Consider the following 139,712-nt stretch of genomic DNA (forward strand, 5'->3'; position numbering starts at 1 on the left):
TTCTCATTCATTTGGGGAATATAAATAATAGTGAAAGGGAATAGAAGGGGAGGGAGAGGAAATGTGTGGGAAATATCAGAAAGGGAGACAGAACATAAAGACTCCTAACTCTGGGAAACGAACTAGGGGTGGTGGAAAGGGAGGAGGGCAGGGGGTGGGGGTGAATGGGTGACGGGCACTGAGGTGGGCACTTGACGGGATGAGCACTGGGTGTTATTCTGTAAGTTGGTAAATTGAACACCAATAAAAAATAAATTTATTTAAAAAAAAAGAACTTCATGGACCTCATCTATAAAGGAGGAATAATAGTGGCTAACCCAGTGATTGTTGTGAGGTTTAAAAATGTGAGTGTGCAAACTGTAGGCTGTATGGTCTGTAGCTCACACACCACAGGAAGAGGCACATGTTGAGGTGCCAGGTTATTATTGTTGCTGTTCTCATTATTTTGGGTGATCACAAACATCTATTTTCTCTTCTATGTTGCCAGCTTTTTGAAGATAGAATTTAGCTCTTATACATTTTTCTATAGCCTAGAACTAGTCTGAATTAGATACATAATAGTTGCCCAGGGAATATTTATTACATAAATGAATAGTCCATATTTTAATATAATGTACTAATAATTACAGAAAGACTATCAACATAATGAAGTAACTTTGAGGTAACAATAAAAATAATGGGAAATTATTAATCGTGTCCTTTGTCCAGACATTTCACATGCAGTACTGAATCCTCACAATAACTCTCAGAGAAACTGCTAAATCCATTTTACAGATGGAGACATGGAGGTCGAGCATGTAGATAGCTTGCCTGAAAGCCTATAGCTTGGATTTGAACCCCCAGGGGTGTCTCACACCCCAGCCTGTGCTCTCCACCCCCAGGTGACTAGACCTTGGGGCTGGTCTCATTTTATCCACAAGATCTGCATACAGTTGGAATGGTCCCCAACCCCAAACCACTTTCTAGTCTGATGTAGCGCTCCATCTAGCCCTTACACAGAGCTCTGCAGAAGCCAGAATCTTAACCCAGATTCTAATCAATGGCCTCACACTTTCTATACGCATCCTTGCTGAGTGTGACTGCATGGGAAACATCTGTTCTTGAGACAGGCCACCCCGATGGGTTCCTCTGTTTCCTGTCCCCTTAGGGCGTTGATTTATAGCACAAAATAGTGGAAGACCCAGCTGCATGCATCTTGACCATCATCATACTCATCAGTAATGTGACCAAGAACATTCTGAAAATAAAGATGAAGGTTCTCCTCCTAAGTGAAACTCCTTGTAGAATTCTGGAGTGTCATTCCCTTTGAAGGCACTCATCACTTGACTTTAACACATGCACTATGACTGATTTATCTTCCAGAAATACATAGAAAAAATGAAAATTAGATGAACCGGGAAGTCATCTTAAAAACCTGTTCATTTAGTTATGCTTACTCTACTTGAACTAACCTGACTGATTAAGTACAGAATGACATTTAAATGACAGGCTGCAGATTTGTGTTATCCTCATGAATATCAGCAGGCTCATTTATTTCTGTCTGCTTTGAAGCCACAGAGTTCAAAACTCGAGCTGCCTGTGAGATTTGTTGCATATACTGCACTGCCATGATCTTACTGATGTATTTGCTAGTATCCTTCTTATGTGTGCTGCTCACCTCAGTGGGCTGGAAGCATCTGGAATCCAAAAAAGAAAAAACAGGGATGCGCGGGTTGCTCAGTGGTTGAGCATCTGCCTTCGGCTCTGGTCATGATCCTGGGGTCCTGGGACGGAGTCCCGCATTGGGGTCCCCGCAGGGAGCCTGCTTCTCCCTCTGCCTATGTCTCTGCCTCTCTCTTTGTGTCTCTCATGAATAAATAAATAAAATCTTTAAAAACAAAACAGGAAAAAAAACCCAAAATTAAAAAAAAAAACAGATAAAAACTTCTCTCCAGAAAATTTACCTACAAAACTATTTCCTTTGATATTTTAGGAGCAAAACAATCTTGCATGGAGAGCTCCTAATTTACATTCTCTTACATTTTTATACAACGCTTTTTTTTCCTCCTTCAGAGGAATGGATATACCCAGACATATTTGTGAAAGTGGCAGACTGCTGGGTGGGGGTAAAGCACAGAGGCCAGAGGAGAGGTTGGAAAATTTATTTGTAAAGGGCCATAGCATTTTTAGCTTTTGTCCCCCCTCCCTCAATTTTATTTACCAAACCAGGTAGGTTGGGCTCTCAAGTATAGTTTATCAATCCCTGTTCTGGAGAGTCAAATGGACTTCAGTTTAAGCCTTGTCTACACCACCTATCAACTCTGAGGGACTGCTGGCAGTGAGCCTTACTTTCCTTATCTGTAAAATGGTCATTATAGCACATATTTTAAAGAGGTATTGAGGGTTAGATGAAGTGCAGTGCTTCTGAAGCACTAATTAAATGTCTGCCCCTAAAATGAAACAGAGAGGAAGATCCACACCATAAATGAAGTCAAAGCAAGAATTTCCTGGTGTGTGTGAGGCTGAATTAGAAATAATTCCAGGGGCACCTGGGTGGCTCAGTGGTTGAGCATCTGCCTTTGGCTCAGGTCATGATCCTGGGGCTCTGGGATCGAGTCCTGCATCAAGCTCCCCACATCCCTGTGGATGCTTCTCCACAGGGAATCCTGCTTCTCCCTCTGCCTGTGTCTCTACCTCTCTCTGTATCTGTCATGAATAAATAAATAAAATATTTTAAAAATTAAAAAAAAGAAATAATTCCAACCTCACAGCTATTCTTTGGTCTTTGGACTTTGTCTTACTTGAAAGGATTAAGGAAGAAATACTTGGATGGGACTTGTTTATTTACTGAAAAGATAAAGTTATAGATATATTCTCCTGTGTTTCTCATCGATGATGATCTGGACCAAACAAGTTCTCAGACGTCTTGCCTTGCCCTGAAAGGTTTCTATGTTGTTTTTACTTCAAGGATAGTATCAATCACATTACTTTCCTGTTTTAACATGGCCATGGGGAAGTGCCAAATGAAATCTGTGGCTCAACTTTCACAACTTTCAACAGAAGTTACAACTTTATATTAATCCAAATAGCGGCAGGTACTTTTTATTGGGCACCTACTAGGTTTTTGGCACTGTTCTAGGCACCTGGGATATGGTGAGCCACATGACTCACATGTTCCTGGTTTCTTAGAGCATAGCTTTTAGTGAAGGAGCTAGATAATAAACATGGTAGCAGAAATATTAAATCATTTTAGAAACTGACAGAGCGTCTGATGAAGATAAAGCACCAGGATGTGATAGTAGGATGGAGGGTGCTTCTTAGGAGTGATCAGGGAAGGCCTCTGAGGAGCCATGTAGAACATGTGTAGTGTGTTGGGCCCCTTCAAGAAGGATGATGCAAGAGGAGCATCGTCGAGGGTGGTCACAGAGATGAAGGTGCGCGAGAGCATGCCGATGCCTTGCTGGGCATTTCAGTGTAATGAGAAGCCTCTGGGGGCCTCCTAGCTGGGGAGTCTGGAAGCCTGGATTTCCACCACATCCTAAACTTGCCTCATCACCAAAATGACATCTCCCCCTTACCTGCCACTCCTCTGAAGTCTCGGGATTCCCCAGTGCTCTCCCAGTGGCAAATCTAGTACGCTTTTTGGGTTCAATTTAGTTTAAAAAATTTAAATATGATAAAATCCACCCTTTTTGGTGTCCAGTGAATATTAATGAGTGATAAGAGTTGTGTGACCATCCCAACAACCAAGCACAGTTCATTTTCATCTCCCATCTTATTATCCTCAGAGCGCCCGTCCGCACGATTGCCCATTTTCCCTCCTGACCTTAGCTGGCCTTCCTCCTGGCATCCTGTAACTTTTTCTTTTTAAATAAATGTCTTTTTTCAGATTTATTTATTTATTTATTTATTTATTTATTTATTTATTTATTTTAGACATAGAGAGAGAGAGAGAGGCAGAGACACAGGAAGAGGGAGAAGCAGGCTCCATGCCGGGAGCCCGATGCGGGACTCGATCCCGGGACTCCGGAATCGCACCCTGGGCCAAAGGCAGGCGCCAAACCACTGAGCCACCCAGGGATCCCTGTAATCTTTTTCTTAAACACAGGATTTCTCGGAGTTTCATCCTCCATCCTTTCCTTTTCTCCTCTCATTCTGTATGTTTTCTCTTGAGGACACCCACCCACCCCGGCTCCAGTTGCTCGCCTGCCAACAGCCTCCCTACCAGATGCCCTCTGGGACCATGTGAGTCCCCACCTCCCTCTGATCTGTGCAAAGGGCAGTTCTGATTGGTGACTTTGCCTGCTTCCCTGTTTAAAGCTTCCCAGCATTTCATGTTCATCTTTCATAGCCCTCCTCAGGCCCAATTGTGTAATTCTTGGATTTATCTCAGATGGTGCTTCTTGTCTGTGTCCCCCACTGAAGATAAGCTCTAGGAGGGAAGGGATTTTATATGTTTTATCACACATACAGCATCTAGAACCAGGCTTGGACACAGTAGGGTTTCATAAACTATTGGTTGGATGATAGAATTATAGATGTGTCATTGAGGACCTGGTGCTTCTTTGGACATCTTCTTTCTAGGATCCTGGTTCCTCAAAGGCACCCCACTCAGCACTGTTCTCAAGCATCAGTTTTCTCTGGGGGTAAGAAGGAGCCAAGTCCTTCGTCTGGATTAGGGGACCCAAAGCTGGAGCTGCTCTGGGGAGAGCTGGACGGGCAGTGGAGCCTGAGTGTTCAGTGTGTGTGTGCACAAGGAGGTTCTGAGGCCTGAGGTTGAGGGATGTGCCTCAAGAGGGGAAGGGTGGTGTCTGCAAAGGGAGGGCCTGAAACATGGAACAGGATGTTACACCGGGATTTGTTTGCCTCTTGTGGCAAATGAAATGCCAGCTCATTCTGGCAGGAGTAGGGAGTTAAAGAGCCCAAAAGAGACCATTTAGTTTTGGGAAGCACATTGGTGAGCTGTTGTATTTTCCTTCCTTGTTGTGCTCCTCCTTTCCTCAGGCCAAGCGGGGAGCCTGAGGAGATTAATCAGAGGTCTTCAATCTGAGTCTTGTAAGGCATGTGGGGCTATGGCCGTATCCAGGCCTGTCTGTCTCAGGGATGGCTTCATGTTCTGGGTTTTGTCAAAATAAAGGACGCATGAGTGCTCCCCTCTACCTGAGGAGACTCAGCCTGGAGACACCTTCAAGACTTCCCTGGGTGGGTCATCTCCCAGGGCAGTGATTCTCCAACAGAGGATCTTTGTATGGTGGGTTACTGAGGCCCAGTCAAAGGGGCTGAAGAGGAGAGAATTTTTAGAGTCAAGGTTCTCTGGAGAGTACACAAATCACCCTGAGGGACCCTAGGGACAAACACCATTGGATGATGGCAGGGCCTACCAAGTAAAACAGTTGTACCTCACCTTTCAGATACCTTACCTTTAAGATACCTCACCTTTCCTTCCTTTTCTGCTTAAAGCCAGAGGAGTGAAAGTCTTGTCTAGCAAAGTGGGGAGAGGGATGGGGTGGAAAAACCAGGCAAGGTAGGGTAATAGAGCAGGTGCTCACATGGGGCTTTGGCTTGGGATAGAGCCATGCTAAGGACGAGTTTCAACTTTAACAAGTTCCTAGTTGTGACTATTCCTGGTGACTGGATGCTTCGTGACTGAAATGGGACTATACTTGGGAGAAGTTATCATAGAAATTCTTTATTGTCTGAGATACCCCCAACACACACCAGGACTTACACCAGAGACAACCAGAAAGGAACAAACATGGTGGATTAGGCAGTGAACACGGGTGCTGTGTGATTGCATGGATGGATGAATAGGATCCTTTCTTCCCGCTGACAGCTTCTGAGACCCCAGGCAGAGGTACTCAGGGGTGGGACAGAGGCCTGGAGAGAGCAGGAGGGGAAGAGGGACTATGGGGTCACAACAGCATACAAGGGTATGCTGCTATGGATTGAATTGTGTCCCCTGCCACCACCAATTTCATATGTTCAGGTCCTAATCCCTAGTACCTCAGAATGTATGGAGATAGGCCATTTTAAGAGGTAATTAAATTAAAATGGGGCTATTGGAGTGGGCCCAAATCCAATATGGTTGGTGTTCTCATAAAAAGAGGATATTAGGACACAGACACACACAATAGGATGACCATGTGAAGACATGGGGAGAAGACAGCCATCTGCAAACCAAGTAGAGAGGCCTCATAAGAAATCAAACTACTGACACCTTGATCTTGGACTTTTGCCCTCCAAGACTGTGAGAAAATAAATTTCTGTTGTTTAAGCCACCCAGTCTGTGATATTTTGTTATGGCAGCTGTGGCAAACTAGTACTCCTCCTAACTATTTATTTTCCTGATTTCTCTTGGTTATTCTTGTATATTTAGTTTTGTTATTTAAAAAAGATACCAAATTTCTATAAAGGAAAATGTAAGATTCTTTATTTCTCAATGTGTATCTCAGCTCACCTCCCTTCCATGGGGCTTTGTCTACATTTGGCCCTCTGTGAATCCTTGAACAAAATGTTTTCATGAGGAGAAGACTGAGGGTGAGACGGGTCCAGCACAGAGGATGGAATACAGGCACTGGGCAGGAGAGGCTGCTAGCCCCAGGGATGTGGGCTCCAGATTAAGGGTGTAGGGAAGTCATGCTTTAACTTGTTTGGTGACCATACCTCAGCCTGGTCTGCTGATCACCAGCTTTTGGAAATGCATTGTTTTGGGTCACTGAGATGGCAGTCTCTACAGGCACTCAGGAAGACTATCAGGAAGACAAGGAATGTTTTGGCCTCATAGTCTCACAGGGTTTATTACTGGAAGCACAATTTTTAGAAAGAGAAAATAGAATATAGACCTGTGTTCTCTGTGGTCCCGGGCAGCCCCTTGCCTCAGGAAATATTCATTACTCCATGCCAGGCTCCAGGCCCACCTAAGCCAGACCTGGGAGGGAGCATGGGTAATGGACACTGATCTCAGCCGTTCTGAAGAGTTTTCTTAGTCTTTTCTATCAATTAAAAGAAGATTCAGGGCACATTATTGGGCTCTGGCTAAACTAAACCAACCTCAGGACCTATGGAACGCACATCACTGATCTGTTCTCCAAATGAAGCTGCCATGAATACTTCCCATTCCAAACCAAACTCCTGGCATCATCTTGCTTTGCTGCTTCTCCAAAGGGAGCAAAAAGCTGGCCTTCTCAAATAGATGTTGATGGACATTAGTGACCAGCACAAAGTTTGGTGTGGATTCCATAAGTAACAATTTTTTTTGAGGAGGGCATGTCATTTTCAGGGCAGCCAAACCCTTCCAGAAAATAAAGGGTGTGTACTTGAACTCTGACCCAGAGAACTAACCTGAGGGTAACCCTGAGCAGATGCTGTGTGTGGCATCAGCACTCTCTCCTCTTCCTACCCCTCTAGAGTGAGGGAGTGGGGGCTCAGCTGCCACACACCGGCACAGAACTCACCTGGAGGTGTGTTCTGTTCCCCTCACCTAGAGACCCCTGGAGACCACAGAAGGATTTTGGAACAGAGGAAGCATGAAAATAATCTGATTTTTAAGAGATGAGGGATAAAATGTGCTGCTTGCATGTAGTTTTTGAGTATAATTTCCAAAAGTCTTAAATGGAAAGAGGTCAACATGCCCATTGTAAAAGCACTGGGCACTCCGAGGAGGAAGATTGCCCACAGCCAAGTCACTAAAACCACCAAAGCTGGAGGGGTTCATGTGCCAGATTTAGAGAAGAAAGGCAGGTGTCAGAGTGCCTTCACTGACACCTTCCCTTTCCTGTCTGGCCAAGAGGAGATGTGGGGTGGTGCCCCCAGATGAAAATTCTCCACCCATTGAAGACGGGTCTGGATCTGTCTTCAGTGTTTCCAGTCTGAGTTCTGTCTCCCTCTAGTTCCTTCCACCAAAGCTGGCGTGTGCCCAGTCCCCTGACACTATTCTACAGGGTGACTCTCTGTATCTCCCCCTGCCCGTTGCCATCCTGTCCTGGGCTAGGGTTCGGTCTTTCTAGGTGAGCTTTCCTGACCTTTGACATGTTCAGGCCCTGGCCTCAGGGCTTCCCTGGCAGGGCTTGCATTCCTCCCTGAGACCACCCTTCTGCTGGACTGGGAGCAGCTCAGGTGAGCAGCTGAGTCCTTCCACATTTTACCACTTGTCTTCCTTTATCTCCATCTGGTCAGCCAGTTGAGTCTCACAACCAGACCTTGGCTCAAGGGTGTGGCTATGCCAGAATGTTACTTAATCTTTCTTATTTAATGCTTACACCTCAGTTTCCAATGGGGAAACTGGTACTTACCAACAGAGCCATTGTGAGGATTAAGTGAGGTAGCACAGTACAGCATCAGTCCTGAGCCTGGCTCTAGTGAGCCCACTCCCTTCATATCATTGCATCCCTATGTTCATTTTCTCCTGTTCCAGGAACTCTATTGGAACCCCACTTTGCAATCTGTCTTCTTCCTGAATCTGGTGCCATCCATTCTTATATTCCAGCTCAGTCCTGTGGCTATAACACCCTTGAAAAATCCCTTTACTGCTCCAAATCCCACATCTTCGTCTGTGGGGTGGGAGTAATGATGTTATCTAGCTCACAAGGTTACTGCACCATTTGAATAAAACAACCAAGTGCTTCAAGAGTGTCTGGCACAGATTACAGTTCCATAAATGTTTTGGGGGTGGGGTCATGAGTGAATGTGAAGCAGGCCTGTTTCAGAGTCTCAGCCTAGGAGACATCTGGACAGGAAGCAGATTGAACGGAAGCTGTGCAGGCCAATGCTGGGCTTGAGCCCGTGTTCCAGACTCTATCCCCACAAATGGGCTTTGGATAAGACTTGTCATCATGTCAACCTCACTTTCCCTGACCAAAATGTTTCCTTGAACTTGAGGATGGCTGGATTCTGAAGTTGAGCAGTGCATGTGACTCATTCAGGCTGGTGTCATCCTCTCAGTCTGTTGGTGGAGTAGTGGCCAATTTACTTCATATCTCTTTGTGGGCTTACAGCACTGTGCTTATTAGACTATCAGCTTTTTGACCAGAGGAATTAACATTAGGTCTACATTTCTCTCTCATCTTTCCTCAGAGACTAGATCACTATAAAAATGTACAATTTCCCCTCATGAGACAAGTTAGCATACTTTTTCTGGCCTTTGAATCCCATGGACAACTGGTGGACTTGGTCTTTTTAGAGGGAGTGGTAATTCTTTTTTTTTCTAATTTATAAAACAAGACTTTCCTTCCTTTTATTATTAATACTCTAATAGTAATACTCAGAAAATGGAGTATCAACTAATTATAAAATAGCACTTGAGTTAATAAAATCACTGTAATACACAATAGGTTTTGACTGGTCAGGACTCTATTTATTTATTTGCAGAAAGCATGTAATGAGAAAAGTAATTCTAAAAGACCATGTCAGAAATCTCTAGAGCTCCCTAAACAAATAGCTTAAAAACAAAAAAGAATAAAACAAGACGGCAGTGTATGTAGTAGGAAGAGGAAGGGGACCTTCTTTCTGAATGCCCTGCAGTGCCATGAAGTCTCAGCTGCTCGGCTCCAGGCCCTGCACAGGGAGGTGTTTCATGACACAGAGCTAAGGTTTGTAGGTATCAGGGGAGATCAGCTGTGTCACTGTGGCCCATCATCTCTAGAATGCATGTTGTGGGCCTGTACTCAAAAGGGCCCCACACTTGGCTTAATGTTCTGCTGTCATCATCTTGAGATTCTTAATAATTTTTGAACAAGGAGCCTAGGATTTGAATTTTGCACTGGACCTGCAAATTATGTAGCTTATCTTACACCATCCTCACCCTAGACCTATCAGAATCTCTGATGGTGGGTGCCTCTTGTGTGATCTTTGAAAAGAGCTGGGCAGGTGACAACTGATGTGCAGTCACAGCTTCCTGAGAGACCCCTGTCTGCTGACTTCCCATGGTCATTTGCTCTTCTGTGAGTATTGGGGGTAAGCAAGAACAGATCAACTTGGAATTATGTCTTGCCAGTTGATTCCCATTGAATTAATAAGCAGGATGCTAAGAACCCACCTGTCTCTTCTGAGAGTTCACGGTCTAGCCTCGAGTCATCAGGCCCGAGTTTTCATTTAGCTTCCACATGTTTATGCCAGCATGTGGCATGGCCTGGGCCTTCGTTCGTCTTCATTTCCAAACATTCTGTAGCTTTTATAATCTCCTGATTATTTTTAGGAATAAAAGTCTTCTATGTGATGCTGATGCTTTTAAACTGTGTGACTTTGCTGGAGGTTATGGTTATCAGAGGTTTGTGGAGCCCACTGGGAAGATGACTGTGATCCAGATAGAGCCAATGTAGGCTATGAGTTTTAGAGGAGGGAGTGCAGGTTACACATAGGGGACAGAAGTGGTACCTAGGCCATGTGGGTGCTCAGGGGTGAGGGTTGAAGTGTGTCTCAAGGATAAGTGGAAATAGACATGTGAGCATGGCCACCACTGAGCACTCCTGGCAGAGCAAGCAGAGCTGATTGAAGGCTGGACGAGGTGCTTCTGAGGGGGTCCTACCAGCCTGGAGAATGGGGATTGCTTGGGGAATATGAGGAGACAAGACAGAGTCTGAATCCTGGAGAGAGTAGCTGAAGCTGCGTTCCATCCTTGGGGCCAAATCTGGAGGTAGAAGCTATCCAAAGGGCTAAAGTGACTCAATCCCATCCCCACTCTAACTGCAGAGTAAAGGGCAGATCCCACATTGGGAAGGGGGTGGGGAATGAAGGGAGTCAAGAAAAGTGGATCCCTGGGTTTCTGAAAATTAGCATTTGCAATTTACAGAATAAGGTGGCCTGAATCCAGGGGAGTGATGGGTGGTAGACAGATTCCACATTTTTAGGCCTAGGACCTGGAAATTGAGACTAGGTAAGGGGTGTGGGGAATGGTGACCTGGTGCCTGCTTGGGGACCTGTGTGGAGGGCCCTATCCCTGAGATAACATCCCCTAGGAGGAGCAGGTTTACAGTGAGAGCAAGGTGAATGAGTCCCACTCTGCAAAGGCTGAGTCTGTATCTTTGTGAGACATTGACCAAATGTACTGCAGGTAGCTTCCAGCTTAGAGACTGGGCCTGAGGGTGGGAGCAATCAGCAGACAGACAGGTGTATACAATGCTAGGGATGCTGAAGAGTCTGTCTAGAGAGAGTTTGGGGGTGAGAAGGAGAAGACCAGGTCAGAGTCCAAAGGAGCACTGGCCTGTGGGTGCGTGACAAAGGAGAGCCAGGAAGTTTCTGGATACCATACTATCCTTTATACAAGCTTCTATTTCACTCCCTTCTGAAATACCAGAGGCCCCCCTTTGGACCCTTGCCTCCTCCTGCCTGGACATACTTGTCTCAAATGTCTAATGCCCCAGAGACAGGACCAACCCAATTCAGTGGTCCTGGACAAGGAGAAGTCCCCTTAATACATTATTTTCCTCAGAATGTCATGGGATGTGACACCTATCACAAGCAAAGATTAATAGGCAAGATCGCTGCACTTAGTGATTGGGAGACTGCCTAACAGAGTAGTCACTCAATAAATATTTGTTGAATACATGAATACATGCTTAGAAATTTTAGGTATTTCCTGGGCCAAATCGACTCATGCTCCACGATGAAGTGGGTGATTAGTTCCTTCCTCTGGAACTGAGAAGAGCTGACGTGTCTCAGTCATTCATTCTGCCTGTTTAGGCCTCCAGTTCTTCAGAGTTGCTCAGCATGGTTGCCATTTCCCTCTAGGTACTCACTAGAGCACTGAGGGACAGACAGGGTTGCTTTTTTAAAAAGAATATTCAATCTAATAAAACTTATTAAAAATTTTCCAGTTTTATTGAAGTATGATTGGTTAAAATTATATATATTTAGTTTATACAAGATGATTTTATTTAAAGGTGGACAATTTGATGATTTTTTAAAAGAGATTTATTTATTTGAGAGAATGAGAGAGAGTGCAGGGAGGGGAGCAGAGGGAGAAGGACAAGTAGACTCTGCACTGAGCATGGAGCCCCATGTGGGGCTTGATCTCAGGGCCCTGAGGTCATGACCTGAGCCAAAACCAAGAGTCAGATGCTTAACTGACTGAGCCATCCAGGAGCCCCTCGATGTGATGATTTTATATGTATATATATCACATATCTCTATCTATCATCTATCTATCTATCTATCTATCTATCTATCTATCTAATCTATCTATCTATCTATCTATCATCTATCATCTATCATCTCAAAATGATTACCACAAGCAAGTTAATTTAACACATATATAACCTCACAGTTACCATGTGTGTGTATGTGTGTGTGTGTGTGTGTGTGTGTGTGGTGAGAACACTTAAGATCTACTTTCTTAGCAAATTTCCAGTGTACAAAAGAAAGGAGAACAAACCCTACTTATACTCACGAATGACCAGTAGGGAGCCTGGGCCCATGACCTGAGCTCTAGTATGTAGAGTGAGGCCAAGAGACCTAACTGACCCAGACAAACATATCTGATTAAAGAATGTTTTTAATTTTTTCTCAGTTTAATTGTGGTAAAATATACATAACATGAAATTTACTATCTTAACTATTTTTAAGTGCACAGTTCATGACATTAAGCACATTCACACTATTGTACAACCATCAGCACTATCCATCTCTAGAATTTTTTCATCTTTCAGAACTAAAACTCTGAACATTTTAACTAATAATCTCTCACTTCTCCCTCCTGCTAGGCCTAGCAACCATTCTTCTATTTTCTTCCTATGAACGTGACTACTCTATCTTCCTCATGGTTTTGTGCTGGCCTCAGCTTATCAAGAACCAATGTTGTGGCTGGACCAGCCCTTGTAGTTCTTATTATAATTGCAAGATGTCCTTCAGCAATAATGGTCAGAAAACTCTGAAGGAAAAATGTTTATTACTCACAAGTCCTGGAAAGCATACGGCACACCTGGTCCACAGTGAGGTCCCAGGTACAGAGAGAGTGAGAGAGAGAGAGCATGCCAGTGTGTGACAGGGGTTCTGCTTTTATTGGGGTTGATAGTGAAGGCCTAGGGTTTTTCAGACTCATTCTTTATTGATGAACTTAAGAAATAAGAGTGGGAATTTAAAGTGTGGGTAGAGAAAAAACAGTGGCCCAAATGGTCAGTTATCTCAGAAGCAACCAGCTCTCTAAAATGAAGGAGTCTAGGGTGGAGGCTGGCTCTTTATCTGGTCATGTGGCTGGCAGTGTATTTATTTGAGATAGCCATTTTTGGAGTAGATGCTTAGGCATGCAAAACTTAAGTCAGATACTTTTATTACAAAAGAGAAAAGCCAACTGTCAAGGCTTACACTGTACTCATGTAAGTGGAATCATACAGTATTTGTCTTCTTGTAATTGGCTTATTTCACTTGGCATAATGTTTTCCAGGATCATCCATGTTGTAGCAGTTGTCAGAATTTCCTTCCTTTTGAGGGCTGAATAATATTCCATATCCCACATTTTGTTTGTCCGTTTACCCATCAATGGACATTTGGTTTGCTTCCACATTTTAGCTATTGAAAACAATAGCCCTATGAACATGAGTGTATCAAGATTTCTTGAAGATCTTGCTTTTAGTTCTTTTGGGTATACACTGAGAAGTAGAATTGCTGGATCATTTAGTAATTGTATTTTTAATTTTTTGAGGAGCCATCATACTATTTTCATTAGGGGCTATATATACACTTTTATATTCCCAGTAATAGCACACAAGTGTTTCAATTTCTGTATATCCTTATCTCCTTATCAACACTTTTCTCTCTCTCTCTCCTTTTTTTTTTTTTTTTGGATAGCTGTCAGCCTAATGGTGTGAAATGGTATTTTTTTTTAAAGATTTTATTTCTTTATTCATGAGAGGCAGAGAGAGAGAGAGAGAGAGAGAGAGAGAGAGAAGCAGAGACAAGGAGATGGAGAAGCAGGCTCCATGCAAGGAGCCCGACACAGGACTTGATCCGGTCTCCAGGATCGCGCCCCCCGGGCCGAAGGCGGCACTAAACTGCTGGGCCACTGGAGCTGCCTGAAATGGTATCTTAATATGGTTTTGATTTGCATTTCCCTGATGATTGGTGATGTTGAGCATCTTTTCATGTTCTTTCTGGCCATTTGTTGCACATCTTTTTTGGGGGGGAAATATCTATTCAAGTCCTTTCTTCATTTTTTTCAATCAGGTTGTTTTATTATTGCTGAGTTGTAAGAGTCATCTATTCTGGATATTAACCCTTTATCAGATATATGATTTGTGAATATTTCCTCTCATTCAGTGAGATGCTTTTTTACTCATTTGTGATAGTATTTTTTGATGCATAAAAAATTTAAATTTTTTATAAAGCCCAATTTTTCTATCTTTTTTTGTTGTTGCTAGTGCCTTTAGTGTCATATTCAAGAACTCATTGCCAAAGACAATGGTTATCAAGCTTTGTGCTATATTTTCTTCTAAGAGTTGTATAGCTAACTTTTAAGTCTTACATGTAGACTATAGATCATTTTGAGTCAATTTTTGTATATAATATTATGTAATGTCCATCTTCATTTTTTAAAATTTTGCAGGTGGATATCCAGTTTTCCCACTGCTGTTTGTAGAAAAGACTCTTTCTCCACTGAATCATCTTGGCACTCTTGTTAAAAATAATTGGACTGTAATGTGAGGGTTTATTTCTAGACTTTCTTGTCTATTCTACTGGTACATATTTTTGTCTTTACCACATTGCCTTGATTACTTTTGATTAGCTTTGTAGTAAGTTTTCATCAGGAAGTATGAGTCTTCCAGGTTTTTCTTCTTTTTTCAGGATTATTTTGGCTATTCAGGATCCCTGGAGATTCCATATGAATTTTAGGATGAATTTTTCTATTTCTACAAAAAATATCAATGAAATTTTGACAGGGATTGTGTTGAATCTGGAGATTGCTTTTGATATTGACATGTTAGCAAGATTAAGTCTTCCAAAACGTGAGCATGAGATGTCTGCATTTATTTGTCTTCTTTAATTTCTCTCAGAAATGCTTTATAGCTTTCGTTGTACAAGTTTTTTATATCCTTGGTCATGTTAATTCCCAAGGGTTTGTTTTTTTTTTTGGTACTCTTTTAAACAAAATTGTTTTCTTAATTTCCTTTTCAGATTGTTCGTTGTTAGTGTATGGAATCGTAGCTGATTTTTGTCTGTTGAATTTGTATTATGTTACATTGCTTAATTCATTTATTAGTTCTGTCTTTTCATGAAGTCTTTGTGGTTTTTCTACATATGAGATCATATCATCTGTGAACCGAGATAATTTTACTTCTTCCTTTCCAATTTGGATGTCTTTTATTTATTTTCTTGCCTAATCGCTCCGGCTGTGTCTTTACTTTTACACTTATGTTTTTATACATTAGGCTTCTATAAGTACTTGATGCCTTATATTTGATTAGGCTTCTATAAGTACTTGATTCCTCCCACTCTCCCTCTACTATACCTCCTCATCAGGGGGAAAAACAGAAAAAGAAAAACAAACACTTGTTTAAGTTGAAGTACAAATTATGACAACTATGTTGGTCGACAGAAACTGCATCTGAATAAGATGTTATCTGGGATCCTTGCCTTGGTTAGACAGAAAATGCCATATCAGGGAGAACATATCAATGGGGAAGATTGATGATCCTTTACTGACAATTCTTTGGAAATAAGACATAGGGTAGCAGGAATCTAAAGTGACATGGCAACTTTGGAAAACAGGTAGTGATTCAAATAATTAAAATAGAATTATCAAATGACCCACCAATTCCACTCCTTGGTATAAAGTCAAGACAAAAAAAAAAAAAAACATTTCCACACAAAAACTTGCACACAAATATTTATAGCAGCACAATCATAATAGCCCAAAATTGAAAACAACTCAAATATCTATCAACTTCTTAACTGATGAACAAAATGAAGTATGTTTATGCAGTAGAATATTGTTTGACTATAAAATGAATGAAGTACTGTTGCATACCACAACATGAATGAGCCTTGAAAACATTATGCCAAATGAAGGAAGATAGTCACAAAAGACCATAAATTATATGGTTCTGATCATATGAGATGTCTAGTACAGGAAAATCTACAGATACAAGAGGTAGTTTAGGTTTACTTTAGGTTGGTTACTTAGGGTTGAAGGTGAGGGAAGGGAGTAACTAGGTGATTGCTAAAGGGTGTAGGGGTTTCTTTTCTTTTTCTTTTGGGGTGATGAAAACATTCTAAAATTCATTGTTGTGGTTGCACTTATCTGTGAATATACAAAAACCCATAATTGTGCAGTTTAAATGATTGAATTATATGGTATATGAATTACATTTCAATGCAGACATTTAAAAAAGTAAACTGAATGATAGTAGAATATACAAAAAATGGAATGGCAAGAATGGAAGTGCACTGTTAATATTCTTATAAATTTATAAGACCCTTGTTGATATATGTTAAAAACCATAAAGAAACAAAGTAGCAAAAGAAAAAGAGTGGCGGTAGGCTAATAAGGAAGATAAAATGAAATCATAAAAATGTTCAATTAATCCAAAGGCAGAAAAAAAAGTGTAACAAAGATCAGAAGGGAAAAATAGAACAAAATGGCAACATGATAGTTTTAAACTAACCAAATCAATGACCACATTAAATATTAATGGGTTAATATCTAAAAAAAAGACATTGGGCTATAAAAAAAAGACTGTATGCTGCTTAAATGAAACCAACTTTAAATATAAAAATATAAATAAATGAAAATTGTAAAAATGTAAAAAATACTATCCTAACACTAATTTAATAAAGTTGGAGTGACTATTTTAACAAGACAAAATAGATTTCAGAGCAACAAATATTGCCAGAGATAAGAAAGTCATTTCAAAATAAAAAAGGGATCAACTTATCAAGAGGACATAATAATCTTTCTTTTTAAAAAAGATTTTATTTATTTATTCATGAGAGACACACAGAGAGAGGGACACAGACACAGGCAGGGCAGCAGGCCCCATGCAGGGAGCCTGACGTGGGACTTGATCCCGGGTCTCCAGAATCACATCCTGGGCTGAAGGTGGCATTAAACTGCTGAGCCACCCCAGCTGCCCAGGACATAATAATCTTAAGTTTAAATCTATATAATATGAGAGCTTCAGTACACATGAAGCAAAAGCTGGGAGAACTTCAAAGAGAAACAGACAAAGCAACAGTTATAGTCAGAAATTTCAATGCCTCTTTTTTAGTTAACTGATAGACTATGTAGATAGAAAATCCATAAAGATATAGAAGATTTGAACAACACTGTCCACATATAATGAACATTCCTTCCTACAACAGTGGAATATATATTCTCTTCAAGAGCACTCAAGATATGTACCAAGTTAGACCATATTTTGGACATAAATTAAGTGTCCATAAACTTAAGATCATTCAAGTTATACAAGGTATGTTCCTTAACCACAATATATTAAATTAGAAATCAATTGAAAAATCTCTGGAAAGTCCTCAAATATTTGGGAACTGACTAAAAACACTTCTAAATAAACCATGGTCAAAAAGAAAGAAATCTGCAGTGAAGGTATAAAGTACTTTTAACTGAATAAAAAGAAAATAGTATGTATCAAAATTTGTAGGACTCCACTAAGTGCAGTACCTAGGAGGAAATTTATAGCGTTGTGAATCTATGATAGAAAAGGTCTCAAATCAATGACATCACTTTTAAGAAATTAGAGAAAGAAAAACAAATTAAACCCAAATCAAGTCAACAAAAGAAAACAATACAGATCAAAGCAGAAATCAATAAAATATAAAACAAAAGTAAAATAGAGAAAATTAATGAAATGAAAAGCTATTTTTTTGAGAAGATTAACAAAATTGATAAACCTTATTTCAGACTTAGGAAAAAGGACACAAATTACCAATATTAGGAATGAGAGAGGTGACATCAGTATAGATTCCACAGATATTGAAAATATAACAGGAATATTGTGAACTTTACACCAAGAAACCAAGGAGTTATATGAAATGAAGAAATTCCTTGAAAAATAAAAACTACTAAGCTCACTCAAGTGGCAATAACCTGAATGTACATTAAAAAAAAAATCTGTTTTTGAAACCTTGCCACAAAGAAAACTCCAGCCCCTCTTCATTAGTGATTCTTCCAAACATTTAAGGAAGAAATAATACCAATTCTGCAGACATTATTCCAGAAAATTGAAGTGGGACAGATACCTCTCAATCCATTCTATTAGGGCAACTTTATTCTAATACCAAAACTCTCTTTATTCACAGAGGACATGATGGCCAATGCAGAAGATTCAATGGATTTTGCAAAACCTAATGAAATACCTGAAGAATATTCTTCAGCAAGAAGGAAGTTTTAAAATCAGAAGGAAGGTCCCTCAATAAACTATCATGAAAAAAACAGTACAACTGCTGGCATTTTTAAAATGGCTAATATTGGGGATTAAAATAAAGGTAGCACCAAACTCTAGACCATAAAATAAGTTGGCAGGTGGGAGGAGGAGATGTATTGGGACAAGAACACTCTAAACTTCTTGGTGTCATCCCAGAGGAAGTTAAAAAATTTAACTTTATATTTTGTAAAGTCTAGTATGCACACTAAAACATAGTGGTAGCTGATAAAAATAATAGAAGTAGAATATATAATTCTGTGTTATTAGAGAAGAAAGGAGGAGGGTGAACTATGTCTGGATAAATATAATGGCAAGTAGGAAAGGAAAAATGAAGGAAAATATATGGTATTTAAAGTTGAAAAAATAGAATGTAAACATGAGTCAATGTTTATAATAAATAAAATTAATCTTTTAGTTAAGAGGTAACTTTTTTATTTTTTTTATTTTTGTATTTTTTTTAAGAGGTAACTTTTTTAAATTAGATTTTAAAAATCCAGCTGTTTTCTTTTTTTTATAAATTTATTTTTTATTGGTGTTCAGTTTGCCAATATATAGAATATCACCCAGTGCTCATCCTGTCAAGTGCCCACCTCAGTGCCCATCACCCAGTCACCCCCACCACCCGCCCACCTCCCCTTCCACCACCCCTAGTTCTTTTCCCAGAGTTAGGAGTTTCTCATGTTCTGTCTCCCTTTCTGATATTTCCCACTTTTTTTTTTCTATTTACTAGAGGTTCACTTAAATCTAAAACCTAGAATAAAAGTAAAAATGGAAAACTAAAGCAATACTAATGTTAAATTAAAAATACTGGTAAGCCAGAAAGCACTAATAGGAATAAAAAGCATAATTATTCAATGATTAAAAAAATATTCATCAGGAAGATAAAGCAATGAAAAATGTGTATATATGAAAAACAGCAGCAAAGAGATAAAATAGGACTTATTAAAATTTTGCATAAATATTTATAAACATAATAATTGTGGGAGGTTTTCATATACCTCTGCCATAATTTATGATTTAAATTAATTGAATAAGCTTAATATAACAGATACATAGAAATAACTGCATGAAACACAAAGAGAAATAGTCATTATTTGTAGCCACTTCAGAAATGTATAAAGATTGAAATCTCAGCATGTATCAATGAATCATTATCAAATAGGCCATGTTTTTTAACCACAATAGATTAAAATTAGATGTCAGTAGTTAAAAGGCAAAAATGCCTAAGCAAAGAACAACAGCAAAATCTGATAAACTAAAAATCACACCTCTAAGTATTTCATGGGTCAAAAGATGTTATTGTGAATATTCCCCCAAATTTGGAACTTTGTAACAATGTAAGTATTTCATATCAAAAGCCATGGAATATAGCTAAAGCAATACTTAGGGGGATAATGATACTTTAAATGTGCTGTATAGTCATTTAAAGCTAACATAGAAATTGAGTAGTCTGGGGCACCTTCCTTTCTCTCTCTCTCAAATATATGGATAAAAATCCTAAAAAGAAATGGAATAATCCCAAGGTATAAAAAATAATTAAGAGGAAGTAAATGAAATGGGATATATATTTTTTAAAAATCATACAGGATTAAAACAAAACAACCCAAAAGCTTTTTTTTTTTTTCTAGAAATGTACCATTTTCTAGAATGGTACAATTCTAGCCAGAAGATTGATTAAGCAGGAGAGAAAGCACAAATCACCAATTTTCACGATGTGGGCAGATATTGAGTTGAGGTTGGAATGTGGCCAGGGGAAGTTCAGATTTTTGTTTTAACTGAAGAGTTTTGTCAGGACGATTTGAGGCTCTCTTTTGGAGCAATGGGAAATTCTAGAAGGTAGGTAGATAGTAAATATATGTAAATTGAAGAGGATGAAAATAGATTGGGGAGGAGTCAGTTTGATTAGTTAGGAGAAATCAATTACAGAGATGACTGCAGAATTCAAGCAGGAAATGATGGTGGTTTTAATAAGGGAAGAAGCAGAAAAACTGAAGAGCATATAGATTCGATAGAAATTTGAATGATAGAGTAAATGCAATTTGGTTTGATAGTGTATCAGTTAGGGTCTAATCAAGAGATAGAAGTCACATGATAATTTGGACTAGGAAAGTTTGATGTAAGGATTTCTTAAGTATAACAGGAGAGCAGCTCTACAGGATTAAAATATAACTAAATACCCTGAGGATGAGAGAAAGTACCCAAGAAGGTAGAAACTTGGAAGTGGGGACCCTCCCCAAGGCTGGGGTTCAGACTTCATTGGAGAGGATGTGTTTACAGCCCACTGTGTGGAGAGAAGCTTGGGGTTGTCTGGGTTACAGGTGTCTAGTTGCTAAGCAAGCAGGCAGCAGCCCCCTATGGTTTTGGCAGGTTGGCTAGAGGCTTATAGTCACAACCAAGAGGTGAGAAGCACCTCTTTGGGGACCAGGTGGGTTGAGGCAGGTGGTAGGGGTATGGAAAAAGTGTTAGGAAATTGCTTGCCAGCCAGGGTCATGTGAGGCCCAGGAGTGAGATGTCCCTGCCAGGAAGGAGGTGAAGTGTTGCTGGGCTGGACCAAGGTTGTGAGCATGCCAAAGGACTGTGGCACTCTGGACATCAGGGCAGGGTTAGGTGAGGGCAGAGTACCACTAGATGCCCCTACCCCTACCTGGCAGGAAAGAATAAGCAAACAGAAGTATACCGGCACCAGAAAGAGAAGCCTGGTTTCCCTGCAGTGTCCCTCCAGTGTTCTCTACTGACAAAGCTGAACATGTGTGTAGCAGTTGCAACCAAGAAATGCTTATGGCTCTGTCTTTGCTGAGCAGGAAATAAAGGATGGATTTGGAGCTGAGAGGCATTGAATTGATAACTGGTACAGATCGGATCCAGGGCTAAGGAATTAACTATGACTCTCAGGAAATTGGCTTGAGTTACTGAGAGGGTACTTGGTGGCATTTCCGGAGACGAAATCTTTGAGGAAAAGAAATTTGGAGCAAAGTATAGACAAATGACATTTTGAAAATGCAGAGTTTAACAAACTTGAGAAATGGTCAGTGAAATGACAAGTAGGCGGCTAGTTTCTCATGGGTCTGGTGCCTGGAGGGAGCTGGATTGGAGGGCAGATGGGCAGGTCACCAGCATACACTGTGATGGCAGCCATGTACTAGATTCTTGGAAACCATGAGTAATATCCAAAGGTTTGTTAGAAGAGGCTGAGCAGATAGAGGCACTCATGGTGGTCAGAGGCAGTGAAAGAGGTGAGTGTGGTGTCATAGGTTCTATTAAGGATGTAATGGCCTATATGTCACATAAGAGAAAAACTGGAAAGGGACCATTGGCTTTGGACCCAAAGGTCCCTGATAGCTTGTGATTAGAGAAGCTTCAGGGGGGGTGGGGGCAGAGGTGATGTGGGTTGAGGAACAGGAGATGAGGAAATGGCCAGTCCATTTGACGATGCAGTGCAGGAATTTGCCTCTGAACAAGAGGAGGAAAGGATGGTAGTAACTAGAGCGATGGGGGATTGAGAGAAGCTTTTATTCGTCCTGGAGAGAAGGGTATTTTCAGGTGGATGTTGAGGCTGCAGAGAGGGGGGCATGGGAGCTACATGTTGGTATGTGTGTGAGTGAAGGAACAAAGAGACAGCAATGGAACTTGTCCCAGAGCTGGCAGTCAAGAGATGGTTTAACGTGCTCTCTCACCAGCCGGGAGGGCCGTAAATGTCGTTCGGATGTCTTCCAGAAACGAGTTGAGAAACACAGATGGATTTAGTAAGGATGGTAGAAGATAATTCTGTTGTTGAATAGGGTCACATGGAAGTGCATACTCTGTGTGTGTGTGTGTGTGTGTGTGTAATTGTTGCCAGAGCTAAGGTTTCAAAGTGAAGTCATTTGCAGAGGTGGGCGGGAGGGTGGGGGGAATCAAAGACATTTATCACGACCTGCAGTTCTGGCCTGTGAGTAATAAGAAGGCATCATTAGCACAGTCTGACTTTCTCTTTTTATTTCCATCTGTGGTGATATCCCAAAGCAGCTTTCAACAGGCCACAGTGACTTTTAGTGCCCATTGCCAGTACATCCATACATAAAATACATAGTCCTCACTCTCAGATATCCAGAATGCTATACTTCTGGAAGAAGCTTCCCCCTGCACCCAGGTCTCTTTGGCTAGTGAGTTTGTTTTGCATTCGAAGTTTTGTCAATTTTGAGGTGAACGTCTCTTCTACTTTCTCTCTCTGTTAATGGTTCCTTCCTCTAACCTGCTCTCCGAGGTGACCAAGCCTAGTTCTCTACCAAGCTAGGGACATTTGGAAGGTTGTGGTACCTCTCTTCATCTGGGCCTCCCGTCCCCCCTGCAGGGTGGGGCACCTGGACAGCAGCTTTCCTTCCTTCAGGGATCTTGCATGGGAAGGCAGGAAAGAAGTGCGATAATATTCTGCTTACAAAGGGCTCTGCACACCTTCAGTTAAAGATGCTGCATAAGTAGAAGCATTAAGAGCTCAGAATTAACAAGGCACTTGGGGACACCATTTAAACTACAGCTGGCATTTTGCATTGTAGCGTACAAAAATCGCTGTCAGAGCAGACTTGGGGCTTGTCCATTGTATTTTATTTTATGCAAACGTGTGTGGGCCTGAGTGGGGCATGCTGCCGAGGACCCATGTCTCTGGGCATCCCTGTGAGGTGAACTGCACTGTCCAGCTTCCAAGTGTCTGGGTAGGATTGCCCTGCAATGGATCAGCCTGCCCCACCATTGCAGGACACTTCCTACTGTTAGGCTTCCAGAAGACATCAAGAGTGGATTGACACTTAGTGGCTCGCTACCCTGCTGCTGGCCCCTCTTGGCCTCAGGCCATTGATCTGTGCCTTACTGTATGTGCTCTCTGATGTGCTCCAACAATATTCGGCAAGGCCATCTTCCTCCATGTGAACATTTAGCCAAACCTCGCATGTTTGTATTCCTCTGATAATGCTTAGGGGAATCTAGCAATGCTAATTGAAGTACACACTCCATTTTGTTAACTGAGCTCCTAGAATGTGCCAGGGGCTTTCCTAGGGGCAGGGCAGCAGAGATGCAGTCCATGTCCACAGTTCAGTGGAGAGACCGTTCCCAGGGAACTGCAATGTGCCGGAGGCGTGGTGTAAAGCGCCAAAGGAACATAGCTGAAAGAGCAGTTCAAGGCAGAATAAGGACAGGGGATGATGGGCAGTGAGGGAAGGCCATCCAGGCCCAGAAGGATGATTAGGAGTTTATCATCTAAGGAAAACTGGGCAGAAATACAGAAGTAGGAATATGCACTGAGTGTATAACAGTATCACATGTGACAGGCAGATGGAGGGACAGAGCCAGGGGGACTCCTGGAAATGAACACCAAAGAGAGTTTCTGGCGCCCACTCTGGAGGGCCCAACCCATCAGTGGGGACCATGAAAGGATTCACTGGGGAGCAAGTGAGGGAGGCTATGATGATAGAAGTCTGGGCAGGGCCCAGACTGCTCCTGGCTCACCTGCCATCGCGGAGGCCTCCCCACATCCTGTGAGGCCTGGGGCTTCTGAAAGGACTTCTGTTCTGGATCTGTCTGGGGGAATTCAGTGTGCTCAGGAGAGCCTCGTGGCCTCAGCAGCTTTGCAGAGATCCTGCCATTCAGGTGTGCTGTGCCTCTTGGCATGCAGGTGGTTTGCAGAGAACTAGCACCTCTCAGCAGGGAGTATCTCGAACCCTACACAAGGGGGAGGGTGGGAGGCACCAAGAACCAGGGAGTCTGTCTAGCCATGTGTTCTTAGCACCGTAGGGTGAATGTGTGGTTTAAGAAGATGCATCTCCCATCTTATGGAAAGACATAAAGCTGTCACTTGTAAGACGCAAGCTGATTATATCAGCTTTTCTTGGACTATTCTCTTCAAACTCTGATACCGAACCTAAATCAGCACTGGTAAAACATTCTCTTTGGTTCAGTGGCTCAGAGTTTGCATGGATTTTGCTTAACATAAGGCAAGGTCTTCACCCTTTCTTGCTAAATAGTGTTTCTTCCTGGGATCCCACCAGAGGGAAACATCCTATTTTCTTCTGTACATGGAGTTTCTAAGCAAACTGTGGACTAATAAAAGCTGGAAGCCTCTAGCTGATCCTGGGGCACCAGAGGATCCTACAGTGTATGAAAGGTTAAGTCTGTGTAATATAGTGTTAGTGGTCATTGTGTTGATTGTTCTACATCTTTGAAAATGAGTATTTTGTGAGAAGTCTAGGCTTGCAATCATATGCTAACAAGAATATGGGTCAACCAAAGTGCTACCCAACAGAGGTGTGGGTTCAGAGGGTGAAGTCACACTGACACCTCTTCCCACGTCCCATTTAAGGGGGAGTGAGGGTGAGTAATTGTCTCTCATTGTAGTGGGAGAGAACACGAACTTAGCCATTCTTAGGGAAAGCAAATTATCTTTCTATTTTTCCTGCTATATACCATCACAAACCTAAGATGTACATTAAAAGTAAGATAAACATGAGTGTCACCTCATAGCAGGAGCAGCCACAGTCTCACCAATCTGTGCCCAGCCAGTCCCAGTGCCTTGGAGGTGTGTGTGGGGGGGGTATGGGGGATGTCACCAGGTGGGGGAAGGTGGGTGGGGTATCTCTGGAACTGTGCTCCTACCCTCAACTCTGTGGATGATCAGAAGTTCGATTTGTCAAGAAGACTCAGTTTATTGAGAAGGTTCTTGTTGAATTGTGGTAAATACAGCACTTTGGAGGAATTCTGTTTAGGAAGAGAATCTTTTTTCTTTTTTTTCTTTCACAAGTCACAGTGATTTGGGTCCTGAGGTAACTGGTGAGAGACCCACTTCTTTCCCCCATTCCTGTCTGGCAAGGGGGCATTGGGCCACCTCAGGAGACTGGCTTTCATTTGCCCTCTGCTCTATCACAAAGGCATGTGGGGAATCCTGAACCTGAAAATAACTCATGGTCTAGGAAGATGTCTGTGAGCAGCAGCAACTGGGTAAGAAGTTGGGCTCAGGACAGTGGCCAAGTTGAGGCTGATGACTGCCTTTTTGTTCCCTGGATCCCCTAGTTGGTCAGGGTAAATGCCCTTGGGAGGAGGGATCACACAGCCTTCCCCAGCCCTCTGTACCACAGTGAGGAGTGTGCTTGTCAACCAAGCACAGAAGGAGGGCCACACAACTCACATGAACCCAAAATGCCTTTGGACCCTAAACTCTTGTGACCCTGCCTCATTATGAGGCAAAAAAAAAAAAAAAAAAAAGATTTCTGTTGTGGTTAATCCCATTTCCTTTGTCCTCAGTGAGGATAGAGAATGGTCAGCCACTTCTCAGTGAAGTGGTGCTCATCATTAGCGGTGTCAGGCCTTCATCTTAAAAGTGCCTTTGCAAAAATGGTACTGAAAAAAATTGCACATACTATTTCCAGCCACACATATTTACTTCTCCATTTGTCTCAACATCTTGGCTCATTTCTTTGAGATAAGCACAAGGAACCCAGAGAGACACATAAATTATCTGGCTGTTTTATTACTCTGGTTCTCATAATAGGCTGCATTGTGTGACCTGACCATATCTTTTTCAGAAAATTTATGTTGTGGCAATAATAATTCCTTCTAACTGAAACAACCCATAACAGAGTGAGTTTATTAACAGAGTATTTATGGCTAATTAAGCTGCCACGAGCACTCCTTTTGCTCTAAGGATGCCAGGGAGCATATGCATATGGGGTGGGGAGACGGTGGGGGCATAGCAGTAAAGGGATGGGTTTGAAGGCAGGAGACCCAGGGTCTTCTTATGGCCTTGTCACCAATCACATTATAACTGTGGGCAAGATGCTTCCCTTCTCTGGGCTAAAGTTTTGTCAGCTGGAAGATGAAGGGATTGAATTGAATGACCTTCATGCTCTGTGATTTGTGAATCTGAGGGTGGAAGAGAAGCCATGTGTTTTTATGGGGATGTGATCTGAGTGAAAGATCACAGTCTGGTTAGCCCCTCACTCTTGAGACTTCAGCCCCCCAGTCCTCATCGTTAAGGTGACAGATGGTTTAACCTAGTCCAGCAGGCAAATCCTAAAGTAAAAATAAATTAGACAGCCCAAAGAATCATATCCAGTGTGTGTGTGTGTGTGTGTGTGTGTGTGTGTGTGCGTGTGCATGTGAACTCCCAGAATCTGTCCCTGACCTACACCGAGAACACCATCAGGTAAAAACACACCAAGTGACCTGACTGGAGGCCATCTGTTAGCAAGAGAAGGCTCATCAGTCATCACCTCCCTTAAGTGTGTTTGCTTCCACATGGGGGAGACTAACAGCAGTCTTCCTGCTCAGGGGTCCCCCTCTCTCCAGGCCTCCAATCCCCAGACAAATGCAGTTGGGAAAAAATCATTCTCACAGTCGCAAAGGACACATCCTTCTTGAAAAACTTTTTAGCTGTTAGAAGCTAAAGCTAAAGCCAAAGTTTCTGCCCTCCTCCTTATTGAGGTTCTGGGTGAGTCCCAGCCCTAGGAAGTCAACTTTGGCTCACCTAACCCTCCCCACCCAGAGAAGCCTTTTCAGCCCTCTGTCCAGCACTGGTCTGACCACCCCTCCCCACCCCCCAGCTCCTGATGGCTCACACTACCCCATCCATTATGAGCAGACAGGATTAGAAGTTATGACCAAATACACAAGCAGTGCGAAGGCATGACTGCCTATGGTCAATGACAGCATCATCAGTATCACCTCGAAGGTGTGCCCAGTGTGCCACCCATGGACAGGTGGCTCTAGGTAATGGCAGAATTATTTAAGATATGGTGCTGATCCTGAAAGGGTTTGTTGCTTGAGATAATTCCTCTTGGAGGAAACATAAACAGAATTACTACATTGTTTGTCACTTCTAGTTGTTCCTTGACAGTGTTAAGAATAAGGACAAGGGAATCTGTACGGCAAGGTGCGTGATAAGACACTGGTTCCTACTGGATACTCTCGTTCAGATCCCTGATCCGCTTTCCATTCCCATATTCTCACTGGGAAACAGGAAATCCCTTACCCCAATATTCAAGGATCAGACAGCCATTTGGAAGAGTTGTCCTTACCCCATCAGCTACCAGAATCCAACTGCTAAGTTCAACTGGATGCACAGCTGGCCTTTGGCTGCCAACACCTTCTGCTGATGACAAGACTAGAAGCAAATCCCAATGTGTTTTCTTGTAGTTTCCTAATAACACTTTGGAGATTAGAGTCAGAGGTTCTTTTTAACAGGAGTCTGTAAATATTGAAAATTTAATAAATGACATCCACCTCTGCTTCGTAGTCTAAGATGAAATTACTCAGCATGAAATAAAAACTGGATGATTGGAGCATATACATAGCCATTGGGTGCCTAAAAGATTTTTATGTTCCAGTTCGGTTCCTGTAACTCTTGATAATAATAACAATGATACTATTAAATAGTTAGTGGCTGTCAAAAACTACCATTTGTCAGGTATTATGCTAAACACTTTAGACATGGGAATTACTTTAATACTTCTAACAACTCAGTGAAATGGACCCCAATTTCTCTAAAGAAAGACTCACAGAAGTTAAGTCACTTATTTTAGAGAAAATAGCTACCAGCCCTGGAAGTGAGATTTGAACCCATTACTCAAGCCCCGTATCTGTGCTGCCTCATTGGAATTATACTTTCTAAAGCCAGCTTGCCTAAAAAGCTAGAGAACTAATCCGTCTTCATTCTTTCAGTTCAAATCTCTTTAAAAGCTAATACCCATCTCCACATCTTTATTTTTTAACACTTTTATTGAGATATAAGCCACATTCCATGCAGTTCACCCACTTAAGTATACGTTTAATGATTTAGTATGTCCATTGAGTTATGCAACCACCATCATAATTTAATTTTAGAACATTTTTGTCATTCTCCCACCCTTTGCTGCCAGTTCTACTCATTAGCATTCGCTCCCAATCCTCCCAACCACCATGTACTGTATGCCACTAAACTACTTTCTGTCCATTGACCTGCCTTTTCTGGACAATTTATGTACATTAATCATAGATAGTATGGTTTTTGTGATGGGTTTCTTTCCCTTAGCATAATGTACTTAAGATTCGCTTACTGTATAGCATCTATCAATACTTCGTTCCTGTTTATAGCTAAATAATATTCCATTTTATATATATATTTATACATATCACATTTTATTTATTCATTTAGCAGTTAATGGACACGGGAATTGTTTTCACATTTTGACTATTATGAATACTGCTGCTGTTAACATTCATGTGCAAGTATTTGTGTGGACATATGCTTTCATTGCTCTTGGGTATGTACTTAGGAGGAGTATTGCTGGATCATCTGGTAACTCTAAGTGGGAAAACAACAAACCCCTTACCCCAATATTCAAGGATCAGACAGCCATTTGGAAGAATTGTCCTTACCCCAGAGGTTTAAGTGTTTGAGGAACTGCCAAAGTATTTTTCAAAACCAGCTGCATCATTTTACTTTTCCACTAACATAAGAGAGTTCCATTTTTGTCTACTTCCTAGTCGACACTTGTAACTGTGTGTCTTTGATTATAGCTATTCTAGGTGGTGGTGGTATAAAGTGGTATCACATTATGATTTTGATTTGCATTTCTTCGGTGATTAATTATGTCGAGCAGCTTTTCATATGCTTTTTGGCACATCTTCACTAGAGAAGTGTCTATTCAGATCCTTTGTCCATTTTTAACTGGTTTATTTATCTTCTATTACTGATTTGTAAGAGCGCATTTTATATTCTGGGTATTAGTCCCTTATCAAATATAAGATTTGCAAACTCTTTCATTCTGAGGTTGTCTTTTCATCTTTTATTCATGTCTTTTCAAGCACAGAGCTTTTTAATGTTGATGAGGTCCAGCAATCTATTTTATCTTTTGTTACTTGTGCTTTGGGTGTCATTTTGAAGATACCCAAGGTATCTAACCCAAGGTTATAAAGATTTACTCCTAAAGTTTCTTCTAAGAGTTTTATAGTTTTAACTCTTACATTTGAACTTCTGACCATTTTGAGTTGATTTTTTAACATGGTATGCAGTGGAGTTCCAGTTTTTTTTTTTTTTTTTTTTCTTTTGCACTGGATATCCAATCATCCAAATACGATGTTTGAAAGGACTTTTCTTTCTTGGGAATGTGACAGTCTCCTTGATTGCCAGAAGTGGTTTATTTGGGCATCATTAAATTTCTTTCCCTGATATGCCCATTAAGTTTCTGGCTGGTCTGCCTTTATTTATTGGTATCTAACCTAGATGCTGACTTCTGCTAATTGTTAGTTCTATTGCTTTGATACTATCTTGGTATAGTTCGACAATACTTCAGTATAAATTGTTCCATGGTCTGATCTGATTAAAGTCCTGTTTCTTTTCAGAGGTAGGGTGTTCCTAGTCTTTGGGTCTCACTCTGATTCCAGAAGGGCACTTCTTGGCCATCTCTTTCCTCAGTTCTCTCTGTTGAATGGCTAGCTGGTATACCATTTTCCTTGCTGCTACTAGCATCATGGAGCCACCAGCGTTTTCTTACCATTAAGATCTCCATTGTTTTTTTTTTAGATTAAATTTTGTATTCATGAAAGACACACAGAGAGAGGAAGAGACATGGGCAGAGGGAGAAACAGGCTCCCTATGTGGTCCCACGACCTCGGGATCACTACCTGAGCCAAAGGTAGATGGTCAACTACTGAGCCACCCAGGTGTCCCTCCATTTTTTATTTTAAAACAATGTCCTTAGGCATGCTCTTCCTAAACTATGTTATAAATGAAGTTAATTGTTTTAGGGAGAGATGAGGACCTCTGTGTTCTTAAAACCTGCTTCTCAGATCCCTGGGTGGCGCAGCGGTTTGGCGCCTGCCTTTGGCCCAGGGCACGATCCTGGAGACCCGGGACTGAATCCCACGTCGGGCTCCCGGTGCATGGAGCCTGCTTCTCCCTCTGCCTATGTCTCTGTCTCTGTCTCTCTCTCTCTCTCTCTCTCTGTGTGACTATCATAAATAAATAAAAAATTTAAAAAAAATCTGCTTCTCCTACTAGACAGAAGGTCTGTGTTACTAAACCAGAGCAAAGGCTAAGGATAGTAGCCCTCTTTTCCCTCAGAGACATCCCTGTTCTATGAGCAAAAGGCCTTATCGTCTTGTTCCTCCTGGCATGGGCCTTTCTTCTAAAAGTCATCTGAGGCAGGGGGATCAGGGCACTGTATCCTTGGCCCTATGAGTGAGGATTCAGTGGGAGAAAGGAGACTCAGTACCCTTTGGCATGGCTGCCTGGATCAGAACTCCTGTGGAAGGAAGCTAGGAAGGAAATAAAATTTGCTGACAACTTCCTCATTTTGGGGTGAAGCTGTAATCTTAGACTGAGATCTTGAGGAGACCCATATCTTCTTGGCAATACCCACCTGGAGTAGAGTTACTATTATACTGAGCTGACGGATGAGAGCTGGTTGTGACTTATATACCACAAACTCTCACTGTTATTATTGAGATTTAGTAGATTTTCATGAACAAATATTTTTCATTTATGCCCTTAGGACAATCCTCAGAGACTTTAATAATTGTTTTATATGACATTCTCCAGTTGAATGGTTGCTTTGTTGGAAAGAGAGTCTACCAATGCTCTCATACTGCTATTTTGCATATGTTTCACTCACTGAAGATGGATCATACTCTGCCCTCTTCTCTATCTTTCAAATACCATTATCACACAGTTCCTCTATTGAATGTCATGGGTTTCTTCTCTGACATTATATGGCCTTAGAACTTTGTAGCTTGAATTTCACAGTTTTCACTTCTTCACGTCCCTTTGACAGCCAGCCATTTCCTTTTATTTCAGTAGCCTACATGTCTGTCATTACCCTCTTTATGCTTTCTAATTTTCAGATTCAAAGCTGATCAGGAGACGGTCAGAGTGATGGACAATTCTAGTGAAAACATACTGACTGAGTGAGTGTCCAGAGAAATCACCTATGAACCAAATGTCTAAACTCTAACTCATGTCACTCCATGAAGACTAGCCAGAGTAGCCTTTGTTTAGTCTGTTGACTTCCTGGTGTTGATGACCTTCCAGCCAGGAGGGGCTCCTGAGGGACCTCATAGACTGCTTCCAGCTTTAGCAGTGATGATTGAGCCAAGCAGTCAAGAGGTGAGTGTAGTTACACAGTGACCATCAGAGAGAGCTGATCATTTAGGATAGAAAAGGAACACCTTGCCTCAGAGCTCATAGCATGCGACAATCAGTTCTGAGGTAAAGCAAGAAGAAGGGGAGACATTCTGTCCAACACTAAAGGGACCACCAGTGGCTTTGCTGCTGGTCCAGCCCATGGCTGGAATATTGTGATTCCAATAATCCAGCTGTTGCATTTTCTATGCTTCTGAGTACTGCTATGAAAGATTGCTGCTTCTCAGAGCATTCACATTGTGGGGTGATATTTTGCCTTTTTAGTGTCCTTCTCAGAGATTTGCATGAACAGCATCCCACAGTTGGACCCAGTTATCAATGACAAGCTTTCCTGAGTTCACTGCCTGCTGTTCAACTGCATGAGGGTCTCTCATACCTATATCTGGGTTTTTTTTTGTTGGATCTCATCTGCCTTGTGTGTTCCACCAGCTTGCTGTGACTCTTGCCTGTGGCCTTGCATAGATCCTGTCTTACAACCAGTCTACTAGAAATTGAATGTGCAATGTCACTCGGGGAGTTTTGTTTTTGTATGTTGTTTTTTTTTTTTAAAGTCCTGACTTCTCCCAGCTTACTTATTCAGTGAGCAACCCAATGGAGCCCTGATGGTAAACAATCACCGTGCTTCTCAAATTTCAGCGGGCACAGAATCACTTGGAGGGATTTTTAATACACAGAGTGCAGAGCTTCACCCCCAGAGTTTCTGATTCAGTGGGTCCAAAGTGAGGCCAAATATCTGCAGAACAACTTTCTCGGTGATATTGTTGCTACTAGTCCAGGGATCACACTCTGGAAACCACTCATCTAGAAGGTAACATCCTCCAAATGGTTCTAGCTGTCATCCCTGGGGAGATCACTGAAGCTGATTCTTAATTTTTTTTCCTGCAGTTTTTAATTTGTATTTTTACTTTTTCATAATTAAAAATAATTTAAAAAGTAGCAGAAAAGAACACAAACACCTACTCCTCAAAATCCATGTCTTCAAATTCTCCACGTAACCTTTTCTCTCTGGCCCATTTCTCTCTCTTCCTTTATGAGAACATTCTTGTTCTTCCCTCGGAGCCTCTGCAGAAGCTATTTCTTCTGCCTGGAAAGGACCCCATAGAATGCCTTTGTTGTTCAGGTCAAAGGTTAAAGTTGACCTCCTCTGAGAAAACTCTCCTGATACTTGCCACTCTCTATTACCCGAGATTTTATTTTGTTAGAGTATTTCCATGACTAGAAAATCCTTTATTTGCTTATGAATTTCTGTTTCCTGAAATGTCCCTCTCCTTTCACCCCTGCTTCCCCACCACAGTCACTAGTCATAAACTCTATGAGTCTTCCTAGTTTATGCTGAATCCCAGGGGCCAGAAGCAATCTCTGTCATGTAGCAGGCACTCAATAAATAATGATAAGAGTAAAAATATCACTAAAAACCTTCAGATGAAGCCAGATCCTCCCATCTATTCTCAGCTATGACAAGGATGTATACATTAAGTAGGCTAGAATAGAACCGTGGGGAGATACTGCATCCAAGCAGGACATGGAGGAGGAGAAGGGACATGGCAGAGAAGGTGTCAGGGGTGGCACCTGGGAAAGACAGTGGACAGAGTCTTGCTTTAGAAGGCAGAAGGGTTTAAGCAGAGCTGGCTGATCTTGTCAAACAGAGCAGAAGCTCAGTCATGGAAAGAACAGAATCTTCTATGTACTTGTAGGTGGCTATATTAGTTTCCTAGGGCTGTCATAACAATGTCCTACAATATGGGTGGCTTGAAGCAATAGAAATTGATTTTCTCATAGGCCAGACATCAGAAATCATGGCGTTTATATTACCACGCTCTCTCCAAAATCTTTAGGGGAAGATCCTTCCTTGATTCTTCCAGCTCCTGGTAACCCCAGGTATTCTTGGCTTGTGGCAGCATAATTCTAATCTCTGCCTCCATAGTCACATGACATTCCCTCCCTGTCTGTGTGTCTTCTTTTCTTATCAGGACATCAATCAGTGGATTAGGGCCCACCCTAATGACCTCGTCTTTTTTTTTCTTTTTTTTTTTAATAAATTTATTTTTTATTCGTGTTCAATTTGCCAACATATAGAATAACACCCAGTGCTCATCCCATCAAGTGCCCCCCTCAGTGCCTGTCACCCAGTCACCCCCACCCTCCGCCCACCCCCCCTTCTACCACCCCTAGTTAGTTTGCCAGAGTTAGGAGTCTCTCATGTTCTGTCTCCCTTTCTGATATTTCTCACTCATTTTTTCTCCTTTCCCCTTTATTCCCTTTCACTATTTTTTATATTCCCCAAATGAATGAGACCATATAATGTTTGTCCTTCTCTTATTGACTTATTTCACTCAGCATAATACCCTCCAGTTCCATCCATGTAATGACCTCATCTTAACTTGATTATATCTGCAATGACCTTATTTCCAAATAAGGTTACATTCATAGGTATTAGAGGCAGGACTTCAACATATCTTTTTGGGGCCATGATTCAACCCATGTTAGTGACTTTTGTAGAGCAATTTCCAGGAGGTGGTACTTTATCTGTCAGACATCTATGACAGTGAGTTATACCTATCTAATTGAAGAACATTTCACTCCATATTCTCTGAAGAAAGGGTGACTTACTGAACTCAAGGAAATGTGCTTTAGTTCAGAACCACTCAAAATGGAAAGTACCCTTATTCCAAAGAAGTGCTTCAATCTAGTATCCTTCAAATAAAATACTGCCATTGGCATACACCCAGACATACCATCATCTAGGCCCATTAAGGCCAAGTTTGAGCCCATTTCAGGATGGACTGGGAGGACTGCAATATTCTTATTTCAGCTGTGTCAACAAGGCAAGCCTGAACTGTGTCTTTGCCAGGCACGTTTAGACCCCTGGTGGCTTCAGTATCAGCTGATGTGGAGTACTTGGACAAAGTCCATTATTTCTAGGTGTGTGTTGGGCACTTTTCTAAGAACAATGTACAATAGATTCCTTTACACAGAGGGTAGGATAGAGGCTTAGAAAGGTCATGTGACTTTTCCAAGGTCACATGATTCATTAGTAGTAATGCCAGGTCTTTTGTACCATTCAAGTGTTCTCTGCATTGCAAAGTGGTTTTTTGTTTTGTTTTGTTTTGTTTTTGTTTTTTTGTTTTTTTTAATCAGGATGCAGTTACCATCAGTGAATCCATGCCTGGACCGCGAAGACTGGAGTGTATCTAATGGAGGCTGAAGGGAATTCCTGGAGTCAGGAAGTGAACCCAAGGCTAAGGGCCCTTCATATCTCAGAGGGCCATTATTTCATATGTTTGCTGTTTATTAATGGTTGACTAACCACATACAAAGTGCATAAAAAGCATGACAAGAAAGCAATTCCCAAGAAACTTGTAATCTCATAGATACAGGCTTTTATATCCAGCATTGTGAGTGGAGGAATTCTGGGCGCAGCTACCTAACCCAGACTGGGGGGCTGTTCCCTGAGGATGTGACCACTGTAAAAAGTGCAGAAGGATTCTAGGAGTCAGGGACATCATGTAGAAAAGTCTGGAGGAGGCAAGAGAATGATTTCCTTGGGTTTGAACCATAGGAAACAAGGAACTCTAAAGTGAACCTGAAGGTTGGTAATCAGAGGTGCGGCCACGAAGAGCCTTGATACCATGTGAAGGAATTTGATGTTCTTCATTAAAGTCCTCAGAGTGTTGGGAATCATCCAAGAAAGATAAAGTTTAGATGTTCAGCTGCTCCCACACTGAGCAAAACTCACTGCGTCTGTGTTCCTGGTCACTGGCATTGCTTAGGTCACCTTGGGCCTCCCACCCAGACTGGAAGTGAAGCAACAGCTGCACTGAGACAGTACTCTGTCACAGCGAGGATGAGATTTTGTTGGGGCCATGTAGGATCCTGGCTTTTTCTCTAAGTCTGTGATCAGAGAAGGAAGCTGAGTCTTGATACCTCAGGACCCCAGTGAGCAGGGGTATTCTCTGAGCCTCTGGATTTGTGCCTTACCTCATGGCTACAAACAAAGACCATAATGGCTTTGGGACATATATGACAAGAAAGTCGAGTCTACCAGACAGGTCAAAATTTAACAGAACCCTTAATTATAGGCACCTATTTCATTATTCACTCAGGTATCAAATATTTATCAAGTATCAACTGTGTACATGACCATCATCTTACCACAGGGACAAAGAGAAAGGAGATCTCCTGATTCTAATGAAGCAGACACCCAGAAAATGTCCTAGTATTGGGGTTATTACAATAGAGGTGGGTATAAATCCAGATCTGGGAGCTCAGAGCAGAAAGCAGTTAACCTAGATTCAGATACCTGAGTCTGGATGAAGACACAGACCGCAGAAGGTTTTGGCTCCAGGCCTATCTGAAGTTGATTGAATTGTTGCTCTCACAGGATCCTACCATGAGGAAGATCCTTCTCCCAATTCCTTAAAAGACTGTTTCAGACCTTTTCCAGATGCTTAGCTTTAATATTCCCACTTCACTCTTAGCTGATGACCAAGGAGATAAAGCCAGCCCTTAGATGCCAGTGCTCTCCAGTACCCATTCTTAACCACCTTCAGCCTTGGAGCCCCACCATCCTTAAGCTGATGACTCGCAGAAGGATATCCTTAGCTCTCACCCTTTCCTGAACTCTATATCTGTCCCCTCACATATTCCAAAGGTACTTCAAGCTCAACTTGTCTCGGAATCAATATTCAACAAATCTGTAGCTTCCCACACTAAAGAAACATTTATCTTTCTGAATTTCATACTTTGTTGATGGTGGGGATGCTTACCCAGCTCCCTGATCCAGAATTCTAGGGATTGCCCTTGAATTTCCCCATGTGCTCTTTTAGATATAGAAGTATCTGAATATCTCTCTCCTTCTCACTTTCAATGTTACAGCCACATCACCCCCTACCTGAACTAATGCCACAGCTTGGATGTGATTTCTTACTTATAACCTGCTCTTTGCTAGTTCACCCACCACATGGTCCCCACATTTTCTAAAAATGCAGAACTTACTGTAAAATCCACTATGACATTCCATATTTACAAAGCAGACACGATCCCTCAGAATTTGTTCCCTACCTATCTCTCCTTGCATGCTCATCAACTCTCCCCATCATCTTTCTATCTATGTTAAGCTTCAGCAACCCCTAATTGCTTTTGCTATGGACACTGTTCACTGCTCACCTCAATCCCATTCCTATCTCCCCTCTTTCCTCCTAGAACCCCATTGGATTATTGCCCTCCTCACAAGGGCGAGCTTCTTCAAGGAAGGCTGCTTTCCTTTAAACCTTTTTATGCATGATATTCCCCTGCTCCATAATTGGTCCAGAGTAGACAGAGAGACTGAAGGGAAGGTGACTTTGTAGAGGGGCTTCATTCCCTTTCTGTCTTGCTGTGTGTGAATAATGAAGCCTATGGCTCCATTGCCTCCGATCACTATATTGAGAGTGGACACAGAGGCAGCCTTGGGATGAAACTAACAAAACACAGAAACATAGAAGAGGCATATGGGTCTTCATGTGGAGACATGAAGCTAGTGAATGGCACATCAATCATGTGAATTTTTTCTAAAGATTTTATTTGTTCATTAGAGACACACAGAGAGAGGCAGAGACACAGGCAGAGAGATAAGCAGGCTTCATGCAGGGAGCCTGATGTGGGACTCGATTCTGGATCCCTGGATCATGCCCTGAGCCAAAGGCAGACATTCAACCATTGAGCCATCCAGGCCCCTAATCATGTGAATTTTGGCAAGGGTTTCAAATAAATATTTGCAGCCCAAATCTGAAAGATGCTGATTTAAGCCTCCAAACCTATGTGTATACTCTGCCTAGATGTAGGATGAGTCTATGACCCAGATGGCTCAGGATAGACTAGGTTTATGTCTATCAATCAAGCACTGTTGTTGACACCATCCCCTTTCACTCTCCAAGGTTCTAAGATCTGGACAACAGAGTGTATGTATGCTCTCCTGGAATTAATCTGCATGGATATCCTCTGCCTGGAGAACTCCTACTCCGCAGTCTGCTTATGCATCGCCTTGATGGGGAAGCTTATCCAACCTCCCTCTTTACTTTTCTGGTTGCCTGAAGCTAATCTCCCTACCCCTTTGTAACAATCTCTGTCACGTGGACATGTCTGGTACTGCATATAATAATTTTCAGTACATTTCCTGAATATAAAAATATTTTTTCCTGAATGTAGAAATTTCCTAAAAATAATCATTACAGTGGTGAAAATTTATTTACTTAAATGATTTAATTTTTATTTTTATTAGATTGTGAGCTTAAGGTCAGGTGCCATGTGTGCGCAATGAATGATTGCTAAAGACACAAATGTGTTTCTCAAGGTATGTGATTTTCATACAGTAGATAGGAACATCTGAGGTCACAAAGTGGCCTCATACTTATTTATGAGTGATACAACTTGACAGAGCCTTGGGCTCCTCACCCCAGAGCACAGACACGCAGTGACCAGCATAGAGCAGTCATCATGAGGTATCTCCTGACCACACTTTTAGTCCACGGAGCGGCCTGAAGGTACATAACTCAGTGTGGTGCTCTGGGTTTCCATCTGGCCTGGGGAGTCCACAGCAGGATGGCACTGAGAATGTTCCTAAGGAATCTTAACTGCTCAGCTGAGCTGGGTGGGGAACACTCCCCACTTCCAGAAGTCAAGGGTCATTGTGATGGACAGGATTCCTGGGTCCCCATTTCCCATCTCAGAATGCAGTGCCCTTTGTTGTTAAGCAGACTTCAGGTATCTCAGAATTGAGCCGTGGTTGTATTTTTTTTCTGGTGTTCTTTGTCTTGTGCAGAGGAAGGCAGCCCATCTGCCACAAATAGTTTCTCTATTGGAGAGACTAGAGTAAAAAGAGGCAGAGTATCTGTCTTCATTCCACTTCTCTGGACAGTCTACTAGGTCTGTGGGGTTCAGAGGAAGGTACTGCACAGCCATGTCCTTGGCCATCCTGAAAACCTTAGCATATTAGGAATTCCTATCATCTTAGAACTTCAAAGGGGTCAGGGAACACAGGGAAAGAGTTTAGCCCTTAACAAAGATCACTAGGCACATTGACAAGAGGAGTCATGCCTTTCTGAGTAGCAAGGGGCTTCAGGAAACAATTTGCAGTCAGGAATAAATATAAAATCAAGGAGACCAAGAAAGAGTTATCAAAGATACCCCACCATTCTCCTAAAGCCAGCACTACTAATGTGGGTAGCATAATAACCACAGCCACTGAGAAGCATATGTGTGGCCCATGGCCAGACAGCTCTGTGTCCAGCGGCAGCATCATGCCCTGCCTGCTCTGTGCATGGCTCCCTATATAGTTCTGAAAGACCAGGAGTGCAGGGGCAGGAGGTTTTTTACAGAGAACTGTCGTAAGTGGAACATACTTGTCAGAATAAAGTGAATTCTGTAACAGGGATTTACACATATTGTTCTGAATGTCTGGGACACTTGCTGTCTCTGGGACACATTCTTTCAGTGCCTCAGCATCACCGACCATCACCAGGTGCCCACACAATTCTCAACCTCTGTGTCTTTGCACGTCCATTTACTTGGCCTACAATGTTTCTCTGTCTTTGTTATCCAGCAAAATTGTAAAAAACTTGAAATCCCAGTTGAAACAACCTCTCCCTAAGAAGTCTATCTTCTGTGAGCTTCCAAGACTAAAGAAGTTAGGTTTTGTTTTTGTTTTGTTTTTTTTTTCCCAAAAACGTTTGGACATACCTTGGCTTCAGATGTTAGGATATTGACACACTATTTGAGCATGTGTGTGTGTGTGTGTGTCCCACTTGCCATCTGTCATCCCATAGGGAAGAGGCACTGTCTTGCCCAGGCTTCCAGAATTCTCTCCATTTCACAGTTGATGCTCTGAAGCATTGAATGAGTTGATTGCTTGTATGTGGAGGCTGTGAGAATATAGCCATTTTGGGGGAGATAAACTTTAAAACTATGAGAAATTGTCTTTTCTCCTGGTTTGGCAAATAACTTTCATTCTGTAATGGAGAGCTTTAATTGGAACCTTGACTCTGTATTTGAAGGTAATGGGCCTTACTAAAAATGGATTAGAGCAGTTCATAAACTCTTTCCCTAAATGTTAACATATTGCAGGGCTTGCAAAGGTTACTTAGCTTGGCAAGAAAACTCACATTAAAGATCAAAATAACAATTTCCTGGATTCCTGTGCAGGCTTCTAACTTGTCCCAGTATCCTGGGGCCACGAGTAAACAGCTGTGACATAATCAGTAATTGCTGTAAATGGACAGAAATCCCAAGCTCTTTGCAGTTGTCTTGGAGAACTGGAGGAGGGACAAGGCAGGGTGGACATGAAGGAGTAATTACTGATAACAGCCAATTTTTAGAGTGCTCATTCTGAGCCAGCTTCTCTTCTGAGTGCTTTGCCTAAGTGATCTTTCAAGCACTTCTGGTAGGTTCTGCCATGATTCCTGCCCAGAAGATGACTCACCTGGGACACAGAGCACTTGGGTGCCTTTTCCCAGATCATAGAGCTGAGATCCTAACTGACTGCATTTGATTTTAGAGCCCTGTTCTTAACACTCCCCCTAATTAGAAACAATAACCTATTGAGGTTCAAGTTCAGAAAGGTTGGCTGAGGGAGGCACAGAGATGTGTTCTGAAGGATCTCATGTCTTTCACTCCAGAACAGGGACCAGTGTGCCTTGGGGACAGCAAAAATGGGCTCTGGAATAGGGCCGGACTTGGATCTGAATGCAGCTCTTCGAGGGTGGAGCCCTAAGTTCACGATTTCCTCGTGTGTAAAATGGGATTATTCTGAAGTTTAATTGAGATATTTCATTACAGAGCTCAACGTGGAGTGTGGGCACATGAAGAGATGGAAAAGAAGTGGGGGTGGGGAGGGAAGGCAGCAGTGGTGGTAGTGGTAAGGGTCTGCTAGGGCATAGGATAAGTTTGTTCTCTTGAAATTGCTTCCATTTCTGTGGTCATAAGAATAAAAAAAAAAAAAGATTTCCAGAAAGGCTCTTAAATATCTATTCCTTTGTGCCTTTCTCCTCTTGGACCTGGTACCCAGTCACCACTCCTCTTTTACCTCTTTCCCTCCTCTTCAGCCTTGTCCATTTTCTGGATTTTGGGATGGCCTTTCAGCTGCAAGCATCAGCCCTTAGGTCTGTGTGTGGTTCCTAGCCTGGGCTCAGGCACTCACCATTGCACAGCTATAGCTGTCACCTGGGGCCTGGCTGAGCAATATCCTCCCAGCCATATCTACTGAGGGATGGTGGGGGGTAGGAGGAGAGGACCAACTGGAGACATTCACCTGAGAACATCCTGCTTGTATGTCAGATTGGAGCCAACAGGTGAGGGCTTTCCCTCATTGAGGTGGGGCCAGTGAAGCTAGACTTCCCTTCTGAAAAAGTCATGAGGATGTTTCCCATATGCGAGAGGAGATTGGGGACTATTTCACTGAGACATCGCATTGACTTTAAAACCAGATGGAGAAATTTGTGGGTTTCAGGAAAAAGTCTCAGTATTAATGGCACTCAAACACCAGCAAGGGCTCTGGTGGTAGGCACGGCCCGTCAGTTTATCCACCCCTAGCTTGGCCATGTTCACATCCTGAGCCAAGGTGACTGAATTCCTCTCATAACCATAACACTCATTCATCATGTGTGTTTATAGTAACTGACACACTTCAAGGCCATTGACAAAAAGCAGCCTGCTGATGACCAAGAGTCTCACTGGTCATGCAGTGGGAAAGGACATTGGCCAAGCCTTGAGATCTGGGTAATATTTGACTTATCTCAGGAATGCCTGACTTTGAAAAATATACACAGAGCGACCCACAATGGACCCTTAAAACTCTATTTGCTGGCCTTATGCATTCTTTGCCTCATTAAAAATGTTGGTTGTTTAAAATTGCTGAGGGATAATTAAAACAGGCCTGCAGTTGATTTATGGGAGACAAACAGAGCGATGAATGCACAGGAATATTGTGTTGTGAGGGAGGTAATTTATGAAGATAAAGTTAAATGCTGATGGGGGAAACCCAACTCAAAGTTGGCGGCAAGAAGTGACATATCTTGAGAGTCCTTTAAATTCATGGAGGCCAAAAATATCCAGGTGAGCATCACATCTTGATATCCTGGCCTATATTTTGAATGGCAGCTTTTTAATCCTATCTTGAGACCTGAAGAAATAATGAAATCAAAGACTGCACTCACACACACATACACACGCACTCCCATATACATCATGTAACCACAGAGGCTAAAATATGGTTGGAATTTGAGGTGGGCTCAAAGGGAATGGTTGTGATAACAGGGTCTGATGAGTGACTTTTTCTTTTCTTATGATTTTTAAAAAGATTTATTTATTTATTTTAGAGAGAGAGAGAGAGAGCACAAGTGGAAGAAGCAGGGAGAGAGGGAGTGAGAATCTCAAGCAGACTCTGTGCCCAGTGCAGAAGCTGACACAGGGCTTGATATCATAGTCCTGAGATCATAACCTGAGCCAAAACCAAAAGTTGGACACCCAACCAACTCTACCGCCCAGGCACCCCCACTTTCTCTTTTCAATGCTACTTTTCCTAACGGTGTATCTAATACTACCGTAGAGCTGTTTGTTTGTTTGTTTTTTACAAGTTATAGATTGGAGGGTGTGGGTACAGTTCAGAGAGTCTGAACTTTCAGTCTGGGAGTTCTATGGGTGAGGTGGAGTGGGGAAGATTTCCTTTGTATCTTCTCGGTGAAGCTCAGAATAAGAATAAACAAAATGCACTGAGCTGATTTCCATTGGGGGGATACTATCTTGGAAGGCAGAGATATCTGAGCTTTTCAAGCATTTGAGTTCTTCACTCCAAGAGCTCACTGTTTTTCTGGGAGCAGCCTTGGTCCACAGGTGGGCATCCGGACAAAAGTCCTACCTCCCTGTGGCTCCCAGCTACCACGGCAGCTTCCAGCAGCTGCCCTGAGGTCCGTGCTTGTGAAGTCAGAGGCTTTGTGCTGCCCTGTCTTATCACTCCAGTTTCTCAGCACTCAGTCAAGCCTGTGAAGTCCTTTGAAGGGTTTACTTACTCTCTTGCCTCGGAGGACAGCTCCTATTCCGAGAGCTAGTCCTAGCTCAGCTAGCACTCATCTGGACACATCTGTGCCTGACTCACTTCTGGGTGCCTTTACTTTTACCAGCAATGCCCTCAGCATGTTTCAGTTCACTCGAGAACATTTGCAGGGCTCCACCCAACCTGGAACCCCAGTGTGAGTGTGCTTTGATCTAAGGTCCAGCTCTACTCTCTCTGCCTGTGTCATCCCAGATGTGCACCCCAAATGTCCCATAGCTTCCAAGGGAAAAAAATTGAGCTCTAGAAATGGCCCTAGGTCAAAATAGTGCTCACTAAATGGTTTACCTACATGGTTCCTTTCTGGAAGGTCTTCCTAACAAAATCAGGGTGAGCATAAGGAAAAGGCCTAATCCCAGCTTGTTCTCATTTTTGCATTTTTGCTCTACTCTCCCTTCTGTATGCTCACCAAGTCAGGAATCCCATATCCTTTAGAATCTGTCTAGCTTTCTGCTTCCATGTTTGTTTAAATGTCACCCTCTTTTTTGGGAATGGCCTTCCTGTTGCTCCCATGAAAACATCACCTCTAACATTAAACTCTGCCTGTTTCCTTCTGTCAGAAACCACCTCAGGACCTGAGTAACTTCTTTCTGCTCAGAATCCCAGAGCTATCCACAAATCACCATTAAAGACCTCTTTGTTCTAACAAAGGAATATTGCCAACATGGTTTGAGTTACTGTGTGAACTTGGAAATATTTAAAATGTTTAAAATACTCTTGAATGCAGAATTAAGTTGATTTAAAATGTCCTTGTCCTCAATTTGTTTGAATTGGTAAATTTATTGCATGGAAAAATCAAAATCAATGACTAGATTTCTCCTCAATAAACCCAAACCCAAATCTTAAAAAAATTGCAAATGTTTGTCTTATTCCATTTTAATGTCTCTAAGACTTGAGACAATCACATTCTTGAGCTTTTAGTGTTTCTGTCATATTTATCAGTAATTTAAACCTAAGCCCATTAACAAAGTAGAATTTGTTGTTTAGATTGGAAATAAGAGAGCCCCTGTTCTGTGAATCACCAAGGCAACTCCCCATTCCCATTGGTGATGTCTTGAGCTTTTACAACCAGATCCAGGAAAAGTTGGTTTCCTTTTTACATAAATAGGAAAGCTGTACTGCTGTACATGTGATTCTGAGACTGGCCTCGGCATTGTACTCTGGTCTGGGGAAAATGTCATTCTCTTCTATGTAGAAGTTAAAATATTTGGATGATCAGTGAAAACACTACTAGAAGCCAGAACATGAAGTGGAGTCAGCATTATCAGTAAATAGAATCAAGTTGTTGATTCAGGCAAACTGACTCTGTGAAGACTTCAGGGGCAGCAGGGCCATCAGACCTAAAGCCTTACATTGAGGTAGGTTATTGTTGTGCTATCTTGCTGAGTCTGGAGATGGACAAGTGTTGTGTGTGTGTGTGTGTGTGTGTGTGTGTGTGTGTGTGTGTGTGAAAGGATGCAGTGGGGGTGGGGGTATCTGTAGGTATTAAGATTTAGAGGAAAAAAAAAACCCACATTGTCATCTGAAAGAAGATAAATGAAAATTGTTGGAGCAATAGGCCTCTAGGGACTAATTACTTGTCTGCTATAATTCAGGGACTGCTCCAGTGACTTGCATTGACTCAACATGTCAAATGTCAGTTCTGTGTTATGAAATAAAATACATGTTCTTTTAATGTAAACAGTACAGAAATGTTCTCAAATGTCCCAAGTCATTAGTCACATTGGACATATTCAGTGCCCTATGACTTGTCCCTATAGGTCTGTGCCTGGAGGTCACTTGGTGTGTAAAAAGAAAGGGTAGAGGAATTAAATGGTGCAGCCATATAATTGAAACCCACATAGGCACCCTGTTCCCCTGGGGTCTGAGGAACATCTAAAACAGCTGCTCAGGTTTTAATAGCACGTGGTGTTGTACATTCAGAATCTCAGAGTGATCCCAAGCAAAAGTCCCCCAAATGTCCCTATTTGCATTCTGCTTTCATTTTGTTGTATGTTGTTGCAGGAGATTAGAGGGAGGGGTTCGTCGTTTGGTGCCCTGGTAGGGTCCAGCAGTGGTGGTGGTGGGTAGTAAAGGGCATGGGCTTCCTAGCACTGCAGTATGCTGGGCAAGCCATCTCAGTTTCTCAGGTGTGTTGTGCAGCTCAAATAGAAAATTTACTTAAAGCATCCAAGAAGCTGCAAACAGAGAGCAAACAGTAAGTGCCAACATTGTTTAAATAGTCATTTAGGGACAAATACACATTGATGCTTAACTCTATGCCAGGCTCCGCACCAGGGTGAAGGGGAGTAAGACTGCATTCAGGAGCACAGGCCACTGTTCCGGCTGCTTCAGCTCTGTCTCCTGGTTCAAGGTCTCACAAATAACAGAAACTCAATGTCTTTTGGTTGAAATGAAGACAGGATCTCTATCTTCACACTTCTCTCTTTTCATAGTTTGGAAACAAAATCTTATTGATCATCCAAGGATCAACCAGGGGAAGAGAAACCACTCTAATGATTTATAACAGAGGGACCTGGTTGCCCAGGTGATAAAATGGCTTCAAGGCAGAGCACAGAGACATTGGAAGGACCTATAAATCCCCTCAGTTAGAGGAACCAAGGGGGCAGGTGTTGCTACTGAGGTTCAAGTTCAAGGGTCATCCTAGGAAACTGGGAACTTGGCTTACCTGGAAGGAGCTGGAGACCTAGGAAGATTGCCAGAGACACCACCTAAGTGTGAGGAAATGGTGAGAAAGAAATACCCTGGCTTCCACCTTCATGTGTTCTCTTTACTAGCATCTCTCTGTGGGTGAACCCTGCCACAGACCAGCCGGCACAAGAGTCCAGGCAACATAGCCTAAAGGGTCAATGCCTCCTGCCCTAAATTCTATCCCCATAAAGCAGAGAGGGAAAAGGTTTGGAATGGCTCTGAGGGCAGACAGGTCCAGGTCAGCTTATCTTGCATTTGTACTCGACAGCCTCGGAATTAATTCCCTAAATGTACTTTGTCTTAGAAATCCCCACAAAATCTCTATGAATGGTGCATTCTTATCTCATTTAATGTGTGAGGAAGCTAAGGCTCAGAGGCTTCCAGTAAATGGCTCTAGGCCACCCAGCTTGTGCATGGCCTAGCAGGACTCAAAGTTAGGTCTCCTAACCCCCACCTAGCAGCCCCCTTCCTCCATGCCACCCTTAGAAGTTTACTTTTCTACTCTTAAGAACTAAGAAGTTCCTTTCGCTGAGGAAAGTTTTGCATTTTATAGTGTTTTCAAGTTCTCGTTTCCTTGCTGACCTCTTGCCTAGTTGTTCTGACCATTATTGAAAATGGGATATTAGAGTCTTTTTTTGGTAACATTTTGTGTCCTAAAGTTTGTCTGCTATCAATATAGTCACTCCAGTTTCTTATAGTTGCCTTTTGCTTGGTATATATTTTCTATCTTTTTACTTTCAGCCCTTTCATATCTTTGAATCTAAAGTATGTCTCTGATAGATAGCAATAAACTGTTTTATTTTTATCCATTCTGACATCTGTCTTTGATTGATTATTTAATCCATTCATATTTAATATTATTGCTATAGATGGATTTATATCTGCCATTTTACTTTTTCAATTTCTATATGCCTATCTTTTTTGTTCCAGGGTTAGCATTTTAAAAGGGCATGTTACAAAACTATAAATTTAGGTTTTAGGTGCAAAATTTAATAACAATATTTTTTTGCTTTCCTTCCTTTATGCAAGAATCTCCCTCAAGTCTTCCTTATGAGGAACCCAAAAACCTCTATTTCACCTTGCAGGTCCTGGTGAGCTGCTCTGGGGAGGGGTTTGAGGGTCCCCAGAAAGGCTCCTGGGAAAGTCACATGCCTCTGGTAGGGGGGATGAGCTGTAATTAGGGCAACACCCACTAGCACCTCAGCCACCACTCTTCCTGTCCTGCACCTGTTTAGAGAAAGCTCCTCAAGTTTTCTCTTACTTCAGGCATGTTAAGAGGTTGGTACATGAGTGGCAAAAGAATTCTTCTGGACCTGACTATCACTGTGCAAAAGGATCAGCTGGAGAGCAAGCTCTCTATAAATCATGATCAGGCTAAAAAGCTCCTTCTCCCACAGCTACCAATACCAAGGCACCATTCCTCGAAAACTGCAGGCTTGTTGCAAATGATAACAGACAAGCCAATTCAGCAAAGTGGAAAAAATCTTTAGGATATTATCAAGCAAATAAGCAAAGTATGAAATTATAGCTCTTGTGTAGGGCACTAGGTACAACAGCAGACGCATGTGGACAGTACTGGTGGGGGTGGGGGGAGGGGAATGTAAAGCTTAGAAGACATTTTTTCTTGTCAGAGTTGAACGGCAATGTGTTTGCTGCTTTACTTTTGTTACATATCCTTTATGGTTATATTTTTTGGTTTTTGGTTTAAGAAGCAATAAAAACATGAAAAATTAACAAAGGACTGATAAAAAGGAGTGAGGGAGGGAAAGAGGTAGAAAGGGAAAGAAGACAAAGGAAGGGAGGTCAACCTTATCTGGGCTGCAGGCAAAAGATAATCCCTTCAAATTATAAGGCAGCTACAGTTGATGAATAATGAAAGGAGATCCGAGCTCCATTTGTGTTTTAATATTTACTTAGTGTAGTAAAAAATTGGGGAAAAATAAAGTAAGGTATCAGGGGGAGTTCAAGACCTAAAATGGGCTATCTGAAACATGATCTTAAAAAAAGATACTGTGATTCCAGTCCAAAGATTTTAATTTCACACAAGGGAGTAGGAAACTTCATGGCCTGTAAAACATTTTTTACGTCTGGTTATTTGCCCTGGGGGAGGAAGCAGGAGGCTCATCTCTGCATCCCTGGCCTCCCTGAGCTGCTTCTGCCCACTCCTGGCTCCCGTTCTCTGCTGCTGTCTGTGACTTGCCATAAGATCTGTCTACTAGGCCAGCTGCATCTGAACCCCCACATCCAGGAGCCCACTTCACCTCAGACGTCACCTCCATGGAGCCTTCTGACCCCTCTATCCTATTTTAAAAAGGCACTTGAATGCCACACAGTTGTGTCTCAGAGCTCCAGGACTCTGTCTTCCTAGAAGAAACGATCGCTACCTAGGTTGCATCATGCATTTGTGTTGGGTGGATTCATATTGTGCCACCTTAGCTAAGCTGGGCCATTATTCCTCAGAATTTTCCGCTCTGAATTGCTCTGGGTGAGCAAGGACCGCACTTGGCATGAGACATGGGAGGCTGCAGTGAAGGAGCAGCCTGGCTGTTTAGAGGTCGGTGCAGGCTGTCATCGCCCACCCACTGGCCCACCCATTCTGAGTGGGGCAGCCGCCAGCACTCTCTCTTCTTCCCCTGCCTCTCTGACTAGAGATCAGAGTGGCTCCAGTTGATCCTTCTGGGTCTGATGCTGCCAAAAAGGGGTTCTGGTTGTCTTTGCATCCCTCTCCAACTGCCTGTCCTGCACACTCCGGGCTCTGGCATCAGATGCAGGAACAGCACCCTCACATAGACTACATCTGGCCAGATCCCTGTGGTAAATATCTGACATAGGTCCTAGCCCTTCTGCCCAGCAGCAGAGCCCTTACTGAGGCCCACCTGCAGGTTGCCCTTTCTCCCTTTTGGGCTGGGCCAGGGACTAGGTTGGATTCTTCTTTGCAAGTTCAGCTACTTGCAGAACACAGGCTCATTTGGGGGCTTCATTATCTTCAAGCTGATATCCCATGGCAGGGTTCCTGTTGGGGTGACTCAGAGCCAAACAAGGCCTGGCTGGTCTCCCACAGCTGGAAGATGCTAGGCTTTCTGGGGGTTCCCTTTGTCATGAGACTACTTCTTAGGGTAGGTACTCAGGGATAGGATTCACTCTGATGGCTGTAACTTCTCTGATGCCTTCATTTGATCAGATGGTCTGGAGATGGGGTATGCCCCCAGGGGAAGGGCATGGAGATGGGGTATACCCTAGGGGAAGGCAGATCCTCTCAAAGCAGCTGTGGCTCTGCAGACTTGTGCGGCTTCTTGCTGGGAAGCCCTAGAAAGAGATGTGGTCTTTTTGCTCCCTTTTGGCACGGGTGTCTTGGCCTCTTTGGCCTTTCTATTCTGGATCCAGGTTCTTCCAACTGAAGGACAGACTTTGGCTGCTGCCTTGATTTGTGGGTCCTAATTATTAGGATCCAGCAGTGCTCTGGGCCCTACTGACATATACCTGGTCACCTAACATTGGCTGATTGCAGCCACCAGCTTCTGCTTCTGAGCATCTTTCCCACCTCTGCAGGGTTCTTTGTGTGGAACCAGGGCAACTCACATGGTGTCCAGTGAAGGAGGGAGGCCAAATTCTTCTTCCCATTGGTTCTCCCTATTAGAAATGGTCAGTTGGTTAAATGATGGCTCCTTCTCATCCTTCCCATGCCAGAGTCCCATCCATGAGAAATGACCAGGTCAGTGGAATGTCACATGGGGCATTTTAGTGAACTGATCTCCAGGCTTACTTTTATTTTTCCATAAAGTTCTCTCATCTGCATATTGCCGTGGTTATAGTCATAGACCCATTGGAACATTAGCTCTCCAAAAGAAGAGATATTCCACTGCCTCCCAGCAACTTGCTGTCACTTTCAAAGGACATTGGATGTCAGAGAAGGAGCATGGGCAAATTCAGGGTGATTTGCTGACCAGTGCTATACTTCTGAGTTCAGTGCCTCCAGGGCTGAATTGTGTACCCACCAAATTCATGTGCTGTGGTCTTATTCCCTCGTGACCTCAGAATGTGGCTGTATTTGGAGATAGGGTTTTTAGAGTGGTAATTAAGGTAAGACGAGGACATTCATGTGGGCCCTAATCCACTGTGATTGGTGTCTTTATACAAAGGGGAGACAGGACGCAAACACACATATACAAAGACCATGTGAGGACAAAGGAAAAAGATGGCCATCTACGAGCCAATGAGAGAAACCTTAGAAGAAACCAACTCTGTCAACCCTTGATCATAGGCATCTAGTCTCCAGAATTGTGAGAAAATAACTTTCTGTTGTTTAAGCCCCCCAGTCAGAGGGATTGTGTTATGGCAACACTAATGAAAGGCCACAGGTGGTGACTTAACTTACCCTTGGTTTCCTCTAATGGCCTTCACACTGACTTTGATATGTTTGGCTCCTGCTGAGTCAGTGTTCATTTGGCAGAACAACACCAAAAGCCCATGGTTATCTTCCTTTTTCACGTTTCCTGTGTTTTTCCCCATGTTCGGAGCCTGCCAATTTTAGGATTTGGAGACCACGCTCATAGCCACATTGAAGGCCCCACTGTGTTGCCTATCCTACACCAGCTGCCTTGATTTAGGAGGTACAGTTTGGGGGGCATTTCCACAGGGAGGAGTCAAGACAGGATTGAGAGGTGCAGGACCCTGAGTCCCAGGCCTGCAGGTCTTGCTCCAGTGGAGTGTGTTTCCTGCCCCTTGGTGTCCCTGCATTCTGCTCCGGTGGCTTATCCTCCATGGCCTCCTCTTTCTTGGCCTCCACCTTGACTGAGGAATTCCAAGGGCACAGACACAGAAAGGGCAAGGTCACAGATATGAAGCAACTATGCCTTGAGTGTGGACATCATTGACTTGAGATCTCCCTTTGTCTTATTTAATTACTAGAGACAGCAAATTGTACTTACCAGCCTTAAAAATTATGTGTTGCCCTCCTTTCGGTATAATCATATGTGTAGAACAGCAGGACATTTTGTCTGCATGCAAAACAGAAGTGTCTCTATTTACCTCTGTTGCCCATTTGTTAAAGAGTTATTGCAGTAACAATCATACCTTCACTTATGGTCATTTACAGTTTCCTGACTACTTTCACAAGCTTTTTTGTTTCATTGCATTGTGTTATTGTCTCTGTTTCATAAATATAAAATTAAGATCCGGGAAGACCATATTCTCCCAAAGCTCATGCAGCTGTGCTGATTCCTAGCACAGGACAAAAATCCCCTTGGCCATCTCTTGCCTGTGTCATAGCATATTCCTAGTTGCCTCATTATCTCTGTTCTGCTGGCCCAGCACAAGGGACCCTGGGTAACTCGGCCCAGTGCACTATTCTATACCTGGGCAAGGGAAGAAGGGGGCTTCCTCAAATCCATGAGATAAAGAGAGTCCCTTTTCAGGAAAGCCTGTTTCTGATTTCCCTGGCTTTTCTGCTTTCCAGGATCTGAGTCTGTAGGGAGTAGCCACCATCTCCACCATCTGTAGACCTCAGCCAACTGTGGTCAAGAATATCAGTGGCTGTCTTTCCCAACCTGGCTCAGAAAATTCCACTGTCTTTCCAAGTCCAGGTCATGCTAACTGAACAATAGAGAGAAGTAGTCATTTTTGAGATTTATGATACCTTCTACCACTTATAACACTGAGAAATCATTGGTCTTCTATTCTGAGGAGGTTTGGTGATTATGTGTTGAATTTTAGTGTGGCTCATAATCTACTTATGCTCTGCTAGCTTCAGGACTCCCAGGCTCCTAACTAACCCTTGGTGGCCATCAACACCCACCTGTCTTAAGACTTGAGGTGGTGTGGAGCATCTGAGTTTTAGCTTACCTGCATTGGTTTAATGTAGAATTGGGTGCCACTTTCTTTCCCTTTTCTGCCTTCTGCAGAAGAGTTTGCCATTTGTCCTGGTCTGGACTCCAGTCAGTGCTGGGCCTGACATTTCAAACCTCTTCCTGGGGTTCTACATATGTAGTGAGCAGGATTCCCCGATATCCACCCCCTGGTATATTACTTGGCACCCCAAGTAATCTCCTCTTGAGCAATACTGAAAATGATGGGTTTAACTGCTCTGATCAGGTTTCAGGTGAAAGTCAATTTACAGATGAAGTTAAGGTCCCTAATCAGTTGGCTTTGATAATTAAAAGAGAGATCACTTAAGCCCTTAAAAGTGCCTGGGCCCTGTCTAAAGAGAGATTTCAAACATGAGAAAGATCCTATCACTGGCCTTGGGGAAGTAAGTCTCTGTGTCCTAAGAGGGTCTGTGGGTGGGCCACTGGCAGGAGCTGAGAGCAATCTCTAGCCAACAACCTCCAGCTGGCAAGGAATCTGGGCCCAGGATCATACAGTTTCAAAGAGCTAAATTTGGCCAATAACCATGTAAGTTTAGAAATGGATCCTGAGCTCCAGATGGGAATGCATCCTGGCCAACACCTTGATGCAAGATTTGTGAGGGACACTGCCCAGGCATTTGACCTACAGAAACTGTGAGATAATAAACACAAGTTGTTTCAAGCTGCTACATTAGTGGTGATTTCGTATATAGCAGTAGAAAACTAGTGTAGTGCCCCTACTTCTATCTCTACCCAGCATATAGGGGTTGTGTTTTTTTGTTTTGTTTTGTTTTGTTTTTTACCACAGCTATTAGAACATCGTTGTTCTCTCTGCCACTGTTTGACTTCTCGATTGGCTTGCATCCTGGAATGCCATCCTTCAGACACAACCTGAGCCCATGGTGTACATGACAAACACTGGGTCCTGGGCTATAGTTAATCTTCCCTAGGGTCAGCCTGAATGAATAGAAGGAAGGAGAAGGTTTGGATCCCATGTCTTTTTTTCCCAGTAGGCTCCAATCCACACAGCTATGCTCCTAGTTCCCATCAGATCATTTCTAGGAACTTACAGGAACAACAAAACCTAGCCACTTGAGATCAAGAACTCTCTCCCAAGGTTTCCCAAGAAGGGAAAAAAAATGTTGCTCTTTCTTCAAACCCAGACCACAGTAACTTGAGACCAGAGAGGAGTGAACATTTTTTTGAATTACAGTGGCTTCTCCCATCTGCAGGGTTGAGAAATTATCGACCATCATTTCTTAGGAGGCTTGGTGATTTATTTGAGAAATTCTTAGGAGGGATTGCAATGAGAGAAATCTCAACAAAGTCTTAGAGCTGCTGACCAGCCTATTTAAAAATATGCTATATAGTAAGTGAGCACTTAGGGGAAACCACAGAAAAATAGAGGAGAAAATTAATTCCCTGTCAAATACAGTTGGAAATGTAAAACACAAAAATGTATTAGTGAAGATAGAAAATGGAGCAAGATCCCTGCTTGATCTCTGCTTATCAAGCAAAATTGCTAGATTCGTAAAATTTTTATGTAATTGTAGACTCATAGGAACTTGCAAAAAATGGTACGCAGAGTCTCATGTGCTTTCACACAGCTTCCCACAATGGTGATATTTTATTAACTATAGTATAATATTAAATAGAGAATTGACATGATTCATGTTATGGGTTGAGTTGTGTCTGTCCCCTCCTCTCAAATATATGTTGGAGTCCTAACTTCCCAGTACCTTAGAATGTGAACTTCTTTTGGAAATATGGTTGACTGATATAATTAGTTAAGATGAAATCATATTACAGTAGGATGAGCTCCTAATCCACTAGGGCTTGTGTCTTTACAAAAAGATGGCCATATAAAGACAAAGACACCCAGGAAGAATTTTATATGATGACAGGCAGGGATTTAAGCTATGCAGCTGCAAGCAAGTGAATGCTAAGTTTTGCCAGCAAACCACCAGAAGCTAAGAAGAGGTGAGGAAAGATTCTCCCCTGCAGCTTTCAGAGTGAGCATGTCCCTTCTGACACCTTGATTTTAAACTTCTAGGCTTCAGAACTGTGTGATACAATGTTGTTCTAAGCCATCCAATTTAGGGTACCTTGTTAGGAAATGGATACAGTACAATACTAGACTGGACTACTGACTGCATTAAGTTTTCACCACTTTTTACATGCGTTCATTTGTGTGAACATATGCATGTGTGTAGTTTTTTTTTTTTTTTTTTTTTACGATTTTATCTATTTATTTGAGAGAGAGAGCAAGCACATGAGGGAGGGAGAGAGAGGCAGAGGGAGAGGGAGAAACAGGCTCCTCGCTGAACAAGGAGCCCAATATGAGATTTGATCCCAGGATCCCAGGATCATGACCTGAGCCCAAAGCAGACATTTAAACGACTCAGCCACCCAATCATCCTACATGTATGTAGATTTATATAATTTTATCCTATTTACAACCTCAGGTAACCACATAGATATAAAATGTTAAAAGGATGAAAATACAAGATATGGACTGGGGTAAAATATTGGAAGCCACACATCTTAAAGAATGCGTATTATACTGCTTTTGGGTGTAATGTTCTATGAATGTCTATTAGGTTCTGCTGGCTGATGGGGTTATTAAGTTCTACATCCTTGCTGAGTTTTGTGTGTGTGTATGTGTTTACGTCTAGTTGCATGATGAACTATTGTAATCCCTGGTTATAATTGATATTTTGTATATTTCTCTTTAAAATTTTATGAGTTTTTGCTTCAGGTGTTTTGAAACTCTATTGTTTGGTGCACACACATTTAGAATTGCTACATCTTCTTGTCTACTTTTATCATTATATAATATCCTCCTTGTCCTTACAATTTTGTGTGCTCTGAAGTCCTTCTTATCGGATTTATATTTTCACGATACATCTTTTCTTATCAACATTTCAGGTACCTATATTGAGTTTCCCATGGACAGCATACAGGTAGGTTATGTTTTCTTATTCACTTTGCCAATTTCTGTCCTTTAATTAATGTATTTAGACAATTTACATTTAAAGTAATTACTGATATGTTAAGGCTTAAGTGTGCCTTTTTATTATTTGCTTCTATTTATTCTTTCTCCTATTCCTCAATTTCCATTTCCTTGACTTCCTTGAGGTTATTTAAGAATTATTTAGAAGAAGATGTGGTTTATGTACACAATGGAATATTACTCAGCCATTAGAAATGACAAATACCCACCATTTGCTTCAATGTGGATGGAACTGGAGGGTATTATGCTGAGTGAAATAAGTCAATCGGAGAAGGACAAACATTATATGGTCTCATTCATTTGGGGAATATAAATAGTGAAAGGGAATAGAGGGGAAGGGAGAAGAAATGGGTAGGAAATATCAGAAAGGGAGACAGAACATGGAAGACTCCTAACTCTGAGAAATGAACTAGGGGTGGTGGAAGGGGAGGGGGGCGGGGGGTGGGGGTGACTGGTTGGCGGGCACTGAGGGGGGCACTTGACGGAATGAGCACTGGGTGTTATTCTGTATGTTGGCAAATTGAACACCAATAAAAAATAAATTTATTATTACAAAAAAAAATTCTAGTTCAGACATCTTACTTATATCTGAATTGATTAAGTCCCTGGCTGTGAGTACTACCTCCTCTTCTTTTTGGAGGCAAATTTCATCATATCACTATGTTTCCCAGAATACATGGAAGAAAGAAAAAGAAAAACAGGAAAAACAACAATAACCACAATCCCCCCCAAAATCTTATATCCTGTGTGTGTTTTAGGCTGCTTCTCAATTATCAATTAATTATTAAGAGAATCTAGATTGCAAAATAATAAAGAAAATTTAAGTACAAAGAAAGTAATAAAAATAATAAATATATGTCTTTAACAAATAAAATTAACACTTAATAAAAAAATTGACCAAAATAAATGAAACATAGTTATACAGAATAAAGTACAAAGGAAGCTAGATCCTACTTTCTCCATAGAGCTGAAGCCTTGCAGGCCTCTGTGATCAGTACTCTTGGGAGTCAGTGGTCTGTGCAGGTCTTCTGGGAGAGGGGCCCATTGCGCTGATTGTCAGGTGCACACTTGCCTTAGTGGAGATGCACCTGCTGTGCTCAGAGGCAGGGCTCCGTGAAGGCACATCTGGAAAAAAAAAAAAGATTTACTTACTTGTATTTTTGAGTATATTTGTGTGGTGTGTGATTTTTCCTTTTTTTTTGTGATTGCTCTTAATATTATAACATGTATAAACAACTTCAAATTATCTATTGGTATCAACATTATGTCACTGAGTGAAGTATAGAAACCCTGCATCCACTTGGTGCCTATATCCTCCCCATTATTATTATTATTATTATTATTATTATTAGATAATGAGGAGAGGCAGAGGGAGAAGGAGAGAGTGAATCTTGAGCAGTTTCCATGCTCAGCACTGAGCTGCTCCTTGGGCTCCATCTCAAAACCCTGAGCCGAAATCGAGAGTTTGGCTGCTTAACTGACAGAGCCACCGAAGTGCCCCTATTCTCCCCATTTAAAAAATATGCTTTTCTTAATATTTCTCCTACATATATTGAACGCACATCAAATGATGTTATAATTTTTGCTAAAATCATCCATCATAATTTAAAAACATCATGAGGAAAAAGGTAGTCTACTCCAATTTTTACCCATTTTATAATTCATTGTCCCATTTCCTTCTGTTCTAATTTCCTTTGTGGTTGGAGTACATTAAGCCATTCTTTAAGAGTAGGTCTACAGATATAAAATTCTTTTAGTTTCCTTCATCTGAGAATGTCTCTATTTTCTCTTCATTCCTGGAGAATATTTTTACTTGGGATAGAATTTGGAGTAGACAGTTCTTTTCAGTCAGGAATTGAAAATGTTTTGTCATTTCTTGTTGGCCTCCACAGTTTTAGATGAGAAATCTGTTATCATTTGAGTCATTGTTCCCTTACTGGTAATGTATCATTTCTATCCACCTTTAAGATGTTTTCTTTTTCTTTAGTTTTCAGAAATTTCACTATGATGTGTGTTGGCATGAATTTCATTGAGTTTTCCTGTTTAGGGGTTTGCTCAGCTTCTTGAATCTATAAACTTATATTGTTCATCATGTAATTTTCAGCCATTATTTTTTTGGATATTTTTCAGCTCCACACTCTTTCTTCTCTCAACTGGGTCTTTGATGGCATGAATATTAGATATTTTTTGTTGATCCCATAGGTTCCTGAGGCTGTTGCCATTATTTTCCCAGTCTGTTTACTCTCTGTTGTTCAAGTTGGGTAATTTATATTTTTGTATCTTCCATTTCCTGATTCCTTCCTCCGTCCCCTCTGTTCTTCTATTGAGACCATCCAGTGAGTTTTAAAAATTTAGTTGTTGTAGTTTTTTGCTCTAAAACTCTCATGTATTTCTTCTATTTTAAAAAGGATTTTATTTCTTTTTATTTCTTCTACTTCTTTGCTGAGATTTTATGCTTTTTCATTTGTTTCAAGATGGCTCATAATTGCTCACTGAAGAGTAATTACTATTGCTGCTTTAAAATCCTTGTTGAATAATTCGAACATCTGAGTTATGTTCTTAGACTCTGTTGATTGCCTTGTATTATTCATGCCGTGATTGTTCTGGTCTTGTTATGATGTGCATGTTTTTAAATTGTATCATGGACATTTGGGGTATTATGTTGAGAGTTTTTAGATCCAATTTTGTTTTCTTTTTCTGGAAGGCACTCACCCTGTTTTTTTTTTTTTTTCAACTAACTGCGTTCTTTTTATTTATAATAAATTTATTTTTTATTGGTGTTCAATTTGCCAACATATAGAATAACACCCAGTGCTCATCCCGTCAAGTGCCCCCCTCAGTGTCCGTCACCCATTCACCCCTACCCCCCGCCCTCCTCCCCTTCCACCACCCCTAGTTCATTTCCCAGAGTTAGGAGTCTTTATGTTCTGTCTCCCTCCCTGATATTTCCCACACATTTCTTCTCCCTTCCCTTATATTCCCTTTCACTATTATTTATATTCCCCAAATGAATGAGAACATATGTTTGTCCTTCTCCAATTGACTTATTTCACTCAGCATAATACCCTCCAGTTCCATCCACGTTGAAGCAAATGGTGGGTATTTGTCATTTCTAATGGCTGAGTAATATTCCATTGTATACATAAACCACATCTTCTTTATCCATTCATCTTTCGATGGACACTGAGGCTCCTTCCACAGTTTGGCTATAGTGGACATTGCTGCTAGAAACATCGGGGTGCAGGTGTCCCGGCATTTCACTGCATCTGTATCTTTGGGGTAAATCCCCAACAGTGCAATTGCTGGGTCGTAGGGCAGGTCTATTTTTAACTCTTTGAGGACCCTCCACACAGTTTTCCAGAGTGGCTGCACCAGTTCACATTCCCACCAACAGTGTAAGAGGGTTTTCTCCGCATCCTCTCCAACATTTGTGGTTTCCTGCCTTGTTAATTTTCCTCATTCTCACTGGTGTGAGGTGGTATCTCAAAATGGATGAAAGATCTAAATGTGAGACAAGATTCCATCAAAATCCTAGAGGAGAACACAGGCAACACCCTTTTTGAACTTGGCCACAGTAACTTCTTGCAAGATACATCCACGAAGGCAAAAGAAACAAAAGCAAAAATGAACTATTGGGACTTCATCAAGATAAGAAGCTTTTGCACAGCAAAGGATACAGTCAACAAAACTAAAAGACAACCTACAGAATGGGAGAAGATATTTGCAAATGACGTATCAGATAAAGGGCTAGTTTCCAAGATCTATAAAGAACTTATTAAACTCAACAGCAAAGAAACAAACAATCCAATCATGAAATGGGCAAAAGACATGAAGAGAAATCTCACAGAGGAAGACATAGACATGGCCAACAAGCACATGAGAAAATGCTCTGCATCACTTGCCATCAGGGAAATACAAATCAAAACCACTCACCCTGGTTGTATGTAGTACATAGGTCTAGGTAGGGATAGATGTTTCACCCCACTCACTTCTGCTTATATCAGGATGGGGAGGGGCTAGAAATGGGGAGCTCCTAGTATTGCCTCGTTGCTGATGAGTTGGAGTGGAAGGTCAGCTCCCCAGTCAACTCTCTAGACACTGTGATAAGAGTGGTGAGTTGAGGGTGTTTTCCATTGATATTAGCTAGAGTAGAACAGTTATTGTTGGAAAGGCTGTCTGTTCTGTTAAATTGCCATTTTACCAGTCCTATAGCTATAGGAATCAGACTTTGCTTGGGGGTTTTTGTTTGCATCTCTTGGTACTTCCATGTTGCAGGCTTCTCCAGTGCCCTGGCTGAATTACATGGAAGCATAAAGAAAATCTAGGGATTTCACTGCTGTGCTGTTCCTCAAGTCCCAAGGTTCCTAAGAAGTTGAATTATTCTTTTTTAAGTGTATGTGTGTGTGTGTATGCGTTTTCTTTAGTTTTTAAGTAATCTCTATACCCAACATGGGGCTTGAACTCACAACTTCAAGATCAAGAGTCTCATACTCTACTGACTGAGCCAGCCAGTCACCCCAGAAGTTGCATTATTCTTTCCACCTTTCAGAGTCTATGTTTGATTTTTAACTTGTGATAAAATATATATAACATAAAATTTACCATTTCTAAGTGCATAGTTCTGTGGAATTAAGTATATTCACATCTATGTGCAACCATCACCTCCATAAATGTCCAGATCTTTTCATCTTCACAAACTGAAACTCTGTACTCATTTAATAATGTCCCTAGCAACCACCATTCTCCTTTTTGTCTCTATGTATTTGATTACTGTATGTACCTCATATAAGTAGAATCATTGAATATTTGTCTTTTGTGATGGACTTATTTCATTTGGCATAATGTTTTAAGATTCATCCATGTTTTATATGTGTCAATAGTTTCCTCTCTTCTGAAAACTGATTAATATTCCATTGTATGTATATACTACATTTTGTTTTTCCATTCATCTATTAGTGGACACTTTGGTTGCTTCTACTTTTTGGCAATTGTGAATAATGTTGCTGTCAACCTGAGTATACATGTATCTGTTGAGACCTTGCTTTCAATTCTTTTGAGGATATGCCATGAAACAGAGTTGCTGGATCATAGGTAATTCTATGTTTAATTTTTATGCTTGACTTTTTGTGTTGGTCCAGCATTTTTTATTTTTAGGAGGGAGGACTAGGGAGGAAATGAGACTACTCTACCTTGGCTGGAACTGGCAAGCTAAATCAATTTAAAAAACCTTTTTCTTAGAGTTAACAGATAAACCACATTACAACATAACTGGCAAGGATCTCTTGAGGTTTGTGTCAAGATCATGAACACATATCTCCTTGGAATCCTTACCTCCTTCTGACTCCAGGGAATTTTCCTAAAGAATAATTAGGTTCCAGGCCCTCTGGTCAACCATAGAGTGTGAGTCCAGTGAGACAAATTATTTTCTACTTTTCCAGTGTTATTTTTTTTCTTTATTGGAACTGCTAGCATGTAAGTCATACATAGGTATTAAAATAAAGGGCATAATAATCCTCTTCATTTTCCAAAAAAAATAACAGTGTTTTATTAGTTTCAGGTGTATGATGCAATGATTCAACAATTACATACAACATCCAGAGCTCATCACAACTAGTGCACTCCTTAATCCTCATCACCTATTTAACCCATCCCCCTACTCTTTTCCCCTCTGGTTACCATCAGTTTGTTCTCTATAATTAAGAGTCTGCTTTTTTATTTCTCTCTCTCATTTTTTCCTTTGTTCATTTGTTATGTTTCTTAAATTCCACATATGAGTGAAATCATATGGTACTTGTCTTTCTCTGACTCACTCATTTCATTTGGCATTATACTCTCTAGCTCCATCCATGTTGTTGCAAATGGCAAGATTTCGTTATTTTTTATGGCTGAATAATATTTCACTATATATGCATATGAATACACCCACCCACACACCAGATATATACCATATTTTCTTTATTCATTCATCAGTCAACCTATGGACTCTTGGGCTGCTTCCATAATTTAAGGGTGCCTATTTCCCTTCAAATTAGTGTTTTTTGGGGTAAATGTTTAGCATATAATTCTGGGGTAATAGGGTAGTTCTATTTTTGACTTTTTGAGGAATCTCCACACTGTTTTCCACAGTGGCTTCACCAGTTTGCATTTCCACCAATAGTGCAAGAGGGTTCTTTTGATTTACATCCTTGTTTTTCTTGTGTTGTTGATTTTAGCCATTCTGACAAGTGTGAGTTTGTAGTTTTGATTTGCTTTTACCTGATAAGTGATGATGAACATCTTTTCATGTGTCTATTTGCCATCTGTATGTCTTTGGAGAAATATCTGTTCATGTCTTCTCCCCATTTTTAACTGCATTATTTGCTTTTAGAGTGTCGAGTTATAAGTTCCTTATTAGATATGCCATGTGAAAATATCTTCCCTCATTCTGTAGCTTGCCTTTTAGCTTTGTTGATTGTTTCCTTTGCTGTGCCGAAGCTTTTTGTTCTGATGTAGTCCTAATAGTTTATTTTTGCTTTTGTTTCTCTTGCCTCAGGAGACATATCTAGAAAAAAGTTACTTGAGCTGATGTCAAGGAAGTTACTGCCTGTGTTCTTTTCTAGGACTTTTTGGTTTCTGGTCTCATATTTAGGTCTTTAATCCATTTAGAATTTATTTTTGTTAAAGGTGTAAGAAAGTGTTCCAGTTTCATTCTTTTGCATATTGCTTTCCAGTTTTCCCAACACCATTTATTGAAAAGACTGTCTTTTCCCCATTTGGATATTCTTTCTTGCTTTGTCAAAGATTAATTGACCATAATGTTGGGTTTAATTCTGGGTTTTCTATTTTGTTCTATTGATCTATGTGTCTATTTTTGTGTGAGTATCATACAGTTTTGATTTTTATAGCTTTGTTATATACCTTGAAATCTGGAATTGTGATGCCTCCAGTTTTGCTTTTCTTTTTCAAGATTTCTTTGGCTATTGGGGGCCTTTTGTGGTTCCATGCAAATTTTAGGATTGTTCTAGTCTGTGAAAATATTGTTGGTTTCAGAAATTTTCATTTTTGTTATCTCACTGATCCCTACAACATCATTATGAAGGAAGCAATCAAAGGCAAGATTATTTATCTCTGTCTTATAGACAAGGAAATGGACTTGGAGAAGTAAATTTGAGATGAGAATTCTAAAACTTCTGATGTTTGAGCCACTGCTCTTGCCTAACATAATATCTATATCATTTGATTGAATTAATGATAGTAGGACCACTTCAGCATTTCATATTATCAACCTCATCTTTATTGACAGAGAATGTCCGTTAATGGACTGTACCTTGTTTCCTAGCCCGAGGACTGTGGGAGAAAGTAGAGGGTGGAGGGGCATGTTGGTGGATTGAGAACATCTGGTTTGCATTTGGCATTGGAAGGGATAATGACTCTGTTATGCAGGCCTGGAGTTTCTCTTTCTGATTAATCATCAGGGGCTGCAGTGGTATACTCTGAAGCAGGACATTAGCATTAGTACAAACTGAGACAGCTTTCTTGTGGATACTAGAAACTTGGGGTCACCTATAGAAGAGGATTGTGTGTGCAGATGGTTTAGTGGTGGAACAACTCACATCAGGCTGGGGCTAACAAAGCCAAAGGCAGCATGAGGTTGGCAGAAGAGATCTCTGAACATGTTTTCTGATAGATATACTTGAGTCTCAGACATGTATGGTCTTCCTGGGCCTGGGGTGTCTGGTGGGCTGCTTAGCAAGTTTTGTGATCCAATAAAACCCTCTAAATGGAAGATCAGATGAAGACTCAGAGCTTCACCCCACAGTGCACTATAAGGTTTGATTAGGATGTTGGGTACATCCAGCATGCTGCTGACAGGCAGCCTAAAGGGTCCTGTGGTCCGACAGCCTCTCTCTGAAAAACCTCTTTGCCTTCCTGGACTGCAAAGTCAAGTTCCCGTGGAATGTGCCCTAGTTATCAAGCTGACGCCATGTGTAGGTTTTACACTAACGTCAATGGTCTTACCCGTGTTATAATGACTGACACTAAACAGATGAAGTGGAACACCAAATCTCAGCTTTAGGCAGACAAGTAAGATGACAGGATTGCTGTGCAAGGGTTTTCTTAGCCAGCCCTCTGCCTCTCTAAAAGCCATTTACATACTTTCTCATGCTGTTTCCCCTGCTACAAGTGCAGTAGTTTTGTCTGCAACATGAGCTGGTTGTATGACTACCCCCTAATTTTTCTCAGCAGAATAATTTAGTTCTATCTTTAATGACTGTATTAAATGATCAGGTTTGGATTGATGTATTTGCAGTCCTTCTGCTTCCCTTGTAATCCGAAAGTGAAAGGAATTGACATTTAGATTTCTATTACAACTTTTAAACTTATCAGCAACATCTCAGGAAATTATGTTCTGCTTGTGAAAGAAGAAAATGCCCTTTCTATTTCTTCCATTTGTCATGTTTATAACCTCTAAAGTACCTCAATCACACATTCTGCTGGAAGCACCTGCTGGACAAACTCTTGCTCTGAGAACAGGGGAGTTGGCTGGCAGCATTACAGCCTTCATGCATTGGTATCCAGGTTTTGTCCTGGGAATGACACACAGACACTGGGTGGAAGGGCCAGCTTATTCCCAGGACAAGGCTCTGGGAACTTTACCTACCTCCCCCACCCCTACCCTCCACTGACCCTCTACTCTTGACAGGTCCCACCATGTTCCACTTCTCCTTTCTTACTCTGTTCCCCCAAGCTAAAAATTATGAATGTTCTGCAGAGAAGATTCCCTAGGACCTTCACTCAAAGCCTATTTTTTTTTTTTTACTTTTGTATACATCTAACAAGTTTAGAAGATTAGAATGGAGAAAAGAGGCTACATATTTATGGAAACTTTTAAAAAAATATCCAAAGTGATTAAAATATTTTTTAAAGAGCACCAGAAATGGTAACTATGGTAGGCTGAATAATGGCCCCCAAAGATGTCCATGTCCTAGTCCTTGGAAACTGAATATGTTATTTTACATTGGAAAGGGGAATTAAGGCAGCAGATAGAATTAGGGTATCTAGCCAGTAGGCCTTGAGATGGGAAGAGTGTTCTGTATTATCCACATAGGCCCAATGTAATTACAAGAGTCCTTGAAAATGGAGGAAGGAGGGAGAAGAATCCGTGTCAGAGTGATGCCAGAGTGTGGCCTGTCCGCTGTGAAGATAGAGGGTGTGGCTATGGGCCAAGCCTCCAAAAATGTTCCATATTTGGTGAGGAAGTGGGCTCCCCCCACCCCAGAAACTCCAGAAGGAACCAGCCTGGCTTGTTTTTGGTCTAGTAAAACTGATTTCAGACTTCAGACCTCCAGAACTATAAGATAATAAATTTATGTTGTCACTAAATCTGGGCTAATTCGTCATAGCAACAACAGGAAGCTAATACAATAACATACCCCCAAACCTAATTTCTCAAGTGTTGGGACTTGTGAGGTTATTACTCTAAGTTATATAGGGATCCCAGAAGCCAAGATCACCTGCAGGGGTGGGTGGTATGTGCAGGTGACTCCCACCCAGGCCTTTCTCCCTGCTTGTACTGGCTGTACCTCTCATCAAGGGCAGTACGTTTCCTTTCTTCTTTAATGACAACATAGCAGAGTTGGCCTAAACAGAACTGCCTGTTTCTAGCTAGGCCGGAAGAAGCCTGGCCATGCTGCCCTTAGCCCTCTTGAAAGTAGCTCATCCATAGAAAATCTGAGACCCTTGCTGGAGAATGAGGCCCGCCAAGTCCCCAACCATTCCAACTGCCTCACTGGGCATGTCGGATGTAAATGAAGCCATGGTGACCCATCAGCCCTAGGCAAATCGGTGACACCAGGTTGAATAGCTACAGCCATCCATTGAGTGTGGTGCACACTTTTGAGCAAATAATGCCAACCACGATTTTCAGATCATTTGCTGAGTTTCTCCCCTGTGCCAAGTGCTGGTTGAGACCATGTTTCTTGGCAAGAGAACAGGTTTGGTGCCTGCCTGTGTCCCTTCCAGTTTACTGAAGCAAAGCATGACAAACTAGTGAACGATGAAACATGTGTTTTATCATAAAAGGAGAAGCTGAAGACCAGAAAGCCCAAGTCACTGTCCCAAGGTCACACAAGTAAGTATAAATGTGGACTTGTACTGAAAGCTGGACTCCAAGCCTGCTGGATCAGGTTGGTTACTACTGCAAATCATGTCTTTTATCCCATGATTATCTCAGATAAGCACCAAAGGCTGTCCAAAGTTCTGCTTGACCAAGGTTTAATGAAGTTAAAGTACACATTTTCCACATACTCTATTTTTCCATTCTTTAAGGCTCTAAATTTTGTTGGTATAGCCTCACATAAAAGTCTATTACAGAGGTAAACCACAAAATTTGATTAGGTTTCAAAGGGTAGAAAACCATGTAGTCCAAATAAATGTGGAAATGATTGGTTTTGGGACGAATGGGTAATATGCTTCCAGCTACAGCTGCACGCATCCTTTCTACCTTCCTTAAAAGAATTTACAATGCAGAAAGAGGCTGATAAAGCATAAATGTCAATTAAAACATGTTTTCACTTCTGGGAATCATTCTGATTGAAACATATAATTCGGCTATGCTTAATTACTGTGTATAAGGCACTTTCTGAAACATTTTCTATTCTTTGGGGTATATTTTACTTTTTTTTTTAAATGGAGGATCAGGCGGTCCTTTTTTTTTTTTTTTTTTTTCCCAAAGCTCACAGAATCCTTATTTATGATCTAACTTTGACTTTCCAACATTAAATATTCAATGCAAGGAGGTAAAGAAGACCTGCCCCTCCACATTACTGCAATGAAATGCACTACCAGGAGCAGCGATGGAAATGCACATATTGGTTCATGTGATCTGAGCTGCAATAGATATGTGCTATCTGAGATCACAGCCTATCTTTCCCATAATCTTTTATTTTATTTTAGAAAGATCAATTGGGATGCACAGTGCTGCATTCAGGTAGGTAATTCTATTGGGCAGGATTTTAAAGGAACCAGCATCTGGGCAGTTTGGTAACGTTTTTCTCTTTACATCCGCATCCAAATATGTGTATTTATTTCCTATGCTGCTGTGACAAATCACCACAGACTTTGTGGCTTCAGACAACTCAGATTTATTATCTTCTATTTGGTAGGTCAGAGGTTCTAATTGTGCTAGCATCAAGGTACAGGCAGGCCTGCTTCCTTTGGGAGATGCTAGGAGGAAGGATCTGCTTCCTTGCCTTTCCCAGGTTCCAGAGGCTGCCCATATTCTTTGGTGAGTGGCTCCTTTCTCTATCTTCAGGGCCAGTGGTTCAGGGCCTTGGAACTTCTCTCTGATTTACCCTCTTGCCTTCCACTGAGATTATAATTCGTGCCTCCTGCAGAGTCTAGGATCCTCTCTCCACCTCAAAGCCCCACCCTCAACTACAGCAGCAGAGTCCTTTGTGCAAGTAAGGAAACAGGTTCAAGGTGTGAGATTCGGATGCAGATATCTTCAGGGGCCATTATTCTACCTGCTGCCATGGAATTTTCATGGGTGGTTGTGGGGCTGCTTTTCTGACCCACCCTGTAACCACTTTTATCTTGTGCACCTTCTCTAGTGGGGGCTGAGGACTCTGTCCTGGTTGCCAGCCTAAGACCTATTTCTGTTGGCGACATTGGCCTCTTGGAACTGCAAGTGATGCCTTCTGGTGGTAGAAAGAGCCAGCTCCAGGCTCCACAGTGTTTCTCTCTGTCCTTCGATGTTTCTTCCCACAGATGGGGCACTTGTTGGGGGGCACTGCCTATTCTCGATGGTTCAGCGTCTTGTCAACCTTGCTGCTGGTGCACTTTGGTGTTCATCTCAGACTGCTGGGTTTTGCAATGGTCCCTTCACCTTTAGAGGAGGGGTCTTCCAGGCCTATTGGGGACACGGCCTGCCCTGACCCTTCCCTGTCTTGGCTCCTCCCTAACAGTTGGTCTCTTTGGAGTCCCCACCTACCTGCCAGGATCACTGTCTACTGGGTGCTCCTTGGCCTCATGAGCTATGTTCTTGCACCCTGCCAAGACACTTACCATCCTCTGAGGGTGGCCTTGTCGAGGCTGATGACTGACCTCCATCAGCACACTAAGTCTCAGCTGGCTGAGATAGCCCAGCTTCCTCCAGGGTCTGTCTGGTGGGCACCTGGTCCAGGTTTTAGCCCCTCTAGACCTGGGACAGCTTGATGCTTCTGAGTCCTCACAGCTTAGGCAGCAAAAAACAAACAAGGTGTTTGCAATTCTCTACTGGAGATATAACATGATAGCATCACAAATTTTAATATCTATTAAATTAGAAATCATTAAAGAATCATCTGAGATGGTATTTCAAAAGTATCTCCCCCCCCAAAAAAAAAAAGATATTCCACATGGTGCAAAGAGTCAAATGTAGAAGTAAAGCAATGAAAACAATTTAGGGGAAGAGAAATGAATATTTATCAGATTCCAGAGTGAATGGGTGCTTTGTAATTGTAATATTTTGGAGAAAATTAATTCACCAGATGCTCCCCTGGGAAGAGCATGGCAATTGTTTGGAAAGATGTCCTTAGAGCCTGCGGCACCTCCTCTGGTGAAGGCTGAGGATCCTGTGTCCTGGTTGCCAGCCTGGGACCCATTTGGGAGGGAGGGAGACCCCAGGATGCTTAAGGAAGGTGAGGGCATTAAAACTGCTTTCCAGAAAGCTGGAGGACTTTCCTAATGAGCTGACATTATGTTCCGCTGAGTACTGGTAGTCAGTTCAGGGACAAATATGCGGCCCAGCACAACAGAGCAGAAGGAAGTTGAGGTTTTGGTAGTCTTAGGGGAGATGTCCTGGGGGATTGGTTTGAATTTTGTAAAAATTAAAAACCTCTGAGAAACAACAACAACAACAAAATGTACCACAAGCAAAAATAAAAGTAAATAAAGCACTGAGGACAATGTTTGCAGCAAAGATGATCAAGGTTTAGGTGGCATATTCTTGCTGCTCCCTGCGCTCCAAGAGAAACTTGTTATGGACTTTGGGTCAGGGTCCTCTGAGAGGAGCCAGAGATGGGAAGAACTATGGGAATTAGGGGAAATGAGGGTGAAAAGGAGCCAGGGAGCCACAGGAAGTCAGACTGGAGGGAAGGAGAAAGACAAGGTGGGGAGGAAGTGTCCTGGGTGCCCCAGGGTTCCTGAGGCCGGATTCTGAGGAGGAGTCCCCGGCTTCCAAGAGCAGGCCAGGCCTTGTCACCCTGCTGCCCACCTCATGGGTGGGAGGGGGCCTCTGCCCACGTGCAGCCTGGGCTGCTGAGCCAGAAGCTGGGGCCCTGGGCCATTAGGGTCCCTGGGCCATTATGTTCCCTGGGGTCAGGATCTGGATGAGCCTTTTCATGGCCAGCACAGATGTGACAAGGAAGTCACAAAGAAAAGCATGAAGACGGCCAGAAGGTGTTTTCTGTAGAGTGTCCTACAGCCTGTGGAGATAACTTCAGGGCTGGCAGTGGAGGTGGCCCTAGGATAGCTAGGAGGAGGCCCCCCTCGCTATTCTCAGCCATGGCTTTCCACTGTATACTCTCTGGGCAGAGGAATAGAGAAAATTTCCCCCCTCCCCCTCCCCGTCCCGCCCTGCCGCTGTCCTCAGGGCCTGAATTCGACCCCTAAAGAATCACGGATTTGTGAATCCCAGAGTGCACCCCCATGGCCTTCCAGTCTGTGCTTGGATACCTCCCGTGCCAGAGAACTCACATGTGTTTGAGACATTTCTGGAGAGGACTTGGGTAGTGCAAGTCAAAGCAGAGTCCATAGGCCAGAACTAGACATGCAGAGCTTCAGGCCCACTCTGGACATGCTGAGCGAGAATTTGCACCTTTCCACAATCCCACAAACATTCCACAGGGAAAGCACTGCCCTGGAGCGGGCTTCTGTAGATCGATCATAGGTCAGCTGTCCTCCAACACTTACTGGCTGGCCTCAGCTTTGCTTTGGGGAGTCACATGAAGTGCCGCTGCCCCCTCTTCTGCATGGCATGGGTAACTGATGGTGAACATCTGCTGTGCTAGTACGGTGGCCTGGGCTGCTGCTTTCTAAGCGGGAGGTGGGGTGGTGGGGGCAGCCAGCCATTCAGAGGTGAGTCCACACTTCAGGTAGCTGGAGATAAAGAAGGAATGGCAGGTTTAGGGGATGATGGGAAGGATTTTGTGCTTACGATTTAAGATTTGTGATGAAGAATGGCCCAGGTTGTCAAGGGCCTTAAATAGCAGAATGAGGACTCTGTGAACAACAGGACTTTATTCTGTGACTTTCTTTCTGGAAGATGCCTTTAGAGACAATGCAAAGGGCAGAAAACAGCCCTCCCCTCTCCCTCTCCTGTACCACCCTGCTGGTGGCCCTGAACCTGCTAGTCTCTCTGTCCTGTAAATTTTAGTCACTGCACATGTGCTTCCTTCACCCTGGAGTGTCCTTTCTTCTCCCTCCTCCTGTCTCACCATCCCCATCCCCATCCTTTAGCTCAGCTCAGCCAGGGAGCACCTCCCCAGCTCCCCAGACTCCTGTGGCTGTGCAGCACTTGAAATGTGGTCAGTGTGACCGAGAACTGAATTTCTAAGTTGTTAAGTGTAAACTACATGGCAGATTTAGCATAATTTTTATATCAATTCCATGTTCAAATAACATATTGGATATGTTTAGTTAAATAAAATATATTATTAAATTAATTTAATCTTTTAAAACTTCAAAAAAATGTGGCCACAAGAAAATTTGACATTACATATGTGGTTTGCATCCTATTTCTATTGGGCAACACTGCCCTAGACGGGTTAGCAGCCCCTCCCATGTGCTCCCAAAGTGCCCTGTCCTTATTCCCAGTACAGCATACTGCCCTGTAATTGCTTGACTGTCTTCTCCCATAGAGTCTCCTTCTTGAAGGGGTGTGCTGGATCCTAGCCAACAGAATCCCCGGCACCTAATACTTACACATAGAAATGCTAAAAAATGATTGGAGAGGGGAGCAAGGGAAGGAAGGAAAGGGAGAGGAGAGGAAGAGAATGTGAAGGAAGAAGGGAGGGAGGAGGGAGGACACGCAGATCCCAGTGCAAGAGTGATGCAACTCTGCACACCTAGGAGGCTCTGAGTGGGCAGCAAGGGGCAGAGGTTCTTCTCCAGGCCCAGGAGTGCAAAACTCTTACTGACCTGGCTCTAGAGAAGAAAGCAGGTGAAGACCATGATTCAGCTGTCCCTGAACTAAAGTAGGTTTTGTGGCTGAAATCCTTTTCCAATGCAGAAAGGAGCTAAGTGGAGTTAGAGGTTTACTCTTGCACACTCCCAGAAATTTTTCTAGAAGCAAAATGCTTTATCTCCCAACGTAATGCAAAAAAATAGTCTTTAGTCCCTATTATTTCAAAGGAAAGTACCTTCTCCCTCATCTTTTTGTCTGTATGATGAAAACCTAATGGATTGTAGGATTTATCTACCTGGCAGGCCTTTTTATATTTCTTGGCCCATAGGCCATAAAGAAACCTGGGTCCACTTAAACACAGTGAGTCTGGTCTGCAGGAAGGTGGTGCTCCGATGCAGCCTTTCCCTGCAGTTGTGTCAGGGAGGAAGCTCATCATGCTGACAGCTTTCACTCTGGACAGAGCATTCCATATGGTGTAATGAAATTCATACCCAGAATATGCAGGTAAGATGGATTGGGTGAGTTAAAGAAGTCTATGCTGTGGGTAAGACATCAAATAAAATTGTTATTTTAAATAATGGAACCAGTCCCTCCATGATTTATATAAAATACATGTCCTAAAATGAAAAGAAAAGATATATTTCAAACATACCCAAACCCAAATTGAATGATTCTTCTTCACTCTTCCACTATTTACAAATTGTCTAATCCACACATGGACTCCGATTATCATTATTTGGGAAACTGTTCTCTAATGGATTATGGAAATAAATGAGTATGTAGGTTTTTTTTTTTTTCAGTTGGGGTTTAGTCAAGAATCCAAGTACCACGTTAAGTATTTTAAGGAATAAGATAGGAATAGAGGTTATTAGAGGCTTAGGCAAGCATCAGAAACCTGGACTGTGAAGGGTCAAGGCTGCTTTTGGAAAATCCTGAAGGGAGGAAGTTTCCATGGTCTTAGCCATCTGTAGCACCTGAGCAGGGCCTTTCAGAAAAATGCCTAGATGTTGGGGCTTCAATACAGATAGTCAGGGACAATACCCTGGAGTTGAGGACAACACCGAAGTGAGTTGTTTCTCTATGATGCCCCCTGGGAGAGGGAAAGTCCCTTGACCTCCATCTGCCAAGGCCCATGCCTGCCCTCAGCTGCTGTGGGAGAATTAGATGGCTTCTCCTTCTCTTCTCCTTCCAAATATTGTAGGAGACCTTCTAGTGGTGGGGACAAGCTAAGATTCCAAGGGAATGAGCATGTAGTTTGTAAGGTTTTACCCACTTTGTCTTTGGTGAGTGTGGTGGTGGGGATGGCTCTGACAGGTGGGTGTTGAGTATCAACAAGACATATCTGGAAGGTACCTGAAAGATACAAGTGGTTTCTGGTTTATTTATCCATAGCAGATAACCAATTTTTATGCATAAATTTGTTAAACTGATTATAAATCTTATATATATTTTTTACTTTCCAATTATAAACAGGGTTGTTAAGGCTAACTATGTTCAGAGACTGACCCAAAATAGTATTGGAATTTAAAACCCTTACTTAAAATTCAACTTTGCCGGGGGCGGGGCAAGATGGTGGAGGGGTAGGGTCCCCAAGTCACCTGTCCCCACTAACTTACCTAGATGACTTTCAAATCATCCTGAAAACCTATGAATTCGACTTGAGATTTAAAGAGAGAACAGCTGGAACACTACAGAGAGAAGAGTTTGCATTTCTAACAAGGTAGGAAAATGGGAAAAAAATAATAAAAAAGAATCCAGTGGGGGAGGGGCCCCCCCGAGGAGCCGGGCTAAGGCCGGGAGGCGAAAGGCTCCAGGACAGGAGAGCCCAGCCCCGGAGAAGCAGGAACTTTAAATATCCGCACCGGATTCTTCCCGGAGGGAAAGGCGCTCAGCAGGGAAATCGGGCAGAACCGCAGGGGGTCAGGGGGCCTCCAGTCCCCCGGGGTCCCTAACAGAGGAGGGGCGCCCGGGGAGAGCGCGCCGCACACCGCGGGGCCCAGCTCGGTAAAGGGCTGGAGCGCCCGGCGGGGCCCTGGGAGCAGCTCGGCGGCGGCTCCGGGCGGAGGGGGCTGCGCCCTGCTGCCTTGGGGAGCTGCGCCCCGGGAGTGCGATCCAGCAGCGCAGGCCCCGGATCCCAGGGCGCCGGGGGACACCGCCCACGATACTGGGCTCCCCCCTGGGACAGGTGGAGCAGGGGAGGGAACAGGACAGCGAGGACTCTCCTGCCGCCGGGAGCATCCAGGCCAGTGCGGATGGGAGACTGTGGTAGTTACTGCGGGAGCTGACTCCACGGCTGGAGAGCTGGCCGCTGCCAGTGTGGTTGTTCCTCCTGGTGTCACCCTGTGCCTGGGATGGAGTGGGGCGGCCAGGGAACAAGGGCCTCACAGGATAAACAGCTCCTACTGAGCCATGCACCTGACAGGGGGCGGGGCAGCTTCCCCAGGTACACACACCTGAGAATCAGCACAGCAGGCCCCTCCCCCAGAAGACCAGCTGGAAGGACAGGGGAAGAGCAAGTTCTTGGCTGAGCAGCGCTGGAAAGCTCCAGGGGAAGTGAAGGATTTACAGTATATAGAACCAGAGTATACCCCTCCTTGTTTTTTTTTCTTTTTTCTTCCTTTTCCCAGTACAACTCATTTTTAGCCACTCTGCACTGAGCAAAATGACTACAAAGAAGAACTCACCACAAAAGAAAGAATCAGAAACAGTACTCTCTGCTACTGAGTTACAAGATTTGGATTACAATTCGATGTCAGAAAGCCAATTCAGAAGCACATTTATAAAGCTACTGGTGGCTCTAGAAAAAAGCATAAAGGATTCAAAAGACTTCATGACTGCAGAATTTAGATCTAATCAGGACGAAATTAAAAATCAATTAAATGAGATGCAATCCAAACTGGAGGTCCTAACAACAACGGTTAATAAGGTAGAAGGAATAGTGAGTGACATAGAAGACAAGTTGATGGCAAGGGAAGGAAGCTGAGGAAAAAAGAGAAAAACAGTTATAAGACCATGAGGAAAGGCTAAGGGAAATAAATGACAGATTCAGAAGTAAAAATCTACATTTAATTGGGGTTCCAGAGGGTGCCAAGAGGGACAGAGGACCAGAAAGCATATTTGAACAAATCATAGCTAAGAACTTCTCTAATTTGGGGAGGGAAACAGGTATTCAGATCCAGGAGATAGAGAGGTCCCCCCTAAAATCAACAAAAACCGTTCAACACCTCAACATTTAATAGGGAAATTGTAAAATCCAAAGATAAAGTGAAAATCCTTAAAGCAGCAAGACACAAGAGATCCCTAAGTTATATGGGGAGTACTATTAGATTAACAGCAGACCTCTCCACAGAGATCTGGCAGGCAAGAAAGGGCTGGCAGGATATATTCAGGGTCCTAAATGAGAAGAACATGCAGCCAAGAATACTTTATCCAGCAAGGCTCTCATTCAGAATAGAAGGAGAGATAAAGAGATTCCAAGATAGGCAGAAACTGAAAGAATATGTGACCACCAAACCAGCTCTGCAAGAAATATTAAGGGGGACTCTGTAAAAGAAAGAGGAAGTCCAAATAAATAATCCACACAAACAGGGACTGAATAGGTATTATGATGACACTAAATTCATATCTTTCAATAGTAACTCTGAATGTGAATAGGCTTAATAATCCCATCAAAAAACACAGGGTTTCAGACTGGATAAAAAAGCAAGACCCATCTATTTGCTGTGTACAAGAGACTCATTTGAGACCTAAGTACACCTACAGCCCGAAAATACAAGGTTGGAGAACCATTTACCATTCAAATGGTCCTCAAAAGAAAGCAGGGGTAGCAATCCTCATATCAGATAAATTAAAGTTTATCCCAAAGACTGTAGTAAGAGATGAAGAGGGACACTATATTATACTTAAAGGATCTATCCAACAAGAGGACCTAACAATCATGAATATTTATGCCCCTAATGTGGGAGCTGCCAAGTATATCAATCAATTAATAGCCAAAGTAAAGACATACTTAGATAGTAATACAGTAATACTGGGAGACTTCAACATGGCACTTTCTGCAAATGACAGATATTCTAAGCACAGCATCTCCAAAGAAACAAGAGCTTTATTTTTTTTAAAGATTTTTTATTTATTTATTCATGAGGGACACACACACACAGGGGCGAGGGGTTGGGGCAGAGATAGAGGCAGAGGGAGAAGCAGGCTCCATGCAGGGAGCCCAACGTGGGACTTGATCCCAGGACTCCAGGATCACGCCCTGGGCCAAAGGCAGGCACTAAACAGCTGAGCCCCCCAGGCATCCCAAAACAAGAGCTTTAAATGATACACTGGAGCAGATGGATTTCACAGATTTTTATGGAACTTTACATCCAAATGAAACTGAATACACATTCTTCTCAAGTGCACATGCAACTTTCTCCAGTATAGACCACATACTGGGTCACAAATCAGGTCTCAACAGATACCAAAGATTGAGATTGTCCCCTGCATATTTTAAGACCATAATGCTTTGAAATTTGAACTCAATCACAAGAAGAAATTTGGAAGAAACTCAAACATGTGGAGGTTAAAGAGCATCCTGCTAAAAGATGAAAGGGTCAACCAGGAAATTAGAGAAGAATTAAAAAGATTCATGGAAACTAATGAGAATGAAGATGCAACCATTCAAAATCTTTGGGATACAGCAAAAGCAGTCCTGAGAGGGAAATACATCACAATAGAAGCATCCCTCAAAAAATTGGAAAAAACTCAAATACACAAACTAACCTTGCACCTAAAGGAACTGGAGAAAGAACAGCAAATAAAACCTACACCCAGCAGAAGAAGAGAGTTAAAGATTCGAGCAGAAATCAATGAAATAGATACCAGAAGAACTGCAGAACAGATAAAAAAAACCAGGAGGTGGTTCTTTGAAAGAATTAATGAGATAGATAAACTATTAGCCAGCCTTATGAAAAAGAAGAGAGAGAAGACTCAAATTAATAAAATCATGAATGAGAAAGGAGAGATCACCACCAATACCAAGGAAATACAAACTATTTTAAAAACATATCATGAGCAGCTATACGCCAATAATTTTTTTTAAAGATTTTATTTATTTATTCATGATAGTCACACAGAGAGAGACAGAGAGGCAGAGACACAGGCAGAGGGAGAAGCAAGCTTCATGCTGGGAGCCCGACGTGGGATTCGATCCCGGGTCTCCAGGATCGCGCCCCGGGCCAAAGGCAGGCGCCAAACCGCTGCGCCACCCAGGGATCCCTATACGCCAATAAATTAAGCAATCTAGGAGAAATGGACGCATTTCTGGAACCCCACAAACTACCAAAACTGGAACAGGAAGAAATAGAAAACCTGAACAGGCCAATAACCAGGGAGGAAATTGAAGCAGTCATCCAAAACCTCCCAAGACACAAAAGTCCAGGGCCAGATGGCTTCCCAGGGGAATTCTATCAAATGTTTAAAGAATAAACAATACCTATTCTACTAAAGCTGTTCTGAAAGATAGAAAGGGACGGAATACTTCCAAACTCGTTCTATGAGGCCAGGATCACCTTAATTCCAAAACCAGACAAAGACCCCACCAAAAAGGAGAATTAAAACCAATATCCCTGATTAATATAGATGCAAAAATTCTCAACAAGATACTAGCCAATAGGATCCAACAGTACATTAGGAAGATTATTCACCATGACCAAGTGGGATTTATCCCTGGGATGCAAGGCTGGTTCAACACTCATAAAGCAATCAACATGATAGATCATATCCACAAGAGAAAAAACAAGAACCATATGATCCTCTCAATAGATGCAGAGAAAGCATTTGACAAAATACAGCATCCATTTCTGATCAAAACACTTCAGAGTGTAGAGATAGAGGGAACATTCCTCAGCATCTTAAAAGCCATCTACAAAAAGCCCACAACAAATATCATTCTCGATGGGGAAACAGTGGGAACCTTTCCCCTAAGATCAGGAACAAGACAGGGATGTCCACTCTCACCACTGCTATTCAACATAGTACTGGAAGTCCTAGCCTCAGCAGTCAGACAACAAAAAGAAATAAAAGGCATTCAGATTGGCAAAGAAGAAGTCAAACTCTCCCTCTTCATAGATGACATGATACTGTACAAAGAAAACTCAAAAGACCCCACCCCAAGATTGCTAGAACTCTTACAGCAATTCGGCAAGAATTGGCAGGATACAAAATCAATGCCCAGAAATCAGTGGCATTTCTATACACTAACAATGAAACTGAAGAAAGAGAAATTAAGGAATCAGTCCCATTTACATTTGCACCCTAAAGCATAAGATACCTAGGAATAAACCTAACCAAAGAGGTAAAGGATCTATACCCTAAAAACTACAGAACACTTCTGAAAGAAATTGAGGAAGACACAAAGAGATGGAAAAATATTCCATGCTCATGGATTGGCAGAATTAATATTATGAAAATGTCAATGCTACCCAGGGCAATTTACACATTTAATGCAATCCCTATCAAAATACTATGGACTCTCTTCTGAGAGTTGGAACAAATCATCTTAAGATTTGTGTGGAATCAGAAAAGACCCTGAATAGGCAGGGGAATATTGAAAAAGAAAACCGTAGCTGGGGGCATCCAACACCAGATTTCAGGTTGTCCTACAAAGCTGTGGTCATCAAGACAGTGTGGTACTGGCACAAAAACAGACACATAGATCAATGGAACAGAAGAGAGAATCCAGAAATGGGTCCTCTACTCTATGGTCAACTAATATTTGACAAAGCAGGAAAAACTATCCACTGCAAAAAGGACAGTCTCTTCAATAAATGGTGCTGGGAAAATTGGACAGCCACATGCAGAAGAATAAAACTAGACCATCCTCTTACACCACACACAAAGATAAACTCAAAATGGATGAAAGATCTACATGTGAGACAAGATTCCATCAAAATCCTAGAGGAGAACACAGGCAACACCCTTTTTGAACTTGGCCACAGCAACGTCTTGCAAGATACATCCACGAAGGCAAAAGAAACAAAAGCAAAAATGAACTATTGGGACTTCATCAAGATAAGAAGCTTTTGCACAGCAAAGGATACAGTCAACAAAACTCAAAGACAACCTACAGAATGGGAGAAGATATTTGCAAATGACATATCAGATGAAGGGCTAGTTTCCAAGATCTATAAAGAACTTATTCAACTCAACGGCAAAGAAACAAACAATCCAATCATGAAATGGGCAAAAGACATAAACAGAAATTTCACAGAGGAAGACACAGACATGACCAACAAGCATGTGAAAAAATGCTCCGCATCACTGGCCATCAGGGAAATACAAATCAAAACCACAATGAGATACCACCTCACACCAGTGAGAATGGGGAAAATTAACAAGACAGAAAACAATGAATTTTGGAGAGGATGTGGAGAAAGGGGAACCCTCTTGCACCATTAGTGGGAATGTGAACTGGTGCAGCCACTCTTGAAAACTGTGTGGAGGTTCCTCAAAGAGTTAAAAATGGAACTGCCCTATGACCCAGCAATTGCACTGCTGGGGATTTACCCCAAAGATACAGATGCAGTGAAATGCCAGGACACCTGCACCCCGATGTTTCTAGCAGCAATGTCCACAACAGCCAAACTGTGGAAGGAGCCTCGGTGTCCATCGAAAGATGAATGGATGAAGAAGATGTGGTCTATGTATACAATGGAATATTCCTCAGCCATTAGTAGTGACAAATACCCACCATTTGTTTCGACGTGGATGGAACTGGAGGGTATTATGCTGAGTGAAGTATGATACTTCAGTTGGAGTATTGGAATAATACTCAATTGGAGAAGGACAAACAGTGTACGTTCTCATTCATATGGGGAATATAAAAAATAGTGAAAGGGAATAAAGGGGAAAGGAGAGAAAATGAGTAGGAAATATCAGTGAGGGAGATAGGACATGAGAGACTCCTAAGTCTGAGAAATGAACAAGGGGTAGTGGAAAGGGAGGTGGGTGGGGGGGTGGTGACTGGGTAATGGGCACTGTGTGGGGGCACTTGATGGGATGAGCACTGGATGTTATGCTATATGTTGGCAAATCGAACTCCAATAAAAAAAATTCAACTTTGCCACTTATTCCCTAGATGTGTTATTTTACCTTTTCAACTCAGAGTTTCAATATTCTACAATAGACAGTGGTATTATTTCACAGAGGTTCAACACATATTAAAGCAAATAAAATGTTAAGAAACATTTTACAATGGCATGCCCTGTAAATTATGACTGTTTCCTTTTTTTGGTCTCTCATCCATAATGCACGGGGTTTTCATTAAGTTACAACATTTTTGAGTGTTGCAAGATGAGTAGGAGTTAGGGGAAATTTGGGGAAGGTAGGAGATCCAGTCGAAGAGGGTTATATACTCAAAGCATGAAGACATCATCCTACAGGGTGGAGTCCTGGGGAAAGTGGAGTCATAAAGATGTGAAGCAGATGGAGGGTGGAGCCTGGCATGCTTGGTTCAAGAGGGAAGGGTAGGTAAGGTTGGGAATCTTCTGCACTCAAGAGAGGGGAGTGGTGTCCAATGTCGATTTATTTCAAAGTGACGTTTGGAATTAGCCACTAACACGTCATTGGTGGCCTTCACGAGAACTGCTTTGGAAGTTTTTTTTTTTTTTTAAATTTTTATTTATTTATGATAGTCACAGAGAGAGAGAGAGAGAGAGAGAGGGGCAGAGACACAGGCAGAGGGAGAAGCAGGCTCCATGCACCAGGAGCCCGACGCGGGATTCGATCCGGGGTCTCCAGGATCGCGCCCTGGGCCAAAGGCAGGCGCCAAACCGCTGCGCCACCCAGGGATCCTGCTTTGGAGGTATTTTGATGTGGGAAGAGTCACTACAATAAATTCAGGATTGAGAGGGGTAAGAAATTTTTTCTTTCAGAAGCTGGATGGTGAAGGGAGGAAAAAGAGATACTAGGTAGGGATGGTAGAGAGAAAACTGAGGACTTTTTTTCCCCCTTTTAAGATGGATGTGGCTTGGATCCCTGGGTGGCGCAGCGGTTTGGCGCCTGCCTTTGGCCCAGGGCGCGATCCTGGAGTCCCGGGATCGAATCCCACGTCGGGCTCCAGGTGCAAGGAGCCTGCTTCTCCCTCTGCCTGTGTCTCTGCCTCTCTCTCTCTCTCTCTCTCTCTCTGTCTCTCTGAGTGACTATCATTAAAAAAAAAAAAAAAAGGAATAACACCATGAGGATGAGCAAAGTAGGAAAAGAGGGAGACATTGAACTGGTCCAGCTGTATAACAGTTCTAGTTTATGTGTCCAGAGTAGATAAACCTCCATGTTTATCCTACAGGGAGCTCTGGTACTGAAATGGCCCTTCAGAGTAGTCCTGCCTTGAGCAAGGTGGCTGAGCTTTTCTATCCCTATGTTAATCAATCACTGGATTCAGGCCATTCCCAGGTAGAGGCCTTTTTGGATGGAGGAGTTTCCTAGAGAGGGATTCATTTGAGAGCCATCAGCTGCCAACACTCCTGGCAGCTGGAACAAAGAGTAGTTCAGCCTTGTAAAGGGGGTTGGATTGTAGATCACAGCCTCCACTACACCCTTTGTTTTCTCTGTAAGCTAGTTGGTTGTGGGAGTAATGAGGAAGACAGTGGGCCTCTGGGACTAATTTAAGTCGTGAAGATTAGAACAAGTTTTGTTTTGAATAAGAAAACCTTCCAAAGACCAAAAGAAGGGTGGCATGGGTTTAAGGTTGTTATGAACGCAAACTTGGAGACCAAGTGTTGTAACGACCTCAGTTTCAAGGTTGTATGAGTTCACCAACAGCTCGGCATCTCACATGTAGTTGTAATGAAAAGTCTAGAGGTGGGTTCATTTAATGTCAGGAGCTCCAAGACAGTGAGTATATTTGCAGAGGAACTTTAAGAGATGACTTACAAGACCCAGCTGAAACCAAGAGGGAGATGGTAGCTGGTGGCATCGTAATACATTCCCAGACTGTTGGGACTTTCAGTTTTGGTCCAAGTCCTCTTTTCTCTCTACACTTTCCCTAGGTGATTTTATTTTATTTTTATTTATTTTATTTATTTTATTTATTTTATTTATTTATTTATTTATTTATTTATTCATGAGAGAGAGAGAGAGAGAGAGAGAGAGAGAGGCAGAGACACAGGCAGAGGGAGAGGCAGGCTCCATGCCGGGAGCCCAAAATGGGACTCGATCCCGGGACTCCAGGACCACGCCCTGGGCCCAAGGCAGGCGCCAAACCGCTGAGCCACCCTGGGCTCCCCTCCCTAGGTGATTTTAAATAGCATCTATTTAAATATATTTCATTATTAAATTTGACCTCCAAATTTATATCTTGTGATTGAAGAATATCTCAAAATAATTCTTCTTGTACAGGACTTCTGATATAAAATCTCTCAGCATTCAACCAAAATGTATTTATTCTACTTACATTCTTAACAGATATTTTTTTGCCAGATATGGAATTCTAGATTGGCAGTCATTTTCTCTCAGCATATTGAAGAAATTATTCCATGTCTTCTACCTACCCTTGTCTTCTGCTTGCTCTTTTTGAAGTAGTTTTTCCTATTTTTCTTCTTACTTAAAACATCTTTGGTTTCTCGATTTGGTACTTTCCAAATCAGCCACACCACTTTTTATAATTTCCAGTTCTTGCCTGAAACTTTCAAACTTGTCCTTTTTCTCTTTGAGTGTTGGAATAAAATGTCTAAGGTAGGACCGTGCCAGTGAAGGGTACCCCCATCTGGACTACAAGAGTGGGCAGCTGAAGGAGGATGGTGGTGGGGGACTTTTGACTTGGATGTGTAGCCCACATGAACACTGAAGCAAGTGAAGACAATGATAAGGACAGTTGGTGGGAGTGAGGGAAGGAGAGAAAGGCAATGGTGCAGAGGTAGTCTTCAACCAAGGATGAAATGTGAAGAGAAGAGGAAGGGAGAAGACAGGGTGATGGCAGCCAATGAGTGAGATATGCTACAAAGAAGAAGGAACCATGGCCACGGCAAGCAGAGGGAAAGCCAATCTCTTGTCTGTCTCTGAGGTCAGGAGAGGAGTATCTCTCTGTGGGCTTGAGAGTATCCGGGAGGAAGTGGGTTTCTCAGCACAGTGTCATATTTCAGTGTAGGCCAGAGAGCTTCTTTGTTCTGTGAAGAGGCCAAGGACACAGTCGAAAGCACCTATCATAAGAAAGATACTCCAGACAAAGGATGCTCCAGTGGCAAAGATAGGAAAGAAGGGATGTGGTAGGCAGTGTGGCAGTGAGGAGGAGGGGCAGAGCAATATGGTCAGAGGAATTTGACCAGTACAGAGCCAGGGAGCAAGTTTATACCACAGACAGAGACCAAGAGCGCAAACAATGTGAGGTGTCATGGGGCTATTGGCCTTGACACTCCAAAGCTGGGTGGTTCTGGATTGCTATGAAACCAAAGCAAAGTTATCCTGAGCAAATGGGCTGTGAGTCCCTTGGCTCCAAATGCATTGACTTCACACTGGCACTGCCCCAGTCCCAGGTGAGTGACGGAGAAGATGCACTCCTTTCAGACTCTCAGCTCATTTTGAAAGCAGCAGCTGCAGCAGCCCCAGAGGCCTTCTGGAGATGAGATGTGACTCCAGGGGAGTCTCTCCTTGTGTGGGAAACAACTCTGAGGGACCCTGGCTATTAATGAGTTGGCAAATTCATCTTCTGCAATAAAATAGAAGATTAAATCCATGTCAGAGGGTGGTTGGGACCAAAAATTGAAATAACGTATATGAATGCACTTTAAAGATCGCATTACCAAAGTGACCAGAATGTTACCTTCTAATTTAGAAATGATGTGGTTCAACTGACAGAGTTTTGTATTAGTTTGAGGACAAAAGAGCCTTAGAAATACTGAATTCTTTCTATAATGTCATTTTAAAATTAGAATTTTTATTGAGAAAATATATACATAAATGGTTGGAAATACAAAGAAATACAAAAAGAATAAGAAGATAAATCCTGGGCGCCTGGGTGGCTCAGAGGTTGAGCGTCTGCTTTTGGCCCAGGGCATGATCCTGGGATCCTAGGATCGAGTCCCACCTCAAGCTCCCCGCAGGAAACCTGCTTCTCTCTGCCTATGTCTCTGCCTCTCTCTCTGTCTCTCTCATGAATAAATAAATAAAATCTTTTAAAAAAGAAGGTAAATCATCTGTCTCTTCAGAATGCTCATCTCCTAGGGTTCATTCCCAAAGCAGCTTCTTTCAGAGTTTTTCTTATTCAGTCTTCCAAAAATGTCTTAAAATTACATTTAGTCATCTTTAAGAAATGCATTTGGGAGCACTCTTTAGAGGATTTCACACTTCTCATTTTACAATCAATCTTGGTAATTATTCCATATTAGGACATATTGATCTTATTTATTCTTCTTCACAGATACACTCTATTTCATTGTGGGAATATACTGGGATTCTAAGTCCTCTGTTGATGGACTAGTTGTTTCTAGTCTCCACGGCCACAAAATCAGCATCAATAACATTTTACTTAGGCCTGAGTATGTGCAGAAATCCCATCGGTGCCCTTAGACCAGCAAGCTCGCAGCATGTGAGCAAGTTATTTTGATAAGGACCCATTGACCTGCAATGAGATCAGCTGGTCTCTGTATATTCTTTTAATTGTATATTATCAAGATTTTGTTGAGTGAACAATAGAAAAATTGCAACATCTTTTTTTAAAAAAGATTTTATTTATTTATTCATGAGACACACACACACACACAGACAGAGGCAGAGACACAGGCAGAGGGAGAAGCAGGCTCCATGCAGCGTGCCCGACATGAAACTCGATCCCAGGTCTCCAGGATCAAACCCCGGGCTGCAGGAGGCGCTAAACCACTGTGCCACCAGGGCTGCCCGCAACATCTTTTTAAAAAAAAAGATTTTGTTTATTTATTTGAAAGAGAGAGAGTGTGAGTGAGGAGAGGGGCGGAGGAAGAGGGAGAGAGAGAATCTCAAGCAAACTCCTCACTTAGCCTGGAGCCCAACATGGGTCTTGAATTTAAGATCATGACCTGAGCCAAAATCAAAAGCCAGCTGCTCAACCAACTGAACTACCCAGGAGCTCCTAAACAGCAACATCTTAATTTGCCATTATTTAATGATGAGGGATGTTTAGCTTCCTTTCAACTATTTAAGTGCAATTTGCATTTCCATTAATGTACACAGCCCATTAATGTATTTTTCCTCACTTTTTCCCACTGTGTTTTTGTTTGATTTGTTGATTTGCAAGGGGTTTTTATATATTAAGAATTTCCCCCCATCGGGCAGTCTGGGTGGCTCAGGGTTTAGCACTGCCTTCAGCCTAGGGTGTGATCCTGGAGATCTGGGATCGAGTCCCACATCAGGCTCCCTGCATGGAGCCTGCTTCTCCTTCTGCCTGTGTCTCTGCCTCTCTCTCTCTGTCTCTCTCTCTGTCTCTCATGAATAAATAAATAAAATCTTAAAAAAAAATTTCCCCCATCTTTCTGCCTTTTGATTTTGATTGATGTTTTTGTTGCCACATTTATCAGTCTTTTTCTTTATGAGTGCTAGTGTCTGTTTCTTGCTTAAGAAATCTTCTCTAACAAAAGATTATATGTCTAATCTTCCTGTTTTTTTCTAATATATTTACATATAAAAAGTCAATTTGAGTCATTGATTCCTGGGATTTATTTGAATGTAGGGATGAGGTAAGAACTGAGCTTTGATTCTGCTATGATTGGAGGCACTTGTCCCCTTCTCACTTATTTAATAATCTATTTTTGTCCAGTGACTTAAAATTCTGCAATTAGAATGTGTTAAAATCCTTTATGTATTTAATTTTGGACTCTCTTTATAATTATCAATTTGTCTATTCCTACCTCTAGAACAAAACTTTTAATTACCAGAGCCTTAGCATATATTTTAATATCTAATAGACCTTGACCTCATTACTACTACTCTTCCTCCAGAATTTTCCTGCCTATACACAATAGCAATATTTCCAGATGAACTTTAGGAATAGGTCACATAGTTCCAGGAAATGTTAATACATGGGATGGAAGCTGATATTTTTTATGACATTCAAGTTCATAATATAACTTCTATGTATTTAGGTCCTTTATATTCCTCAGAAATTTTAAAATTTCCTCATATAGCTCTTTACATTTTTCTTTTGTTTATTCACTGACATTTTTGTTGTAATTGCTTTTCCAATTCTAAATCAGATATTCTTTAACAGCTGTATTTTATAAATACCTGCTATATGTGTTTAAGAAATGCTCTTTGGGGACACCAGGGTGGCTCAATTGATTAAGTGGCTCACTCTTGATTTCAGCTCAGATCATGATCTGAGGGTCATGGGATTTAGCCTTTTGTCAGGTTCTGTGCTCAGTGTGGAGTTGGCTTGAGATTCTTTCTCTTCCTCTCTGGCCCTCTCCTTGCTCATACTCTCTCTCTTCCTCTCTCTCCCTCTATAAATAAATAAATAAATAAATAAATAAATAAATAAATTTAAAAAATCTTTTAAAAAGGAATGCTCTTTGAATGTTTTCCAATCTGCCATTTTCCTGAATGATTTTATTTTAATGTTATTGAATTTTATTTGAATGTTCATTGAATTGTTTATTTTGAATGATTAGATTTGAATGATCTTCTTGGGTGGAGGTTCTTTCTAAAGTCCTAAATAGTGTTTATTTGTTCTACCAGCATCATCATCAGTAATTAGCAAGACCAGAACAGAATTAATAGAAATAATAGTCAACTTTTCAGGACTTACATTAACCCTATTCTGAATGAATGACTACACTGAGAGGCAAGTCCTAATTGATAACATGGAAAAACAATATATTTATTAATTTACTCAACAAAACATTTATGGACTGTCTACTCTTTACTAGACATCTGGCTGTAGCCCAACATACACAGTTAGTCAAGATACAGGAAGAGAAAGGGAAAGATAAACCTTGACAGAGTGGGTCAATCACCTTATATGCATCTCACATAATTATCCCAAAGCAATTTATTGAGTGTATATATTTTTTTAATATGTTATTTATTTTATTCATGAGAGACAGAGAGAGGCAGAGACATAGACAGAGGGAGAAGAAGGCTCCTGCAGGGACACTGATGTGGGACTCAATTCAAGGATCCCAGGATCATGACCTGAGCCAAAGGTAGATGCTCAGTCGCTGAGCCACCCAGGTGCCCTATTGGGTATATATTGTTAATCCTGTTTTTGTAAATATGAAATTGACACTCAGAGAGACTAATTACCTTGCTCATAGTACTGTGACAGATTTGAAGTTGAAATCCAGACCTGTGTATTTCCCCAGTCCTCTTTTTCTTCTACCCCTCCCTATACTTTGTCATTCAGGAAAAGCCTTAGACTTGCATTCTTAGATGGTGCCCTGAGATAGCACTGTTCTTGAAGAATACAGCAATGCCCCTTCCTTACCAATGACCCAGAATCATCACAATTGGATGAGGCCTAATCCTAGAACCCTAGTTTTTTCCTGAAGCCAGAGTTCAAAGAATGATGCTTTCTCCAGTCAGCACAGAACAGGCCTAGTCACCCTGGGAAAACTTGAACTCTTCTGTGGGCTTGTGGTAGAAATGATCTTGCCATGTTGTAGTGAGACCCAGCAATAGGTCACACATGTCAAGGCTTCTTTACAGCTGAGCTCTTTGACCAGGAGGTTCTCAGTATCCTGGCCAAGCTTCAGTGGGTGAGGTCATAAGTAGACACATCATCTCCTCAAGCCTGACTTCTCATTTTATAGACAACTGAGGCCACGTGAGGCCATCCACACATGCATAATCCCAGAAATATTCCTCCTTTCTTCTGGAAAAAAGTTGACATACCACTCTTCTGCCTTTCTATGGCTTTGGTCACTCTGCTACTGACATTCTTATTTTCCAGACTTTAACACAAATTCTTTAATATGATTTCAGCCCTCCTGTGCAGTTTCTATGCTTTCCAGCAGAAAAACTCACATTCAATTACATATACTCTTTAAATAATTATAATAAACCTTTTCTTATATACATTGATTCTTTTTAAACTAGAGGTAATGAATAATACATTTCAAAAGGCCTAGTTTGGCAAGAAAAATTAATACTATAGATTTAATACAACTTAACACTTTGAGTTACCTCTTTCCTTTGCTTGTATTGTTTCCTGTATGTATATAGCCTCACATAGTCTCATTTATCATGGTTACTGCTCCTCTGGGGAGCTCCTATTTCCTGCCGCCTTAGCCTCTTTCTTGTACAAAAACATTGAAACAGGGACCTGAACCCCCACATTGAACAACTCATCGAAAGAAGAGCAATCAATCACATGTGTAAATAATCTATTGGTAATCAAGGTTGTTTATACAAGGGAATCTCAGTGAGGGAAAGGATAAAAGATTTGCATAAAATATCACAATAAGACATTCACCCTATCTCTATGCAAGTGATGACTGGAATTCTTGGAAGTGCTTTCTGGCTGTGGAGCAAATCCAGGTGGTAGTAACTGCTTCACCATGTGGCACTGGGGGCAAAGTCTTGGGGACCAGCATGAATTAATCACAGGCTTTTAGGATGTCATCACGTTCCTTGGGTCTGGCTTTGGCGAATTCCAAAGCAAACACTGGGAGAGAAAAACCCTTTTGGTTTCAGTGTTTTCTTTTTTAAATGCCTGCATTGCAATTGTAGGTTCCCTTTGATGTCAGGAGTCTAGAGTCTTTGTACAACAGGAATCCACTGCACCTGGCAGATGCGTTCAGTGTCTTATAAGACTGTATAAAAGGGGTACTGAGCAACAAACCTGTCTGAGATAAAGTCTCAACCAGTGAGGCAGCCAGCAAATGGGTAGGACCTCCACTGTTGAGAAGCTGGCCAAGATTCCTCCTGTGAAGGCATTTTGCTTGAAATATTCCCTAACTAGAGGTCCATTTACTGTTCTTCAGTCAGCCTTTAAAAGAGACATACTTCCTACCTCAGACCAACATGGTAATGGTCTGACATTAAGATCCCGACTTGCTGAGTGAACTTGGGTTTGCAAATTAAATTGTTGCTCTTCAATACATACCAGGAAGATATGCTCAGGGAGACTAGTCTGTTGACAAGCCAAGCAGAAGGCAGACTTCGATAATTTACCCCAATGAAAGCATTTAATAGAACCTAACAGAACTTGTATTACCTTAAAATTGTAAAGAATAGATATGGTGAAGTATATTTAAAAATTACTTCTGACTTTATTGAGCACTAGAGTCTTATTTCCCTGAGACCTGTGTGTTTAGTTTTAATCATTTTGTTGACATGTAACATACTTCTTTCAATAAAATCTTTGATGCAGTTTACAAAAGCATATACCATGTAAAAGATAAAATACATGCAATAGGACGTGTCCACGTTCTGAATGAAATGTGGCATAGATATACAATGGAACATTACTTGGCCATAGAAAAGAATGAAATCTTGCTGTTTGCAACAACTTAGATGGAGCTAGAGACTATAATGTTAAGTGAAATAAGTCAGTCAGGGAAAGACAAATACCATATGATTTCACTCATATGTGGAATTTAAGAAACAAAACAAATGAACAGAGGGGAAAAGAGAGAGAGAAGCAAACAAAGAAACAGACTCTTAACTCTGGAAAATGAACTGGTGGTTGCCGGAGGGGAGGAAGGGAGGAGGAAGAGTTAAATGGAGGATGGAGATTAAGGAGGGCACTTGTGATGAGCACTGGGTGTTGTATGTAACTGATAAATTCTACACCTGAAACTAATATTACACTGTATGTTAGCTAACTGGAATTTAAATAAAAACTTGAAACTACAAAAAAAAAAAAAAAAAAAGGAACTTGCTATCTATGTCTAAGTAAATTTCTTTCTTCTTCCACTGGAATTCCCGGGAAATAAAGAAGGTGCAAAGCCTCTAGTACTAGAAACAAGGAGTTTGATCACTGGGCCCAGTCATTAAACTTTTATAAATGCATCATAGCTCATATTTAAAGCTCTGATACAACACATGACTGGAGAGGAAGGAGGAAGAAGACTATTCACAGTCCCTCCATCTGTATGGTTCTGCCACAGAGACCTGGTCCCCAGGGGTCAAGCAGAAAGCCTGGGCACCAACCCCAAGTGAGAGGAATTGCTTTCTGAGATGCTTAAGTCTTTCCTTACGCAACCACTCCCCTGCTCTGGCCACCCAGTTGGAACTTCCCACCTTGCCACACAATTAAGGATGCTGCTACTTGGGTGGAAATGTTTATCTGGTGATTCGCTGCATTTTGGGATTGAACTCAACAGTAGAGATAATGAAGACAAGGAGGAGCAGGAGAACGACTCTCTCTGGGGACTGCCTCTGTGCATGAGTTGTCTCCAGTAGAGATGAATAGGAGCACACTTTGCTTATATGTAGTGCACTGGGCAATCTTAGCAGAGGAGACCTCATCCCAGTTCAACAGAGATACACAAGTTAGATTCCTGATACATAGGAGATTTTTAGTCCAAAGTGGCACACAACAACCTAAATTCAGTTTAAAATCTTACAATTGAGAAAAAGGGGACTAAATACTCCTCCACCTGTTGGCAAAGAATCCTGAGTTCTTTTCCTGTTTGGTTATGATTCTAATGAAATAATGTGAAAACATTGGTATTAAAAGAGAGAAATGCTTTTCCTACATGAGTCATCTTTCACAACAGAAGAAAATGTATATATATTATCTCTACATATTCTTTTTAAAAAATTTTATTATTTATTTATTTGAGAGAGGGAGTGAAAGCTGGAGCAGATGGAGAGGAGAGAGGGAATCTTTTTTTTTTCTATTTTTTTAAAATTTTTTATTGGTGTTCAATTTACTAACATACAGAATAACCCCCAGTGCCCGTTACCCATTCACTCCCACCCCCCGCCCTCCTCCCCTTCTACCACCCCTAGTTCGTTTCCCAGAGTTAGAAGTCTTTACGTTCTGTCTCCCTTTCTGATATTTCCCACACATTTCTTCTCCCTCCCCTTATATTCCCTTTCACTATTATTTATATTCCCCAAATGAATGAGAACATATAATGTTTGTCCTTCTCCGACTGATGTGGTTTATGTATACAATGGAATATTACTCAGCTATTAGAAATGACAAATACCCACCATTTGCTTCAACGTGGATGGAACTGGAGGGTATTATGCTGAGTGAAGTAAGTCAGTCGGAGAGAGGGAATCTTAAGCAGACTCTGTGCTGAGTGCAGAGCCCGATGCAGGGGTCGATTCCACAACCCTGAGATCATGACTTGAGCTGAAATAAAGAGTCAGGTGCTTAACCAACTAAGCTATCCATGTACCCTTATACATTCTCTCTATATATTCTGATTACATGTATTCTATATAAACATTTATGCATTCTATAGCTGAATAAAATACATAAGAAATTATGAAGCATATGAGATAGAGATAAACATATGAAAGAGGTTAAGGTTAAGACTGAGATAAAAAATTGAACAAACATAAAAGAAATGTAGGGTTGCCAAAGACTCTTACAGAATTAGAATCTGAACTGTAAATAGTGAAGAAAAAAGTTGGCAAAAGGAAAAAAACCAATGACCCAGAAGCCAAACTATGTAGGCTTTCTAGGAAAAATGAATATACACAGTAGAATATAATGAGAGAAGATAATGGATACCAAAAAAGGAACATCCCATTTCTGACTCATCACCATTCTGTGGAATAAAAACTAGGAAAAAAAGGGAGCAGAAAAAAAATCATCACTTGGAAGAAAATTTTCCCGAAGTTATAAAGAAAATATGGACTTTTCAAATACAATGGATCCTCTTGTGAGTAGAAATCTGCATGCATATGTATCCTGCCCAAATGTTTTAATTTCAACAACAAAGAATAATTATCCAAAATTGCCCTTGCAGGAGGAAAGGAGAATTGCAAAGGGAAATATTTGAAAAAAAATCTTCCAGAGATTTCAGAACATCTATTCTAACACTGAACATTTAAAGATGATGCAGGGATTCCTCTGGATTTTCTTGGGAAAGGATATAGAGATTCAAAATTTCTATATTCAGCCTGTAAGAAGGTATCAGAAAGGCTTGTATGGTTGTCCAAGACCCATGTGCCTTTCTTGGAAAACTTACTGGTAGAGTAAAAAATAGTTCAGAGGCAAATGTTTAGGAATGGTAAAAGATACACATAGATATAGATACTAAATAGTTTTATAAAGAGTCAAACTTGTTTGCAAAGTAAAAAAAATTAGAAGTTACATGACATTTCAGTAGTAAGTTAATAGAAAATAATCATACTGGCATAAGCAAATGGATCAAAGTGTGTAAAAATTCCTCATCTAACAAGGGAGTAAAAGATTATTACATTTTATTGAATTTGATGAGAGAAAACAAAAGATACATATTTGGAAAATCTTAAAGGAGACCAGAAGTAAATTTGGAATAGGATATATGCCTCCAAGTCACTGGGAGAAGATAACAAAGGAAATGTTCTTAGAAAAAAACACATAGGAGAGAGTAAAAGCATATCAAAAGAGAAAGCATAAGATAAGATGATAGAATTAAGAACAAAAATACAAATTATACATATATTAAATCACTGAGGTTAAGAAAAATAATTCAATTATGTCAACATAAAAGAAAACACTTAAAAAGATACAGAAACATCCCAAATGAAAGCTAGACACAGGTAACTTAATCCTTTTCCCTTGCAAAAAAATTAAGTAGTATGAAGAAAGTTATTGACAAAAGGTGCAATCAGCAATAGAGGAATGATAGGAAAAGACTTCTAGGTACTAAGTAAGACATCATGAAGGGTGCCTGGGAGGCTCAGTCAGTTAAGCATCTGCTTTAGGCTCAGGTCATGATCCCAGGGTCCTGGGATTGAGCCCCGTATCAGGCTCCTTGCTCAGAAGGGACTCTGCTTCTCCCTCTCCTTCTGCCCCTCCCCTCAGCTTATAGCTCTCTTGCTCTCTCTCTCTCTCTCAAATAAATAAATAAAATCTTAAAAAGGATCTATTTCTAAAAAAAATGCATATGTATGTAAGACATCATGAAAAATAAGGCAAAATTTCCTAGAAAGCTTGTAGGAAAGGTGCAGATTTACATACATCCCTTTTTACAATGCAGCCAAATGAAAAAGACTTCAATATAGAGAAAGAATCCTGGTGTTGATGAAACAACCAGGTTGGGGGACAGAAGAATATTTGTAAAAAAAATAATAAGGTAATAGATCAAATTAGAGGAAGATGTTAAGGGAAGATGAAATCTCTCCTAATCCAGAGGAAGATTTAGCTCCAGGGAGTTATAAGAGATGGTTGGTACCCGTGCAAACATCCCTTAACCTAGAGAGGGGGCACTGGGTATGAGTGGCTTAGGGTTCATTTCCATGACATAAAGGAATCCAGGAAGGCAAAGCTGAAGAGTAAGTCTTGTGGTCTTTTAAATTTTCTCTGAGAGGAGTGACTGGAAGAGCAGTGGAACAAAGCAGAAGAAAAGTGGGGACATGCCTTGGGAGTCAGCTTTGCACCTGCTGAGCCAAGTCTGACAAACAGAAATAAGTGAGTTCAGACCACCTCCTCACCCTCCCCCCCCACCCAAGCAAGATGTTTGCACTTTGTATTAGCTGGCTTCTTGTCCAGATAATCTGCTTGTCCAAGAGGAGATGGCCAAAATTGGAAGGGAGAATTTCCCCCATGACACACACATGCAACTTGCCAGAAGAACCAACTGGTGAAGCAGAGAATAGCGCATATTGAATGGGAAAAGCTCAGAGGTCATGTACAGAAAGCATCAGTGCTTAATTGCAGAGTCTCCAACCTTCAGGGTCTTCACCTATTCCTGCTGCCTCCTTCAGAGGCTCCTCATGCCACTCCTATGAAAATTCCAGAAGGAACCACATAAAGCCACACTGCTTCTTGGTCCTTCCAAAGGGAATAATAGGCAGAAGCTAGGGAGAGGTGGAGTTCAGGTAAACAAAGAGAGAGTCTCCTATAATCCAGAATTTTCAAAGGTAGGTTCTCCTTTGGAGAAACTGAGGTCCCTATGGCCAGAGGTTTAGAAGCAGAGGCTAGACTACCATTTGATGGGGATTTCCATTGCTCCTGAGCTTACTTTTTGCTGTGACTCAGAAGAAGGGAGCACAGAAGGTGAATGTGGCAAAAAAGCACCCTAGGCACCTCTGCTTGCAGCTTGGACAGCTTCCCATTTTCTGTTCCAGAGCCCTGCGATGCTGCTTCCGCCACGGGGTGTGAGGACACATGTTTTAGCCTTCCCCAGATGTTGTCAGGAGGAGCAAGACTGCACTGCCCACAGTGCATGGGTGGCCCCACCTCTCCTGGCTCTGGAAGTCTACTGTCCAAGGTAAATTAGTGTCTGCTGAACCTTAAATGGCAGGGCAGGACCCCGAAATGCCTTTGCCACCAACTTTCTCCATCAGCTTTTAGGGCTAATGGGAAAGTGACTGTTTATTTTCTTTTGTTTTTACATTTTTGAGTTAGCTTTACTGCTATGGAAAAGTAAGACAAATGGTCCCACAGTTATGGAGAGTGATGTGCAAAGACTGAAACGGGCCAAGTTTATGAACGGGAAATTGAAGCCAGCAGTGCTTCTCAGTGACCCAGATGCTCCCAGCCCACAAGGTCTCTCTGTATCTGAATCCCCTCAGTTTTCTCTTCTGCCCCATGAAAGCACATGTGAAGAGCAGAGCTCTGTTTTATCAAGAAACCATTCTTCCCTTGTTTGTTGATATTACATCATAACCATCATGGTGGCCATCTACATAACCTTTTATATTTTATCACTCATCAGAGGCAGGTCGGATCCTTTCTGCAGTACCTCCTCCTCCCTCTTCCTATTGCTGATTCTCTGGCAATGGCTTGCTTTGGCTGATTTTGTGCTGGTATGATGCCCTGGCTGGCACCTGTTCTGAATGGATGGTGCCCATGTCATTAGTGTCATTAGGTATTTTGAAGGCCTCTCCTGCCTGGCTCCAGCCCTCACTGCTTCTCCTCCTTTATACAACTGCTGTTCTTTACCTGCTGCCAATCACCGTGTCATGAAATCCTTATTACAGTTGAATTTGACAATACTCCATAGAATCCTGAGCCGGCTCATGACATTTCCCTGTTACCTTCCAAACCTTTTGCTCATTCACAGACTGGCTTCAACCTACCTTTTCTAGTCACAGTGTCTGTGATTTCTTAACTTGACCCATTGCTTTAGGCAAACTGGAGTATTCCAAGTTTGTCTGCTACCTATTACTTACCATTCTCAACCTAGTTACTGCCTTGAGGAGATCCTCCTGACTTCTGCACTAACCTGAATTCTGCAGGGGAAGGAAGAACATCTGATTCATTCCCAAATCCCCAACCCACTGTGGAAGCCCAAATACATTGGTTTTTCTTTTTGATCCTTCTCCCCACAATTTCCTCTGGCCACTTGCAAAGCCAATGGATCCCAAGTATGACCTTTAGCACAGATCTCTCCTAAACAGCAAACCTGCTGTCTTCCTAAGGCATCTCTTCTCCGATGGTCCACAGGAAACCAAGCTTAACATCTGCAGGATGTACACCAAGCATCTCCTTGTTCTGCCCCCACCTTGTGTGTTTTTTTTTAAATAATAAATTTATTTTTTATTGGTGTTCAATTTGCCAACATACAGAATAACACCCAGTGCTCATCCGTCAAGTGCCCTCCTCAGTGCCTGTCACCAATTCACCCCCACCCCCCGCCCTCCTCCCCTTCCACCATCCCTAGTTCATTTCCCAGAGTTAGGAGTCTTCCATGTTCTGTATCACTTTCTGATATTTCCTACCCATTTGTTCTCCCTTCCCCTCTATTCCTTTGACTATTATTTATATTCCTCAAATGAATGAGACCATATAATGTTTGTCCTTCTCTGATTGACTTATTTCACTCAGCATAATACCCTCCAGTTCCATCCACGTCGAAACAAATGGTGGGTATTTGTCATTTCTAATGGCTGAGGAATATTCCATTGTATACATAGACCACGTCTTCTTTATCCATTCATCTTTCGATGGACACCGAGGCTCCTTCCACAGTTTGGCTATTGTGGACATTGCTGCTAGAAACATCGGGGTGCAGGTGTCCCGGCGTTTCACTGCATCTGAATCTTTGGGGTAAATCCCCAACAGTGCAATTGCTGGGTCGTAGGGCAGGTCTATTTTTAACTCTTTGAGGAACCTCCACACAGTTTTCCAGAGTGGCTGCACCAGTTCACATTCCCACCAACCGTGCAAGAGGGTTCCCTTTTCTCCGCATCCTCTCCAACGTTTGTGGTTTCCTGCCTTGTTAATGTTCCCCATTCTCACTGGTGTGAGGTGGTATCTCATTGTGGTTTTGATGTGTATTTCCCTAATGGCAAGTGATCCAGAGCATTTTCTCATGTGCTTGTTGGCCACGTGTATGTCTTCCTCTGTGAGATTTCTGTTCATGTCTTTTGCCCATTTCATGATTGGATTGTTTGTTTCTTTGCTGTTGAGTTTAATAAGTTCTTTATAGATCTTGGAAACTAGCCCTTTATCTGATATGTCATTTGCAAATATCTTCTTCCATTCTGTAGGTTGTCTTTGAGTTTTGTTGATTGTATCCTTTGCTGTGCAAAAGCTTCTTATCTTGATGAAGTCCCAATAGTTCATTTTTCTTTTGTTTCTTTTGCCTCTGTGGATGTATCTTGCAAGAAGTTACTGTGGCCGAGTTCAAAAAGGGTGTTGCCTGTGTTCTCCTCTAGGATTTTGATGGAGATGGAGTACTTCCAAATTCGTTCTATGAGGCCAGCATCACCTTAATTCCAAAACCAGACAAAGACACCACCAAACGGAGAATTATAGACCAATATCCCTGATGAACATGGATGCAAAAATTCTCAACAAGATACTAGTGAATAGGATCCAACAGTACATTAAGAAAATTATTCACCATGACCAAGTAGGATTTATTCCCGGGACACAAGGCTGATTCAACACTCGTAAAACAATCAATGTGATTCATCATATCAGCAAGAGAAAAACCAAGAACCATATGATCCTCTCATTAGATGCAGAGAAAGCATTTGACAAAATACAGCAACCATTCCTGATCAAAATTCTTCAGAGTGTAGGGATAGAAGGAACATTCCTCAACATCTTAAAAGCCATCTACGAAAAGCCCACAGCAAATATCATTCTCAATGGGGAAGCACTGGGAGCCTTTCCCCTAAGATCAGGAACAAGACAGGGATGTCCACTCTCACCACTGCCATTCAACATAGTACTGGAAGTCCTAGCCTCAGCAATCAGACAACAAAAATACATTAAAGGCATTCGAATTGGCAAAGAAGAAGTCAAACTTCTCTCTCTTCGCCGATGACATGATACTCTACATAGAAAATCCAAAAGACTCCACCCCAAGATTGCTAGAACTCATACAGCAATTTGGTAGCGTGGCAGGATACAAAATCAATGCCCAGAAATCAATGGAATTTCTATACACTAACAATGAGACTGAAGAAAGAGAAATTAAAGAATCAGTCCCATTTACAATTGCACTCAAAAGCATAAGATACATAGGAATAAACCTAACCAAAGAGGTAAAGGATCTATACCCTAAAAATTACAGAACACTTCCGAAAGAAATTGAGGAAGACACAAAGAGATGGAAAAATATTCCATGCTCATGGATTGGCAGAATTAATATTGTGAAAATGTCAATGTTACCCAGGGCAATTTACACGTTTAATGCAATCCCTATCAAAATACCATGGACTTTCTTCAGAGAGTTAGAACAAATCATCTTAAGATTTGTGTGGAATCAGAAAAGACCCTGAATAGGCAGGGGAATATTGAAAAAGAAAACCATAGCTGGGGGCATCACAACACCAGATTTCAGGTTGTCCTACAAAGCTGTGGTCATCAAGACAGTGTGGTACTGGCACAGAAACAGACACATAGATCAATGGAACAGAATAGAGAACCCAGAAGTGGACCCTGAACTTTATGGTCAACTAATATTCGATAAAGGAGGAAAGACTATCCATTGGAAGAAAGACAGTCTCTTCAATAAATGGTGCTGGGAAAATTGGACATCCACATGCAGAAGAATGAAACTAGACCACTCTCTTGCACCATACACAAAGATAAACTCAAAATGGATGAAAGATCTAAATGTGAGACAAGATTCCTTGTGTGTGTCTTGATTCACTTACATTCCTCACCTAAGTGGAAGGCATTGAAGCCAACATCCACATCACCTTATCCACCCATTCTTTTTTCCCTTCACTCCCATTTTCCACCAGTCACCATATCCTAAGCATCTCCCATCTTGACAACCTTTGTATTTCCCACTCTTCCTCATCTCCAAATCACATAATCCAAGTGGTCTTTTAATTTACTAAAATTATTCCACTTCCTAAAATGCTTTGGAGAATTCTAGTGGCATATAACTGTTCTTCTCAAACTCAGTTTGAGCACCCCAGAGGACACTTCTTTGGGCTCCAGGGCACTTGAAGCCTCTTGAAGGATGTGTTACATTATTCTGGAGTATCAATTGTATTTGATGCTTAGAATTATTTTTAAATATTAGAACAGGTATCAATGCTTTATTGAGTAGAAGCTCAGACTGGAATATTTTAAGATATTTAAAATAAATTATATGCACAGAGTCCCTTTCAGCTATGATGTAAGGTGCTTAGAGTGTATGAGATCATTCTCCTTAACAGTTTGAAGACCGTCCTATCCAATGGAATACAGCTTTCCTGGTACATTCTACAATGCCCCTGGGATCTGGCCCTCTATATCTAATCCTATTTTTTATAGTCTTTTCAAAGCACATGCTCTGGTCACACTTCATCCTACTATGTTTTTGTTTTGTGTTTGCTCATTGAGTTTTCTCTGCCAAGATTGCTTTTACCCCATTCCGTTCTATGTGACAAATGCATATTTATTCTTCTAGCTCTAACTATACATTAACTCTTCTCTGAAACCTCTACTCTTTCCTCCCTGAATGGAGTAGAATGAGTCCCTCCGTCCCTAATGTCCCCAGTGGCTCCCTTTCCCCCAGCATCTTAATAAATTCATTTTGGTAAAGCTAACCAAAATGGCTTTGCTATCCCAAACATTGGCAAGGAATTCTTTCACAACTGTGCATGTTTCTCTGGATTGAAGAAAGCAACTTCCAGCTAAGACACTTCCGTGCTCAGACCTCAGTGGTAATTTAGGTGGCCTTGGCTCTCCTTGGGTTACAGCTAGGGGCTACTTTCTGAGTTAAACCTCAAGATGAGCATTTTCTAGTTGCATTCCCTGGGATAATCACCAGAGGGACCCTGCCCAGGGCCTCCTAGGGGGACCTGCTTTTGCCATCCATCTCCTTTGATGAACATTCAGACCTGCCACTGGGGGTTCTTCCCCTCCTATGCCTGTCTCACTTGTTTTGGCTGTTCTTTGCTCCTTGGATTTGAGAAAACTTTTTTTATTTTTATTTTTTAAGATTTTGTTTGTTCATGAAAGAGAGAGAGAGAGAGAGAGAGAGAGAGGCAGAGACACAGGCAGAGGGAGAAGCAGGCTCCATGCAGGGAGCCTGACATGGAACTTGATCCCGGGTCTTCAGGATCAGGCCCTGGGCTAAAGGCAGTGCTAAACTGCTGAGCCATCAGGGCTGCCCGGATTTGAGAAAACTTCTTAACAAGACCTCTTTTATCTTCCTTGAGAAGATTGCATGCTTCCAAAGTTTGGGAATTTTCTAGTCCTAGAACCTAACACAGCCTTAGCTACATACAGTGGATGCTCCCTACCTTCTAGTTGATTGGATGGATGAAGAGATCACTGTAGCGCAGATTTTTAAAGTCAGCCTCAGAGAACCTATCTTTCTTCAAGTTCCTTCTCAGGGAAGGAGGGAGCATCTCGAATCCACAGTGCTTTCCCTTCTTGCTACAGCTTTGCCTTTGGAGAAGGGACAGTACAAGCAACCATGAAAAGCACCAGGCTGAGAAGTCAGCTCTTGCTATCCTTGGCCCATGTGATGTGGAAATGCATATGATTCCTTTTACCTAAGAGACCAACACCTACCTAAAATCCAACAGGACATTTTCCCTTTCTTTCTGGTCACTCAGTGTACTTTCTTGAGAAAGACTTGTTCACTCAATTGCTCTGATCAACCAACACCATGACTACCCCAGTCTCCCAGACTCTAGACTTTTCTCTGTCATGTGGCTTCTAAGATTAATGCTTTGTTTATTCCAGGACCAGCAGCCCCCCTATGGTATCAGCATTATAAGCCTTCATGAAGTCCTTAAGTGACTCCAGTAGTAGAGTTTACACAGATAATCAGAGGTGATCAATTTTTTGCCGTGGGAAATGAAACAAATAATAAAGCATTAGTTATAGAGAATAGCTCATTCTTCCTGGGAGAGAGAGGAGTGTAATGAATATTTTCATCAAAGAGGTGGTATTCAGAGCTATGTGAATAGCAGGAGAAAGCAGAAAAGAAGATGAAGAATTCCTTCTAAATAGAAGGGGGAAGAGTACACAAAAGAACAAAAGTATCCCTGGCCTTTATTCAATCCCAAATTATAAACAGTGTAGGTTTGTTTATATGCATTAATTCTTTTTCTCTTTCCAGAGGTAATTTTATACCTTTATGTAAAACTATTTAAAAGCCTTTTATTTATTAGAATTAAAAAGTCTATAAGAAAAAGATTAAAACAGTAAGACCAGTGTTATCTCAGGTAATTCAAAAGATTTAAATCACTATCTGGAAAGCCCATCAGCAGACAGGTCTTCCTGTGGCTCCCTTCTCCTTCCTTCTGCCAACACAGCTTCTGCTATCATTCAGACCCACGTGTGCATCCTCTGAGGGTGGTGGCGATGGTCAGCTTGCCAGCAGGCTGGACAGTGGCTAGAGATTGGCAATGGCTCCTAATGGAGACATGGCCTCTGACTTGGAATTCCCCTGAACAGAGGTCCTTGTGGGGTGACATCATGCACATTCGGTGTTGTGATGTGTTTTGAGTGTGTGAGTGTGAACTTTCTTCATGAACAGGAAGCAAAGGAAGGAAAGTGAATTTGAGAAAACAATGGCAATCTTGAAAAATGGGTCAGATTTTTAAAAAAGTATGCCAGCTTGTTCCATATTTCTACTTATTTGGAAAGGCTCTCAAACTATCTTGACTGGCTCCCTCAGATGGAGCAGGCTCCTGTGACTTTTATGTGGAGCTCTGTGGTAAAGTTTGGTGAAATGAGACCCTTGGAGCTCACAGGACTACATACCACACAGAAGCCAGAGAAAACTCTTGACTTTTAAAGGGCTTGTGTGATTAGGGTAGTCCTTCTCAAATGAGCTCAGTCTCAGTGACTATATCATCTAGTCCCCACGGAGGGTTTGTTTCACATATTACAAAATACTCAGAAAGGTATTCTTTGCCGAAACTCTCAGCACTAGTGGTGGGGGGTGGGGGAGCAGAACCTTTCCTAGGGTCAACTGGGGCCAAATACCATGATAGAGAGAGGACAAAGAAGAAAGAGAATGGGTAAGAGGGAAGGAGCAGTGGGTACTGGCTTGGCGTCAAAGCCTGAGATTGTTCCTATTGTGGTATTGACATGTTTAACAAGCATAAGTTGATCCTCCCATAAGGGAGCTTGGGAAGATAGCGAGGGTAATAGTAGTCATATGGTAAAAGTGTTAGGGTTTGTAGAGGTAATGAATCAACAGAAGAAGAAAATGGTCAGGTTGCGAGAAGTGAAATAGCTTCCCCAACATCCAAACTCAACAAATTTGTTTTTGATTCAGCCTTCCACTCTTTAGTCCAACTACTACATCATGTCAGAATGTTCCTGTCTCGAAATGGTAATCTAATAATCTTCAAAACCCTGAGGGAGATGGAGCATCATTTGTTCCCCTCACCTTCTGCCCTTACAAAGTACAGTCTTTTGGAAAACTGTCTTTGGCTCCTTGGATTTCAGCACTGAGGCACCCTTGGTGTGGTTTGGAAAGGACACGTGTTCTTCTCCATCCTACTCAGTCCCAGCTCCAGGCAGTCACCTCTTGGCCTCAAGTTTTTCATCTTGGTGGGGTAAGCTGGACCCTTAACCTCCTTGACAAATCATGACGGGCATGTGAACAGAAAGGCGGTCCCCTGGAAGCTGCAAATAATGTTCTTGGCTGCTGTTTCTTCCCTTTCTATTTTAGTCCTAAGGGACTTTTCTTTTTAATTATTTTTTTTTATTTTTTACTTCTATGAGATTTAAGAGTTTTGAGGTTTTATTGGGAAAAGAAGAATTCTGTGTGGTTTTAGAAGGCGAGTCACTTTGAGTTACTTAAACCCCCATTTATCCAAATATAAAGGCTGAAGGACCACTTAGCAAACTGGGCCTCTTTTGATAAAACTTTTGGCAAAGATTTTAGAACTGTTCTTTGCAGTGTCCGTGTTTTTACCTAGCAAGTCCAATAGCCATCTTTCTCAATTGACTTGGCCCTGCTAGTTTGTCTTCATAGGTGTGCATTTTGTGCACAAGAGTGCAGACACATGTGGACGTGTGTGTATGTGTGTGTGCACGCGCACATGCATGGGGTCACAGAGAGGGAGGAAAGGCTCTGGCTGTTTATAAGCCTGTAGCAAATGAGGTTCAAGGATAATTAAGAGAAATCTCCCTTGGCAGAAAAGTGCCTTTTTGGGTCTGCTTCTCATTTTGGACAATTGGAAAAGGCAATCACTCAAGTTTTATTGATGCCAAAGGGTTTTTCACAGTCATCAATATAGGCTACAAAAATGAAGTTGTTGACATCTTATTTCTGGGGATTTTTCTTTCAGATAATTGTGAGCCCTCAAGCATCATATATTCTGAAACAAGGCGGTTCCACTCCATAACTGAGCACTTCCAATGCATTGCATGCAACGGATCTTACAAACATACCGCCAGATCCCAGGTCCGTCACATCTGTATTCTAATTTTAATTTCACTCAAAGGAGCTTGAGATAAAGTTTAAAATGTATGTAAATGCTTTTAGCCAGTTATTAACATTATGTGTACTTTTTGAATTTGAATGTCTAGGTTGTTGGAAGTAGACTTTGGCCTGGTCCCGTGAGCCCCATTTCACTTGGGCCTTCTGGACAATTTTGTTTTCTCATTTGGAGTGAGGGAGGCTGTGAGCATAGTGAAGAGCTCCTACAGGCCCATGGGCTCTCAGATATCCTTGAAGATTCCCAGCAAGTGCTCACCTGTCCCAGTGGGACTGGAGAAGTCCCCCTCCATCCTATTTGCAGAGTGAAAGCAGCTGGTCTGGTGCTCTTCTGGCTCTGGCATGAAAAGCCCAGGCTGTGTGACAAGTGCAGCCAAGACGAGATTGTGAGGCCAGCTCACCTAGCCGAGGGCTCCATCTGTGAACACAGGGCAGACTTGGGCTCAGCACATGGCAGTGACTGGTCAAGGCTTTGGCTCCAGTGCTTTCATGTTTGGGAAGCAAAACTGATTTCATGAAGCGGGTGCTGTTTCCCCTAGGCCGACCTCCCTGGGGACCAGACTCAGGCCCAGGTGCACAGGAAGCTGAGTCACGAGTGGCTGCCATGGTTGCTCTTAGCCCAGAGGAACATAGAAAAACTCACTAGAACTGACAAAAGTCTACACCATAAAAGTACAGGTATTTACTACCCCAGGAAGGAAATGGAGTGACCAATACAATAATATTAGCCACTGAGCTAGTCTATTAAAGTCACACTTTTAGCTACAACTTTTTTAAAATGAACAGAGCAAGATGGAATAATGGGGTAAATCTAAGGGAATTGTCAGGCCAGAGTGATGATCTCACCTGCTTTCTATGGTTACTAGAACTGAAGCCAATTTCAGAAACTGGCCTCCCCTTGCCAAATGACCCTCCTCAGCCATTGTATTTATAAGTGGCTGCTCCTATTAATCTCTGCTGGAATCTATGTGCACATTTGAGTGCATATCTACATCTCCTTTTTATGACTAAGGGAGCTAAAGGTTAAGCAGGATTCCCATGGCCACAAAAAAATTTTAACAAGATCTGGAATATTTTCTCAAGCCACTTCCTCTATCACTCACCGAAATATGTGTTTCTCCCTTTAGATGTGTGTACTATTGCAATCAGTTGCATTGGTATCAAAGTCAGAAATCTTGAAGCATCTTTGTGGCCTGGATCCCAGAACTCCAGCAAGCACAGGGACATTCAGTGTGGCGGCTGGGGTGGGAGCTGGGGGAGTCTGGGTGGTCCAGCACATCCCCGCTGAATGTTTAAATGCTGACTTCACATGAGGGGCTGCCCTGACCTGTTGTGGTAGAGAAACTCCTCCCATAAACTGCTGATCAGAAAGGACATTTAAAAAAAAAAAATTGTGAATGGCTAGGATGACACACTCTTGTTCTGCTTGCCCGTAGGTCTGAATTTGCGAAGTGCAAAATGACCCTAAAAGAGCTTTAATATTCCTGCATATCTCAGACTGTTCATGAAATGGTTGTTCTTTGCCTCGCTCCTATCTTTCTGATATCACTTACAGTTGGGTATTCCTTAATGCCTATATCCACTGAAGTCACACCCCACCCAAAAAAATCTAGACTTATAAATTAATACGTTGACTACTGAAGGTCAGCGAAGATTTTAATTTTATATGATCTTGCCACAAATGACAGGGCTCTGGGTGTGAGCCTGTTCCAAAGCAGCTGTCTTTAGGTTTTCTGGGCTGTGGCCTGTTGCAACAGCCCTGCCCAGCAGGCTTGCTCCATATGGCACCATATTGACCCAGTTAAATCCTCTTTCTTTTGGATTTTAAAAATGAGACACACAGAGGGATGTGGACACATTGGAATTGTGTATGCCAGATGACTCACAGAGAGACAGTTCAGGAGCAGCAGCCCTCAGACAGAAAAGCCAGTGGGAGCAAAGGGGCATTTGACTGGCAGCAACAAAAGAAGACACTGAGACGGCGAAAAGCCAAACTATCCCATAAGGGACAGGCACAGTTGTTGTCTGCCATAGAGGAATGAATGATGCCTCACTGCAGTGGGGGCTGCATATTGAACATTTTTGGTTGGTGGATACTGACTTTTTTCTCCTCTTCTCTCTACTTCCCCATTTAGGACTAGCTGACTTTGGCTAGGTAACCTGACACCCTCTCCACTCCTCATGGCTTGGGAGATCCAGACAGATGTAGTGAGATTTCCTTGAGTGAGGTATTGGTTGGAAGTGAAATCATGAGCTTGCACAGGATTAGACAAAATCAACAGTGTTTAATGGTATATCAGATGGTGGGGGGAAGAGTGAACAGAAAAGGTAAACCCTTTTCTGTCCAGCCTATGTGTGGCTGTGGCCACTAAGGACCAAGCATAGACCGTAGGTGGAGAAGCAGGTCTGAATGCATACTTCTACCTCCATGTGGAAGCAACATGAACCTGAAGTCCCTTTGAAAACTTCTGTTCCTCTTCTTACTCCTCATTTTCTTTCCTTTTCCTCTTCTTTCTCCCCTTTGGTGTGGAGACACATGCATTCCATGTTTTATCAGCTTCTTGCGTGTTTTCACTTCAAGCCTGCTGGTCATCCCTCTAAGGAAATGTGTGTTATCACATTTCTGGCTCAGAGTGAGATGTATTCAATATAATCAGTTGGCGACTCCTTGGAGTGGAAAAAGTTCTGCCAGAAACATTCGGAGTTCAGGGTGAGTGCCTCAGTCATTTCTGAGCTCTGATCCACAAACTCAAGGGTAAGAGATCACAGAAATTTGTAACTGGCATCTTTTCTGCAGTCAATATCCCTCTGAAGGTCAGTAGTGAAAAAACGTGCCTAAGGAACAGAGTTTCATAAAACAATATGAAGAACTACCCCACATAGTGTTACTATGCGCCAGGCTATTTGACTAAGCACTTGTATGTGTTAATCCAGTTGTTTTCACAACAAGCACATGAAAAGATACTTTTCCCATTTCTTGGATGTGGAAACTGAGACAAAAAAAAGGTTAAGTAACATGCACAAAGACAGGATGAGCAAAGGATGTGCATGGTGTTGTGGTTCCGGGTCTGCACTCTCATGTCTGTGCTACACTACTTGACTTCACTGTGCACATCTACATCTTTCTTCTGTCTTCATCCATGACCCCTTGGTGTGACTCCATCTGAAGTTTTCTCCATCCTATAGTTGATTTGACTTGCTTTTCTGGAAGCAAATTAACCATGAAACCAACATCTAGAATGGTCTTCAAGTTTTTAGTGGGGAAAAAAATTGCCTTCCTACGTACTTAGCCAATGAGACGTATCTGTCTGCAGAAGCAGCTTGCCCGGGTTTGGAATATCATGAGGTTGCCCCATTCTTCCAGCTTGATCTGTTGCCCTTCCTGTGACTTCAGGGAGCATATGCTTCACAACTCTGCTGATGGTACAGCGAGGGCACCAAGGCTGAACTAAGGACCCAAATCTGTCTTCAAAGCCACACTCAACTCTGTTCTAGACCCTTTTAGTTTTAAATGCATTTTATTAAAGCCTAGTTGCAAATCACAACTTAAGGTAAAGGGAATAATTCTGGATAGAGTGGGGTCTGCTGTCTGGAAGAGTGAGGAAATGGCTGAACTTGACCTCATAATCACCTAGGAAGGTGGTCACCTGCAGTGCTGCCACAGCCCTGCCAGGGGCATGGGTTCACTAGCTGACATGGGGCTGCTACAGGGGCAGGAGGCTTCTGCACATGAGTGCTTAGAATGCAGGTCCGGGGAGGAGGTTTGGAATCGCACCTTAGTCTCCATCGAGCCTTTCTACTTGGAAAAGATTCAAGCTGAACCCATCCTCAGCCTGCAGCTCTGTGTCTTTAAGATGGGGATAATGGAAAGATGCTTAGCGCCTCACCACATGACACGGGATAATTGCTTTGACTGTCCCTGAGAGGGTTTTTCTTGAGTGATGACTGTGCCTTGGCCACATGGGCACAGATGAGTGAATGAGATTGGGTATGTGACCTGTTTATGGTCCTTCTTTCATTTTTCTGCTCCGAGACACCAGTCTGCTGAGGTCAAATCTGTCTTAAAAAATCCTCAAGTGCAGAGCTAGAACCTGCTACCTTTGCCAACACAAGGTGAGGTATCCTTGCTCCCTGGAGGCTACCATAGATGCAGGAGGCCTTTGAAGCCCTGAAATCAGTTCTAGCTCCTTCTCTAAGCTTCAGGAAAGTTGAGCTCTTGCTGTTTCATCTTCTTGCCTGAGTGCCCAGAATTTGGTGCCTGGAATTGTTTCTGATCCATTAGCCTTGAGTTTAGGCTGTGGCATTTTGTTTACAAAATAGAACACCCCTACAGCTCAACTTTGCTTTAAAACCAACCAACCAACCTTTCATTATCTTTTCAAAGCTTATTTTTCCCCTTCAAGGTATCTTTATTCTTCTAAACTCTACCAATTAAGTTTTAAGCTCCTATCCCAGATTTGAGGGATACATACTGACTAGGAAGGAAACACGTGATGGTTTAACTTTCTAGGAGGCAGAGGGTTTCCAATAGAGGTGGAAGCCTGTCCTGGGTCTTTTGCTTCTAAATTATCCCAGCTACACTGCTCCATCTGTGGACAAAATGATCCCAAAGGAGCTTCTTCCCACTACCAGAGCTTGACTCCTCAGTGTGGGCAATGATGATAGAATGGAGGGCATGGGTCCATTCTCTTGCCCTCAAGATGCTACAGTTGGCATCCCAACTTCTCTATTGCCTGGTTACCCCCAGGTGAATTCTTCCTACACAGCCCCTGCCTCCCCACCAGTACTTGACCCTCCCAGTCTCCACCTGTCTCAGCTTCAGGCTGGCTCCCTACTCAAAATGAAGGAGGCTCTAACTCCATCTGTTCTGTAGATACAGGCTGTGTCCTTGGACCTGTACACCTTGCCCACCCTTCTGATGGCTGGTCATCTGGTGGGGTTTGCTGGCAGACCTGGAAAATGAAAATGTAGAATAAGAATCATATTTGTAGGTTTTGTGCATGTTCTTCCTCTCCTTATTTCAGCACATGGTCTCATCAGGATTCACCTTTACCTTTGGGTCTCTGTGTGGCTACCCCTACTCTCTCATCCTTCTTAAGGGGACTCCATGGCCCTGAGTGACTCAGTCTTAAGTGAAGATAGTTACCCCTTTCCTAGGAACAAAGCTGAGGCGAGGCCAGGACACTTAGATAAGACTTGGCTGGAGTCCGGGATAATGTTAGAAAGACAAATATGAACCATAGTGTAGCATGGATCTGGGTGGTCTGGCTCCCCAGTTCTAGATGCTTGAGGACCTTTGCATTTAAGCTCCTGTTTCCTCTAGATAGTGGGCTCTGTCTCTGTGCTTCCCAGCCAGAGGTCCACAAGTAGTCTTTGACCCTCCCAAATCCAAAAAGCAGAGTGAACTTGGTGAGATGCAGAGCGGTCCCTTATCTGTCTGCCTTAGTAGGGAGAGGAAGTTCCTATTTCCTTTCTGATAAATTCTTTCTCCTAATTATTGACTTCAGTAATGCCTGCCACCCCCACCCCCTTCAGGGGAAACCTCAAGTAACCACCTGGCCTTTCAGGCCTCCCTCTAATAACCATAACTAAAACTTGATAAAATAGGCTCAACATTTATTGCCTTAACACCAGCATCCACAGGCGCAGGGCCATATCACACAGGACAGGAGAGTAGCAAGGAGTGGCCTGGTGAGAACAATACCTGCATAGCCAAACCAGCAAGTCCCACACTTTATCAGTTAGAGAGGACAAAGGCAGTCACATTTACATTTGTATCCCATAAACACTGGATTCCTTTACAATGGCAACTCCCCCCTCCTACTGCCGCCCTCAGCAGCAAGAGTTCTAGTGGTGCCCTGGGACACTTCTGCATAAATGTTCCCAGGACTTCCAAATGGGAGCATACTCTTGACTTTGATGTCAGGCCAGCCTGTCCTCACAGCTTGTCTGATGTGGGTGTTGGGGACTCACACTCACCTACAAAATAAATTTATCCTAACCCTCCAGCCATTGTTGTGATACAAATTATGCACAACTCTGGTGTTTTCAGTAAAAATACAGTACGGACACTGTGCCTTCTAAAGACCCATGGGCTGTATATCTGGTGGTGCAGGCTCACTGCCCTTGGTGTCACCTGATGCTTGGGTGCTGGGTTGCTTTGGATCCATCAGTAGGGGTGTCTCAAGGGCAATACACAATACACCTGAATTCCGAAAGATTATAGTTCTTTTTTTTTTTTTTTTTTTAAACAACAGACATATATTTTGCCCTTGGGCTTGCATATGCCGCCAATGTGTTGTGTCAGGATGGGATCCAATGTAAGCTGGACATTATGACACTGCTGTCTAATATCCATGCCCTGGTCCTCATTCTTAATGTAATTCCCTTATCTTTTTTTGACTTTAGTTGGGCATCTTCAACCACTGCCTATATTTTTATGTCTCTGAACCTCAGTGAACGGGTTAAGGGGCTCATTCTCCCAGATCTTTCTTTTTCAGGAACCGCCTCATTGTCCCTTTCTCAATCCATGGAAGTGCATAACATCTGAAGGAAAGGACCAGAATCCAATTCCACTGGCAAATCCACATAAGCTTTGACCTGTAGTATGGCAAGAACATTCTGTTCTGAATTGACGATTCTTGACCAGGCCACTATCTCAGTTTCCCCACCGACTAAGATAAAGGAATAGAATTCTGTATTAGGTGGGTTTGCACAGTGATCATGGCTGGAAGCCCATTTTAAGAGGAGAGCTGTCTGGGAGCCTAGAAGTTGGCAATCTCATCAAAGGGAGAGGTAAAAGGTAAAAGTGTGGTAGCTTTTTAACAAGTGAGGAAAAACCACTGGAGAGGAGTGGTGAGCTCTCCTGGCATGTCCCCAGGTAGGTGGATCCTGACAGCAGCCTGTTACTATTCTCTGCTTACTTATAAAGTCTGATGTGGTCTGATGGTACTTCCTTTTCTATGAAGGTCAAATCAAATCCCACAAGCATATTTGAGACAGAACCAAAGTGGGATAACCATCGGAGAGAGCCTTTGCTTGTGGAGGGAAATCCCTAGACGGTGGGCACTTCTTCTGGCATTGGCAGAATGACAGCGTGGCCCCTTTGTGCATCCTCAGAGCACATCCTGGGCTACGGTGGGGCTTCACCTTCACTGCCTCTCATCTGGGGAGGACTTCAGGTGGTTGTTTGGATGCGAGTGCTTGGAGAATCTCAGATGTCTTGGGGAAGGCGTTCCCTTAAGCTAGAAGGAGAGGTCCAGTCTGCTTTTCTCTCAAGCTATGGGGGCACGTTATTATTATTTTTAACCTCTATTTACACAGCTTGTCTGTATCTATTTTAATTTGTTCTAGGGTTTAACTTCAGTCCTTTTAAAACTTCTCTGGGTAACTGTGTATTCTAATTGTGAATCGCTAATAAATAGTCAAGGAAATGAGGAGAAACCAAAGCAAAAATCTTGATGGAAGCATTTCTTAGCCATCAAATCTTGGAGCATTAGGGAAATACAAATGAGATTTCTTTTGACTTTCAACTAGCCAGGGGGTACATTTGAAGACTTCAAAATCTTTTAAAAAATAAATTATGGTCCCCCTCCCCCATTAAGCAGGATTGAGAACATAATGGGCTGAGGAATTTCCAGAGTTGTCATAGACCCTCTCAGGGGACTTACGGACAGTGGGTTTTAAAAACGTGTCTTTGAAGTAATTTTTCACGGACATTTCAGTTCCAGCGGGTAGACTGCACATGGATCAAAATAAGCACTCTAACTTAAAAACAACAAAAAGGAGACAGGGCCAAATTTCGCTGTGAGCTAAAGAGGAGGTCCTGTTCTGGGGCAGCAGCAGCTAAGAACACACAGCAGAGCAGAAGTCAGGGCTACTTTCTCAGAGATCAGTCTGGGTTTGACCAGAGAGAAAACATCCATATCCTCATTCATTTTTCTCTCTTCTCCATAACCTATGCCCCAATCACCTAGGCACCAGGCCCCGCAGGGATATGGCAAGGGTAGCCTCAAGAATTGCCATGCAGAATGCAGCGTGCAGAGGGAAAGCAACTTTTCAGACTCTCCTCCTCTGCAGACAGCTGAATTGTATATCCCAGTTCGTATGTTAAAGCCCTCTCCCCAGCACCTCAGAATATGACTATATTGGGAGAAAGGACATTTAAAGAGGTGATTAAGGTTAAAGGAGCTCATGTGGTGGTGGGGGTGATTCCAGAGGACTGGTGTCCTTTTTAAGAAGAGGAAATGCCACCAGGGATGCACAGAGAAAAGGCCAGGTGAGGACACTGTGAGAAGACACAGGCTGCAAGCCAGGGAGTAGCCCTCAGGAGAAACCCAACTTGCTGACAGTTTGATCTTGGATATCCAGCCTCTAGAACCATGAGGAACCAATGTCTGGTTAAGCAACTATTCCCTGCCCCCCCCACCCCTGCCCCCAGCCTGTGTACTGTGTTAGGGCTGCTCTGGCTGACTGAAATATGGGGGCCTTCTCTCCTCCTGGCCTGGCTGTCTTCTCACACCCAGAGCCACAAGAGGAGCCTGGGGATCCAGTGCAACCCAAGAAGGAAGGACAGAGAGGGGTCCCTAATCCAACACTCTCCTCAGAATCTTCTCTGCCTATAGTGAGTGCCTGGGCAGAGTGAGGAGCAAGCCTATCTTTGCTGGGAACATAAAGAAAGGCCTCAGGGGTGCCAGGAATTCTCAGCCTGAGGGGTCCTATGGCTGGGAACAGACTGAGGTGAATTAACACTAGGCTGGGAATCCCATGGGACCTTTTGTGTCCAGGAGAAGTGCTGTATAGAAGAGAGAAGCTTAACCCTGAATTTCAACCCCAGGCCTGGCACTTTCTCAGTCCACACCCACCTGGCTCCAAGTTCCTTATGTACAGAGCTTAGGTTTCTTGTAGGTCAGCCCTTCTCACACTGAAATGTGAAGTGAATCACACAAGCTTTGTGTTAAAAGTATACATCTGATTGAGCAGTTCTGGATGGGGCCCATGAAATTGGATTTCCAACCAGCTCCTGGGAGACACTGATGCTGCTAGGAGTTCACATCTGAATAGCAAGATGGCATCTCCACACTCATTCTAAGCAGCATCTGGGCCCCTCATCTTATCCTCTGCTCAACAAGCCTGTACAGTTCCTGGTTGGTCCAGATGCCAGGACAGCAGGAGACTGAGGCAAACAAGAAGAGAATGGATGAGGCCAGACCCATCAGATCTGGACCAAGAGGCTTCTCATTAGTTCTGAGACCTCAGATGAGAGCCTGTTAAGGCTCACTGAGAGACTCCGTTTTGTTTTCCACACCCTTCTTCTCTTACCTATACCCAAGAAACTCACAATCTATGGGAAAGTCCTGAAAGCAAATTATTGCAGGAAATACACTGAGTTTGAGATGGGGCCATAGGGATAAGGAGAAGAGGATCTGCTCTTCCAATAAGATCCTGGGCTCTGTCTAATGGCACTGTACACCTACCTCAACCAGGATAGCATCCAGTATGTGAGAGGTGATCACAGCACATGTAAAGAGTGCCTTAACTCAAGCTAAACTGCTGGGTATAAACAGGGACAAGACTTAATCCTGCTCTCAGAAATCTTACAGATTGTTGTAGGAACTGGAGGAGAAATGCTCTGATAGGATACGTATGGAGGCCTGGGGGTATATGGCAAGGATACCTCCTATTGTCACTGGAGTGGAAAGGTCAGAGAAAGCTTAGTGGAGAAAATGTATCTAAATTGGGGCCTGCTATAAACATCGGGGTGTAGGTGTCCCGGCGTTTCATTGCATCTGTATCTTTGGGGTAACGTGGATGGAACTGGAGGGTATTATGCTGAGTGAAATGAGTCAATCGGAGAAAGACAAACAGTGTATGTTCTCATTCATTTGGGGAATATAAATAATAGTGAAAGGGAATAGAAGGGAAAGGAGAAGAAATGGGTAGGAAATATCAGAAAGGGAGACAGAACATAAAGACTCCTAACTCTGGGAAACGAACTAGGGGTGGTGGAAGGGGAGGAGGGTGGGGGGTGGGGGTGAATGGGTGACGGGTACTGAGGGGGACACTTGACGGGATGAGCACTGGGTGTTATTCTGTATGTTGGCAAATTGAACACCAATAAAAAATAAATTTATTATGAAAAAAAAATTAAATTGGGGCCTGAAAAGCAGCAGGAGTTAGTCAGGTAACAGCAATGTATGTGAGTGAGTGAGTGTGTGTGTGTGTGTGTGTGTAAGGATATTTAGTGGCGAAATTCCGAAGAGCACTTTATATTTCATAAGATAGAACTAAAATTATTTGTAATGCTTAGCTAACTTTAGACAAAAAAGGAAAAAGTGAAATGTCCAGGAGTCAAAATGAGGATTTGATGCTCAGAGACCTTTGGGGCAGAAGTTGGGAGTCTCACCTTTGTGTAGGACTGGAGATCAGATGTTGGACTGTGCTGAGGAGAAGTGGCTAGAACTGAGGCCCCTGCATAAAGTCTAGAGCCTCAAAGAGCTGTCCCTTCCGTTTAATAGAAATTAACATACTCAAGAATTCTGTAAAAAAATTTCTGCCAAGGGAAGGGGAGAGGGGAAAGTCATCCATGAAGAATTGAAATGTCAGGTCTGTGCACATGCAGATGTGCAATCCAAATTTGTACTACCAGCCTGGTGTGGGAATTCCAAGTAGAGAAATAAAATAACTGTTCAGGACCATTAAAGTCCTACATTTTTAGCAGAAGCAAATGTGAAATTATTGCTGTAGGGAAACTTTAACAACCTGAGGGTCAAGGGAGTCTCATAGAAAAAAAATAGCTTCACTGAAGATGAGCTGACAATGGGAAATGTAAACCAACCACTCGAGAAAGTGAACCACAATGAGACAGAATCCACAAATGAAATATAATTAGCACCTTCAAAAGTGGAAAGAGTACATTCATCTGAAAAGAACAATGGTATAAGTATATTTCACAGTACTAAAGAGATAAGAGGATGAATGAAAACCACAATGAAAAGATTAGTCAGAGTGGAAAGTGATGAAGTTCTTTAAGTGAAAACTATTGTCATTGAACGTAAGGACCCAGTGGGTAGGATAAAGCACAGATTAGATACACAGCTGAAGAATTAGTAAATTGGAAGGTAGTTCTGAGGAAGTCAAACAGAATGCATCACAGGAAGGAAAAGATATGGAAAGATCAGCTAAGAGATGTGGAGAAGAAACCGAACTGATTTCTTGAAATGTGAGTTTTAAGGGAAAATAAAGCAAATGAAGGACCAGCAATACTTAAAAGATAATAGCTGAGAATCTTTCAGATGTCAAGAAAAATATACATTTTCATTTCTAGGGAAGCACAGGAGTTCTGAGAAGAATGTATAAAACAGAACCATACCAGATTAATTAAGACTGGAAGATATGAAAGAGACGTAAATTCCCCCCCCCCCCCGAAGATAGTATACCGACAAAAGATTGTTTACTGCAACAATTAATGCCAAAGCAAAGGAATAATGATATTTTCAGGAAAACAGGGATTGAGTAAGTTTCTCCCTTAGAAAGTCATCAATAAATTAACTACCAAAAAGACAGGCTGTAATAAGGTGGATATCAAATGCAAGATAGGAGTCAGCTGCCAGGAATAACAGGACTAAAAAAATGGCAGAAAAATATTAGAAAATCTAAAAGACCATTGACTGAAAAATAAAAGAAAGAAATTTTGGAAGGCTTAGAGATAAGGTGCAATAAAATGCTAAAAAGCAATAACATGGTAGATGAAAGAGTAGAATCAGAAGTGATGTGTTCCAGTATTTTTGTAGTGTTCAGGAGGTAGGTGATTAGTTTTATATTTATGAACTTAAGTATATAAAATAAAAATTCGAGGGTAACTACAAAAATGGAAATAGAATGCAAACTTCAAAACCATTAGAAGGAAAAATAAATTAAAATCTAATCAATCTGATAGAAGATAAGAAGAAGTAAAGAAACAGTGAATAACCTGGTAAAGAAAAAGCATCAGGACACCTGGGTGGCTCAGAGGTTGAGCCTCTGCCTTTAGCTCAGGGCGTGATCCTGGAGTCCTGGGATTGAGTCCAGGGAGCCTGCTTTTCCCTCTGCCTATGTCTCTGCCTCTCTCTCTGTACCTCCCATGAATAAGTAAATAAAATCTTTTTTTTTTTTTTAAAGATAAAGCACCAAATAGGACGGTGACAATAAGTACAAATATTGCAATATAAACTCTAAATTTGCATTATAAATCAAGGGAATTTTATGTTTGATTATAACAAAGAAATACAAGACTTAGCCTTAAACTTCCATCTAAAATAAAATGACAAATGTCATTTGTCTTTCTTTGACTGACATATTTCACTTAGCATAATACCCTCTAGTTCCATCCACGTTGTTGCAAATGGCAAGACTTCATTTTTTTGATGACTGAGTAGTAGTATTCCATTATATATATACCACAATGGTATATATATCATTGTATATATACATTGTATATTGTATATATATCCACATCTTCTTTATCCACTTATCTGTCATGAACATCTGGGCTCTTTCCATGTCTTGGCTATTGTGGACATTGCTGCTATAAATATTGGGGTGCAGATGACCCTTGGAATCACTATGGTTGTATTCTTTGGATAAATACCTAGGAGTGCAATTGCTGGGTCATAAGGTAGCTCTATTTTTAACTTTTTGAGGAACCTCCATACTGTTTTGCAGAGTGGCTGCAACCAGTTTGCCTTTCCACCAAAGGTATAAGATGGTTCCCCTTTCTCCTCATCCTTGCCAACATCTGTTGTTTCCTAAGTTGTTCATTTTAGCCATTCAGACTGATGTGAGATGGTATATCATTGTGGTTTTGATTTGTATTTCCCTGATGCCAAGTGATGTTGAGCATTTTTTTATGTGTCTGTTAGCCTTTTGTATATCTTCTTTGAAGAAATGTCTGTTCATGTCTTCTATCCATTTCTTGACTGGATTGTTTGTTTTTTTGGGTGTTGAGTTTGATAAGTAGATTTATAGATATAAATAGATTTTGGATAGATTTTGGATACCAGTCCTTTAGCTGAGAAGTCACATTTGCCATTATCTTCTCCCATTTCATTTAGTTTCATTGACTGTTTGCTGTACAAAACTTCTTACCCTGATAAAGTCCCAATAATTCATGTTTGCTTTTGTTTCCCTTGCCTTTGGCGAAATGTCTAACAAGAAGTTACAGTGGCCAAAGTCAAAGAGGTTGCTTCTTGCGTTCTCCTCTAGGATTTCTTGTGTTTTTGATTTTAGACATTCTAGCAGATATATAGTGATATCTCATCATGGTTTTGATTTGCATTTCCCTGGTGATCAGTGATGTTGAACATCTTTTCATGTGTCTGTTGGCCATCTGAATGTCCTCTCTGGAAAAAAAAAAAAGTCTTTTCAGGTCCTCTGCCCACTTTTATTAGATTATTTGCTTTTTTGGTATTGAGTTGTGAAAGTTCTTTTGGAACTTAATATTTTGGATATTAACCCCTTATCAGATATGTCATTTGCAAATACCTTCTTCCATTCCATAGATGGCTTGTTTATTTTGTTGATTATTTCCTTCACTGTGCAAAAGCTTTTTATTTTAGTATAGTGTCAATAGTTCAATTTTGCTTTTATTTCTCTTGCCAGAGGTGACATATCTAGAAAAATATTTTATGGCCAATAACAAATAAATGATTGCCTATGTTTTATTCTAGAGATTTTATGGTTTCAGCTCTCACATTTAGGTCTTTAATACATTTTGAGCTTGTGTTTTATTTCACTCATGTGGAATTTAAGAAACAAAACAAATGAACAAAGGGAAAAAAGAGGCAAACTAAAATCGCGGACTCTTAAATATAGAGAAAAAAAAAACTGGTAGTAGCCAGAGAGGTGGGTGGGGAGATGGGTAAAATAGATAAAGGGGAGAACCTTTGTTTTGATGAGCACTGAGAAATGTATAGAATCACTATACTGTATACCTGAGACTGATATAACACTGTATGTTAATTATACCAAAATAAATAAATAAAATGGCAAAGAAAAAATTAAACGGAGACAAAAAATATACCATGGAAATACTAGCCAACAAAAAGTGATTATAGCAATATTAACATTAAATAAAAGGTAAAGCATTTTGGAAATTAAGCCATTTAGTTCTTAAAAATAAAAATATGTCTTTTCTACTAAGATATAATTATTCTCAGCTTAAGTGTCACTAACAACATGGTCTCAAAATCTAGAAGTCAAAATTCATAGAATTACAATCCTAAAAAAATTTATAGCCACAGGGGGAGAAACCAATGAGTCAACTAGCAAAGCAATAGTAAGGGTAAATAAGATTAGAAAGATTTTTAATAAGTTTGATCTTATGGATATTTATATAAATTCTGCATTCAGCAATGAAAGAATACATGCCATTTTTAAAAATTATGAGCATGTTTTGTTTTTCTTTTTTGAAAATCTAGTTTTAAAGCCATGACTTATAAATGCCATTTATTACAGTGGGAGCAATATGACTCCGCCTGTCCTGAGAGTCGGGTCTCTCCACTTATTTGGGGGAAAGGATGCAAAGCACAGCAGATGCAAGGGGGGTTTCATATATGAGATAAGCATGTGAGTTAAAACAACAAGAATGTTACATAGAATCAAACTCATCTAGGTTTGAACTGCAGCGTTATTAGCTCTGTGACTTTGGGCAAATCCCTTAGCCTGAGTCTCATCTATACTCATCTGTATAATGGGCCTAATAATAGCACCTGAATTTAGTGCTGCAGTGAGGATCAAATAAGATACTGTATTTTAAGTGTCCAGCTTCATGTCTCTCTGCTCCTAAGTGTGTAATAAATGAGCTGTTTTCATATTCATTTCTATTACTCGAATGTCCTTCACTTCTGTATCAAATCACTGAATATGTTATATTGTTGTATACTGAAAAATCCCCTTTTCAGTTAATCAACTGTCTTCCTTCAAGAATTTGGACTCTGAGTTAGAGCTGTGTCCTGAACATCTTTTTGTTTTGAGGTATTTCTTGATGTGTTATGACAAAATCAGTGTACTATTAATTACATAAGAGAAGTGAAGAGCCTCAGAAAAAAAAGGTAGATTCAGTTATTTTGGAGGAAACATGTCAGCAAAATAATGAAAGGAAAGGACTCCTCAAAAATTTATTATAATGAGGACTCCACACATTGGTGGGCAGATATTGAAATTGTTATGAAGGCCAATAGGAGCCATGAAGTGTTTTTAATCGTAACTCCGAGTTTGGAGACATTTCCATCTTATCCACAGCAGCACAAGCATAACATTGCAGTGCAATTAGAACAAAGGGAAGAATTTTTTGGAAAATTTTCTTTCTATCTTAACACCAAAGTCCTCATGCAAAACCTGGCTTTGCAGACCTATATCCTCCAGATTGATAAAAATTCATTAGACATGAACTGTGGGAATTCCTTCTGAAATGTATCCATCTTGCCTTTCAGGAGCCAGAATAATGGTGACCTGATGCTTTTGTTTCAGTGCTGATGCAATCGCAGCCTAGGTCTGCTTTCAAAGCACATCCTGGTGGGACAGATTTTCCTGGAGGCCCCACATTCACTAGATTGAAGCTGTGGGGTTCTTGCCAGGATGGAGAGCTGAGTAGGGGCTTGGAATGGAAGGCCCCTGGGGGAGCTGGTGTCCAAATATCTGTTATCAGTGTAAATAAGGTTTTATTCAGAGCTGTCCTGTACCAAATGTCTTAAATGCCGGGGATGGTGAGCGAGGCAGGGGTCTCTGCTACCTTAGAGCTGTAGCCTGGATGGACAGTGGACCTATGGGGCGGGGGCACAATGCAGTGTGCGTCTGAAGACCACGCGGCCACTGCGGCATGTTAGATGGTAGGGTGCCCTAAAATGGCAGGGAATGTTGCTGGACACAATCCTGACAGCTGCAAAGGACAGGTCCATGTAGTGGGGTCCAGGTGTGGAGAGCTGCAGCGGGTGCTAGTATAATTTTGAGGACCCACCTGAAGACAAGTGCCAGGTCTTGATAATCTCTGCCACCTCACAGTGTAGTTCTTGGCATTTACTATGGGCTTCAATGGCTTCTTATGTGGTGGTGCTCAGGATAACATACTGACCTATATTGCTTTAGTGAAGGAAAACATTAGGCCTGGTAATATGTGGGGTCCTCCAGTCAGAAATGTGATGTCACCAATGCTTGAGCAGGAGCCCCCAGCACACAAGTGACAGGTACTTCTTCATTCATCTTATTGCTTCTAGGACACCAGGATTTAGCTATCTCTTTGCACTTGGTTAGGGATTTGCAGATTATGCGATTTAAGCTTGAGGTCCTGGAGGTGAGCTGGGGTGGGAGGGCAACTGTTTAGCAGTCTGGATGGTTGTGCTGATGTATATTTGCCAAGAGCCAGACCTGCTTCAGGGGCCTGAGGGACCTATGGTGGCTCTAATCTGAAAATACAGCTCATTTCAGCCAACCATTCAATTGAGGATATTGTTCAAAAGCTTTGATCTTCACTAGAAGTCAAAGTTTCTGATGCCTCCCGTGCTGGGGCTTATTTCAGGGAGAAGAGTGGTCAGCTTCCATTGTCTCTACCACTTTCTAGGTGCTGTTTTGGAGGAGCAGGGAGGAGGATGAAGGAGAGATCACAGGTAGGGCGGTGGCCTCCTAGCCAGGGGGTTCATTCTCTCTGAGCCTGAACAGTGGTAGAAGCAGATTTTTCTTTTGTTGGCACCAATGAGTTTCAGGGAGAGCTGGCTGGAAAAGGCTCTAACCAAGAGAGATGCTTCTTTATTCCAGAGGGCTCCCTGGCACTCCTTCTCTAATACCTAGGATTCAGGAGATTCTTATTACTGGTCCCTCTGTCTGTGCAGGTGGACCTTTGGACAGAACTCCACACCTGCTACTCTGTCTCTTTCTCCTTAGTGACCTCCAGCTGGTCTCCAGAAGCATCATGGCTTCTGGAGCTGAGATCCTGGGAGTGGACTGGCTCTCTGCTAGCTTTATTCATCTTGTGCACTGCTTGTTGTAGGTGTCTCAGGGGTGGGTCTGGCAGCAGCCCAAGAGCCTCTGAACTTTTGGTAGCATCTCAAGGCTTAAGGGAGGGAGTGTCATCACCTGTCTCTCTCCAGTGGGGTCCCTAGTTCTGTTCGAAGATGTGGACTCAGCATGCTTTTCTCTTCCCCACTCTTGGAGTCCATTAATCATTGGTCAGGCTCTTGTTCAAAATGGAGGCTCTTCTCAAAATTCCCTTTGTAAATTCTTGTGGTGGCATTTCAGTGTACAGTCTCGAACCCATTGTTAATTTCAAAAACTTCAACTGTGACATCCTGTTACATGTGAATTGGGATGATAGTTTCCAATTTTTCTTTTATTAAACTGATAGGAATGTCCAAGCAGAAAGTTATGGAAATCACTGGTCTGGTCTTTTTGCTGCTTACCTGAATTATCCATTGTAGAAGAATTCTGGCCTTACTAACCCTCAGGTTTCTTGCCTTACAAATTGCAGTAGAAAAGCAGAGCTCAGCTTTTGAGACAAAATCCATCATTTGGCAGCCTGGTTTCCAAAAGAAAGTTCCAAATAATTCTCCTTCCAGATTCAGACATTCCAGATCCAGTCATAGCATAAAACGTGCTTTTTCTGTTTGGTCAGTCTGAGTTAAATTACTCTGGGCATTTTTGAATTTCATGAACAGGAAAAAAATAAACTTTTTCAACTTGAAAAATAAATGGAAGCCATTCTTTTTGGCGGCAGATAACTCCAAAAGATGTGACCTTTCAGAGTTCATACTGCCCAAGTGGGTTGTTTCCTTGGAGGGCTAGAATCTGCATGAGTTCAATCAAAAAATGTCAAGAAGAAAATGTTAAGTGATGGAAGAAGAAAAAATATTTATAAGACAAGTAAACGTTGGAGCCAATTATTCTCCTTGATTTCCTGTAACTTGCTCTATGCCCAGGTTTCAATGTTGTTCAGAATGTTTTATGTCATTTTAATAACCAAAATAGTTTTGCTGAATAAATATAATGATTTTATTTAGAAACAGTGATTATGCTGGCTAAAAAATAAGTTTCTATAGGAAATGAGATAAATTTATAGTTGCTGGGGAAGATGGATTTGTGTGGAATATTGTGTAAACAAATCCAAATGGCACTTTTTCCCTTGGTGTATTTTTTTGGTAATCAACCTACCAGCTTCTGGAAATGGACCATTATGCAGATTTATAAAATACAACTAGATCTTTTCACCTTGGAATGTTTATCATTCTTTTCCCTGGAAATAAAATCCTTAAATGAAAATCTCAGTGGCAATGCTCCATGAAGAATAAGACCATAAATGCTTCACTTGGCAAAAGAGGTTAAAAAAAGAGTAGAGCTACTCAAAGAAATATTAACTCAATTTTGTGGCTGAGATATTATGGATTCTCTCAAGGACTATATTTTACTGATCCTTTATTATAGTGTTGCTATGGACATTGATACTTTTATTGCTCCTCCCTGGCTCAGTGGTGAGTGTAGGGGCTTTCATGAGGAGCAGATTGCTTCTCTGCCTCTGATAGGCACTTCCCTTCTCTGCGTGAGACAGACGAAGCGCATGAATAACCATGGCACAGAGGTGAGGCATGTTGTGGATTTGCAGAGGGACTATTACTGTCCAAAATTTTAAAGTCATCTTGGAAGCTTACAAAACAATCTCACATTCTGTAAATATTTATTGAGTGCCTGCTATAAGCTAGTCACTCTACATTCATCATTTCATTTGAATTTGGAATGCTTCACCCAACATTGTAAAGTGAAACTCCACAAAGATTGATAGTCAAAAATGGCTTCATGATAGCTCTTATCTTTCCTGGAACCATGCATGAGAAATCCACACAAAACAAGAGGTCATATGTCAAAGGTCTGGGAGACACCGAGAAAAACGCTGGGGGAAAAAAAAAGAAGAAGAAAAGAAAAGAAAACCTAAGAGCAACAATTTTGAAAACCAAACAAAATAAGCCCAAAGCATAGGACAGAACCCTTGGTCGCAAGAAAGTATTTTGCAACTTAAAGGAAAAGCAAAGCAGAGCATCTTGAGAAACTCACATTTCTGAGGCTAAACCACAGCTGGAACACAGGGAATAATTTCCATCCCCCAGAGAGGATGCGGCATCAGAGCAGTGGTACACGGGGACCAGGTAAGAAGACCCCAGCTCCACAACCAAAGGATGTCGAGAGCCCTCTAGGGCAGCCAGGAGAAACCAGAGACCCCATCAGCCATCAGAAAGGCAAGAACCAATCTGGAAACCAGACCACCCAAAACAAAAGGTATTAAGTCAACAAGTCAATAGAAGCTGGTTTAGAATAGTCCTGTGTAAATACAGTGGTCTGGATTAGCTGGGCATGAGGAATGAAGGGAAACATTGGCTAATGCCCTTCCAAACCCACCAGGCCATACTGCCCTCTGGGGGCTCCTCTTTTTTGTCCTTACGTTTGTTTAATGTTCAAGAGCATTACCTTATGTGCATTCCTGAATACTATATATTTGGACACTTGACTCTATTAATGTTTTCATGTATCTTTCCCAGGGTCCTGTAATCCAGAACTGGATCAACCATGGATTCCCTTGTCTAAATTCAAAAAGGAAGAGTGATGAACCGTGCTTTGCAATTCATTTTTTTGGGGGGGTCACTGTCACCCCCCACTTGCATGGATATAGCTAGAATGAGAGGGGTATGGAGTGTTGGATTTATTGGCATTATTGTTAATCTAGAAGCTTAGAAGGAAGCTGAGTGAATCCCTTGCCTGCTCCAACTCTTCTTCGAGTGTCTATAAATTCCTCAGTGATGAACTGAAATCCTCCTAGGCTCAGAATTACTGAAAATTCTTCCCCACCCTCCCCTGCCTCCCACTGATTAGCACAGGGATGCCACAGTCCACTGCTCAAACCTGGTTACCTGGGTCTCCCAGCGTGAAATGACATCTGCACATAGAGGCAGACCCACCATGTGGGTGCAGTTCTCCTGCTGCACCTCTGCTTTGGTTTCCTGGTTTCACTGAATAGTCTTATCATCTTTGATCCACAGACCGCTTGCTTTAGACCTCAAATTCTCACCAGTCAGCCCCGCAGAACCCTCCACCGCACAGGGGAGGAAGCAAAATTTCCCCCAGTCTCTGTGTGTCTGCCTGCCTGCAAAATGGGCAAGGCAGCTTGGCCGAGCTTTTGGCTAACCTCTGTTTGGGAGTCCTCTCCACGCAAGAGTCATGCGGCTGCATGCCTCACTTCCTCAGCCTCTTCAGGTCTTTACTTAAATGTCACCTTTTCAGTGAGCTCTTCCCCAGTCACCTGATCCCAAAGCCCACACCTTCTCCAACCGCAAACTCTCCTTCTCACACTGCTTTAATATTCCCTTTAGAATAACACCCAGTGCTTATCACCCAGTCACCCCCACCCCCCCGCCCACCTCCCCTTCCACCACCCCTAGTTGGTTTCCCAGAGTTAGGAGTCTTCCATGTTCTGTCTCCCTTTCTGATATTTCCTACCCATTTCTTCTCCCTTCCCCTCTATTCCCTTTCACTATTATTTATATTCCCCAAAGGAATGAGACCATATAATCTTTGTCCTTCTCCGATTGACTTACTTCACTCAGCATAATACCCTCCAGTTCCATCCAGGACGAAGCAAATGGTGGGTATTTGTCGTTTCTAATGTTGGCAAATTGAACACCAATAAAAAATAAATTTATATAAAAAAATTTTCCCTTTAGACCTGTTACTAGACAATTGACAAAAAGATACTTCTGTATCTTTTTCATTGTTTGACTCCCCCCATGGGGTTCTGGTAAATGGGTAACCATGACAACAAATGTCTCTGCAAGGCAGGGTGGGGTCATCCCACTCCCCATGTTTGCGGGAGGAGTAAGTATCCCTGCTTTGGCCTATTGCAAGGATGGCTGTTTGACAACAGGCTGGCAAATGCCTGAGTATTTCACAATTTGCTCTTGCAGACTAGTTTGAGCCAGCTCCAGCACACCACTGGCTCTCCCCACCCCAGGAAATCCCATGCGGGTGTCCCATGAGGCCATTGGTCTGCGTGTGCTTTGTTCACTGCTATAACCTCAATGCTCTACATAGTGCTTGGCCCATAGTAGAAGCTTCATAAATAACTGTTAAATGAATGAATGAGTATAAATGCATTACTTTATAGAGATCGTTGTATTTAAAGAACAATGCATTCTGTCACTTTTACTTAAGATTATAAGAAGAGCTGTGTCTATGCCATTATATGTTGCTTTATACTATTTTAATGGTGCTATGATGGTAAATATTTAAAGTATAATTTGTCATATTTTTATTCAAAATTTAGGTGAGTTTAACCCCATTTAAGAAATAACACTATTATAAATATCCTTGAGCATAAATACATATTCAAATTAATTAAGTGAAAAGTAGTGGTGTATTGTTTAAGGTTAATAAAGTCATACTATAAGTATATGGGAAATAAGTTTGTGAGGATTTCAAATGACATTCTGAAGCTAACATGATATAAGAATTTTTGACCAAATTTATTCGATATTAGAATATATTTTTTAAAAATATAATGTGAACCAGTACAGACAAGGAACCTAAAACACTGAATCTCTTTAAATACAATTTTAATATGTAGAGTAACTATCACAATCAATGAAGAATGTACATTTAAAGAAAGTGATTTGAGGGTAAGTTGTTACAATATGGAAAAAGTCATTGAGATTTATACATTAGGGGTGCCTGGATGGCTCAGTCAGTTAAGTGTCTGCCTTCAGATCAGGTCATGATCCTAGGGTCCTGGAATCGAGTTCTCCCTCTCCCTCTGCTTGTGCTGTTTTTCTCTCAAATAAAATCTTAAGAGAAAAAGATTCATACTCCATAAAATAAAATAAAATCAATTTGGATAAAATAATAAAAAATAAAATAAAATTACAAAACATTTTAAGACTATAGGAATGAGAATTTTCTAAGTATTAAAGTAATATAAAAAACTATAAAGATGTTACATCTTTAAAAAATTTTAGGGCCTAAGGAGTTTTAAAGGTTCTGTTCTACAAACACTAATAAAGTTAAAATTAAGAGTTGTGACAAGTATGACAGAAAAAAATCTCTTACAATCTTCTCCAAATCTGTAAAAAAATCTAAGAAGTCATAAATAGATAAAAGGTTAAAAAATACAATAAGAAGCCTCATTTAAGGCAAAGTGTAAATGGTGAACACACATTAGGAAAAATAAAAATCAACTCAACCTGTTGATTACTAAAGCAACTCAAAGTAGAATTTTATTAGAGGAGATTGTATGCTTAGTTCAAAGCTCTTTTCACTTATTGTGCCACGTGGATTGATTCCGTTTCCATTTCCCATATTTTATTGAACCAAAGGAAGACTGATTGCAATGTGGATCTTAGTTTGTCCATTCCCAATTCAGTAATGAAGATGCCAAAGGATATATCAGAAGCTTGCCAAGGTAACCAAGAGAGCTTAGAGTTGATATGTAATTGTATTGTCCTGAGAGATATTAGAATAACATTTTCTTGTTCTTTCTAAAGAAAAGCAAAGCCTCAAAGAGTCAATAAGCCAGAAGCAAATACACTTTGAGCTCAAGTGCATTGCTTTGACGTTGCTTCAGTTTTGATCCCTTCATGAAGTTTAAACACAGGTGTAGGTGCATTTATGTACTTCATGGACATTGTGACCCCACTGGTGCAATTTTATTATGAAAACAATTGTCATTGGGAATGTATCCAACTTCAGCAGTGGCTCTAAGGCATTGAATCATGGACTGCCAGGTGGTGGAAGAGATGGCAGGTGCTGTCAGATCCAAACCTTTGTGAAAGCCCTGTCTGCCTACTTACTAGGCTAGGCACCCAAGGTAGTTCCTTGGAAATTCTGTTTCCATGTCATGTCCATGGCCTTCATAAAGATATAGTTATAATGGTTCTGAGGCCAGCTGATGAAATTCAGATCATTCAGGGATGAAAGGAACATTAATAGTTATTTTAAGAGTAAGCCATAATTTTTGAGAAGGGGAAAATAAAGTGAATTTTGTGTCCTTTCCGGCATTCTGCATGGTGGCCCTTTCCAAGTGGCGACAAGCTTCCTTATTGGGGAGTAAGTAAACCTTGGTGTATGGAAAAGATCATAGACCTGCAGTTGGTCAAGCCAGGACTTAAAATATGGCTCTACATATGCCTAGACAAGTCATTTCACTTCTGAGACCCCAGCTTCCTGATTTTCAGATGAGGAGATTGGGGAGAAAGGTACACATTGCATGAAAAGTGAGGTAACTCAAGTGCCAGAAGATGATGGGACTATCTTAAAGTCACAGAAACCGAAATTCAAAAGATGGAGCCAACTGTTTGTCTCCTGATTTCTAGTCTAGTCCTATAGAAATGTCACAGGCCAAGGCAATGGGTACACACTGCTTTTTGGCTGACTGGACTATTCCTGGGCTGTGTTTGGGCTGACACATTCATGAAATACCCCCTGAGTGCTTCTTTCAGAAAGGGATTTAGAGAATCATGACATCCCAGTTGCAGGCAAAGATAGAGTCCCCAGTCTTGCAACTAGTTCTAGGCAGGTCCAGTTACCAAGTTGTCTGCGTCGCTATCACACATATATAAAATAGACATGATAACATTGCATTCACAGCATTTGGCGAATGTAAAGTTGAAGCACATTGGAGCAGCAGCATCCATTATATATGTCTTTCCCTACTCTGGGTCCAGGCTACTGAACCATTAACCATCACCACATTAAGCTCCTGAGACTCAGGAATGGATGTTCTCCATCCTTTGTTCAATCTGAAAAAACAAGCCTAGGATCAGTAGCTGAAGTCAATATGGGCAAGAGAGCATTTTTATAGCAGTTCCTGACCTGGGTGCCCTTTGGCACAGAAACAGAAGCCAATTTGCCAAGGTTATAAGTCTGCTGAGGCCCAGCCCCTTCGGAATTAAGGTTCCCAGATCCTACGGGGCAGACTCCTTACCCCTGCATGGAGTGAAGTGGGGATACTTTGCTAAGTGTCAACAGAAACCTAGAGAGAAAGTGGAAATATTCTAGTTTCCCCAAAGAGAGTTAAGATGTAAAGATGAAAGACCTTACTTGCCACATTCCAGACCTCCCTGGAAAGGTCTGTGTAGGGTCTCCTGCATCATTGTCTGCTGCCTGTTCCAAGATCTAAAGAGATGAGCAGCCCACAAGTAGCCATTTGTCCAACCAATGCATTTACTGAGCATGAGTGCTATGCCCGATGCTGTCCTGGGCCCTAAAAGAGCAGCAGTGGATAAGACAGACTCTGTCCCTTCTCTGATGCGTCCATCGTACTGTGACTCTGTAACCACCCCACAATGTTCTGGGTGAAGGGATAAGAATCCTATACCTATTAAACAACCCTGGAGAGAGAGAATTTTCTAGAGGGAGACTGAGAGGAAAAGCTTAGCCATTGGCCCAAGGATACCATTTAAAATATCTAGTTTTCAATATTCTTTTTTTTTCCTATATCCACTATTCTTTATTTTTAAAATTTCATTTAAAATCAACTAATTAACATATAGTGTATTATTAGTTTCAGAGGTAGAGCTTAGTGATTCATCAGTTGCATATAACCAGTGCTCATCACATCACGTGCCCTCCTTAATACCCATCACCCAGTTACCCAATCCCCTCACCTACCTCCACTCCACCAACTCTCAGTTTGTTTCCTAGAGTTCAGAGTCCCTTATTGTTTTCAGTATTCTTACATTCCTTCTGTCAGACACATAAAGATAAGGGGAAATTTTCCAAAACTGAGATCAGTTTACGGTGCCAAGAAATTTCAGTGACGGGGCTAGGAGATGGGAAAACCGTGGTTGGCTATATGGTCAACCCTACCCATCCCCTGGTGCCCAGCTCTGTGCGAGCATTTGCAGGGCTGTAGCACCTGTGCTGGAGTGCCACCGCTAGACAGCCCCTCTCATCATGGAGCCTAAAGCTGCCGCCCCACAGTCTCTGCCCCTGCTCTAGTTCTCTTGTCTGAGCCTGGGATGGCTTTGGCCCAATTCTGTGCATCTCAGGCTCTTCCTAAAGCACCCACTGGGTCTTCAAAAATATAAATGAAGGAAATATGCATGAAACAAAATACAGGCCAATGCTGAGACATGTCCACATTTGGGGCACTTTGGCAGAGCTAAAGAGAAGATGTTGGGGCCGGTGTTGGTCAGCCATTGGCTCCTCATGATTTGGAGTGTGTCTACTTTGCTGGGAGGCAACAGCCTCAGGGAGCCCCTGGGCATACGGGGCCTAACTTGTCCGTCCAGCTGCCCACTTCTAAATTTTCACTGTTCAAATACATTTTCTCCATGACTACTTGCACGCTCCCAAAGACATGAATTGTCCTCTTGTTGTCAGGTGAGGGAACTGGGTCACACCGAAGGACTCCAGGACCCAGGGGCATATCTGATAAGAGATAGAGGCAGGCCTAGGCCCAGCCACCTGCCTCTCAGACCCAGGTCTTCCCCAGGATGTCTCATGGCTTCTAAGGGTGACTTCTCCTCCCCAATCCCAGAATCCACTTTCTGGTGATGTAGCAAATTCCCTCATAAAAACATGGTCTTCAGTTCTTCCATCCAGGTCCCTTTTTGAACTCTTATGCTGGGCAGAAGAAGAGGAGCTAGCGCTTGCCCTGTCAGTTGCCTGCGGCTCAGCACTTCCAGGGCCTGGGTGGTTGCTGTCTCTCGCTGTCCATCACCAAGGGAGCTGGTGACCCTATGATGATCCCATTGTGTGCTGGGCTGGCTGCCAGGCACTCGCTCTGCACAGGACCGTGCCATGTCCCTGTTTTCCTGGAATTCAAGGAGTAAGAATAAAACCAACTTCTTATTCACTCCTCAATTATTTCCAGCTTCATTTATCAGGTTCCCCCCATGGCATTGTTTTCCCAGGACCTATGAAGCAATGAAACTATTAAAAAATTCAAACACTGTGCACTGACTGTTTATCAAGAAAACAAGCCCAGAGAAAAGATCCTGCAAATTTGGCCAGTGAAAATTTCAGCGTGGGGTGGAAGGGAAGGGAATGGCCATGGGGAGGGTCAGGTTTCCCCCTGAAATGCTGACCAACCAGACTGGGGTGAAACTTGCATAGGTGTGCGCACGCGCACGCAGCATGAGATCATATGTGTCCTGTTGTCTTTGTAGGACTTTTCTAAGAACTAGAGGGATTCTGATTTCCTTTTAGATAATTTATGAAGTACTTTTAAACACACCCACTCCCTTGGGGGAGCGATTTTCAAGCAACAACTGAACTTTGTTGATGGATTTTTTGGATATTAGGGGTATTAGTTCAGCATGATTTAATTTGTGCATTTGGTTGAGGAGAGCAAGCATGGAGGCTCAGCCTGATCAGGAGAGAGACAGATAGACAGACTTGGGCTGAGAGATGCCAGGCTCTGGTCCTTGGTCACATGCCTTTCCCAGGCCTCTTTGTCAGCTGAGCATGGGCCTGGAGGGTCTTCCTTGAGAGGTGTCCCTTTTGTGCCTGACACTTCCCTGCCTCCTTTCTTTCCTGGCATTTACTCCTCTTAGCACCTCACTCCAAGCTCAAAGCCAGGCAGAAAACCGCGTCCTGGATCTCAAAGGCCTGCTCAGTTGTATCTGCCCCACGGGTCACTTGCAGGGAATGGGTCAGCTCAAGGACCAGGCTAGGTCAGGCCATCACACCAGTGCCTGCTGATTCTCCCAGTGCCACCCTCCACTCTGGGGTGTGAATGCTGTGATAACTCCAAGCCCCGGGGTGGCTGGACTGGCCACGTGGAGCCTGGAAGGGACTGGGGTGGGATGGGCTTTTCTCCCCCAGCTCGTCATCCATCTGCGCCCAGCCCTCAGCAATGCTCTTTTTGGTCCACAGCTCAGAGGCCACTGCGGTGCAGAGGTGTGCACAGGCGCTGGGGGGTTTCTCCTCCCTCAGCCAGGAGAAAGCAAAGGGCTCCCACAAGGTAGAAGAGAGAAAAGAGAGGGCACACCCAGGAATGTGACTAGGGGGCTTCTGGTCTTAACCCACCATGTGCAGTCTTTCTCAGCTGGGCCCTCAAGCGGCTGGGTGGGCCGCCGTGACGCCTGGAGACTGTGGAAACACACATTCCCTCTGGGCATCTCCTCAATCCTGTGGCTACAGGACTAAAAAGCCCAGCCGGCCCAGATGGACTGTGCATTGTTCCCAGGCCCTCGGCTGCACATAGCCTTAGCTGCTGCTTTTCCTCATTTGGGAGAGTGAAAACAGGCTTGGACCGTCTCTGAGCTTTCTAATTGGGCCACCAGCTGATCTGCCCCAGCCTTTTCTCTTTTAACCAACTTGACCTTCTAACATGAATGGGGAAAATGCCTATTTGCTTAAGCTTGTATTTTCCATAGTTATACAGCAAAATCCCATTTTTATAAGCAGAGTTTAGCTCACAGCATAATGAGGCACCATCCAGCCATCCTAAAAAGCCAGTCCGGCTTCCTTCCAATCTGAGTTGGGATTCCAGAAGAGAGGGAAAACCTGGAGAGGGAGGCACCATCTCCATCCTGTACAGAAAGGGACAAGAGGTGGGGGGAGGCTCATACAACAAGGATGCACTTGGAGGACCTTATGCTGAGCGAAATGAGCCAGTCACTAATGGGTAAATACTGTGTGATTTCCCTAATATGAGGTACTGAAGAGTAGTTAAAATCATAGAGATGGAAAACGAAATGGTGGTTGCCAGGGGCTGGGGACGGGTCCCAGGAGCCCGTGTTTAAGGCCAGGGTTTCAGTTTTGCAAGATGGAAGGAGGTCTGGAGCTGGATGGTGGTGAGGGTGGCTCAACAGTGGGAACGCACCTACCGCTACCCACCTGTACATTTAAAAATGGTTAAGATAGTAAATTTTGGGATCCCTGGGTGGCGCAGCGGTTTGGCGCCTGCCTTTGGCCCAGGGCGCGATCCTGGAGACCCGGGATCGATTCCCACGTCGGGCTCCCGGTGCATGGAGCCTGCTTCTCCCTCTGCCTGTGTCTCTGCCTCTCTCTCTCTGTGACTATCATAAATAAATAAAAATTAAAAAAAAAAAAAAGATAGTAAATTTTATGTTCTGTGTATTTAACTTACAATTTAAAAACAAGAGGGAGGTTCAGTACAGCCGGACCATGTTTTACTGAGGGGTATGGAAATGCCATTAGACATTCTGAATCTCGAGCTCTGTAGCCGTGGAGGTATCTAATGCTTTCGTCTCCTTCCCAGCGGTGATGCCGACACTGTCGGGTCTCATTCAGCAGGAGTATTAGTTCAAGATCCTGGCAGGAAACTGAGGGCAAGCATCATAAGGCAGGAAGTGGAGGTTGGTTAGATTGTTTGATGTCTTTGCCTTACCGTGAGCTGCTGATCATTTCACATCTGTACCGATAATATGTTGCTTTACTCACTTGTTCATTCTGTCCTTCATCATTCAGCGGGGTTTCCCGCGGGACAGGTTCGGAGCGAGCACTGTGCCAGGGAAGTGCCTGGTCCTAGGGCCATAAGTACATATAGGCATGTACTCACCCAATTAACGGGTGTAAACATTCTGACATTGAGCTTTTAATCTGTTCATGGAAGATAAACAGGAGTTTGCTAGCTGAGGCCAAAGAGCAGAAAGCATGTGTCCACATACGTCCCCATGAGGAGAGCTGCGGAGGAAAAGCATTGCTACTTCATCTGCACCCCCGAGCCACCAGCAGGGGCCTGGGCACCTCCCCACCTTGGGTGCCAATGCTGAGAGCACACAGAAAGATTCCAGGTACCCACTGAGGGAGGGGCATGCTCCAAGTCCAGTAACACATGTTTAGCATAAAGCCTTACTAATTCACTGCTAACAATGACTTAGTTCAGCTCTTTGGAGCCAGAAAAGCCCCAGGCGAGCTCTCTCCGTTGGAACTGGCATCTGCTCAAGTGGAAGAATTGCTTCTTTGAAAAAACAAAACGCATGTGAAGTAGGGAAGGTGGACCTGTGCTCCCTGACTTCTCTGTCGGGCTGCGATCCCCAAAGAAGGGCGGGAGACTAGAGTGGCTGATAAAATCTTGTCCGCTTGTGGAATTGGCTGTGCCAAAGTGGAGCTATGTAGCCGCTACACCGCCAAAATAGGAAACCCACATTTTCTGTAGCAGCAGGCAACAGTGTTTTTGTTGGTTTTTGTCAAACAAACCTTAAACCCTTGGCCTTCTGAAAACTTACAGAACAGAAACATTTATATTCTGTGTGAACCGCATCTTCCCAATACACAGAGGCCGGCTCCAGAAGTCCAAAAACCCAGATTGACTTTTGGCAGAAATCTTGGTTCAGAGCAGGAAGGGTGTAGGAGTTTATATTCTTCTATCTAGACCAAAGGCTCTTGTGGGGTTGCTGTTTATTTTTCTGATTCAAGGAGCAGAGCCTCCAATATAATATAAAATAGGTAATATAATAAAAATACTTTATAAATCAGAAACTCTGTGGAGTTAGGACTATGCTCTATCAACTCTGACATAAACATACAGGAACCCTCGCTGACTTCATTTCCTCTTGGTTTCTTCATCCATGCACTGCCCGAGTGAGTCTGTCCTGGGTTTGTTTTCGTTAATTCCCTTGGCCTGGCCTGCACCAGGTTGGTCCCGCTGCAATTACGAGTGAACTCTGCCTTGGCCTGCAATGTGGCATGGAGGGACGTGTTTTTCTTTCTTCTCCTGGTGGAGTGGAGGGGACAGGGCCAAGCAGCAGACCGCACAACTGGCTGATCAAGCACGTCTCAATCACTCTGATGCCGAAAGGTCTACTGCTCATAACAGTGCTTTGCTCAGTGAATCTGGTAAACTTTTCCTTTAGAAAATGGTGTAGTGCATAATAGAGCAGTTACCTGTGCTCGAGGGACACCTAGCACATCAAGCCTTCCATCTGGCGTGAGCATGGTGAGACCCATGAAGGAAAGCAATTTGCTTAGTCACTGAGCTAGCTGGAAGGGTGGTGGGGTCTGGACTCCCCCACTGGGGAGAGAACCTTGAGAAGGACTACTACAGTCCCCCAGACACTGTGAGAGCCCCCCCCCCCCCCCCCCCCCCCCCCCCCGGCAATGCAAGCTCTGCTTCCCCCCGCCCCCCGCTCCCCACTCCCCAGCACTGCACACAGATGCCTTTGTTCCACAGACATCCTGGTCAGAACTTCGCTTCACATTGATCCCCAATCTGCACCCTCACCCCCTCCGGCTGCCAGTCATTGGTTCTAATTCTGATGCCTGAATCAAAATAGAATAAGTGCATTCTTTTCTTTCCCATGTGATGGCTCTCCAAGAATCCTAAGACTTCTTAGAATATTCTCTCAAGTCCTTACTTTTCCAGATTAACCACATTTCTTTGGTACTTCCTCAAACTTTCCAGATACTTCTCCTATCTTTTCTTCTTCTGATGTGTTTGAGGTCTTTAGTCATTACTCTTAAAACATTGTGTCTGCAATGGGTCACAGTGGTCACCATGATCTGACTGGTATTGCTAAAGATGTCCTGCACCACCCAACTCATGTTGTGTGTACTCACTGAACTTAGGTTGTGAACCTTGAGTGAGTACACCTTCTCAGGTCCCCCTTTGTTTGTTGGTTTTAAAAAATAAACCATTTTTTAAAAATATTTTATTTATTTATGAGAAACACAGAGAGAGAGGCAGAGACACAGCCAGAGGGAGAAGCAGGCTCTCTGCGAGGAATCCGATGCGGGCCTCAATCCTAGTACCTTGGGATCACAACCTGAGCCAAAGGCAGATGCTCAACTACCGAGCCACCCAGGTACCCCTAGAAACCATTATTTGTACTTATTTCTTCAACCATTGATTTCTTGATGTTCTCAATCCTAAAAGGATTTAAGATGACTGCTAAAAATATAATGCAGCCATATATACAAATATTAGTTAAGAAGCTAGCAAAGGTATAGCATGGATAGGGAAAATAGAGAAACCCAACAGTTATATTGGCAGGTAAAATGCATTCCAGAAGATCCTGTAACCACCAGAGACAGGCCACATATTTGGCTTTAAGTTTCCTAGCAACAAGTGGAAAGATGGTAACATAATCATTTATGTGTCAGAGTGCACATAAAGGAAACCCAAATCAGTGGCTCAGGACAGTCACAGCTATTCCTGGTGCTGAGGCTTAAGAGAAATATTTCTCATTGACCCTGTTAGAGGTGACTGTGAGATATAACCCTTAACAGCATTCCTAGAGCAAATACAGAATATTTCCCGAGGCTCTGGCTGCTTGCATGTCCCTGAGCTGCTGCTGATCTTATGACAAATCCCAACATAATGCATTTTGGCAATTGTTTTTTTGTTTTTTTTTTTTAATCATCATTCCCCCACCCCCACCCCCAGCTACATTTTTAAAGTGTAGTTTGGGGAATTCTTACTAAAGAAGAAATATGGTGAAACATGGGAGCATCCATGTCACTCAATATCCTATAGAGTGCCTCTCGATTTTCAAAGTTCTATGATTTTCAACCCTTTACTTATTGGATCATATCCTTGTAACATTCTCCCAGGACCCTGTTACTGTTATTTATTATCATTATTATTATTTTAAATGAAACATGTTTTGAGATGAGGGATGCTCGCAGGAATCTTTCTGTTCTGTTGTTTTAGTGCAGGGATGGCCTAGCTGGAAAGCTGGGGTTATGCTGGGCATCTGTCCCTCCAGGATATAGAATCAGTGAATTCTCCTGAAGTCTGAGATTCCAAATGTCTCCATTGGGGTGCAAGGAGAGGGCAAGAATGGGGCTATTTCCATGCATCAGCCTGAGAGGTTCTGGTGTTGGGGAGACAGAACAGCCTCTTTTTCTGATCAGCAATGAGATTGGAAGACCTCTGCCCCATGGTCTCTTCAAAAGGTCTACTCAAATGCACATCACAGTGAGCTCAGTAGTTCTAACAGCTCATTCTTGGATTTTAGCCTCCAGCCGGTGGAACTGACCACTTTCACGGCCTCCCTCCCTCCCCTCTCTCCCCACAAAGAGCTCCGTGCCTGGCAGTCATCATCTTCGTCATCTGATCCATTGACACCCCTCGGCACTGCCTATGAGTGGCCCATGCCGAGGAGGGAATTTGGTCTCGAGTTTGGAAATGGTTCTCTTTGTCACTACAGCACCTGATTGTTTTGCTTTGCTTTTAATTTCCTCCGTTTCTACCTGCATCTGCATGGGTCAAATGAAACACTATCTTCACTTCTCAGTGTAAGTATCGTACACCTAGGAAAGCGTCTGTGTTCTTTCTCAGGCAAACTGCCACGATCAAGTTTCATGAATTCCTACTCCAAACATCAATATATCTCTAGACCTTTTGCTATCTCTATGGTTCTGACTGTTTCACAGATTGTTTATTTAGTGTAGGTCAGTAAGTTCCTGTGAAGAGAATGCAGTTCCAGTGACTACTCCAGGGAGGGAAGAAGGGAAGGAGAGAGAGAGAGAGAAAGAGACTTTATTTCAGGGTGTTTTGACCCAATATGGCAAAGAAGTTAACATAAAGGGCACCTAACATTCAAGTGCAGAACTTGGGATGTGTCCCTCCAAACAAATTCTCGTTTGTTTTCTAATAAAAATGGCCAAGAATTTAAACTCCACTTAGTAGATAAAGACACATGGGTATACATCATTCAGGCAGCTTTTGCAGCTTGGGGTGAAGGGAAACAAGTGCAGCAGTATCTGGGCTGGGCTGGGAAGTGGAATCAGATTCAATTTCCAGGCTTGAACTGGCTCATTACCACTTCTAACTTGCAACAATAAACAGTGACACTTTCTATTTTGTTTTCATTTAGTGATGACTCACACCAAGAGTAAGAGGAGAAAAGGTTTCTGTGCTCTGGTGGAACCTGCTGGAGATGTTGCTGCATGTGGGTGAGAAGCTCACTTAGGATGAGTTCCAGGCCCAGGATGACTGTGGGCCTCACGGCCTCCTGCAGCTGCTTCTCCTACTTGGTGTATGCTCTGTCTTGGCCCCGAACAAGAATGCGAATGCTCTCGGAAAGCTTAGGGCATGATCCACCTAAAACATTATGCATGTGCTAAGCACACAAACACTAGTGTTTCTGGAGTTGTAATCATAGCACACATGTTGTGTCCCACTTAATCATCATCACATGGCTATGTGATGTCAGGGTTACTATCAACAGGAGCATGGCCCCACTTTCCAGATGATGAGACTGAGGTTTGAAGGGCACCCTTGCAACAAGGGCCTTGAACCAGGTACCTGAGACCCACGGGGCATCATTTGCTCATTGAATCACCTTCAGTGGGCTGGGGGGTGCTGCTCTCCTCACTCCAGGAGCGGCCTGGACCACCTGACACCACTCAGGCCAGCATCATTCCTCCTCCTTGGGGTGCAGTGGACCTTTGCCTCCATTGTGGGTCCGGTTAGCAAGCTTGGGGCTCCAGGAAGCCCGTATGCTGCTTCAGAGCACGAGATGTGTGACTCCTGGTAGCCGTCCACCTGGAGCAATGGCGGGGGCGGGGGTGGGGGTGGGTCAGGAATATTTGAGAAGATGACCAATTCCTTGTTGTTGTTGGCACTCCGGGTGTGAACACATTTCAGCTGAGTAAGCACGAGCCACTAGATTCGAAGCGCACCGTAGACTTCAGCTCACACTGTGTGGAATTGTTAAGGGTTATTGAGTATTCTCTTCATGGCCCCTTAAGTTCTCTGAAATAAATCTCTGTCCTTGGCAAACACACTGAGGACTTTTCAGCCTCCATGCCCCATTGAAATGTCAAAGTATGACAGGAAGGCATGGCTTCTCTCTTGTTTGGGAGGCTTGATAGAGCAAGCCAATGATGTATGCAAACCAGCTGGAGGTTTCACCAGGATTTCTATGAAAATACATAGATTTCCACCAAGTACTGCCTTTAGATGTTAGTGTGAAAACTGGCCTAGTTTGTAGGTCTAGGCATCTAGCAGATGCCTGGGGCCTTTGGGTGCCCCCAAATAAGAGACTGAGTTTAAAGACTCCTCTCTGTGTAGAAGAGCCACCCAGAACTCCTCTTCTCAGGGAGCTCAGCTGCACAGGGCAGCCATTGCAGGGGAAGAGGTTGTGTGGGGATCGCATGCTTGTTTTCTTTCCTCCTGCATAGCCTTTAGAGCTAGGTAACACCCTGATGGGGACTTAACTAGATCTTTCTAATTGCTCAGTTACAGATGACAGAAGTTGAGACATGGAATGTATTTCTAAGAATCCAGAATGTGGGGTCTGCTAAGAGTCAATGTAGGACACATCCAGATGAGGGAAGGCCACTTCAAATGGATGTTATGCTGCAGGAGTGAGCACAGAGGGCAAGTGACAGGAAAGGTGACCTCAGAGTGGGGTGGTGACATCAGAATGCACATGGATGTCATCCACGGGAACTGATCGCTGAATGAACAAAGAGCCACCCTATTTGTGATGACTAAGAGGGGAGACATCTGAGAGTCAATGGGGATAGCATCTGTTGTGCTTGGGTACCGTCTGAGCCAGAGTGGATAGCAGATGAAGGCATGCAGAGGTATCTGGTGGGAATGAGGGCCATCTGGAGTGGTGGGCATGCTATCTGGGCTTAAGGAAGTGGCTGTCAGCCGAGGGTGATTTGCTGCCCCACTGCCCGGGGATATTTGGCAGTATTTGTTTCAGTTGTTGTAACTTGGGTGGGGATGCTACTGATGTCTCTTGGGGAAGAGGCCAGGGGTATTCTTAAACACCCTACCATATTTAGAGCTCCACAAAGAAAGAACCAGACCAGAATGTCAATAGCACAGATTCCAGGTTTAAGAGATTGTGAATGTTTAAATCAGTACACAAGGCCAGTTTTCATTTGTATCTATCAATTCTACCACCGTGATTTGAGATTTATTCTTTCATGCTCTACAGACTCATTTCTCAGCTAATACAATAATATCACAGCACAAGAGGACAATGGTTTAGAAGTATATAGGCACCTTCTACCATAGTGTAGGCCCCAATTCTTTCTCCCAAGCTGGAGGCAAGCTTTTTAATCCTTGGCATTCCTTAGGGTTCTACCTGTCCTTCTAGGGACTTTGAAACTTGATCTCATCTGAGCCTGATTGATTCATTTCCCATCCTTCATGATAGCCAGCTGAACGTCTTGTCCCTAAAAAATACTTAATGAATGCTTGCAGCCCACCCAAGGCCAAACTGAAGCTGAGTTTCCAGGCATTCATTCCATGTTTATTTTTGGTTTGGGACAAGTGGTCATACGTACTTTTGGAACCTGTCTCCATTGGAAGAGCCCATGGGAGGAGGACCAGGGCCCCATTAATAGTAGTCATATTCTGTTAGTTATTTACCTCCCGAGTTCCAGCAATTTCTCACATGGATGGCCTTGGGGGTCCATTGGGGATAGAAAGTGCCAAACTCTACCCACCCAGTCTCTCATCCCCTGTCCTCCTATGAATGTTGTTGTGTGCTTCCCGTGTGCTAAGTGATTCTGAATAAATGGGTCTCTTTAACACTGTCCTAAGTGACCCTGTGAGGTGTGAAGAGTAAGAAACCATCCCTCTCTTGACAAATTCTCACTTAAGTGAAAAGGACAATTGGGCCCATAAATCATCATGATAAATGGGTTAAATGCCTTAGTAAAAGCATATATAGTGTCTGCGATGGTGGAGGGAAAGAAGGCTCACTGGCCCTGATGGGAAGGAAGGGGACAGAGTGTCGGGCAGGGCTACTTTTTAACTGACCTTCAAGGCAGCACAGGTGATCAGATGGAATGACATGCCTCGGAGGAGCTTCTTTCTTCACCTAAAGGAACAAACAGCCAAGAAAAGAAGCTGTGGCATCCGCACTGCTGTCAAGGCAACCCATCCATTTCTTCCCATAGCATTGACATAATGGACAGGACACCAATCTTGAGGGAGAAAGCAGTGGATGAGATGAATATCCAGCTCCTTGAACCACAAGACCTTCCAGAGTCTGAACATGACTCAGTTGCCCCATCACCTACTCCATGCTCTCCCCCAATCTCCATCGTCCCTTCTAATCCCTGGTTATGGCAGAACGTTCTTGATTTCTCAAGTCACTGTGTATTGTGTCCTTTCCTTGCTCAGAAAGCATCCTCTGTGGGTGATTTTTCTACCTGTGAATGTATCCCTTATTTCCAACTGTAATGTCAAAGGTCACTCTCTGCTTGAAGCATTTCCACTGTGCCTGAGTAGAAATCATTGCTTTTGTCATAGGTCTTCCCGTTCAGATTTTGTATCACATGAATACCAAGGATGTTTGGGTCTGTGTGTCTCTTGTGTGCTCCTTGGGGCAATGCATGATATTTTTAAAAATTATTTATTTATTTATTTATTTATTTATTTATTTATTTATTTATTTATTTATGATAGGCACACACACAGAGAGAGAGAGAGGCAGAGACACAGGGAGAGGGAGAAGCAGGCTCCATGCACCGGGAGCCTGACGTGGGATTCGATCCCGGGTCTCCAGGATCGCGCCCTGGGCCAAAGGCAGGCGCCAAACCGCTGCGCCACCCAGGGATCCCCAATGCATGATATTTTTAACATAGATTTGTATATTTGTACCACCCTCTCTACCCAGTTTTAACTTGAATGAATATGTAGCAGGTGCTAAAAAAAATGTTTGCTGTTGACGAGGATGATAAGTAGTACAAGAGTCTCATTATAGTTTTCAGGAACAAGAGGATGCCTGCAAAAAGAACTCATGGGCTTCAAAGAAATATTGACTCTTTTCAACTCCACCAGCGTTTACCTTTTGCTGGTGTTCCTAAATACGTAGACTGCCATGGTGCTGAGGGGATATTAAAGTTCAAAGAGACATAGAAGTCAGGTTGAAGATGGTAAGTGATCAGACTCTTAAGGGAATAAGAGCATTTCCTCATTTTTGGACTGGAGTAGAAATGCCTGTAATCCAGATACTTAAAACTTGTCAGGGTGAATAGGTGGGGGAGGTTTCACAGAACAGCCTGGAGCAGGGCCCTCAGGGATGAACTTGATGTGATCGTAAAGGTCACATCCAACCCCAGAGCTTCGGATTCCATGATAGCACATCTGCTTTTGATTGCATGGGTTCTGAGCACTGGGCTTCGGGCAGGACGCCATCTGAAGGAGGAAATACTAAGCCTGTCTGCAGGTCTGGATGTTCCCACAACGGGAGACCAGCTAAGCCCTGTGGCTGCAGGACAGACACTGGAGCTTTGTCTCTGAGGCCCCACACATGTAGAACTTTGCAACCCATGCTGGCCTCACTGAGCGAATGAAATGGAGCATGCGGGATGGGGAGGCAGGGAAAGTGGTCCCAACAGGAGCTGGAGATGACAGTTTTAAACTTGGAATAACCAGGTAGTCGGGAGGAAGGGTTCAGAATCAGGCTCAATTCCAATAGCACCAGTCCCTGGCTCCTGCAGGGGTGACCTCGGGGGTTTGCTGGTTGCTTGTTTGTAAAGCAGGAGTTCACGTGTGCGCAGCGTTGAGGGCGGTGCCCAGGACTCCCCATTCAATCACATTTGGCTACTAGTTTATAATTTAACCTTGGTTTGCTCCGTCCGGGGGCACAAAGTGACTGTCCTGTGCTTTGAAATTGGACAGAGGGAGAGAAAGGCCCGGCCCCGAGTGCTGCTCTGCTGCTCTGCTGCTCTGCTGGGGGCCTGGAGGCCTCGGTCCGCGCGGGCTCCCTGCAGGGCGCAGATGTGCGCGGCCGCGGCTCGGCTCGGCTCGGCTCGGCTCGGCCCGGCTCCGGCTGCGGCAGGTGCACTCGCTCCCCAGCGCGCGGGGGAGCCCGCGGGGCCCGCGGCCCAGAGCGGGGGCGGCGGCGGCCAAAGCTGCACAAACATGCGGCGGAACCGGCGCAGTCCCCAGGCTGCCCGGACGCGGATTCCAATGCCGCGGAGGCCTGCGCTGTGTAAACAGGACATCAAAACGCCGGCCTCGCTGGCCCGGAGCCTGCTCGACGTTGGTCCTCCGGGTGCAAGGCGGTCGGACCGCCACCATCTCCCGGTCCTGCGTGTGAGGCGGCCTCGGGGGAAACTCGCCCGTGGCGTTAGTGGCTTGTCCTTTAGCTGGCTGCGTCTCCCGGGTGGCTGGCTGGACCGCCTTCGCCTTGCCTGCCCCCTGCCCCCTGCGTTTTCAAAGCCCAGCCCGCCTGCGTGACCCCTCCCAGGAGAGGGGCGAGGAGCATTCCAGGGAGCGCGGGACCCTTCCCCCACGGCGTGGGAACGGCCGCCCGCAAGCCGTGCCCATCCTCCCAGGACCACCAAAGACCATGTCCATGTCTGCGAGCTTGGGAAAGGGGAACTTAATGAGAAGGTGCACAGTGTGGCCAGGTGTGCTCGGGTCATAAAACCCAGCAATTGTCGGCCTCTCTCCCTTGCAGTGTCTGCTCCCCATCTCTCGGTTTCACTGAGACCAAAGCCCCTTGGCCGTGGCTCTGACGGGTTCCACCCCTCGCTGCCTTATCTTGGGCATCTTCTCCTAAAAGCAAGAAAACCCGAAAACGAAACCTTTCCTGTGAAATGTCCCAACACACGTGGCTACTTTAGGTTCTGCTTTAGAATGAAACCGACAGGTTGTCATGGCTCATGCCTTCCCCCTGGACAGACAGGCAGACGGATCGATGGATTGATAACCTATTGGGCGAAAAGATCTTTCTGGTGACTGGAACACCTCTCTCAGATTGAACCATCTTTTTAATTATGAGGACTGCAAGTATTATCAGCTCTTTTTGACCATTCATCATTCTGTCTTTTCTGTCAGAAGTGCCAAACGAAAGTTCAAACCCTTGCTCATGTTTATTATTTTATTTAGGAAGTATTAGCGATAAAGCCGTTTGTCTGAGAATGTTTGACTTGCTTTGTTTTTGTTGTCTGGCCCCTGTGTTGCAGAGTTTGGGGCCAGAGGTTATCATCAACAGCATGCCCCAGAGAAAGTGCTCAGACTGGCTCCAATAAGTATCCAGGAGGGAAGGGCTAAGGATAGCTCTGGGACCCCAGTGCAGGTCAAGCTGAGAGTCATGGGTGAGGGCTGTGGGTGCAAACTGGTCTGGGAGGAGCTGAGAGATATGTGTGCGTGTGCGTGTGTGTGTGTGACAGGGTTGTGGATGATGACAATGATATTGATGATGATGTTGATGATAAAGCCGGTCACATTGGGAGGCCTGGGTGGCTCAGTAGTTGGGCATCTGCCTTCAGCTCAGGGAGTGATCCCAGGATCTGTGATCAAGTCCCAATTCGGGCTCCTTGTGGGGAGCTTGCTTCTTCCTCTGCCTTTGTCTCTGTGTTTCTCATAAATAAATAAATAAAATCTTTTTTTAAAAAACGGCTGGTTTTATTGATGGCGGATGAACATTTATTTGTTGGGTGCTCATTTGTGGTGTCTGCTTCAGATACCTGGCAATAGCTCCATGAGTTACAATAAATTACAGCACTGTTGGCTGCAGAAATCTTGGCAAGTTAGCTCCTTTGGAGGTTCCAAGCCTCCAAAGGCCTTTCTTCCTGTTCTGAGTTTTTCTCTGGTGACTAATCAGGTAATACTATGAACTAGAATGCATGG

The 139,712-nt window shown here is 42.6% G+C and overlaps 2 long non-coding RNA genes across 3 annotated transcripts; one reads left to right on the plus strand and one right to left on the minus strand.

Moving 5' to 3' along the window:
• Positions 1-41,442: 41,442 nt before the first annotated feature.
• LOC140621211 (uncharacterized) lies at positions 41,443-49,034 on the minus strand. The gene is made up of 2 exons (XR_012020955.1): positions 48,839-49,034; positions 41,443-41,641 (listed from the first exon to the last, which is right to left on the minus strand). It is a non-coding gene; the product is annotated as an uncharacterized lncRNA (long non-coding RNA).
• Positions 49,035-49,108: 74 nt separating this feature from the next.
• On the plus strand, positions 49,109-121,536 carry LOC140621210 (uncharacterized). Of its 2 annotated transcripts, none has more exons than XR_012020954.1 (4): positions 49,109-49,339; positions 54,031-54,065; positions 91,449-91,591; positions 119,737-121,536. It is a non-coding gene; the product is annotated as an uncharacterized lncRNA (long non-coding RNA). The 2 variants fall into 2 exon arrangements; XR_012020953.1 differs by lacking the exon at positions 119,737-121,536 and adding an exon at positions 100,035-100,163.
• The last annotated feature ends 18,176 nt before the right edge of the window (positions 121,537-139,712 follow it).

Source organism: Canis lupus, chromosome 29, assembly GCF_048164855.1.
Source record: "Canis lupus baileyi chromosome 29, mCanLup2.hap1, whole genome shotgun sequence".
NCBI lineage: Eukaryota > Metazoa > Chordata > Mammalia > Carnivora > Canidae > Canis > Canis lupus.